Consider the following 121,242-nt stretch of genomic DNA (forward strand, 5'->3'; position numbering starts at 1 on the left):
TTCAGTGGCACCATTTCCCAACCTGCATCTCTGAATGTTATATATATATATTCATTCATTCATATATATATATATATATATATATTCTTCGGCTATTAACCAGCATTAGCATAGTTGCCGTGTGAGGTTATGAATAGTGGATCACTTTTTGGCGTATAGGAGTGCTTTTCAGCATCATGTGTAAATGCAGCTGGAGTTGTCATTTTATGTTTTTTTTTCTTCCTCTGGATGTTTGACATAGACTGTGATGGTGGAAACGTTGCCTCATTAAGTGCTTGCGAGCAGGCAAAATGCAGTGTGTGACACTCGTCTTTGTCTACCGTGTGCCGCTTTTGTCTGGCACGTTGTTACCGTCCTGAAAACACTTGTAAACACACGGTTAGTAATGAGTAGACGACAGCTAATTGATGGGCATTTCCTTTGAAGACGGAATTCGCTGCACGTGCAGAACGTTTCTCACTCCCCCTGACTAAATAGCAACAGCCTTTACTCAACGTGGAATAGTGGGTGGTCCACTTAAAATAGACCGGTTACCTCGAAAAAAAACAAACAGTGAAGGAAGTGGAAATCACAGAACGTGGTGGTTCAGTGTCAGTCTCGGCTCCGTACTTTTTGACATAAATCTGTTTAATGAAGTGCTGCATAAAAGCAAACATTAAAAAGACAAATATGAGCAATAATATTAAACACGATCTCCACAACAGCCAGTCTTGAAACGGATTACTTCACAGGTTTCAAAGGGCATCTGGAATTGGCAGTCAAATATTGTAGATGACGAGGGACTGGGCTTTTTTTTGTTGACTCTTGGCTCAGGAAGTCTGGTCAGGAGGTGATGGTGGTGGGGGGGGGGGGGGGGGGGGGGCACTGCCATGTCACACAAACACAATGCTCAAAGAGTTCAAAGTTTACAAAACATCAAAATTCCTCCTGCAGTATTGTCATGCAATATACATGTTGACACAAGTTTCTCCAGAGTTTTTCATGTCCGGTCTGGCAGTGAAAGGGTTAGGCCCAGGTCGGGGGTGCAGGACTTCACGCCTCTTCCTGGCTGATGATGAATTCCAGGGAAGGGGACACAGATTTTCAAACCCTTCTTTCTTGCATCAGGGGAGCCGAAGGATTTACGCCTTCAGCTACAATCCACGATTAGAAGACGTCGTAACAGTTCGCTTTCAGCCGTCTTTGATCAAAACGTCCTACCTCCGTGTTCACATCACATTTCACGAAATAAACGCGACTCAAGCAAAAAAAAGCATTAAGTGAATTCATTTCTGTGACTCGTCTGCTCAACTATTGTACACGTAAAGCCACAGTAACTTTCATTATAGGTATAGATATACAGTGTTTTGACACTGACCAAACTCCACAATCTGGTATGAAATGCTACAGACTGCAATGCGCAGAACAAATCTAGCATTTCTACATCTATCACATTGCCAACACACAGGCTATTGACATAATCGGCTTGGTGCAGTTGCCTGGCAACACAAGCAGCAGAGTTCTTAGAGAATTTCAAAGCAAAAAAGAAAAAAAAAATTCAAAGCTATGCAAAGTAGTAAAAAAAACAATAAATAGAAAAATCTTTCAAATAAACACAAAAGTTAAACATTTGCCCCCGAACGTCATTTTGTTTTCATATAGTGTGCAGATTACATGAAGTGTTTTTCCTACACGTCTACACACAGAAATATCCAGTGTGGCTCGTAACAAATCAAAAGTCCTTTTCAAAATCAATTTGCATCTTCTGCTATCTTTAAGGACTGGACGGAGCGGTCCGACTGGGCGACTTAAATGTGCACGGACCTTCATTTTACTCAATAACCCCGGCTGTGAAATCTAAGCAGGACAATTCAACTGATTCAACACGAGTGTAAAAATGTCCCTTTTTGCCCTCAAGGACCATAAACCCACAGCAGGAGGTACGCAGACATATTTACAATCTGCTTCAAAAAAAAAAACAATCAGCTTTCTGACTCGCTTTAAAACTTCAAACATCATCTGCAAAGAGCACAGCATGGAAATAAGGAGGACTTGGCACTGGAAAAAAGAAAAGGAAAACCTCTTATTTAAAAGAACGTTTTAAATAACGTTGTTCATTTACAACCCCACCATTTCTGACGTCCCTCCCTCTCCTTCTCTTGTTGTCTCTTTTCGGAGGAGGAGGAGGAGGGTGAAGAAGAGCGGAGCAGTCTCTCAGGAAGGTCAGAGTGTCTGGCAGTGTTAAAGTGGCGCGAGAGGACCGGTTTCTGTCTGCCAAGGCAAATTCATTGTGGAGGCAGGTGGGCCAACACACATCCTCACTTAGGACACAGACTTGTGTGTCCTTGTCTTTGTCTCTATGCAGGCTGGCCACCAAGTCATCAGCGCCACGGACTGAGTCAGTGGGTGCAGAGAATCACTATGGCAACCAACATAGTGGGCCAGGCTGTGAGACTTTTTTGGCTTCCACTCAGTGCCGGAGTCGATTATAGAGTTCCTCCTCTTAAATGTTCTTCCCGGTTTGGCCAATGATCTCAAGTGCACAGTTTTCTTTTTTTTTCCTCTCTTGAAAAAATAGACAAAATATTTAGAGTCGTAAAAACAAAAACGCAGCTATGAGTGTAACAGAAAACAAAAAAAAACAAGAGAGGCTCCTTCAAATCGCACTCGCACAATTAATCGTGCTAACATGGCACACGCATTCCACGCACACACAGAGGTACGCACGCGCACACACACACACACACACACACACACACACACACACACACACACACACACACACACACACACGTTGTTAAACTGACTAATCCAACACATCAGTGAACGACAGTAAGGTCTGAAGGTGGAGTACAGATCTGCTCCCTGACATTGTGTCGGCTGGATCCTCGATGTGCGTGAGGCACGGGGGGACTGGGGGGTGGGGGGGACTGGGGGGGGGGACCCTCGCTTAGTCGACAGAGCCGGGGTGCAGGCTGAGCGCAGGTGGGTCCAGACAGGTCGGGGAGTAACTGAGGTGAGGTTCCTTAATCCACAGGAGGGGGGCGCCGTTCTTGCCTTCTTGGCTTTTGCTGTTGTTGCGGCTCTTATAGCGCACAAGCAGCACGGCGATGAGGAGGACGCCGAAGATGGGGAAGGGGTAAAAGAAGACAAAGTAGAAGAGGGAGTTGTTGGAGCACACCACCGACTGGAGGGTGGACACTGTTGACGGAGAACAGACAACGGTTAGTTCGGTCCTTGATAAAGTCCTGAAGAAAATTAAATCACTGAAAAATGTGTTCATATAGCATGTGGGATGCACTTCTTACAGTTCACAGACACTGGTGAATGAATCTGTTTGACATCTTTAGATCAGAGCACCACTTTTGACACTGGCATTAATCACTTAGCTTTAACGCTTAACAGCGGGCGGCCATCTCTGGCTGCTGCTTTTAACTGAGCTTCATCCTATCTTTAAAACAAATGCTGCAAGTGGGGAAGCCATATCATCAGACGATGACATATAGAGTACCTGAGAGCTCCTTAATTGGCCCATAATATTCTCTAGTTGTGTATACTGTAACACAGAGGACCTATTAGGATTGGGCAATATGACAATAGTGAGACGAAACATCCAAAGACGCAGCAGTTAATTACATCTTGTGCTATCTGTGAAGAAGCTCCCCGGTCTTAAATTGCCTGTATAATATAAGTAGACAGCCATGGATACAAGTATACTTTTGTCACAGTGTTCATTTACACCTGAAGCTTTGAGGATTTAGATAATTAAGGACTTACCTTGTTGCATTACATTGACGATAGTGAACCCAGAGTTGTTGGTGGCCAGGCGGTACCACGCATTGCGGGGGTTGAGTATCCACTCCTCTACATGGCAGTAGTATCGGCCCGCGTCGGTCGGCCGCGCTCCTTGAATGGTCAGGCTGTACTGGTCGGAGGTCATCCTCTCAAACTGCAGACGGGAATTTGGCCCCGGCTCCTCTCTGGGGCTGCAGTTTCCATTTCCAAACACGGCGTCGTGGCCGATGGAGAACACGCACTCTCTCTCCTCCTCGTCGTCCTGCTCGTCGTCGTCGTCATCATCCTCGTCTTCGGAGCGCTCCACGTACCAGGACACGGAGAAGCGGGAGTCTCGAGACGACTGGGAGGGAATGCTGCAGCCCAGCCGGATGGAGTCATACTCTTCCACTGTCACGTTGGACTCCAATTCCTCCACCTGCAGTCGAATCTCTGCGGAGGTCCAAGCGTGTTAGACAGAGATGGGGGCGGACAAAGTGGAAATGTACTAACATGTACAGTGTTTCTTGGGGCATTGCAATAAGAGCACCGAATCACAATGTTCAGTCAAATTTACATTAACTGCGACCTTTCTGGAATAATAAGTTTAAATTGAATTGGCATCTATTTTGATAAGCGATTAATCATTTGAGTCATTTTTCAACATTAAACGATAAGAACTTCTCAAATGTGAGGTTTTCCAGTTTTTTTTTTTTTTTAACTGTTGATCAGACAAAACAAGTGGTTTAAAGATGTCCTCCTGGATTCTGGGAAATTGCAGCAGGCATTTCCACTTCAAACTTCAAATTTACACCACACACAAGCAGCAAACGGTTCAGCAAACAGGGACACCAAACTTTCAAAATGTGTAAACGGAGGACAAAAATAAATAAATCCCACAGTGATGCCCAAAGCTATCACCAGTCTTTCAGCTTTCCAGCAAGGTTAGATCCTACCCGGAGGCCAGCGTGTCTGTCTGTCTGTCTGTGTGGGTATGCTACAACCCTTTAGGGGTGGAACGATGCCCCAGTTTCACTGCAGTAAAAAAATAAATAAAAAATAGATGCCAGTGAAGACCTGGCTTGCTTGGGCTGCTCCCACACACACACACACACACACACACACACACAGTTTGGAAGGGTCCTCTTGTTAAAGCAAAATGAGAAGCAGGAGCAGAAAAAAAGAAGCGAGTTCTGGCACACATCTCCGCTCATCTCTCCGACCGACAGGTTGATTTCTGGATGGCTTCCTGGGCGAATGCATTTTTTAACACCTTTATGAATATCCATGATATTTACACAGCATATTCCATTAATTGTATGTAGACATTCATGCATCATTAAAAGTAAAAACATGGATGGTCACGTACACTATACTTGCCATCCAGTAAGCGTTAAATATTAACCCAGAACCCCTGGTGAGCTTCCACAAACAACCATGTGTTAGCTTTTGACTAACTAAAGCATGAAAGCAATCAGTGTCTCACACAAAAGAAATATAAGGGTGCACATGTTTTCAAAGCTATGCATTGGTATGGGTGCTGTAGCTCAATTCATTGTTTGAGCAGTGTCAGCTTCACCGTCTACACAACTAGCCTTTTCCTTGCCCTACTGGCTTGTGACCAGATGTTTTGATGCTCACATTCTCGTTGGACAGATGCCATAACAGGGATTTCACTCTGCATTTGAAACAGGACACCTGAACAGATGAACAGCGCTCTCAGAGACGTCTGTGATAAGTCCCCCTGAGTGTATGTGTGGAATCGACTCATACAAGGGATGGGTTGTTGTCATCTATTTGCATTTGGGGGAGTTCGATTGTAAAGGAGGTGTTTGTAATTGTGAATATGTGAATATGGGCTATGGGGAAACTCAGGACAGAAAAGAGTGTGCTTAAGACTACAGCCATGAGGTAAGACATCAGGGTTGGGGTGGCAGTAGGTACATCACGGCTTTGAGCGCTCTGAAAGTTTTTGAGTACTGGACAAGAGGATTAGGTTCTCCGTCTGAGCCAGGCTCTGCCCTCTGGCATGGCACAGACGGTTCACATAAGAACTGGCATGACTTCAACCCACTTTTTGCCACCTGAGCTCTGCCCAGGACCAGGCGTAAAGTCATCAGCGCGAGACGGCCTCGAGGCCTTGAGCAGAGCATGTGGGAGTGGTGAGGGCAAAGCAAATTAGAGGGGGTGGGGGTTGGGTGGGTTGACAATGTCTAAATGGTGTGAAACAAGGCAGCATGTGGGGCTAAAGTGGCAGCTGCTGCTTACCTGCAGTGGGAATAAATAAGCATTTGTTTAAGAAAACAGCAGTTCGGACCGCTCGCTTACCTGGCTGTCTGACCAGAACCTGCGTGAACCCCGAGGACTCCCGGGACAGTTGATACCAGGCTCCATCTGGGTCACTCAGCCACTCTTCCACCAGGCAGTAGTATGTCCCAGAATCGCTGCTCTCTGCCCTGTTTAACGTCAGCACGTAGAGACGGGTCGACAGCCTCTCGGCCTGGACTCGACGCCGCAGTCTCTCCTCTTCTGCGTAGGCGCCGTACTCGAAGGCCCCCGAGCGTTCAATCCTCAGCAGGAGCTCGTCAGCTTCTGACCCGGTCGCGCGCCTCACGTACCACAGCACGGCGTGCTGGGAGTCCTGGCTGGTCTGGGAGCTGATGGAGCAATTGATCCTGATGCGACTGTCCTCCAGGAACACCTGGGAGCGGTTGGTCTTTTGCACTCGCAGCTTGCTCTCTGCAGAGAATCAGGAGATGGAGGGAGGGGTTCAGGAGGGAAGGTAAAAGTGCAGACAGTCATTCCTTTGGGTGCAGGAGAATGTGAGCACCGGCGGCAGATGCACAATGCAGTTTCTGCTTTTGTGACAGACAACCTGTAGCTGGGTATATTTCTGGTGGCAGCAGGGCAGGAAAAGATAGTGGCGCGTGGGTGGGTGAGGCAGGTGACAAAGGGAAAGAAAGAAATACGAGGGAAAGGAGGAGGAAATGTCAGGCAAATCAAAGCTGAGGGGATGGTATAGGTCTGTGGGTATCAAAGTAAAACATGTAAGCTAAGATGCAGAACAGCAGAAGAAACAAGGGTGAAGGAGAGGGGGGTGGGCTGTAAAGTTCGGCTGTGGATATTATTAGGTAAGATACAAGGGAAAAAAGCAGTGCAGGAGGTCTGATAGTCTGCCAAAAAACAGGAGGAAACGGAAGGAAGAAGGAACCCATTGATATAAAGTCGGGTAAGGATGGGAAGAGAGCAGATAGGAGAGGCAGGAGATAACAGAGAGGCGTGACAGAGATGTCAGGAGGAAGCTGAGGCTGCCCTGAGTGCTGTGACAGGATTGGTTACAGTGATAGGATTAGCTGCAGGTACACCAGGTGTGACCACGACCAGGGCCTCGCTGTCAAACGCTTGGGGGGGCACAGGGAATGTAGGAAACACACACAAACACACGGCCCTAAAACACAGCAAAACTATTCACATCACGCAATCCTCAAACATGAGATTCATAGATTGTCTTTCTAGAATAAATAAGATTTGTTCCAAACAATTATAATCTCTGGTGCATTTACCTGCTGTCAAACAGATATCGCACAGCGTGAATAAATGTGGAACAATCACACGTGTGCATCTCTGTCAACAAATGGAACCATCTTTGACCTCAGCGATAGAGACTTGATTGGGAGCACTTTCTAGAGTTGGGTACGCTGGCAGCGAGCCAAGAGTTGTTTGTTGGCCGAGGTCAAATTGGGGAAACAAATTCACTTAATTGATCGTAGCAGCGGACATTTAACTGCAGAATGTCTTCCAGCCCTGTCCCACAAAAAGGAGAGACGAATGCCTATTTTAGGGAGAGAGCCCCGATGTCTGCCAGAATTGTCCAAATAAAACACACATCGCACAAACACAACAACCTATAAAGATCCCTTTTATATGTACGTTTGCACAAGAAGCACATCAAATGCAGCCGTTGATACTATTCCTTGTATGTAAATCGGTTTAACAAATTATTTAGGATATTTCAAGTGCCAAAAGCTCTCACCACATACTCTCATTCACGTATTCTTTAATCACACTCTTTCGGATTTGGAGATGTGAATGCATTTCACTTTGATAAAATTCTTGTGCTGCTTGTGTTTAGGCAATGTTGGCTTCTTTTTTTGTAAAAAAATTGGTTAATATTGCGTAATGTGAGGTATTAAAACATATATATTGTTGGGGATTGGTACCCCAACTCTGGTGTTGTATTAGTGCGAAACGTTCCAAAGGACATCCAGCGTTGTTCAGGAACATGCACATGTAAACTGGCACAAATCTGACACGATACAAAACTCAACATTTTATTTTCCTCTCTGCGCCTTTCCTGCATTCTAAAACAACCCCTTCATCTCCCAATTTCATGTCCGCTCCTAGCTCACGCTAGGCTGTAATATGACTGCCTCGGGCCACAGCCATCTGGCCTGGGAACCTCACCCTCACAGATGCTCCAATGACATCGGTTTGTGATTCTGCATATTTGCATTACACATACAGTATGTACACACTTAGTCGCATTCAAAAGATGCACGGCTGCAAGGCATCGCCAGACCACCCTGTTCGAGCAAGCGTCTGAAATGAGTCGTTAGCATTGCCGCGGTACCCACTAGAGACTTGGTCGGAAGCCTGACAATCTCCGCATCCGGAATTACTGCCGAGCCTGCGGAATCCTGGCAATCTTTTCTTTTTTTGTTTTCATACAGGAGAATTACCTCCGAACCTCCTGAAGTGGAACCATGTCGGATTGGATTGGCACGGGACAAAACAATTCTCCGCCGTTCCCATTTGAAGTTTGAATCCGCAGCCAGGAGCTGAGAGCCTGTTGCCGTACATCAGTGTTTACAGAAATGCTTTTTCAAAGCGAAAACAGGCCAATTATTCAAGCCCTACTCGGTAGCTTCATGAGCGATGACAAGTTATCATAACTAAGCACTCACTCAAGCAGAGTAAGCGGGACACATACAATGGAAGAACAAATACAGTGTCTTTATGTCCCACAACAACCTTAAGTCTCCGCTCCCTCCCAACTCCCTACGCTGTGAAATGCCTCAGTAAGAGAACAGCGACTTCACAGACCAGCCTGCCACATCCTCTGACACGCGTCCGTTCCCTCTGAGAGTGAGGCTTCTTCCCTCAGCTACGGCGCAGCCATCGGCCACAGTCACACCGATGCATCTTCTGACGCAAACGGCAGAAAAAACGGCTAAAAAAAGTCTTTATGGTGAATAGAATTTCGTATACGGGGGTACTGATGAGGGCAGATTGTTGGAAGAGACGCAGCGTAGGAAGCCAGTTCAATCGTCGCTCACAAGGCCGTTCATCATGTATGTGAATTCCCTCAACCGTGTGTCAGGCTGTCACAGTACCTGTTTAAAGTGTCATCACATGTTCTTTGCTATTGTGTGTTTTTTAAATGAGCCTCAAGGGTGCTTCCACAAAGTAAGACTAATCCCTAATTGGCAACAGTATTCTCACTGCTTTGCATTGGTTCATGTGACACGAACAACTGGCCGTGGTGAAAAGAACAGTGGATGCCAATTTCATAAGCACCTTTAACTCCCCCACCCCCCCTTTTTTGGTCAGTTCATTTTGAGATGAACACTCTTAACAATGTTGACGTTATTCTTGAGCATGACTGCAGACAGCCTCTCACACCTGACATCACCTGACATCCTCTGTGGTTTCCAGGGCAACCTTGTCTCCGTGAACGTGGCGCGGCGAAGATGCGTCGTCTAAAGGCTCAACGAAACAAAACCAGAGCCTTTTGTTTACATCGCCAGGCATGATTCAATCAAATGTAATGAAGTCACATCATTGGTCTGCATAATAATAAAAAGCAATAACAATGTCATTATTAATAACACTAATAAAACAATAATAAGCAATGATTTGAGGTGTATCTAGACAGAGTGCCTCTTTCCCCTTTAAGTATCTCAGCTCCACTGGAGGTACTTGTGTTTCAGCAGTTTGCTGGGCATGTAGTGTCAGCAAAGTACACACACACACACACACACACACACACACACACACACACACACACACACACACACACACACACACACACACACACACACACACACACACACACACACACACACACACACACACAGGCTCATTGAACCCTTGTCTCACCCCTTTCCCAAACGTGCCCAATTTGTCTCGTTTAATAGCTACAGGAACTGCAGAGTTGAGACAAAACTGTCTTTATTCCTTTTATCAATCAGTGGAGGAAGTACACAAAGGCTACAAACTGCAGCCCAGTTTTGATAAGGAAGACAGGATAACAAAGCACACCCCAAACCCCCAAAAGCTGTATAGCAGCACCGCACAACTGTTGTTCATGAAGCGGAGCAGATGAAGACAAGTTTGGGTCCGGGGAGAGGAGGAGTGTACAGTTAAGGATGCACACTCACCACAGCTCATGCATGCACGCACACTCACACACACATGCTTGCAACAACATTTTAAGACTTCAAAGGAGCTCGTCAACTGCTTGGTTCTCTTTCAGAGGAGGAGAATTCAGCCCGAGATTGTAAATCAAAGAAGGTTATCCTTTATTCTGTGTATAGAGGGGATTCAATTCATTTCCCATCTCTATTTTATGCTGCTGCTCCAGGTGAAGTCTTTTAATACAAGCTCTAAACGTTAAGGGTTGAGATGTCATCGCGGTCTTTGTTTTGACCAATCACCAACTCTTTCCTCCTTTCTGTGTTACCATTATCTATGTCTCTCCTGATCACATTCGCTCTAACCACCTGACACTGACATGAATATTCAGCAGACTCACCTGTGGGTTCATGAATATGCATGAGGCCTAAATGAAGTGCGAACACGAGAGGTGCTGGTGGGGTCTCTGCGTAATATTTTGGCTTTAAAAAAAACAAAACATGATCTAATATGTACTTAATGACCACTGAGCTGACATCCTATCCACTGGGCCACAGATGAAACCCTTCCACTTATTTAAAGGAGGCCAGAGTGGGCAACAGAAAGAGACGTACAGAGATGAAAGGGACGAATAAAAGGAGAAAGGCAGACACAGAGAGAGGGATGAGATTCCTGGAAGAACACATGATGGGAGAAAAGCAGGAGAGTTTAAGGGATGTATCCCCACACTGAATGGATATTCACGAGCACCTACCAACAGAGAGCTGAGGAGTGAGAGTGAGTGTGCAGAGGGAGAGAAAGAGCCTGGAAAAGATGAGAGAGATGTAAAAGACAGAAAGTAAGAACATGCGGCTGGGGGTATTTTGGAAAGCAGCAGGCAGTCGCTCCAGCTCCACTCCAGAGGACTTATCGTCTTAATGGCTGCCTGCTCCGCCTTTAGCGTTAGCATTAGCACAGCCATGGGCTAATCCACGGCCAGGACCCCGGCATGTCAGGACGGAGGGCTTTAGACACGCCCTGATCTCCTGCGGAACAGCTTACTTTGGCTTGCTGCTCCTTGCCAACCTCTTCAAGCACAAACACTAAGACACACACACACTCACAAAAGTGCTGTGCACCCCGGCCAATCTGGACCACTGTCATAGACGGGATAGATCAGAGCGGGCGGCTAGTCAGAGGCGTTGAGTGATGGGGTTCCCCTGACTGAAAGGTGGCTCCTCTGCCGAACTGGAAGCCTAATTTCTAGGCTAATGACTGCGATGTATCTATGATCCCATTGTGTCAGAGGGATATTACCACTCCTCATTCCTCCCCTTTCCAACTCCCACTACAATATCATTAAGAGCGCTCTAATTATGGGGATCTGTGCACGTAACGGCAGCCTTTAACCCACCAAGACAGAGCTACACACACACACACACACACACACACACACACACACACACACACACACACACACACACACACACACACACTGTGCATCAGTGCAAACACACTGACTGCACTTTCCCTCTTCCTGCCTGCCTGCCTGCCTGTCTGTCTGCCTGTCTGGGAGAGTGATTGCAGAACACAGGTTGGCCCAACGGGAAAAACGGATGCACAAGAGAGGGTGAGACAGAGGGTCAGGACGGGGGAACTCTGGGAGATTAATGGCCCGAAAGAAGCTGGCACCGCGGGGAGATAATAAAGACATATCACATCGAGCCGTGCGACTGCGTGCATGCCTGTGTGTGTGTGTGTGTGTCGTTAAAATGAGGTCTGCCAATAAGCATAAAGATATGCTGTTTAAACCACAGAGAACAGTGGTCATTCAGTTAGTGCAGGCTAGAGTCTGGTGTGTGTGTGTGTGTGTGTGTGTGTGTATTCAGGAGGCGGCCCTGCTGAGCCTCTCCGGCTCCTACTATTAGCTACTGATTTACATGGGGAGCAGCAGCACTGTAGCTAGCTCTGAGTTACGACTTCAATTACAGCAGCAGCAGCAGGGCGCGCACGCACACACTCACAGGTGCTGAAGAGAGATGGAGAGACAGCACAGAGAATCTCATTGTGTCTTCAGCTCGGGCTGAACAAGGAAATGAGGCCGAGATTGGATTTGACAGAAATATGTGCCTGCGTTCTTGCGTCAGAGAGAGATTGTTTGGGCTTTGCCCTTGAGACGAAGAAGACACAGGAAAAAGGAGCCTGACCTTGAATGTCTGAAAGAGGCGCGATTAATCAAAAATCTTTAATGAATTGATTTTATGTTTCAGTGCACCGCTTAAAGGCTCTTCGTTTATAACCCACTACGACCCTGTGTGGTCGTGTGCGACAGACAAAAACACACGGAGTGCCGCCTTCGGGTGAGCTTGTGGGCAAACTCAAATGATATCAGCTGCAGCCAAAAACAGGGCACAGAGAAGATTTACAACCCTGACACGAACAATAACACTGAACAAGCCGCTCTTGTGTGCAAACAAGCACAGCTGCCATATCCTTATTATTCATGAAATGCTGACAATGGTGAAGAAGCTATTTGAAGAAAAACGTAAAAATAATGGAGGGAATTACGAGGAGAAGGAGGGAGGCAGGGAAATAAGAGTGAGAAAGACGCTGGGGGCGTGCGCAGAGGGAAACATGCAGCTAAGTGAGAGTGAAGGGGAAAGAGGACATTAAAAGAGACTCGTGGGGAGAGGGAGAACGAAATGTAGAAAGACAGAGATGGAGCGGGAAAAGGGGGACATGAGGATGATAGGATGGGCCTTAATGAAGACAGGCAGCTCCCATCCATGCCCTGATGAGCAGGAATCTCCAATCACCGAAGTGACGCCAACACTAACAATAACGGCTGGGTGGCAAGTACTTCACTGGCATGAAAGGAGAGCCCATGCAGCATCTGCTTGTGCCAGCCCGTATTAAATGGAAAGATACCCTCAAGAACTAAGAGAGAGAGAGAGAAAGAGAGAGAGAAAGGGAGAAAGATAGAGAGAGAGAAGGAGCATATGAGGCAGGACAAGATAAAGTAGGAGGCATATGTCCTCTCATTCAAAGAGAGATGGAGAGAGAACAAGGGCTAAACAAGAGAGGGGCTAAGAATAAACCAGGCTTGCGTGAGGCTTGATCGTGTGAGTGAAAGGTAGCCAGGTGTGTGAGGAGAGATGAGGAGAAATTCTAAGTGGGACACCCCTCTCCCCTTCCCCCCCCCCCCCTTCCCCTCCATCATCACCATTCTAGCTCAGCCAATAACCAGATGGTCTTAATATCCCACTCCTCATGCCAGATACACGCGCACAAACGTACACGTGCACACACGTGAATGATGAGAAAAATGTCTTGAACTCCCAAAACCATCATTAATCTAAACTCCGGTTCCATTAGGGGAAGATTCAGCATACTGTAATTAGTTTTGCATGTTTTCTGTGCGTGTGCGTGCGTGTGCAGTTTGAGTTATGAGTAGATATTACAGTGTGTCGTAGAGACTGAGGCGTCCCTGGTGATGCTGAACATGTGTTTGCCATTATTGTATTTCAGACAGAGACAAAGAGAAAACTCAATCAGGTGGAATCTAATATTACTGCTACTGTATGTGGAACTGTGTGCCGCCTGTTTATGGTTTTTGTTGTGCGTGTGAGCTTGAGGAGATCCTCTCCTGTGAGGGCTAGTATTGAATTGTGTTCTACCAAAAGATAATTACACCTTTGTAAGGGTCTCTGCGGGGGGGGGGGGGGGGGGGGAGTGTTGGTGTGTGCAGTGGTTATCTGCATGAAGCCTGTGGTGGACAATTCAAGCACTGGGTTGCCCTCACAACGAACATAAAACTATTGTGTGCGTGTGTGTGTGTGTGTGTGCAGATGATGGTGGTGAACTCATCTAATATGACCCACGGGACTCGGATACAGGCCGTGTGCTGCGAAGGCAATCTGGAACAGGAAGTAGACCTGGGCTGGGCTGCTGACTGCTTCTGTGTGCGTTGGCTCCTGCTTGTATCTACATCCAACAACTTCCATACTGCTAATCTAAGAGGCATGGACGTTTGGGATCAAGGGTGCCATTTTCTGATGCTACTCACTCTTCGCTTTTGAAGAAAGACTTTAATGGAGGAGCGTCACTCCGCATTTGCAGACCTTATTGCAGGATGTTAAGGCACATGCGCGTGTCTTCCTTCTGGAAACAAGATGGCGGTGTAATGGAGCATCAGAAAGCTGAGAGAAACAGTTCTACTGTTGCTGGGTATCAGGGGTGAGGTAAGCGTCTGTATATATGCAGAGTAAGCATATGGAAGCTCTCAGAAGGAACATCACAAGAAACACGGTTGCAGTGGCATTCATGGAAGAACTTGGACATGGACACATGTCTATGTGCACACATAATGCTGGTGAGGCAGCTCATGCATATTGAGCAGGTACCTCTGGAAGCATGACTTAAAGCCTCTCAATTATGAATGTGGTCCGATGCTGTGCTTGCTCACGCCTCATTACACACACTCCCCCTTCTTTGAGAAGAGGAGCTGAAAATGGCAGTCGCTCATTTAGCCAGGAGTGGTTAACAGTTAGCAAAACTGAGAGGAAAAGGCAGATTGGGAGGAGAGGCGTCCTACATGCTGACAAATGAATAATCAGGCTAAATGGAGGGCTGACTGCACAACTAAAAAAAAACTAAAAAAAACACACAGGAGGTGGAGGAGACAAACACAGCAAGAGCCAGGTCTCTGTGAGATAAAGAAATGTCTCACTCCCCCCCCCCCCTGTGAGATAGTGCCCTTACAAACAGAGTGATCACACCGTTATGGTTAGTGATTGGCTTTCAGTTGGCAACTGATCACATTGTCACGGCTGCTGATGGCATTACCAAGGTAACTGATCACTTTGTCGTGGAGGCCCTGCTGAAGGAGGACCCAGTGTTTATTCCCCTGCAAAAATGTGTGTGTGTCCTTTCCCGGGTTAAGGATAGACAATGTAAACTGCACATAGGGGGAGGGGGGGGGGGTAAATGAGCATTCAGGATGATAAGCTGATCTCCAAATAACTCCTGAAGAGCCCGGGGACACCGTGTCTTCTGAGTGAATGGTTACGGTCAGGGCACAGTCAGTCAAGCAGGTAAAAGCAGCGTCTCTGAACTGAGGTGCTTCTGTACGTGTGCGTGTTTACATCAGTTTGCATTCATCTGAATCGATAGCAGCAGGGAATAAGAGGCCATACTGTACTTGTGACTACTTTCCACCGCCTCACTTTTCAAGTGTTATCGATCACCACAGTCTGCCTCTGAAGTCAATACGGCATCTTACGTATCCTCACCTGCACATGGAAGGGACATGCAGGCCCGCACGGACACAAGCTTGCACATAGCTATTCCTGCATCGCTTATGGTTAAAAATATAACGTTACAGAAAATGTTTCAGAAGTCAAAAACCCTCGGATTCCACCCACACACCGTGCTCATATTCCTCCCTCCACATCCATCAAATCTGGACCCTATCGGCATTTCAGGCACCATAATGCTTTGCTGGACTGCTTTGAAAGCCAGACGATCTTTTATTATTAGCAGGATGAGCATTTGCCTCACCTGAATAAACAAAGTATCATACTGTCGAGGCACACCAGACTGGGCTAAATTGGGGCCAGTGTGTGTCTGTGTGTGCGTGTGTTTGTTGTTTGTGTTCAGCCACTAATTGGGCTGCGTCTGAATGGGTTTTTCTCTGTGTATGTGTGGAGCACAGAGGGCCAATGAGGGTGGTGTAGACAGTTTAATGCCTCCACTGAGGAAAAAGGTTCAAGGACGGATCACTCACTCCTTATCCCACTTCCTCACTTTCTCCGTCTCCGTCCTTTGCTTCCCTTTCTTTTCCCTTTTCACTCGCTTTTCTCTTTCTTCCTGTAGGATATTTAGCAATACAGTCACTGCGACACAGAGACTTCACCCTGCCTTGCCCGCACACACACACACACACACACACACACACACACACACACACACACACACACACACACACACACACACACACACACACACACACACACACACACACACTCCAATTAGAGTCTAAACCAGAGACTAAGAGCAATTAGAGCAGGCAGACATCCTCTAAGCTCTGCTGAATTCATTCGATGTGTACGTGTGCGAGTGTGTGTCTGAATCTGTGTTCATCCCTGTTTGTGTGCTGGTCTGTGTCCGTTCCAATTAGGAGCGTGTCTCCCTGGCAAACAGCCATGCAGCTTTACCTGGCTGTAGGACACTGATGCCGAGCAGGTTGGAAGTGCGGTTGGCTACTTTGCTCCAGCTGTTGTCGTAGTTCCTCCTCCACAGGTCGGCGGTGCACTGGTATTTGCCCGCCTCGCGGCGGCCTGCCCGGGTCACCGACAACCGGAAGTTGGTGTTGGAGTGGGAGCGGTCCACTGTGGTGCGGGTGCCCAGCCCCAGCAGCTGCTCCCCCCACTGCAGCGTGCCCTCGCGGGTGAAAGTCACCAGGTCTTTGAACTCTCCCCGATCGTCGTCGCCAGTGTCTGTGCCGGCCGGCATGAAGCGCCAGGTGACGGAGGTGGGGACACGGGCGTTGTGACGAGGCTTCACCAGGCACAGGAGGTCGAAGGAGTCTCCGAAGGTAACGGACGGCGTACGGGATGAGGCCGACACCATGAAGGAGGACTCTAGATGGTAGAAGAAGTGGAGAAAGAATGTTAGGAAGTGTGGATAAATTGCATTTTTATTTGACTAATGATGAACACTTCAAAGTACCACTGATTGCATTTTATAGCAAAACACAGTGTGGGTGTGTGAAGGAGTCTCTTCTTTAAAAGCTTAAAGCTCAGCTTAAAGCTCAGCGAATGATTCATAATCTTATTGAGGAAGGAACGTTTCTTTTGAGCATGGCCACTAAGAGGAACAAATACCTGAAGACAGATATTTAGCTCATGCACATGCTTGCGTATGCATGTCCTACCTTGTGCTTGTGTCTCAGTGCTTGACAGCATGAACGCCTCCAAATGAATGGGTGATGCAACAAAGAAAACCCAGCGGCGATGTTCGATTTACGTCCGCATCCTTGCCAAGTCTAAACTATCCTCATTAAACTAAAGACGTTCACCAAACTCCATATGTCTTTGCCAAGAAACAACTACACAGGGGAGGGAGAGAGAGAGAGCGAGAGAGCGAGAGAGAGCGAGAGAGAGAGAGCGAGAGAGAGCGAGAGAGAGCGAGAGAGAGAGAGAGCGAGAGAGCGAGAGAGAGAGAGAGCGAGAGAGAGCGAGAGAGAGCGAGAGAGCGAGAGAGCGAGAGAGAGAGACTCAATGGCCCTTTGACAACCTGACCCTGCTGTGCCTATTATTTGTTTGCCAGATCAGATAATTGATTTCCTTGAGACTTTGCAGATTTCTCCATTATATTCTTGTCAACAGCCACGTCGCTTTGTCTCTGTCCCTCACCCTCTCTCTCTCTGTCCTCTCTCTCCGTCCTCTGACGGCCATCACCCCCGGTGTCCTTCAGGGTGGTATAATCAATGGCTTTCTGTCCAGACTGGGCTACTGCTGGGACAGCTGCCTGGGGACATAATTCTCTAATAGACAATAACTCTCCCCTCGCACTCTATCTCTCATCTCCCTGTGCCCCTCTTCCATCCATCCATCCATCCATCCATCCATCCATCCATCCCTTTCCCTCACTGTCTGCCTGCCTCCGTGACAGAAAAGAGAATTTCATCCCGATCCATTTCTTCCCCACACAACTCTTCCTTTCCATTTGTGTGAATAACTATGAATGTGTTTGGAGACTACCATACATCAACTTTTGTATGTGTGTATATAGGATGCTCACTTGTACACACGTCCCACCCCACACACCCTGAGGGCCCCTTAAGCCAATCAGCTGGAAACAAGAGTCTCTACCAACAACTAAAACACGAGGCTCCCAAAGGACATCCCTCTCCCAAACCCTACAGGTCTTGTGAGCGAGCACAATAAATCCATAGAGGAGGAGGCTATGATTTAAATGAAGGTACAGTGACCATATAGATTTCATATAAAATCTGTAGAACAGCACAATCAAGAGGACAAGTCACCGTGAAGCTCAATCTAAGCTCATTAGGTGCAAGGAGAGCAAAAGTAGTGGAAGATAAGAGAGCTGAAACACAGGGGGAAATTAAATTAAAGTTATCTGCAAAAAAAATGAAGTTGGAAGCTTAAGTGAGGAAAAACGAGGACCAAAATCGGAGACAAAGTAAAACACACATTGACCGTCACACAACAGCGCGCATTTAGAAAATCCTTTGATCAACAAGGAGAAGGAGGGGAGATGTCGACGAGTGTAACTGAAGAGAGACGAGCTGCTTCGGACTTCTTTTCCTTGATTTGCATAATGCGTCCCTTGTTCCTCAAACTAATGTTGTTGCCCGAACTTAACAAATGGCCACTTAAAAACCGACATCTCTTCTCTGCAGCACCACTGTGTGCTGCTGCAGGGCGCTAATCCGCTGGTTGTGTGTCTGTGTGTGTGTGTGTGTGTGTGTGCGTACTGAGCCCAGTGCTCCTGGTCTGCCAGCTTCTCATTGCTCCGCTCCAGTGACTTCCTCAGCCTGTACCGAGGATGTTCAGCTTAACTCAGCGCTGACAGAGGAGACCCACAGACTGTGAAACACGTTGCCGCTGCATTTCCATTCTAATAATTCTGGCTCATCCATATGGGTGGGTGCGAATGTGTGTGCGCATCTATGATGGGTGTCACTGCTCTTGACGTGTGGCAGGTAGTGTGAACGCGCGCGCGTGTGTGTGTGTGTGTGTGTTTATGCCATATTAGCTCTGCTGTGCATGAATAAACCTTACTGCAGTCCACTCTGTCCACTACATGTTCTGCCTACGCCGTTCATCCGTCTTTAGCAAACCACAAACCACACACGTCTTTTTGATTTGGTGTGCATGTGTGCAGAGGGTTTACATGCCTTATCAATGTGTGCAGGAACATATTTTCAATAGTGGGGCTGCCCTGGACATGTGCATGCGCTCAACATTTTCCTTGCGCGTGCATATTAATGTGTAGAAAATAATTTGCTGAGAGTACATTTTCAAACAAAAAAATGCCTCCGCAAACGGTTGAACAGAAATATTGAAAATGAAATGATTTAAAAAGGTGAATCTGCTGGTCTGCCCCACAATGTGCCTTACTGACTTGGCAGGATGGGAATATCGACCATATTGAGGTCGGATAAGGTTGGGCTAACTTACCAACGGTCTTGACGGTGACTGTCTTGGTGGCCGACTTCTCTCCTATCTTCTCCCAGTTCAGCTCTGGTTCAGTGCCAGTCTGAAGCCACTCAGTTGCTGTGCAGCGGTACTGGCCCTCATCCCCAGGTAAGGCGTTATACACGGACAGAGAGAACGTGTCGGCCCGCACCTTCTCCACGCGTATCTCCCCGTAGCTGGAGCGCTCGCCGTAGGAGGGACTGTGCCATACGGTGCCGTCCCGATCGAAGGACGCCACCTCCACCACCTCCTCCACCACCTCCTCCAGGGACGGTCCAGTCGCCTGCTTGTCTGTCCACTGCCAGGCGACAGACAGGGGGCCTGTAGTGGCTTGGACGGAGCAGGTCAACTGGATCACATCGCCCTCCAGGGCCTCCGAAGAGTTGCTTGACAATGACACTGTGATGTTGCTCTCTGTGAGGGAAGACAGAAGGGAGAGAGGGAGACATATGGAGGTCAGCATGAGTGGAGATGGGACACATGAAAGGAGATATAAAAAGTTCCTCAAAATCTCAGCTCCCTCTCACGACAAGAATCATACTTTCTGTGTTATGACATCAACTGGGGCAATGAAACGAATTGCTGAGCCTTGTCCTGGGAGTAGAGTATCATACAGTCCTGTGCGAGTGCTGCGCATGAGAGAGTGTGTGTGTGTGTGTTTGTGTGTGTGTACGCGGGTCCGTGTGAGAGAGGACCATCGTGCGGTTTTGTAACTGGCCTCGGGCACATCAAAGTGACAGCCAGAGAGGAGGCCCTTGTGAGTTTGTGTGGGTTGAGACTCTCTTTTTAAACCCTGTGTGGCTTGTTCACCAAGTCCACATGGGCACGGAAAAGATCACAGGGCTGAGCGGCTCTTGAGAAGAGGATAAAAGTCATTACTGGCTCTTCTCTGTTCTTCTGCTCTATCTGGACTCTCGTCACTTCAACGTCCGTACTCCATATGCATCACGGATCTCCGGGTTGACCCAAAAGCTCTCTCCGCCCTGCGGGGCCAGTGCTGCTGTCCCTCTCTGCTGCTTCCCTCTCAGCTTGCCTCCTAATAAGCATTAGCTCTCTGTGAATATATGGAATAAACTGGCTTCTTACTTCTATCATGCTCAAATGAACGGAGGGAAAATGCCTTCATCCCTTTTCTCTTCCTTTCTTGCATTGAAACAGTTTGATGGTTTTTTTTCCACAGCTCATTGTATTTTATCACTTTTTTTTTTTAACTTGCGACTTAAAGGGAAGATTGCGAGACAAGTTATACAAGTAGATATATACACCCTCCTTCCTGTGCAATTGTCTGGTTTCCGGACAGCTTTTATTTTCTTTAACTTTCCCCTGTCCTTTCTCTTTGAACTTTATTCTGTTCATTTCCACATTTCCCCTCAGCAGCTCCTTCTTCTTAGTTTTTTTGAACTGAAGAATGCATTTCCTTTCTATAACAGTATATCCTCTCTCTACTTTCCCTACCCTTGCACTTGTCCTTTCCATCCGTGTGACAGAGATTCAGTGTGGCATGTGAACTCTCTCTCCCGTTCTCATTGCAAAGGTAAATTCATCCATCAACACTGATTTGTCAGAAGTGTTTACCTCCAGCTTTCCTTTGCCGTCACCTTTGCCTGCCTCATCAACTTTAACCCCTGTCGCACCTTATTACCAAATCTCACCCAATTCACCCAATTAAAGTGATGAAGCACATCTTGAAATTGTGTGTGTGTGTGTGTGTGTGAGAAAGCTCACATGAGAGCACGGTTTGTGCACCAAATGCATGCCTGCCTGACCACGTCTGCTGTATATCACGGAAGTTCCCTTCCAATAACCACAGCCATTATCCTGTGTAAACCCTATAAACATCCTTTATGGGGCATTAAGGTCTTTTGTTGGAAAAACAAAACCTCCCATACAGAGCGCTTCCCTGGAGACTGCTGCAGGCTCGGGGCCATTGTTTTTGGGCTGATTTAGCAGGGGGTGCAGAGCGGTCATGATAAGGTGACGCTGGCTGCTTGAGAGGAGATACTTCTCTGTGCTTGTTGTGTTTTATTAGGCTGGCGGCAGCGGGCTCCACACACTGTTCCAGTCCTTTGAGATGTAGGTACAGAGAGAAGAGGGAATGAAACAAATGACCCAACGTGTTGGAGGGGGCGTTCTCCTGCTGCCACTGGGATGAAGAGAAATCTCAGTGACATATAAATAGATAGTGAGACGGGGTTTTGAGCGTTTGACTACATTCCCATCGATCAGCTGCCGAGCCTGAATCAAACCCCACCGGCCAGCCCTGCTTAACCCAGCTGAAGAGGTCTGGCCCAGCAGAACGCATTCATTTAGCTCGGGGGAACCACTTAGATGGCCCCGGAGAGAGAGGCGCCTTTTCTCTGCTTCTTTTCTTTCTCCACGCATTAATTTCATGGCTGTTAGCTCAGCCTTCTTGAGTCCGGACTCTTCTGCTCTCCATTATCCCACTATAGTGCCCCCCCCCCCCCCCCCCCCCACACACACACACACACACAGCTAAGCCAAGGAAATGCTGCATTACCATTCCTTAGCAATCCACTCACACAGAAAACACATCAGAAATAAGAGTAGCGTCATCCTTTTCCCTTCTTGCTCTCAGTTAATAATAGAGGCCGTGCCGCTATCTGTTAGAGGCCACCTTGGAGAAAGAGCGAGGGCGTGACAGCGAGAGAAAGATAGCGAGCAGGGCTGGAGAGGAGCACAGCATGACATTCCATATGGCCTACATGAAGATAAAACGGTTATTATGAGAAGCTCATCGTTCTCAGTGTAATTGACAACTAAGAACAGGACGACTAAGCCAGTGGCCTCGTGAACAAATGATTACTCACTGAGCGGCTGGACTGTGATCTGGACATTGCGGGACCTCTTGCTGCGGTCGATGAAGTCTCCCGTGGGCGTCTTTTCCCTCTCTGTCACGCGGCAGATGTATTTCCCAGCGTCTTCGGGGCGGAGGTGCTGCAGCTTGAGCAGGTGCACGTTGGCGCTCTCTTTGCGCACGGTCATGTGTCCGGCTGCCTCGCGGGAGACATAATCGGGGCCCAGGACAGGCACGGCGCTGGGGCCCACCACGGCCACCGGTGAGCTGCTGAAGACCCACGACACCGAGAAGAAGCGCTCTGGGACATTCTGGGCCTCAATGGTGCAGTGAAGCTCCAGCGGCTCACCGGCCGTGAAGGACCGTCGCTCTGTGCTCACCTGGATGCTGAAGTCCCGATCTGAGTGAAAAGATGGGGGGGGGGACATCACGGTTAAAATAATGTTCAGTACTTAAAGAAAACAGCAGAATGGAAAGAGTGTAGTCATGAAAATCTCTTCAAACAGGTGATTTTTGTGATGTTCCCAAACTTTTCTCTGATGTTTAAAACAACACTGATGTCTAAATGCGGCCTGCAGTTGAAATGCACAACATTGCTGCCTTTTCCTGAAATATTTGATGCTCAGAGAGAGACAGACAGAGAGACAGAGAGACAGACAGAGACAGACAGAGAGACAGACAGAGAGACAGACAGAGAGACAGACAGAGACAGACAGAGAGACAGACAGAGAGACAGACAGAGAGAGAGAGACAGAGAGAGAGAGAGACAGAAACTAGAGAATTTTGAGGACACACATTGCATCACTCCGGTAAAATGCTGATCTTTCAGAGAACTCTGTGTACCCCCCCCCCCCTGGTTTCACCTCTGCAATAAAAAACACATCTAATTAAAATTCTCTTCAGCAGTCTGAAACAGCAACGGGCGCTCTCCTCCTCCTGCACAGTCAGAACGGACAGAGCTAACACGGCTAGTTCTCCCACATTACGCATGTTGTCTGCGCATGTGCGCCTGTACACACACGCGTGTGTGTACGGCTGTGAGTTCAGCTTTATTTGCTGTATTCATTTCCAAAAGGCACAGTATGTATCAGATGCTGCTGCTTTGCCTCGCAGTGATTCGGTTGCCCGGAGCTGTAATTACAAAGCCTTTAAACAGACCTCCTGAGAAACACACTCAAGTGAAAAAGTTCAAAGCCTACCGGTGATATATGGAGCAGAGGAATATAATGGTGGGAGGGAGCGGGATATTGTTCACACAAACTTATGAAAGCGCACACATACGAAATATTGACATACACACACATATAGTAACATGCAGACAGTCGAACACTGAGCGCAATTTATTGAAAGACAAACAGCATATACTGTCAATCATAGCAGTTTGGTATTATCACTGTTAATAGTATATATGGATTTAGAACAGTTTAACTGATAATCGCTACAATAATTGATTGAATACTTTGAGCAGTAGTGCACATATTCATGCACATGATGGCACAGGGGTGAAGAGAAAGGCCCACAGATTGCATGCTTCACCTACAACAAGGGCAGCAAGACATCGTATTATTGTATTAATTGTGACGGAAGGGCCGCAACGCTAAAAGGGCTGTGACCCGATTTGACAAGGATTGGTTCCCACACAGCACGGAGCTCTATTTAGGCCATTTTTACGGGAAGACTTCTGCTTCGAGGATGCAGAGAGGAATAAAATCAGCCCCGCAGGTCATGCATGTGTTAGTGTTTAGAGCTAATTGGAAAAGAAAAGAGTACTAAGTGCGAGTCGCGGAAGGACTAAGGAGGAAGTGGGTGATGGAGAAAGTCTGAGAGAGGAGAAAAACACACAGTGATGGGACATGGCTGCAGAAAATGAGAGGTGATGTGAGAGAGGGAGGGAGGAAGAAGGGAGAGAGGGGAACAAGGAAGGAAGTGAGAGGAAGATGGTAAAAAAGCGAGAGCGAAGTGTACATTAGGATTCTGCCCGTTGCGCCGCTCTCTGATGCTGCATGGCTGTGGGTTATTAGCTAGTGATGGGGCTGTCTCGAGATCCACTCCATCTTTTATAATAGGAGCCTAATGGAGGAGCTGCTCCTTGCCCTTCATTTATTTCTCTCTCCGTCTGTCAAATATGCACACGGACAGGTGCAACAGCAGACACACAAGTTCAGCCTAAAGGGATTGCATGTCGTGCCCGCATTATGCATTAAGTGAGTACACGAGAAAGAAATCAAAATGATCCGCACACACACACACACACACAAGCTCACACCAGAGCCGCACGCCGCAGCGCAACACTGCTGTATACCCTTTGTCACGTAACAACACCTCCATTTATTACAGATCACAGAGACGACGGAGAGTGACGAAGGGTGCCGAGAGGGGAGCTCTCTGCCCCTTTTGTCTCCTCCCTGAAGTAGCAGGAACTCATCTGACAAACCCGCTTTACATCAGACTTTCCGCTCTCCTTCTCATCCACCCCGGCATTATCTGGGGCACCATCAAGTTGTATTGGTCCAGAGCGGATCCGATGCTTAATGGAGAAAGGCCAAACGATTCCACTTTGAAGTGATTTACTGGCATGAGACACTCGCCACTGCGTGCTGCCTTGGTAATTGAGCTAATGTCGAAGCGGTTTATCACCCATGCATCTCCGTGGCCCTTTCTTGGAAGCACACAAAGAGATGCTATGTATGCAGAATACAGAGCAGCGAGTGTGATGGGGTCACGTCGGGCTGGAGGTTGTAAGTACATGCGAGGAGCCGTAAAGTCGTCTTTGTTTCGGTTTCCGTCAAGTCTCGAGGTTGACAGCTTATGAGATCATTATCACATGAGGCCTACTCCTCAATCATTCACCCCAACAAAGCTTTTCTTTCTCTGCACCCCTCGTTTCCAAACCCGATGTCCCCTCTGTTGGTAAGTCCCCATCTCCCTTCCATTAGACAATCTCCTCCTTCAGAGTTGGCAACCGCACGATTTCTCCCACTAATGCACTCAAGCCGCAGACTAGAATGGTGTAATTGTTCGGCGAAGAGTGATTGACAAAAACACATTTTTGGCTTCTCCCGGGGCCACTTGTTGCCTGGGAAATTGTATATGAGGAACCACCCCCCCCCCCCCCCGCCGCCAAACACCCACGCTGTTTGGAGCTGGTTAACTTATTCCTGGATGTGCTTTGTAATCAAACAGACGCAAATACAAAAGTGGGGGAGTCTGTGGAGGTTTATTTAAGCCTTTTTAGTAAGCTAATGAGCTTAGTGAGAGATACTGATCAGCAATCAGAGGAAGCCGGCCCACATGCATGTGTGTGCGTCTGTTAAAGTGTAGCAGCATCTTTACCCTCTCTCCCCCTTTCATTTTACCACAGAATCTCTTCCCTTTACTCACCGGTGGGCTGAATGCGGAGCTGAGTCTTGTCGCTCTGCTTGCGGGTCATGGCAAACCAGCTGCCGTCTGTGTCCTGAATCCACTCCACGGCCTGGCAGTAGAGCAGGCCCTGGTCCACCGGCTGCAGCTTGTGAATGGTGAGCCGGTAGGACGTAGCGCTGGTCTTATCCAGCCTGAGGTCCCCCGCCGCCATCCTCTGCCGGTACGGTCCCCCGGAGCGCAGAACAAAGTCCCTTGACAAGGTGACCAGCTCCTGAGGGGGCGCGGCCGCGTCCTCGGGGTACTGCAGGTACCAACCCACGGATAAGTGAGTGTGCTGCAGTGTGGTCCGAGACACCTCGCAGGTAAGCTGCAGTGTGTCGCCTTCCACCTTGGACAGAGTCTGGGCCGGTGCCGTTACCGTCAACGAGTCAGCGATGACTGCAACAATAAAGCAGAGGAGAGAATATTAGCACTCAGTCAGGGCAGGAAAATAAACAGGCGCTCTGTTGTAAGTGGGGAAAAAGGTGTTAATGCAACCAAGCTTTTTTTTCCCTGAGGTGTCTGCCCTCTATTCTCTCATCCATACATGACTTTCACATGTCATTGTGTGTTGATGGTGTTTTCTCTGTCTCACACAGACAGATACCTCCAGAGACCCCTCCTTCTTTCAGGCTGATGAGATCTCATGTGGTTGTGCTCCAGCAAATGTTAAACTTAAAGCTGTACGCTGGCATCTTACAGCTGCACTCCCTCTTATTAAACTTGTCAAACATGTTTTTTTTGATCACACATACTAAATATACAAGCAGCGAGCTAAAATTGCTGCAATAAATGCATCCGAGCTCTTCTATAACACAAGCGAGAACAGAGGACGGACTTCAAGCCAGATGGTTGAGAACAGTGGAGATGAGAGGGGGGGGGGGCAGTCACAGGGAGGGAGGCAACAGACACATCGAGATGTGATCATTTCAGAAAGCAGGCTGGAAACACTCCACACATCGACGGAAAACAAACAGTTAAGGGGCTATTTCTGGATATGTACCAGGGCGCCGCTGTGTATGAGTGTGTGCGGAGGAGAGAGATCGATAAAAAAAACATGACCTGAGATTCCAAAACTTAAAGGATGACAACCAAAAGGAAGTAAGGTTGTGATTAAAACTAATTCCAGTATGTCGAGTGTCTCTCAGCGGTGTTTGGATGCGTGCGGCTGGCTGCACATGAGTGCTATCCTATTAGCCTCCTCTCTGGTTGAGGCTGCATTGCTTGCCTTTGGATGATGTAAACATATTACATTACATTCCAGTCATTTAGCAGACGCTTTTATCCAAAGCGACTTAGGCTACAATAAGTGTATTCAACATCGGTATTCAAGGGAACTACAAGTCACCAGAAGTCATAAGTGCATCTCCTTTTTTTAAGCAAGCATCTAAGAGCATAAACCAGAGCATAAGTACAGCGCAGGAACAAACTAATACGAATGCAATAAGTGCTAAGTGGAAGGCTGAGGGTAGTACATACGAGTATGCTATGCACACATACCTTAGAAACAGAGAAGATGCAATACGTCAGTGTTTACAATGGACATCAGTCAACCATTCAAGCCAGGCTGGGATAAAATGAATTGGGCGAATATTGCCAAGAGAAGCTTTCTTGCTTTGCCATGTGGTGATGACTGAGCCCTTCTTAGAAGCCAACAAAGAAATAGAAGCGCTTTGTGTGGGTTTATGCTCGTGGAGTGCTTTGTCAAGATGTTTGGCTGTTCAGGCTCTTAAGGGATTGCCATTGTGAAGACTACTTATCAGCAGGTTTGAGGTAATGCATGTGATTCTCTGCAAGTCACCTGCTATGACTAGATGCAGGCTTTTTTCCTCTCAGAAATCATTCTATGAATGAAAAACAAAAAAAAAAGTACATGCTACATGCATCTGTGTGTGTCTGTGTGTGTGTGTGCTCTTGCTTTGAGAACATGAGTTAAAGTGAGCGATGGGGGATTTGCAAGAACAGAGAAACAGACACCACTAATGAAACAAACGGGGGGAACAAAGGCAGAGAGATCAGAGAAAAGATAGAAGAGGCAGAGAGAAGAGGCTTGACATCTGGTTATTGGAGTTTAACAAGACACTCAAAGAGAGAAACAACGCTAGAACAGATGTGGCAGGAAAAGAAAGTGTGAAATCAGGTGGGTCAGACACAGCAGCACTCTAATGAGATGCTGCATTGTGGGGGATACGTACAGTGAGTCAAGACAAGAATAAACTGTTTCATTCAATAATTTGAAGCAATCTTGAATATACCGACACGGTCCAACTCAATACGCCCTCTAATCCACTTCTTCATTATGAGTGTTTGATAAACAGTCCAGCAGCAAGGGAGGCAAATGGTAGTCAAGGGCAGCACTAAAACTATTCTGCTGATATATTTGTTTGTTGGTTGTATGAAGGAATGACTAGCATGGGAGTCTTAGCAGGCCTGTACTGGTGTTTGTAACCCTATAGGTTTAAGCTGCGCAATCAAACCCTGCTAATGTTGGCAACTGCTGGGTGATAATCCCTCAATATTATATATTATTAATATATATATATATTATATAATAATATTATCATTAACTCACATTCAGTGGCATCACATTGTGATGATACGATCTCAAGTTATTGTTCCATGTTATTGTGCGTGTGTTTTCCAAATAAATGTTTCCGCGTAATGAAAAATAAAGGAATTGAGTGAAGTGGAGTTTTACAGATGTGAAGAGTTTTTTCTATCATCTCCGCCATGAGAATCACGCAGTCAATGGGATATGTGCGTGAGTGAGCGCCTCTGTGTCTGTCCCAGGCGTATCTCACATTCTGCTGCAGCAAACTGCAGGATAAATAAATACATATTACATACTTAATATGTCACAAATGAATTGGGTGGCCAGTAATGGCGGCATGCTGAAGGACCTTTCATGGTTTCGGTGACTCGCACTTTCTCAAAAACACATTTTATTGCCATCGACTGCCTGCTGACTCTTCACTCAATACTCTTAACCGGCCCTCATCAGGAAGGGGCCGCTCGTGATAACACAGCTGAGTGCTTCTCCGACCCCCCCGTCCACTGTGGGCGAGTTGTGGATGGGTGATGGGTGTGGAGAGGGTTGGACAGTTTCGGTGTGTTTGGCTAACAGAACTACCAGCATACACACTGCTGCATACCTCTTGGTTGCGGCTTACTTTCATGGTTTTAGACGCTGTGTTTGGCTAACCGCTAACAGCTAACAGTTAACAGAACTACCAGATCTGCTGGACCTCTCTGCAACCCAGACGCTGCTAAGCAGCAGACAGCTTGGTGAGTTTAATTTAGTTTTTTGGCAAGATGCAAGACGTGTCTTACGCGACGACTTTGAGCGGATTGGCTTCATACATCGCCCCTCAATTTTGAGTTTGAATGAAGTGGGCTTTACGACGCCTTACAGCCAATTAGAGTCTAGACGGGGGGGGGGGGGTGGTTAGCCAATTGTGGGATGTATTGCAGGCACACCTGGCAGAGGTCTGCAGTCTACTGAGGACAACCTTCTAGTCCATCAAGGTTATTGAGAAGTTTTGCAGAATGCAATGTTTTTACATGTATCCATATCAGAAAATATCCTTATTCATTATTGTGATGCCAATTTTAACCATATCACCGAGCCCTTTATCCCATTATGTGTTGTGTCCATAGAAGCGAGCTAAAAGAAAAGATCATTTTCATTCCACGAGCATAACAAAGTGTGATTCTGCTCTTCAAGGACCTGGCGTTGCCAAGTCCTCTCGCTCTGACTCTCCAGTCAACACAGAGGGAACGGCGGCCTCGCGTAGACGTACTGTTACCACAACAACACACCTACGCTACAACCTGCCATTGCCATGGCAACCCTCCCACACGATGCTGAGGGTTACTACAGACCGAGGCTGTAAACACACCGAGATCCTCCAATAGCCCCACTGACCTCAATCTGAGAAGGATTAGGATGCGATGGCATTCTCTGGCACACACACGCAAACACACAGACTCACTTTCGTCCCTTGTGAGGACGTTGTGTTGACTTGTTCTTTCTTAGCCATAACTGCCGAAAGCCCGATTACAACCATTACAATAGTCTTAAAAGACTGGGGATATTCTATATTTTCTTTGGTAAACAAATCCTACAAAAAGACAAAAAAACAACAATGAACTGATCCTTCTATTCCAGTTGTCGTGCAAAAACTATTAAAAACACAGCGACGAGCCACGCCGCTGCACTGGGTAACATATTTCTTCATCAAGATGCGGATGAGCACTGTTGTTTATGTTAAGTTAAACTGTTGTTTATGGTAAATATTCGGCCTGGACGGTCGGTCACCGCAGTGTTCCCGATTGTTTTCCCCCCCAGTGTGATTAATGCACACACACACACACACGCAAACACACACACGCAAACAACTTGGGTTTATTCTGTGTTAAGCCAATCTGCAACCACTTTGCAAAGCCAAAAGCTGTGCAGCAGCAACATCTTCCTAGCTCGTCCAAGTGTTACCATCGTGTTACCTGAGAGTAAACACTTCGGTAACTTGGAAATTTAAATTAGTTTGAGAGCAAATGCTAGGCATCATTCAAATATTTGAACATTTGTAACAAATGTACTTCATTTCCCTCACAAACCCAAGCAGGACAGACCGTCTGTTGAGGTTGATGAGAATTCCTCTTCAGTGCATTTTCCACCATTTCAAAAAACATAGTTTTACCATTGCAAAAAAAAACTGTAAATGTGTGCACCACAACTCAATGAGCCCGTTTTAATAACCATAAAATAAATACATACATTTCTTTGAGGAACAGAGTCATTTTCCTCACTTCTATCACATCCTGGAGAGACTGGAATCCCAGAAGCACGAGCGATTAAAACGTCTCTCTCTGATAAATCGGGGATTTATTTTTGCATTCTGAAATGGAGGATCTCGTGTGTGGATGTGAAGAAAAACATGTCGGTGTTATTCCGCTTTTCTGAGTGACACCGAAGCTGTCAATCCTTTATAAATCTTTTAAAACTACTCTCTTCCTGCTCTACCTCATCTGCAATGTATGCTTTCATCTCCCTTCCTTTCCAATCTTCCCCTACTCGCTCAGCCCTCTGAAGTGAACTGCGGTTGTCATCCTTCTAGCTGGACTTTTAAGTCCAGTCACACAGCGATAGATGTGTGCGGGACGCGAGGACACAAAAACGGAGGAAAAGAGATTTTGCAAAGACGACATGGAGGGGGGGGGGGGGGGAAACATGATCATTTATGAAGCCTGATCTGAACATTTTGCATGCACCCAAACCTTTAACATCTCTATGAAGTGTGTCAAAAAAATACGGGAAAATCAAACAGCCGTGTTTGTTTGTGCATCCACCGTTCTCACATGTACGGCAGAAAAACAGCAGATAGTGAAGATCCAACCGGCCGACACTTTGTGCTCTCGGTTGTGGACTTGTCGTGGGAGAAGATGAGGACAGGAGGAACTGGAGCGATTTACACTGCCCTCTGGATGTTACCGCCGCTGTAAATGTTCTGGCTCGAAACAGTAGACGCTCTCTCTCTCTTTAACAACAAAAGCAACACATGTATGCACCCACACAGACGGCATCGCATTGTGTTTCAGCATGTATATGTGCCGATTTGAAAGCCGAAGTGTTAAATGCAAATGTAAAGGCAGTAAGTTTCTGGCTCTGTTGTTCGTTGTCCTGAGAGTCGGGTGGTAGCTTAGCCTCAGTTGGAAATGTCAAATATTTGCCACTGGCTGCTGGCCAATCACAATGAAGGAGTCAATATCAAAGGTGGGTAACAATATCCATGATGGAGCTTTCCTCTGACATCTATTTGAATTTTTTTTTTCTATGCCTGCTGGCAAATACTGCAACAAACCGTAGGGTGAGGCAGTTAATAGAAACTCCTTGGAGAGCCGGTGGGCTGACCCCACTAGCTCCACAACATGTGGCCAAGTATGGACTTCCTTTGCTGTACATCTTACATCACAGCATTAATCTGCTGCCATAACATCCTCTGCTCTGCTGGGAAGGCGTTCCAAAAGATTTTGGAAACTGGCGGGAAGAACAAAAGCAATAGAGAGGTCGGGCACCGGTGTCGGGGGAAGAGGCCTGACTTGCAGTCGGTGTTACATCCCAAAGATCTTTCATGGGGTTGAGGTGAGGGCTCTGGGCAGGCCAGTAAAGCGCCTCAACACCAATCTCGGTAACTCGGTAACTTCAACAACACAGCCCCATCAAGGCAGAGTTGTTTTTTGTTGGGTACAGGATGGCATTGTTTAACCATGAATGTTCTGAACCGTTGATAAAAACTTGAGAGCACGTTGCCGTCTGAAATACCATTGTACAATCGGACCGCAGAGGAAAAACCGAAAGCAAGAAAATAAGACCCGATCCAAATCAACACAGAGGTGTATGGACGGGGTGACCACACACTTTTTGCCACAGCTGACATGGTTAACGCTTTTTGGTGTGTGACGGCCATAAGCAGCTGTGTTTGTGTGGCTCTTAAGCAAATGGCCATTTGGCAAAGCCAGCAGGGTAATTATTGTTAATTACTCTGTGAAACAGAGAACTGCTGAGAGGAAAACAGAGCGAGTGGGTGATCTTCAGCTCCACTTCATGAGAGTCCAGCCTCACCGCTAAGCAGACGTCACTTACTGACCCAGGATGCCTGGAACACATGCGGCCTTATTGGGTCAGGAAGCCATCGGGCGAGAGACAAATACAGAAACTGTGCCCACACCTGGCTTCCCCTCATACTTATTATCCATTATCCTGCCCAGACACATCCTCCACTCCTTTGTTCTTCTCTACCACAGCTGTTGATGAGTCAGAACGAGGCACAAAGAGGTTCAACTGGGAAATTGGGAGAAAGGAGGGTGAAATGGGAGGAAGAAGAACAAGGTGAGGATGAAAACAACAAGGAAAGGGGCTAAAAGAGCAAAGAAGAACAAAAAAAGACGGCGTCACTCTTACTGTCTCTCACACACACACACACACACACGAGACTGGAAAATCAAGCAGGTCTTCAAACAAAATACCACGAGCAACCAGTAAAGCAAACTCTGATGAACCACGGTCTACAAACCATCCCCGAGAGGCTGAACTGATAAACAGGATGGGATATGAAGAGTTGAAACTAGGAAGAGTAAGGATCACGCCTTGGAGACAGAAAGGAGACATGAGGGAGCCCTCTTTAACAGAGAAGAAAGGGGTGAGTGGAAAAAGAGAAGACGACTGGAGTTGAAGTCTGCGGTGTGGGATCTGGGTCCACAGCAGGGGGTACATCCATAATCGAACACACATGATCAGAGCCTGGCACCTTATTGAGTGTCAGATAGAGAACCCCACTCCTTTCATCCGTCTCTCTTTCTCTGCATATTTATGTAATACCGGCATGAAGGCTGTTGTGCATTGTATGGACCCAGGGAAACAATGATGTGTTTGTTACCGTAAGTTGTGGTGACAAATTGTTGTTTGTTAATACGACGTTCTCTTGTGAATTTGAGAGTTGCAACGGTGTTGTATTTCAGTTGGGTCTGTTTTTTGTTTGGTTTTGTACTTGTTCATTTTATCAGCACCGTCCCAAAAAGTTTCCATTTCCTCAAACGCTGTTGTGTTCCTTTCTGAAGGACGCTCTGGCCGCTGTAGTTCACTATAAACTTGGTCCTGAGGCGATCCAGCTTAGACCTAGACTGAAGGGTGCTTCTCGTTTCTAGCCAGCAACCTGCTCTAAAGTTTTGGGGATTTGGAAAGGCTACAAAAAAAAAGACGACAGCTTTTCAAACTCTTTAAATGCTGTGCATCACTCCTACTCGAGCCCCGTGCGCACCGCTGGGCCGTGTGGAGAAAATCCAAAGCTCGACAGGCCTGCTGTGCCTGGCGATGGTTGCTAAGCTATAATTGGACAAGAAGGGGTTAAGCCAACTGCCAATTACGTGTTAATGATCTTTAATATGATTTTCATCCATTCATAATATTCTGAATGACTATCAATAATCTCAGTGACTTGTTTTGGAAAGAAAAAAAACCGTGAAGTATCAATTTATTGCATGAAAAAAAATGTTTATGTAACGACGACACTTTTTAATTTGTGTACGGAAGGTGGTGATGATGCCTCGGGACACCTCACATTTAATGAGGAAGCACAAAGAGAAACAAAACAGCACATTCATTCGTCTGCATGCGGATAGCAGCGTGGACTCACTCGCAATTATTGGGAACTAGCTGACAGCTTTCCGTTTGCAAAGCTGTCAGAGATTTGACTTTGACACAGCTAATGTCGACTTAGTCAGAGGCATTAATCATTTTCACACTGCTGTTTGGCATAACGAGTAAATGTTTCATGAACAAATCACATTCATCTACGTCACAAAAGCAAACAGAGGAGCCGAGACTTTTTCGCAAACTGCATAATTACCGTATCGGCAGAACGTCGGACATTGATTAAGTCAATTCTTAGGTCATCAACAGTCATAGAATAAGTCTTTATTGTCGTTAATCTTCATCAAATATTGGTCAAGTTTTTCTTTTACGTTATGTCCTCTCTGCAGATGAATGCAGCCATGCAGAGGTCAGAATCTTGTGCTTATTATAGGGCCGAAGCAGTTTGGGTTTTGGCCTCCTGCCCCTCATATATTCGAAAGTAATTTCTCTATGATTTGCTTTTTAAATGAGGCACTGCGAGTTGAATGTCTCACACTTTCCCATTTGATCAAAAAAAGGCTTCCACACAGTCCCATCATAACACAGCACATCCAATCTTCTAAAAATATGAGGGGGGGGGGGGGGGGGGGGGGGTAAAAACAGAAATAAGGGAGGGATATAGGGCAGGGGGGGGGGAGAGGATATGAGAGATGTCACAGATGCTGTGATGAGATTTTCAGCTTGGAGCTGTGAGGTCCCCTGCTAATGGAACATCAGTCTGAGTGGGTGAGTGGGTGTAAGTGTGTGCCCTGTGCTATAACACACAGGTCACCATGACTGAAAGGAAAAATGCCTCTTCATTTAATAAAGGGGTCTCAGAAGCATTCTTCCCTGTCTCCTTACATTCTTCAGGCTCTGTCCCATTTTTCTCCTTACATTTCTCCTCAATCAACTCCCCTCCCCCCTCTCTCCAGGCCCCCCTCTCTCTGCCACATTATGTGGCAAGTTTTCTTTTTCTTAAGACAAGTTGCTTGTCAGCACCCAATTATCACTTATTCTGTTTTTCTCGGCATCCTTCCTCCTCCAGCTCGTCATCCTCATGGCAGTCTTAGAACACAGGCTGGCACATTTTATCAAGTGCTGATCACTCTCCAACCAGCTTGTGCTCTACATGTCAGTCAGACAATGACCCCATTGCAAATTGTTTTGTTTTTTTTATCCTAGGGGGCCATAAAGCGAGTAAAGGGAGCAACATCTGCTCTGTGTATGAGAGGGAGAGAGAAACTGAGCTCGGCTATTACAGATCATCATACCTAAAGTTAGAATGAGAGGCACATCAAAATTGGGCACTCACTCTCTCTCACTCTCACCCAAACACAGATAGTCATGCTTGAGGGGACAGCTGCTCACACACACACACACACACACACACACACACACACACGAGGTACTCCCCTCTGCTCACCCAAACATTTCCTCCAGACTCAGCTGTACTGGGTCACTGAATCATGCACAGTCCTGAGGGGTGTGCTGCTTATTAACATAATGTTTGGAGAAGAACACACAGCGGGTTAATAAAAGAACTTACTGGCACAGAATGTGTTTTTACACTGTGCTGAGCTGCAAAATGCATGATTTAGAAAACTAATCCTTCTAATAATAAACTAAATGAAGCATTAGCAGTATAATATATAATAATAAATGACTATCATAATATGCAATAATAAATATATAGGAATACAGCTAAAGCACTTGTAAAATGCCTCTTAACGTTTCACCAGTTTGTTCTGTTGGACCAGCAGAGAGGGAAAGGTACGACAACAAAAGGAGAAAGTGGGAGAAGAAAAGGAAAGAAAGATGGGCAGCGAGTGAAGGAGTGGGCTTTGTTTTTGTAGCAGGAGTATGGTGACGTGCAGTTGAAAAGGCTGAATGTTGCGATAAGAAACGTATCCGTGGCGAGAAGAAGCTTTCAAATATGAGACGATGTTTACACACAGGCGGAAGGAGGAGGATTTAACACTAACTAAGACACGCGCGAACCCACAACGGGCGCTTGAACGCATACACACAATGTGACACAACCTCTCACTGAGGCCCAGCCAGGAAATGAGCCTGAGTGAGTGTGTTGGGAAGATGGAGAGTAAGCGGGAGATTATAAGGCAGAGCGTGAGAGGCGGGGCAGTCTGAAGAGAGGGGAGTATGAAAGACACATCTTCCTAAGAGCATTTGAGAAGAGCGGTGTGCAAAGCTGTCGTTGACTGAAATCCTTTACAGCATCAAAGATTTACTCATCATGCCTAAACACATGCAATGTTCCTTCCATCCCCACCCCTTCCTCTCGCTTTCTTTTCCTCCATTTCCCTTCTCATCTTCAGACCCACTTTCTCTGTCGTTTCATCTGTCACACCCTTTCTTTAGCATTTCCCATCTTCCGTCTGCTCGTCTCTCCAAATAACACAAGTTACAGCAAACACTCTGTGCTCAAGGAGAGAGAAACACACACAGATGCCACCCCTGTGTGTGTCTGTTTGTCTTCTCCATCGCTGCTGTCCTGGAGGTTGTTAGCACATGTGCAGGGTTTTGCTCCGTCTGCCAACATCAGCACAAACACAGACCCTACAGTCATTGCCACTTTCACACACACACACACACACACAGACATGCAATAACCCGTCTACCTACTGTTCAGCCACACAGGCACACCAACGTACCATGTGCAATGATTCGCATTCACACACACACAACACACCTTAAACGGCATTCATCAAGTATATTATGCTTCTAATAATACTGGAGGTGCAAGTATTAAAACTAATAAGCTCCATCCCTGTGCTGCACTTACGGTCTCCCCCCCCCCCCCCCCCCCCCGCTTTTTTTCTCTCTCTACTCCCTTTACAGGAGCTCCCACCAGCTCCTTTCATCCCTCCATCCGTCGCCCCAGCCCCAGATGGTAAAGCATGGTGACCAATTAAAGACTTCCCTGAGGATAGAACCAGTTATAGCCCCAGCCATCTGACCATGTGTGTGTGTGTGTGTGTGTGTGTGTGTGTGTGTGTGTGTGTGTGTGTGGGTGTGTGTGTGTGTGTGTCCAAGTAAACCTTACGAAACATTTCCCTGTATTTTAACCAGCACACAAAGACTTGTCTTCTGGCCAGTTCCACATGGCTTCTCCTCTAAAAAAAAAACAGGTACAATGGCAAATGAGTCCGATATAAAAGCCCTTTTGTATTCTGCATAAACACACAATGACAAGCTCTGGAGTACCACTTCGTCAGGGCACATAGCAAGGCTAGGGTCGAGTGGAGCAGAGTGTGGAAGCTGGCCAGAGGTGCAGCGTATTAGCAGGTGTGCGTGTGTTGTGTCGCTGTATGAGAAACATTGTCTTTGTGGGGAGAGAAAAAACAAAAAAAACAAACAGAGTGTAGCTAAGGGAGGCGGGCAGCACTCAATCGCCAGGCACTCATCCAGCAGGGCAGCAGATGAGGGAGCAACAGTCTGTCTGAGCTGCCAGCACAGAGGGGAATTAGGCATATGCCAACCCCACCCCCCTCATACACACACACACACACACACACACACACACACTCACCCCTCATCATTCTAACCACATCTCATGGTGGCCCCCCTGGCACTGGGGCACAGGTGGAAACATATGTCTGCTGTCTCCCCCTCACTGAGAGGAAGGGACCGGTCATGCTTCTGTCTGCCTGTCTGTGAAAAAGTCAAAGGTCCTTGCTAAAGCTTTGAGATATCCATGAGTGTGTGTGTGTGTGCAGTGTTGAATTCTGTACTACAGATTTTAGACAGCAGTGTGTGCCTGAGATAGAGCTTGAGGGGTCATCGGCTCGCTTGCCTTGTCGCCGCTTCACCAAAATGAGTTTAGCCTCCCAGGCTTCTCCGCTTTTACTTTTCACTTCAACGCACGACACTTGAAAACATCCACTCAAACCCATTCCATCAGATGTTTTAACTGAATCTCTGTTTTCCATTGCAAATAACGAGGATGTGATTAATGAGGTGGGTGCGATGCTAATCTTTAAACTGGCATCAGCTGTCCCAACTGACAGGCCCACGCCAAGAAAAAGGACGAGGAGGTGGTGACTAACTCCACACTGGATCATGTATGGAAAAGCATTGTTGCACTAAACAACTGATCTCTGTGGGATGAAAAAGGTCTAGCTTGCTGAAACTGTGACCACACCCATGATCATAGCTGGTGTGGGCAGGTGTGGTCTATGGATGCCTTCTAAAACCCCACTGGCACAGTGTTGCTTTCAGATGAACGGCTGCGGTTTCTGTTACATTTCTATTTGGCACATAAAACTGGTGTAGCAGGTAAACAAAAAAACAAAAAGCATCGTAAACACATATTTCCCTATGACTTGTTGTGGCTAATGTCCATAAAAAGAGATCATTTTTAAATTGACTGCGGCATTTTCATGATGTGCTGCTCTTTGATTATCAGCCGATAGATATCCAACATTTTACCTGCTGCCCGTTCTTAGTTTGATGGGGTTTACCAGCCATTGCCACGATGCAACAATCAGCATGCTGGCACAGCCAAATGGAGTGCAGCTTATGACCGTAGCCAGCTGTGTTGCACAAACAGCTTCACCAATGTCAACCACTAGTTGGCATTGCAAAAAAAATAAAAAATAGCCTGGGTGCAGTTTCTCTTTAACAATGCCAATTACCTCCACGGACAAGATAGTGTGTATGGTAGCATTTGTAACGGGTCTATATGTGCTTCAATAACCCTCTAGTGAGGGAATGAGTACCAATATCCGTGCAACTTCTTCTGCATATGAATGTGAGGAAATGGACTCTGATGCCTGGTGTGTGTGTGTGTGTGTGTGTGTAGCTGTGTCTGTGTTAAAAGGAGTTATTCGATGTATAGCTTAAAAGCTTCAGTCCCCATTGTGCTCAGATAAGGCTTCATAGCAGCCGCAAACATCAAACAATGCAGCAGCGTCCTGGACCACACTCACAACCATACGAGTCCTGCAGGCCATTATACTGCAAGCGCCACTCTTTACGAGCACACATTTTAACGACATGAACACAAACACTCGTTAGCAGCACATTCATTCACATCCATATTCATGCTGAATTCATATTCAAACTGAGGCTGTGTTCTGTTAATCTCACAAAGAAGAGGCAGCAGGCCCCCCGAGGGTTAGCGCTTAGCTAAGCTAATCAAATTAACTAGAGGAACAGTGGCTTTTTACTCCATTATATAAACATTAATAAACTTATATATTGAACACACACACACACACGTGTATTTGTCAGCACATTAAATCATTTCTCATTAGCCTAGCTCAGTAATGTGGGCGATGAGCTAAATGCAGACCATCTCTGACATCATTTAGCGTTTTCAAACGGGTAACCACTACAATTTGCAAGGCAGTGCTTGAAAGTGTGTCTGTAGGCTCCAAGAGCATGTGTGTACAGCGTAGTTGATTACCGTAGTTGCCACTGTAAAATCTTGTATGTTCCATATTGAGTCTTGGAAGACTTCAGAATAACACTGGATCACTAGATAGAGGGAACCCCCCTTATTGTCACCAGGTATTTCACACACTGAACAGGAGGCGGCCCCCTCCAGAGGTCTGCATGTAGATGGTCTTCTGTGTAGATCATTTATTGACCCTTGGGTCACATTGTGTTTTTTTATGCTTTTAAATGTCTGCTCTGTTAAGCACTTTGTGATACTACTGTCTGTGAAAAGCACTATATAAATAAAATTCATTCATTCATTCATTCATTCATACAATCTCTTTCCATTTGGAGTCCTGCTTGGTCTGTAGCTTAGGGCCAGTATGTGCTTTCACACACACACACACACACACAAGAAGGGAATGTAATAGAAAATGAAACGGAGAGGTGATGGCAAGGCCAGAGAGAGGGGGAGCAGAGAGAGCTGGAGTGCCACTGCAAGGAGAGACAAGGGAGATAAAATGCTCCAGCCATACATAGGCCTCTGCTCCCAATCAATACCAACAGACACAGAGATACAACTTCCCTTGTCTATTCATCTACTAATTATCTCGTTCATTTTCCTTCTGTAAATCTGACTATATCTTTCTTTGTCAACACAAGGCTCCACCCATCTGTTCGCCTTCTTTAAAAAAAAACAAAGAGAGACCCTCCTCTTTTTCCTTCCCGTCCTCCTTCCTCTGTCTTCATTCAATCGGCGGCTCCCCTCCACAATCTGATGCCGTGTGCTTCAATCACCCTTTCCCCCGTGATGAAGCTCAAAGAGCAGCTGTATTGACAAACCCATACACCCGCATGACCGACGGCAGCTGGGGGCCGAGGCGTGGGACCAGGCTGAATCGACCCCGGAGCTTTGGATTGATGGAGCGAGCGGGATTCAGATGATGACAGAGAGCGAAGAAGAGGGTCCCGGTGTCAAGATGGAAGGTGGAGATGACATCTCCACATCCGGGTCTATCTCATTAAGTGAAGTAGAGGAGTGCAACTTGGCAGCACTGGCTGCCTCAAGAAAAGAAAGGCAGGGGACGGACGCAAATCAGACACACACACACACACACACACAACGCTGAGCTCAGCAGAAGCATGATTCAGCCTCTCTTACTCTGTATGTATGTTTAGCAGTGCACAGGCTCAGCTATGCTAAGAAAAAAAATAAACAACACTCCTGTTCTTTGCCGCCATTCGTAAACACTCGCTCAGAACTGCATTTTGACCTTGGGTATAGGCAGGATTCCCTTTCTCCACTAAAAACGGGAGCAAATAAAAATGTATGCCATGAATGTAATGAGAACGAAAAGTGTGACTGGAGGAACGCGCTATTTTGCCGCGGTTTTGTTCTGAAAATGATCCACCAAAACGGTTTCCTTCTTCCCTAATTGAAATTCCTCGGTCTCATCTCTAGCCTGCTCCTTCTGTCTCTGTCTTTTCTCAGTGTCTTCAATTTGTGCTGGCTAATTGCATTTATAACTTGCATGGCCGTTCGTAACTGCATTAACCTTAGGGGTCGCATCAGGCAGACACTATTTAAGACGCCGCCCTATTGAGCCAGTTGTATTGTGGGTAATGCCTGGGGGAGCTGTAACCAATCACATTGGAGTCGAGAGGAAGAGCTCATCATTTATTGGTCACACACACTCCATTCAGCATCGCCCCAGTACCCATTTCCAATACTGCCGCTTCTACGCCCATTCCTCTCTTTTTCAATTTCCTCATCTCTGCCTTTTCGCGCCATCCATCTCCTTTTCTTTTCTTCAAAAGCACTCGCTGCCAAACCTAATTTTTATTTTTACAGTGTCACACATCTGAAGATTACTTTTTCTTGTCCGGGTGACGGTGAATAACAGCAAGAAACGAAAACGCTTCAGTTTGACAATTCACCAAGGCTTTAGCTCTCCAGCTCCATTACTGTATTACTACAGGACTGAGGATGGATGACTGCTGCCAAATGCGGAGGCTGGATATCTGCCAACATGGTGACTTCTACGGTGCTTTCTAGGACAGTAAGGGTATATGTGAGCTTCATGAGTAAGAGCAGCGTGATACTTGTCTCAGCGAGGGCTTGTTGTTCTGCTAGCGGCTGGACTCGCTCGCACACAGGCTGGTGCGTAGGATAAGGACAACCATGATGGCCACATCAGGCTGTTGTCCTTTTCTTCTGCAATCTGAAGTGTAGGAGGAAGTCAAACACTCGCACACACACACACACACACGAGCAAACAAGCACACGGAAGAGCACACTCAAATGCAACAGACTGTGCTTCGTCAATCTCAGAGATCAGGGTATGGAGCGGTGCAGAGAGAAACTACAAGGGACCTTTGGCCTCAAACCGCTTCCCAACAGCCAGGTTAAATGCATGCCTTGTGCAACACTTAACTGCCTACAACTTCTCCAGTAAACAGAAACACAATGTAAGAGTATGAGAAATAATGCCTTCAGGGAAAAAAGAAAGAAAGAAAGAAATAAAGCAGTTTCATTTGAACTCGACTCATTTAGAGCAGGCGTGTCAAACTCATTTCCACTCTGGGCCACATCAGCATCACGGTCGCCCTTAAAGGGCCGGTTGTAACTGTAAGACTGTATAACTGTAACTTCTCCCTAACATGTTGTTAAATAACTCTCTCTGCATTTGATTATTGTTTATTCAAGTGTAAAAATATTGTACATGCAGTTATATAAATGAAAAATGATATTTAAACACATTTCTGTTATTGTAACATAAATCATTTTAATTGAGGGTTAAGAAACCCACATGACTCTATCAAAGATCAAACTATTAAAGAAAATAACAAAGACAAATATCATCAAACACAAGTTATTACATTAACTTTGTTCAAAGCTGTTTGTGTCACCTCTCTGCATCACTAATGTTCCTCCCTGTCGTCGTCCTGTGCATGGCAGCTACATCCAAGAGCTGCTCACTGAGAGTCAGGTCTGATGAACATGGATAGATGATGTATCCGTGTTGTCTGTGCTTTCATCAACAGATAATGAAGAAGACGAGTACCTGCTCGTCTAGCTGTGTTGTTAGATTGCTGCTAGTTCATGAACTCGGTCTGCGATGGTGTTTCTTCACAAACTGACATTTGTAAAAGTCTGTATCTGGTCGGAGCTCTGCTCACATACCTTCAGCATGCACTGGGCTGTAGCTGTGTGAATATATTCTGCTGTGATTCCAGTCTGCCGTTTAATTCTTGGACAATTTGATGTTTTTCTTGGAGGCTAAATTTAGCTCCGTGTTTGGTGTCAAAATGCAGACGTGAATTATATCCTTCACCACCGACATGCCTCATAACACAGAAGACAGACCCGTTTTTCTCCCTGAAGCACAAACATGTGTTCGCTTTCCCATCTTTCATTACATTTTCTTCCCTCTGTATCCATTTTTCTCTTCGTGGACATTTTGGGATTATTTGTCGATCTTTTTCAATCGTTGGAAAACCTCTTTTTGGGCTGTTGCCTCTCCTGTCCACCTGTTGTGATAGTTTTAATGTCAGTACACAGACAACATGCTATCTCATAATTTCAACTTTCTATCTCATCATTTCGACCATGGGGATACTTTTATTTTCAAGTCTAACTTTTAATTATTTTTCCAAAAAAAAAAAATTATTATTATTATATTATGTTTTTATTTTTTTTGCTGGCGGATTCGCGGGCCACATAAAATGACATGTGATTCAGAGGGACTCTCTTCTCTCTGCGTGGGTCACACAGTCAGCCAGAAGTGTGGGGCCACTGCTGCTGGTGAAAGGGGAAAGGATAATGCTGCCACTGTGTTCTCTCTTTTGATCGCCATTATCAAAAGTCAGAAACAAAACAGGTGCTTGGAATTTATCCAAACCGTTTCCCGGGAGCCACGGTATACTGTAGCGCATGGCTTGCTGTTTTAGAACTGCCATTCAAAAACACATTTAAATACACAAAATAATTGCCACACTGAGGCATTTGTATGGCAGTTGAGAGACACTCCGTCATTAAAATGAACACTGTGTGTGGTTTACTCTTCTCAGTGAGTATAGTGATGTTTGCCTGACCTGAAGCTACTCTCGAGGTCCACTTTGCATGACAAAGTGGGGCTGCAATGCACACACGAGATGTTTTTAGGGGCAGTTTGTGCTAACGTAAAGTTCACAGAGGGACTCAAGAGCACAGTAAAGAAAAGAGGGGAGAGACCCTGCCGCACACCCCTGACCTCTGAAACTGGGTGAAGAGGTTCGAGACGCAGAACGGCTCAGATAACAGTCTCAACACCGCCGCTCACATGCATTTCTATAAATACTGTGTGACATCAGCAGGGCTGTTTTGCAGCGCCCTGCGCCTGAGCCCTGCCCCACATTCAGATCATACTGCGCATACTTGAAAAGGCAGCGGCTGAGGTCCTTATAGTGATGATAATAACACGTAGTCAATGAAAAGCAGAGCCCATTAATCTGTCGAGCGCACAGGCACTTTTCAACTGCAGACCCACGCAGACTCAAGAAGAAGAAAGCCTTACAATATTGGTATTTCTCAGCTTGCAGGGACTGAGGGACTTTGATCAATACGAAACAAATAACTCGAATGTTCAGGCAACGGGCATTTTGATTTGGACTTTGCCCCTGAGAGAAAGGTCAGCCATGTCAGGAATGAAGGCCTGAAGTTATGAAGGGAATGTAATCTCTATCTATGACAGCTGTGTCTTCAGTTCTACGGGCCTTTTGGGTGGATCTGTATATACGTCTCTGGGAGAAAGAGAAAGAGAGAGAGTGAGTGAGTGAGTGAGTGAGTGAGTGAGTGAGTGAGTGAGTGAGTGAGTGAGTGAGTGAGTGAGTGAGTGAGTGAGTGAGAGAGAGAGATCGGGCAGGAGAAGAAGGCAGAAACTAACACTGTTTGAAACAGTCATACATCACGCCAACACACCGGATGCGCTACTGAAACAGCTCTGAGCAAGGGAAGAATTCTGTAGGTGTGCGAAGGAGGTATGCGATTTTGTGTGAGTATGTGCGGGGGGGGGGGGTGTGTGTGTGTGTGTGTGTGTGTGAGAGAGAGAGAGAGTGAGTGAGATATGAGGGCGATAGGAGAGAGCGGGCAGAACAGAACAGGTGGGACTTTGTGTTAAACTGGAGTGCAACGCTTCCTCTCATCACACTCCTTCACAAAGAGGGCGCAGCTAGGTTTGAGATGGGTCCTGGTTATTGAGTCATATTTCTGACCGTCACTGATCGGATTGTGATCCAACTAATAACTCGGTTTTACACAACTCTGAACGAGACACCACGTTCAAGCTCACATCACACAAGCCCCAGACTTTCACGGGCCCCAAAGGCCCCGAGCTGGAAATATTATTGTCAATTTGTTTGGAATATGCGACATTAAGGCTCAACATACCGAAATGACTGAAGGCAGGCCTTGCATTGTTACTTAAAGGTGCTAAGTAAGCGATTGGGAGCATTTGTATTGTGTCCTAACGGCTCTCAACATGGCGACAGTTGAGCTGGCGTCTCGCAGCGAACAGTACCAACAACGCCAACAGTGCTGGAAGGGCTAACAGACATCACTCCACTGTATCTTTACATAGAGAATCTGTGTTTGCTACCATATTTAGGCTCTGGATCCCGTATATTGCACCTTTTTCTGTCGGGGGGCCGTGTGTCAAAATGTACTTTTGAAACCTTTATTTCCTCCTAAATGTATGTTTAGCAAATTGCCACAAACTAACTGAATAGTATTCCAAAATAAAACAGCTGTTTGCTGTATTTTGGGGTTCTTGGTAAAATATAATGAAGCTGCCGTGTGTATTCTACCACCTTGATCAGATACAAGATGACACCAGATGAGCGAGCATAATGTGATAACAGGTGATTTATCTGTATATTGTGTGTGTGTGTGTGTGTGTGTTCGTGCGTGTGCTTAGAGACTCACCAGTGAGGTTGGTGCGTGCGCTGTAGGACCCCAGGTAACGACCGTCCGTGTTGGGTGTGTAACACTCAAACAGACCCTGGTCCTTGGCCTGCACTTTGGTGATGTGGAGCATGGCCGAGTCGCCGGCCAGCCTCTCCACATAGATCTCTTTGCTATTGGCCCTCTGTGCATACACGGCGTAGGCATAGTTTGGCTGAGCTGTGCTCACGATGCGGATCTCCCTGTCCGGCACTGATGGCAGGTACATGGACCACTCAAAGTCCTGCTCCACCCCTTCTTTGTAGCCCGTCACGTTGCACAGGATGGTCACGTGAGAGCCCTCAGTCCGTACCAGCGGTCCACTTTGCACAGTTACGACTCTCTGAGCCACGGCAACACCGGCTACAGACGGAGGTGGGGTGAGAGTGATGGAGAGAGAGAGAGAGAGATAGAAAAAAATAAAGAGAGATAAGGGGTGAGGGCCGGGAAAGAGAGAACATGGGTTACAAAACTGCAGTTTAAATATTCAGCGTTGGCAGAGTTTATGCATCTCACATCTCCCAGGAAATACAGAAATAGCGTGACAATCTGGAGTGCTTACCGAGGTTGAGGTGTGCACAAGCGCACACACACAGTGCGAGCTGCTAAAACACAAGCTGCAGAGAGTACAGGTCATTTTGAAGTGTCTGATGCGGCCATAACTATTACAGATTCCAATATATCAGTGTCTGCCTTTATGGTGGCTAAAATCGAACAAGAAATTTCAGTACAGAAATGCCAACAATGCTGTATGTTTGAAATCCAGCACCGAGCACCGAGCATCAACTATCATTTTGTAAAAAATGTTTGTTTGTAAAAAAAATGACAATTATCGTTACATGTAATATGTGTAAAGGGATATATGTTGTTTTCATTGCCAAAACATGTAAATGATAGCAGGTGCAGTTCAATTACACACACATTTATGCTGTACCACAACCTGAACAAGTTAACACACAAACACAGGATGGATGAATGAATACGAAGTCTGCTGTTGTAATGAGCTGTTCTCATTTAAACAAAACGTTGCATCAGTGCAGTGAATCATGAGTCGTACACTGAGCCAAGTAGCTGTCTGACAACTGACTTAGCCGTTAAACCCCCTCGTGAAGACTGATTACTGCTTTCCTGTATGTTGCGTTGTAGCCTATATTTAGGTAGACAGCATATGCGAGTCTTGCCTCAACCCCATGCATTGACACACACACACACACACACATGCAGAGACACACACGCACACACACACAGCATTCACCATTCAGGGAACAACTACAAACATCCCTCTCATTGGGGCCGGAGACAACAGAGCACTTACACATACACCCCCAGATCCAGACAAGAGCAACAAGTACGCCGTTTCCTGTGTGCACTAGCAACTGGGGATTGCAGCTGTGTGTGTGTGTGTGTGTGTGTGTGTGTGTGTGTGTGTGTGTGTGCGTGTGTGTGTGTGTGTGAGACTGTAAGATGCTGTGTCTGTGGGCACAAAACTTGGCATTAATAATTCACCAGAACATCTTTTTTACTTTTTCTTACACTTCCACTACATCCCCACCTTTCATTCGTGGTTATTAATGAGAGTCCATGTGTGTGTGTGTGTGTCTTTTCACGCGCTTGCATGACTCCGTGTGCCTGTGGATCGTACGTCTTATTCCCCCCCCCCCTTCCTGCGCTTGGAGCTTCAGGTCTTTTGTTTATTGATTGCTTTGGTTTTTTAAAAACACATTCCACTCATAAGCCGTTAGAATCTTGACAAATATGTGGTGTGTGGCCACAATTGGATAGGATTTGAATTTGGTCCCAGTGGCCTCCCAAAGTGAAAACTCATTAAAGTGATCGTTCCTTACGGCTTGATTTCTCCTAAAAGCCCCCCCCCCCCCCACAGACAACCAGGCTATAAATCATGGAACTCTACTCATAAGTGCCCCAACTTTAAAAAACATGTTAACCTTATTCTTAACAAATGTGAGGTATGTTAATCTCACTGTCAGACCTCAGATAAGCCTCCGGGGGGGCAAGGGGCAGTGTTTCTGAGGTTTCCGGTTGCAGCCAGCGGATAAACAGGCCAAGACTTCCCTCTTTGTGCGCTGCTCGTTGTTTACAGTCCGATTAGCAACTTGAGATGCGAGACTGGAGTTTGAGTAAACAAGACCACATGTACGACCCCATTGTTTCACAAATTGCCAGCTTAAGCTAATTTCTAACAAACTGAAACCAGAACAATCCCAAAACCTTGTCCCGTTACCTATAAAATCTGCTCACTGAAATGAAGCTTAATGTAACGTCAGGGAACCCGAACAGATATGTCCCTATAGGAATATATTAGAGACACTATATGGGGCTTGAAATGATAAACCCAATCAACCAGCACTCTTAATGTATTCTTAAATAATTCTGTACTTATTAATACAGTTCCCCACTCGCACACGGCTTACATTTTTCATGCAGTCCTGCTGAATAATATAAGACATCTCCCGAACAAACACAATAACATAATCATTTTGGTTGCTGGCGCAACAACACACACTGCTGTACCACACCGTCGTAAACATAGAACCTAGAAAACATTTGCACGCCGGCCTTAAAGAAAGTCAGCTAACATAGGAACTCCTTCCACAGTTAGCAAAGGCCGGATATTAAAACTGAGATTGACAGAAGGTCTATGGTGACGTGCGCTGACGTGATCTGGCTGAGCACACTATGGGACGCATGAGGTAAGAGGCAGCCATCTCTTCTGACTCAGACTTTGGTTCCCTGTTCTTCTTTACTGGGATGTCAGTGTGCTGATCTGGCGGCGCCCGGTCTACCCACATCCACCAGCTCAGGTCAGGTCAGGGCTGTGTACTGCTGCAGCACTGCTTCTCATGTTGCAGCTACTCATCCAGAACTGCTGGAAACGTATTACTCACCCCACCCCCCCCCACCCCAAAAAAAAAAGCATACTACTCATGCTGTGTTGGTGCACTAAGAGCTTTCCTCCACTCGCCTGTCTCCTGTCATCCTCCTTAAACAAGCTTCCCTTACTTACTTCTGATTACTCTCACTCCCTTCCTGCATGTTTCACCCATCATCAATCCTTCCCTTCTTCCTGCCTCCTCTTCACTCTCTCTAGATATTCCTGTCTGCTCTTTGTGACTCGCTGTTCTCTGCATCTTTTCAGAGACAGGATTTAAGCAGCTCTGTGAAACTTCAAAGTGCCCATCGCTCTGCGGGCTATTTAGAAAGGCTTGACAATGACATACCAAACCCTGCAGATCCCTGATCGCTATGTTCCACCACCCTTCCGCAATAACCTCCCGCCCGCAAACCTCCCCCGTTTTTGAAACCTCCTCCTCCTCCTCCTCCTCCCGTCTGGCTTCGCTCTTCTGTGTTCTCGTCGCTCATCTTTGCTGCCAGTCGCTTCCCACACAGCTCGTTGACTGGACACGGTGAAACATGATGATGGAGAAAATGACCACGGACAAGTTCTCCAACTGACCTTGCTGTTTTCGTTGGCCGGAGCATTCCGAGCAGATGACTCCAAGCACAAGCACAAACACACACACACACAGACACACACACACAGAAAGCTGCAAAGAGGATTATGCTAAGTGGAAGGGGGGTTAAATACTAATCCAATCATTTGTGGCCAGTGTCTTATATTCTCAGTGGAAACGGCAGGGAGGCCACGAGCATTCATGCCTCCTTACACCATCGCTCTTCAACGACACGTGCTAATTATACACCAAGAAAGGTGTATAATAAAAACACTGCAGGGTGCAAGTAGTATAGAGCAGTGATTCTCAACTGGTGGGTCGCGACCCAAAAGTGGGTTTTCAGCCTTTGCCTGACCAAAAAATAAATAAATAAATATTGGAGATATATATATATATATTAGGGCTGGGCGATAAATCGATTTAATCGATTAATTCGAATGTGTGCTTTAAGGCGATGTGTTTTATTGAAAATCGAGAAAATCGCCCCCACCCCTCCCCCCCGTTGGGTTCCCGTAGTAGAGTGCGCGCGCATTGTTTACAAACTAAAACAATGTCACCGCCGCCGCCGCCGCCACCTCACAACAACAACCCAGCATTTTGGAGACATTCACCAACTGTACTCCGCATGAGAAGAAGAGTGCCCGGTGGAAAGCCATCACGGATGCAGTCGCGATGTATATCGCAAAAGATATGGTGCCCATATACACCGTGGAAAAGCCGGGGTTTATTCACCGTCTCAAAGCTTTGGACCCCAGGTACGTGCTACCAAGCCGTAAACATTTTTCTGACGTTGCCTTGCCTCGGCTGTACAATAGTACACGCCAAAGGATCTCTGCGGAGCTGGAGGGGATGTCATTCTACTCCGCAACAACTGACCTGTGGTCCAGCAGGTTGACCCAGACACCGATCCACTTGACTGGTGGAAGCGTCACCAACTTAACTTTCCAAGGCTAAGTACTTTAGCAAAGAAATACCTCTCTGTGCCAGCTACAAGTGCCCCCTCTGAGAGGCTTTTCAGTGTGTGGGGGGGGGGGCATTGTTACATGCCACCGTGCATGCCTGAAGCCAGAGGTAGTAGACAGGCTTGTCTTCCTGGCAAAAAATATTTAGAAAAAACATGCACTACTGTTTAATACTGTTGGTTATGTTGTGAATGCACTTGATTTTGTTTACATGCACTTATTTACTGTGCAAAATATGTTATGTTGATGTTAGATCAGATGTTGCACTTTTGAAAATGTGAATGTTAAAGGGTCATATACATTTTATTTCATGCTGTGTTTGTATCAGTGTATTCAGTTAGAAAAGCTTGCTGTAAAAAGTTACATTTGCACAGTTGTTTACAATGGAAGGCTACTATTTAATGCCATTTAATGTTATGTTTAATTTAATTTTATATTTAAATGATTCAGGCAAACAAAAGAGTGACCAAATACTTTTTGTATACTACAGGCACCTTTCTACAATGTTCAGGTTTTGTTTGCACTTTATTTTTATCAACCTACTTGGGAAAATCATCACAAAATAAAAGAAAAAAATGTTTTCAACAGCTTCTGTCATCTGCAAAAAATTTTGGGGGAAAGAAATCGATTTAAATCGTGAATCGGATTTTTTGTAAAAAAATCGGAGATTTTTTTTTTAGGCCATATCGCCCAGCCCTAATATATATATATAAATAAATAAATATTGGAGATATATATATATTGGAGATATATATATATCTATTATATATATATATACCAGTGGTTCTCAACTGGTCTGGCTGCGGGACCCACCATCACCCCTTAATGACAAGCCGGGACCCACGACCCAAATTATATATATAATTATATATATATATATATATAATTATATATATATATATATATAATTATATATATATATATATATATATAATTATATATATATATATATAATTATATATATATATATATATAATTTGGGTCGTGGGTCCCGGCTTGTCATTAAGGGGTGATGGTGGGTCCCGCAGCCAGACCAGTTGAGAACCACTGGTATAGAGGACATTCAGAGTGGTGTGGAGATGTGCTAACGAGGGGGGTTTGAGCTGTCCATCACATCTTCTCATTTCGCTTTGAGTCCTTCCTTAAAGACACACGTACATGTATGTTCAGACCAAAACAGAAGCATTCACATTATTAATCACAACGCACTGCTGTGTCATTTTAAACTCTAAATTAATACTAACTAATACTTTTTGCTGATTCAGTAATTTTTTCTTTTTTATGTTGAGGACAAAGTAACAATAGAGCATGGTTTACGATATCAGCACTGTTGATTTTGGCCCTGAAAAAAAATTGATTTTAGATCAAAACCAAACTGTGTGGCTTGAGCCACCCCTGGTGTGGGTATGAACAGCAAGTCCTCCTCCAACTTTTCTACAAAAACCTTCGAGGAAAGTTGAAAAGTGGGGGAACTGAAGCAACTCCAGTCAGTGAAATATGAATTAATTATGAACTTGCTTGGTAGATGTGAAAAAAAAAAAATGGAAAAAGGGGGGGACCTAGTCAATGTCCTATCTCCCCAACGGAGGTTCAGACTCATCCCACAGATCTGAAATCTTGTGAAAAGTCTCAGACAGGGAGGTATGAGCAAAGCAAAGGATCGCATGGTGAGAGGAAAGGAAAAAGAGGAACGGGGAGGAAGCTAAAGAGAAAACGACAGCTGCCTCCAGGGCGCTGAACACCACACAAATGCACAGAACTAAGTGAATAAACAAGCGCACCGCTGACTTACATGCTGCAGACACACACGTGTGTGTGTGTGTGTGTGTGACAGAGAGAACTAAACGCTGGAGAAAGATAAATAACATAAGAGTAGGTCCCTCTCCGCACTTCTCAGCCCTGGTTAACCATTCCCCAAAATCACGCAGCAATTTTCTCCCTCTAGGCCCCCGAAAGCATTTGACCCTGTTAACATCATTACCAGAGAGCACCAGTGTGAGGGAGACACAGAGATTCGAAGATGAGGGGAAACTGGAGGGAGGAAGATGAAAGCGGTAGAAAAGAGGGAAAATGTTGCTGGAAGGGAAACCTTACCATTTATAGAGGACCAATCGTGCAACAAAATAAACCTGTACGTGATCATTATACTGCACCCTGCAAGATGATAATTGCAGTTTCTTTCATTTCCCTCTCCTCTTCTTCATCTAAATTTGACATAAAAAGAATTTGAGCCTCTGCTGATGCAACGTAAAAACATTGTCCTTACGCAAGTTTGCTGCTCACTCACTGTACACGGCAGCGTGTAAGCATGTCATCCCAATGATGAGAATTCCCCCACGCTTTCTTCCTCTACAGATTTCTCAGATTCTTGGCTCTTTGATTGATGTGCCCGAGGCAGAATCAAGTATTACAATTCGGGCCTCGTTCTCGCGAGCTTTTTCCCCTCTCCTTGTCCTTCCTGCGCTGATAATCCTCATCCGCTTCACGGTGGAGCACTCAGTGAAGTGAAGCAGGGGCCGTCATTAACAACCGCTGGTCCCTTTTTTGCCAGCTTCAAAACAAATGTGAAACGAATCCCCCACATCCACCGCTGAGTTATTAACTGTTTTTTTTTTTTTTTTTAAAGACAGACGATGGAGACTGCATGTGCCGTCTGTGCTGCAGAGAAAAGCGAAATGATTTTCAGTGTTCAAGGGAGAAACAGTCAAGCTGTTGGAAGCCTGTCCGCTGGGAAACAGCAACGACACTCCACGCGAGAGTGTCTGGCACGGACACATACATACAGACAGAAAGGGAGACAGAGTGTTCTAACTCCCATTAGAGGGCCAGTTACGACGGGCCTGCAGGCCGCTCTTAACGGCTGACAAACAGTTACAACAACTGCCCATTACATGAATGCAGCTCTAATCAGAGCGAGGGCAAGCGAGGGACGGAGCATTCGGAGAGTGGGGATATACTAAGTGTCACAATTTGAACGTTGTATGGCTCAAGTATAGAGCGCCAGATGATGTCAGTGGTGTATATATATATATATATATATATATATATATATATATATATATATATATATATATATATGACGGGGATTACAAGAGGGAAGGATTCACGGAGGGAGATTGAGCCGTAAGACAGCAGTGTTAAGGAGGACTCCACATCACACGTTTCAGAACCTTGTAAAGCAAGGAACATACAGCCAGAGGGCAGAAAACAGACACACAGTGCATGTCTAGTACATGAATGTACCAAACATTCATGCTCCCTCTCACTGTCTCTACCAGGGCTGCTGCAAGAAGCTTTAATGCAAATGCTGTATCTTAAATAGTTCTTCTCTCTCCCACTGTTTCTAAACTGGGACAGAAGTGTTTTGACATAGTTTGACATTTTGGGAAATAGACATATTCTTGCCGATAGTTAGATGAGAAGACTGACGTCACTCCGTGTGTGTGCTAAAAATGAAGCTACAGCCAACAGCTTAGAATAAAAGAGGGGGAATCGGCTAGCTTAGCTCTGTCAGAAAAGGTAACAAATTACGCTTTTTAAGCGCACTCAACATACATCTCACGGAGGGCTACGTGCTGGAGTATTTCTTGGCTGCGAGCAGTAGTCTCCGCCGTTTGCATGGCAACCTCGCAGTGACAACAAGACATCGGGGAAGTGAGTCCTCGTGGCCAAAAAAACAGTTGTGCTGCCTTTGGAGAGAGCCAGTCCAAGCAGCTTTCCTCCGTTCAGAGTCATACAAGCGAGGCTAAGCTAACCGGCGGCCAGCTGTAGCCTTAGATTCACCATGCAGACAATTGTTTTACGGTGACTGCGTTTGCTTTCACGTCTCAGCAGTATAGGAAGCCAAGTCCATGTAACTCGCAGCAGTCAAGTCCATGTCAACTTGTCTTAAATCTCCATTTCTGCGACTCAAACGTCTGCAGCTCCTAAGTGGGACCCCTGCTGTGTGTCACACCTGGGTCATGCTGTGCTCTCCTCTCTCACTATGCTAACTAGTCCTAATTTATGGGCCCCCTGGGCTACAACAGTCATGACCCAACCTGCACTGTTGCTCAGAACAGCTGGTGAGACCGGGATAAAAGCGATGGGTGGGGGGGGGTTTAAGGCTAATTCACACGTCTGTGCACTACAGGTGCCTGTGGGGCCTCACTATACATGTAAGTAAGCGCAGGGAAATGGGATTTTTTATTTTTCCATGTGGGCTGATTCACATTTTCTCCCATTCGTTTCCGTTGCTGGTGGTATTTGTCGAAGGCGTCAACAACAAGGAGCCAGATAATAAGGCATCCTTTCTCTGTTGAACAGCTGCCTCTTCATCCTCCCTCCTACACCCTCAGCTGCTTCGCCTTCCCGTTTGGCCACGATGGAAAACAGCGTTGGAGTTTTATTGTTTTTCATGCAGAGTGATCGTTTGAAACAGATAATCAGCAATTCCTCTGAACCTTTTAAATACACATTCTCGAAGCAATTTACAACTAATTTCTCGTGACGCCGGACTGAACATGTTCCTTCGCATCTGGTGAAGCGACTGATTATCGAATTCTAATGCAGCTTCATCGCTCTGTCCCGCAACACATGAAGGGGTAAACATGATTACTTTGGAACTTTATTAGAGAATGATTACATGACTCTGCTAGTTATCTTTGCAGCAACAGTCCACGGGGTGAGCTGTAACTCAGTTACTACACCATAGTCACACATGGCGCAGCTACAGCGACATCTTGACATATATAATTAAAGCCTCAAAATTGTGCACGTACTTGAAGGCAGTTCCTTACCAACCTAATTATGAATGAATAATTCAGAGGCAGTGAGGAAGACAATGAGAAACTGCAGCCGGGGAGCAATATCTCTCTTGCCACTTATTTGCCTCGGACCAAAAAGGCCACAGCAAAAAGTATTGTGTTTGAGATCGACTCATTGGACAGTTTGACACCTACAGTCATGAGGCTGAACAATGGCAGCCTCAGTCACACACACACACCCTATCACTTATTCATAACTGCACATGAATACAATACTTTCAGTCAACAGCTGAAGAAAACACAGAACTTTTAGAAAGCATGCTTCCAGAATTTTCCTCATAAATGCCCCTTGCTTATTCTACCACATAGACGTCTGAATACAAGCAGAGTTAAAGACACTTGACAAAAGGTGCAATTCTCAAAATTACAGTCCATGCTTCTCACTAACATTTGGAGAATATCGAGTCATAACTTGGAAGATATTAAAAACTAACGAGATAACGGATTGAGTGATATGGTTTGCATGTTGTCTCGTCAAGTCTACAGTTCTGTGGGTCATTGAGAACATTTGCAGCGTGCCAGATGTTTATAGTCAGTCTTTATGTGATGAAGAGAAGAAGTGTCGGGACTGTCGGGATGTGTTGAAGTGAGCAGTTAAAAGTGCCAATCATTCTCTCGTAGAGAATTAGACCATTATAAACCATCTACTGTTTATAACAGTGTGGAAGACAAAGGGCTCCCAACAGGGGACAGAGGCAAGTAGTCAAAATGGTTTATTCATATCAGCCCATAACACACACACGCACACACACACAGTACATTAAGTGCCTCAATCTACTCCCTTCGCCAAATCCATTAACTCTATAAGGACACCTGCTACCCCACTAACCTCATTTCCCCAACCCCCAGTCCTAACACACTGGGTGTGACACACACACACACACACACACACACACACCCCACTCGGTCTGCATGACAAAGCACTGAGGTCTCAAATCTACCCCAAACAAAACTTTCATTCAGACAGATTATACAAAAAAAAAAAAGAGAAAAAGATCAACTCATAATATCCTGTCAAGTGTTACAGCAGAGCCGACTGAATGTTTGCGTTAATTGTTGTAAAAGAACGTGAGGCTATAAAAACACTCAGCTATCGACGGTCATTATCCATCTTGTGCACAATTAAGCCCGACAGCTGTATCTACTTTATGTACAGTGGTCGGTTCTTTGTGTGACTGGCAGCTTGCTATCAGTTCCCACGTTTGCGCATTAAGCTGCAGATTGGAAAGGAAACTAATTAACTATTAATTAGTCTACTACAAACAGACTTCTTTTCTGCCATTGTCAGTCATTTTGCCTTTCAGGGAGGAAAAGACATGGGCTTGTAAATTCATGCATTTATGCACAGGCAATTAGGACACAAACACACACACACACACACACACACACACACACACGTATCTCTTTGGTATTAGGTGTTAAGCAGGAAAAGAAGTACATTACCAGAACGTAATGGCAGTGAGTGAGGTGCTCTTCATTATTGCGTAAGAGGATTTTTAAAAAGGGGTTGAGGGTTGACCATGCTTTTTATTTGATTTGTTTTTTTCCATTTGGACGTGCACGCCGAGCCAAGTGTGTGCCACTGAATATGGATCGCCGGTGTGCAGGTGGGGAGCGGTCGCCATAATTAAGGCGCCTGGTGTGTATCCCACCGGCGTGGGCTCTGCTCTGGTGGAGGATCAAGCATGGAGCAGGGGAGTGTGGCTGCACCGCAGGACAGCAGCTCAGAGCGCTGTGGGTGCTTGTGTGTGTGTGGAGGAGTAAAGTGGAATTCTCTAGCCGGGCAGTCATCATCAACACAGAACAGCAGAGAGGGGGAGGGGGGGAGCAGACCAAATCCCAAAGGGGAGGGGGGCTGGGTTTCTTTTAACTGGGTGAGGAAGGTGTTAGTAAACCAGTCCATGGTAGACAAGGCTGTAAAACACAGATTGTTTTGTGTTGACGCTGTATACGGACAAGGGAAAGATCTGGTTTGGATCACCCTCGGGGGACATTTCTAATTAGTTATCTTTGAAGAAGAAGAAGAATAAGAAGAAGAGGTGGGCCGGGCATAGTATTGTGTAGGAAAAAAAAAGAGTGGGGGAGGGAGGTCAGGGGCTATTCACTGGAGGAGGAGGAAGAGGAGGCAGCTGGAGTCGGCTACTATTCGAGTGGGGCGAGGCAGAGATACATGTAAATGGTCCTAAAAGAACAGTTGCAGGTTTATAAACTGGATGGCCTGAGGTTGTTGGTGGGTTGTGTGACGAATCCTTCCTTCCACCTTTGGGTCTGTGTCCCGTTTGAGAGCTCTAACTTGTCTTTCAGGTTGCTTAATTTATTACTTTTAACTCGTCTGGTCTCTGAGCCTGGGTTGTCACAGTTGTTATCACAAAACATGAGGTACACGGCACAGCCATGCGATCCTGGCAGGGAGTTGTGAGGCGGGACAGAAGAGAGGTGCTGCTGAAGAGTCGACATCAGACACAACGCAGGCCTCGGCTGCGGCTGCGGCTACTTTCCTGAGTCACTGTGGCAGGCAGGAAGTCTCCCTCGAGAACTTAACTTCACTTCACACAGTCACTCATCTCCCCATGTGGATTGAAGAGACACTACAGCTCAGATCTGGGTCACGGGGGAGGATCGGCATTAAAAAAAAAAACAAGACACTGCATGAAAAAGACGAGCTGCGATTAATCACAACTAACTTTCGTTTTGTTTTTGTTTTATTTGCTCTGCCAGCAATGAAGTCATTTCAATCTTTTTTTTTCCTTGAGCTCCTCTGAAACGTTGCTTTCTTCCTTCACACCGACTTGTGACACAGACAGAGAGGTGGTAACCCGATAACGGAGGACAGCGGCGCTGTAGTAAAACTGCAGCGGTCGTCGGGTGTGAGTTTCAGTAGCAGACTGTGAAGCCTGTATGACAAGGCAATTACTTGCCCCGTTGGTAGTAGACACTACAGCAAAGCAGTATCTGGGTGCACCTGATGCAACAAAGTCCACGAGCACAACCACACACGGCTCATCCAGTTCTATTGATCCGTGACTAATAGGACATCTCCGTCCTGACACTGACCTACCAATGTCCTGCGTCTCCTTTTGCCCGTTCCCGTTAATGAATATTTACTGAAACCCCCACCGCACAGCGGGTGGATGATAGCCAAGCCGACGGCCGTGTTTCCCCTGTTCTATCGTTTGTTGTCTGTCAGATCAGTCAACAATGTTATGATATCAAAAAAAGACAATAGCACAAAAGGGCCTCTTTGTCATGGGTGTACACAAAGACATGGTCTCCAGTGTTGGCGATGCAAACAAGCGTGCGTGCAACGAGAGCGCGTAGCAGCCAGGCCCAGAAAAACAACAAGGGGAGCAAACGGTGACACAATCAGACAGCTGCACACGCCCGTTGTTTCCCCCCCCCCCCCCCAACAGAGAGACATAGGTGCTCTGTTTCTAGTGGTAACAAGAGGCAGAAATAATGAGCGACAAAACTTGGGACAATCACGTGCGCACGCGGCAAACTTTTCCCGTATCGCATAAAGATAGCGCTACGTTGAATATGCAAACATCTAGACGGTGAGTTATTGCGTTTTTGCTTCACTGTCTAGACTCTGTTGTGTCAACTGAGGCTAACGGACACATGGACAGCATTCCCCAACAGCTGATTCAAGACGCAAGACACATGGCTTGACCACACACACACACACACACAGGCTAAGATGTTTTTGGGGTTGGGAGCCCCCAGCTGTCATTCTTATTTGGGACCGGGGGAGAGGCTGGGGTGGGCATCAGCAAACTTTGAATCCTGACCAAATTTGAAATGACCTCAACATTCCCCCCCCCCCCCGACCATACAAAGCTAACAAAACGTAATTATGACACGTCGAAGTTTAGTTTAAAAGCCGTACCTTCATCTTCAAGGAAACAATGATCATAATGTTGAAAAGCTACTTCATACAGTTTTCAATTACATGTCCCTGATTTCTTTCACTGCTGATTATAGACTTAAAGAATTGCACACATTTGAATGAGTGTCTGAAATAGAAATGAGATTTTTCTCTTACCACTTTCAAGCATTTGTGACAATTGTCACAGCACCACATGGACAATCAAATCTATACTTAAGTGTCTGGAAGTGCTGCCCTTCTTCCACTGCACAAACGGTTCTGAAGACTGAACAGTTACGCATAAAATGGAAATGAGCCCTTAAGTACCTTCATGTTGTTTGATTGGGCCAATTATGGAGAGCCAGCTTTATACTCAAAAGTCTGACGGCGTTACTTCCACTTATAACTTTTCAATCAATAGCGCTGTAACGAGCCGGGATAACAGGCTACTGTTTCAGCGCCTCTTCTGACTTGAAACCACCGATCAAAAATAGCATCACAAATCTCACTAAAAGATACGGACGACTGAAAGAGAACATCTCCCTCACACAGGGAGACTGAAAGGAGGAGGAGGGAGAAACTAGACCACTCTTTCAACTTCATGAATGTATTTCTATTACTGTCCAGGGGGTAGTCACTGGCTTCTAAAATCGGTTTCTTGAGTTGTGCAATCTGTCACAGCGAATTCTTTTTAATCCAGTTTCACTGAAATTGCGTAATAAGAAATTTAATAAAAATTCAAATAAGACGCCACACCCACTGCCACATGTCATTTTGAGCCAATCTCCATGCATTATTTATCACATTTTTCCTATCCCGACGACCAACCATCTGACAAAGGTTTGTGCAAATGAATATTCATAACAAGTTGAGATATTGTGTGAACAGGGTGAAGACAGCACCTGTTTGACAGAGAGAACGACGGCACATTAAAAACACCACATCATGACAAATGCTTGAATAACTGCATGTGGCAGAATGTGCATCTTGTCAGACATAAGCTTTATGGGGTTTTCTCTCCGTGCGATGCGAAGCTGCTCCGAGACCAGCTTATAAAAACCAGGACCAGTGGCAGCTCATCTGAACCCGGGCAACTGGAAGCAGCTCTCCTGTCAGCCCAGTAAAAGGAAAGCACTCAGGCGTCTCACAGTTAAACCAGCCAGCCTCGCAACTTATTACATTTCAATTGAGTTATATAAACCGGGACGTCTTGGGTACTTTAGGTTGGTTTCCTGTTTCAAAAGGCACTCAGAAGAACACCCCAAAAAAAAAGCACAGTGTGTCACACCGCACAAAGCGCGTGACATCTTTCTCACTGTCTGCGGTGGGGGGGGGGGGGGGGGGGGGGGGGGGGGGAGACATCCTGTTTGTAAAGCTAATAAACATTCGTTGCTTCAGGCAACTCTTTTTTTTAATATGCTTTATATCATGTACCCCGGTGCCACAAAGAAGCACCCGAGCGCACACACACACACACATTCACACCTGGTTGCAAACTCAGCAGCAGATATAACCCTGATATAAGATTTTCCTTCCAAAGAATTGTGCAAGTGGCAGCTCTGGGTTTAACAATGACGGATTCAGCCTTCATCTAACACAGCTGCCAGCCACCTTTTATTTCATTCTCCCTTCCAAACCAGTGCAAGCGCAAACACATGTGACACATCAGGCAAAAGCAAGTCTCATTAAACCACAGATGCTTGTATGCACACTATAGGAGAGCGATATACATCTATACAGTAGCACCAACGTTGCATTCGCTGCATCCTTCCGTGAGACACTGGAACTGCTTTTGCCAGGGTGATTTGGTGGAGTTGGAGTGTTATAGTGGCCTATTGGTATGTGTTGCTTTATGTGTTACACCCATCACAAGGTCCCTGAGCCCAATGTGATGTCTTCAAATGCCCTAAAGATATAGAGCCCTATCATGGACCATTTGACTTGAGAAGCTAGACACAGAACATATTGCCCTTTTGCTTCGAAAACAACTTGATGATCAAAATATATTTTCTGTAAATCAACGAACCATTTCAGCTCTGTGGGGCAAATTACCAGCCTAATGCTATCACCAATAACGCTGGCAACAGCAGCATTAGAAAATATCCCCTCGTGATCCACAGACACTCCACACAATAAACTCTTTCCCAACACCTGAAATGTTCGTCACTACCTCAAAACTGCGTCCCGTTTAACCCAACGATATGATTCATCGTTATGCAATATGAAATCCCTCCGTTATCCAGCCTACACCGTAGATTAGATCCTGTCTGTGTGCAGCCTTCTCCACTGAGCACGAACCAATTCATCTCACGTTTTCATCGGGGAAAAGTCAATTTGCAGGTCCCCCCCCTCCCCCCCAAATCCCAGTGAAAGTGATTTCTGATGCACAGAAAGGGGACGCAAGGCAAGACGCCGACTGGTAATCCCCTTGGCCAAGTGGGGGCCTCCAGCGGGCTGACTTGCACTCCCACTCCCCCCCCCCCCCCCAACCTCCCTCCTTTGTGCCCCGGCAGCGCTGACAGGCCTCCCCATACAGGAACAGAAAAGCCATCTGGTGTTTGTTTGGGACAGTTTCGCAGGCGGGATGCACACGATGAGTGTGTCAGCAAATCATGCCTTGTATTAGTGTTTGCGTGTGTCACTCGGTGTCATCGGCCGTACATGCTCGAGCTCGCATTTGTCTGTGAAATCCAATAAATTGCAGGTATAAGTTATAAATGTGTGAGAACAGAACACACGGTGGCTTTACCCCCCCGAAGGGGTGTTGACCTACTGTACAACACACTGAGTGTCTTCACACCCACAGGATGACCTCCTAGCCTGGGGATGCGAGGATGTGTGATCCAGGTGTGCCCATGTGTGTGTGTGTGTGTGTCTATACATGTCTGGGCTCACTACAGACAATAGCAGGTTGTCTATTTGATCAGCTCATCTGAGGTCAGACTGTATCGGGTTAATCGGGCCTGCATGTGTCATACAAGTGTGCGTCTTTAACCTGTACAGAGATTCACGGCACAGATGAAGGCTTCTCAAGATGACTTACCAAGCAGCGCGCAAGCGAGAAGGAGCGCACCGGTTGCCATTGTGCGTGTGCGTGTGTGAGTGCGAGTGCGTTGCCCCGCAGATTCCACTTGTTATATTCCCCTCGGATGAGGCGGGGGGTGTCTGGTCGGGTTCGACAATGTGGTTAACCGCTGGTCCTGAATCAAACAGAAAGATCTTCGAATCCCGGGCGACACAAAAACCATCCGGGGTTTTGTGTCAAATCCACAGCCGGTGAGTCCGGCGGTTTTCCAGTGTCCGCCTCACCTCTCCGGTGTCCTCCTGATTTAAAACAAAAAAAAGCCTCGGGTGTCGCTTCCTCCCCCTCTCGCTTCCACCCTCACCTATCTCGCTTTTATCGCTGGCGACGTGTGCGTGCCCAGGCGCCTAGGCGACCCAACCCACTCCCCGTTTACTACGCATCCGAGACTGCGGAGGCGATTCTCACTCGCAGCCTCCTCGATGGAAGACAAAAAAAAGTCCGGCGTGACTTGCGCGTTTTTGGAGAACCCCCCCCCCCCTGATTACAAGACAGAAGGCTGAATGGGTGTAGGGGCATCTGAGGGGTGTCGGGCTGAAGTAAGTCCGTGCTTTAATTTGTTTTCCTCTCCCCTTCTCCGTCGGGGGAGCAAATCGCAGTCCAAGTAGGCTCAGGCTGGCAAATCCCGGAGACTATAATCAATCTGCCAGAAAGAAAGCCCAATGGGCGGGCGCTCTAGATGAAGCCGACAAGGCTTTGTGCTCCGACACAATAAATCGGATTAATCAATGATTAACTTCAAACACTGACTTCTCAATTGTGCTATACACCTGAGCCGGTGTGTCCTAATTCATAACACCAAAAATGCGCAAAAAATGTCTCCGACAAAAAAAAGAAAAGCGGCTTTACTCATGAATTAAAACACTACAGCTGAATTATAATCTATTTCACAAACGCTGTGATCTGGTCCCGGACTGCGTTTCTTCTTCCAAGGTTGTTTCCCTGCTTCCTGTTTGGCAAATCACTTTTGTTCGCCAGGCAGTTTGAAAACTTAACAGCGTGCTGTCTGCCCCCACCCTCCCCTATCAAAAACCACGCCCAGGCCGTGTGGACTCGGGGCTCTGTGGGAGAGGAGGGCACATTTGCCATTTCCGACATTTTAATTCTAGGCCAGGGCGCTGAGGGTTTGAATAGGTTAAGTGAAGCGGAGGGGAATTAAGCCTCTAAAGCTCCCAATTTACTCAGCTTTTTATTTTGCAGGGTAAACTTTCAACCACCATTTGAGGCTGACATGAATCATGCACACAATACTGCATTTGGAAATGCATAATGATAGGGTCTGTCAAAGGGGGAAGAAAGAACTCCATTTTATAAGACTATTCATTTGTGGTTCTCGTCTTGTGCTGATCTCAAAAGTCACTTTCTCATTTTTCCTACCCCACACCGCCAAACACACGACTGGCAATCAGCATAATGAGGTGCCACTCTGCTTCGGAACTGTAGGAAATATCAGAACAAACACTTTCTCCCCCCCCCCTACTACTTAGATGTCGTGCATTGATGTGTGAGTTTTGTTGTGCTAGATATTTCCCCCTGCTTCTGGTCTTTATGCTAAGCTAACTACCTGCTGGCAGTAGCACAGTAGAAGAAAGAAACCATTTTTATTGTCATATACATTTACACATACACGAAATTTACAGCCACGAAACTTATGTGGCTGACAACGACTGGTGGTATTAATCATTTCACCTTATCCTCAGTTAAAAAGCAATTAATGATGCTTCCCAAATTGTCAAACTATTCCATAGAGAACAAGGTAGGGAATAGACTCTGAAATATTACCAATATTGCAAAGCCGTGAACTTGTTTGGTTGTGTCTCTGTTAGAGTGCTGAGAAAACTATGTGACATCATCCCTGCCAGTGAAATGTGAGACGGGACAACTGAGAGTGCCACCATCTCCAGGACACAAGTATTAAATCCAGTAGAAGGTCACATCGAGGTATTGATGGCTATGACACACAATAAGTTCCACATTTGGTGTACAGCAAGTGACTCAGATAAGGGCCTGTTAATGTTGGAGCATATTGGCAATGTTTTACTCGTAATAAGTGTTGAATGTAGCAATGTAATGAATAGTTTACCAACCTACTTACTCACCTACATACCTACCTACCTACATACATACCTTCCTACCTGCCTACCTGCCTATAGATACTCTACCTACCATGCTTGTTTTACCTGAGCGCCACCAGGTAAGATATTCCATTGTTTTGATTTAGATCAAGGCGATCTGTGCACTGATACTTGAGATGAGAGTTACCAGATACAGATTTCCGATCCGCTTGTGTGTGTGTGTGTGTGTGTGTGTGTGTGTGTGTGTGTGTGTGTGTGTGTGTGTGTGTGTGTGTGTGTGTGTGTGTGTGTGTGTGTGTGTGTGTGTGTGTGTGTGTGTGTGTGTTGTTTAGCAGAGGTAAAGCCCAGGGCTTCTTAAATGATTGGGTCAGTCCGACCTTATCTCTGCCTGCCGAACAGAAGAAACACGAGCTGCTGCCTTCCTACCTCGGGCTGAGTCATGCACTTCACTTTCTTAAACAAACACACTTGCACATTATTTCACGCAGACAAACACACACAGACACGTGTGCACACTCAGTAGGACACACATAGCCTGCACTTGCTATCAAAACCATACTCTGATGCAAATGCAATCTCATGCAAGCAGTGCCATGCAAAACACTTTCCCTAACATGGCTTTGAGCCCGCTCCATTTCCATATCACCAACGTTCACGTGGGTTTTTAATGTCCTTCAGCATTGATAAACAGAGGTACACAGTGCTCTATATTTGCTCCTGTTGACGGACTGTCTTGCTGGAGAAACATTGTTCTGCAGAGAGCGAGAAGTTGCAAAATATCAACTTGTGTGAACCTGCAGATGGTCGTGCATGCACACTCCGATCTTGCCCAAACTTTTTAGAAATTCAAAGCCCTTCTTACTTTGAGCACTCGATACAGTATGAATCATTACATGCAACATTTTTCGTGACATTTTCATCTTAAATCAAGAAGTCTGAAATCATTTTTGTGGTCTGTATTGATTTTTGCCTTCAAATTTAGCACTGCAGGCTGTTTGTAATGTGTCTTTGGTGTAATAAGACTTTCATCAGCACAAAAGATGTAATTATAAATCAATAGGATATTTGGTGGGAACAAGTCATGTGAAGACATGTCTTATCGGTTCAAGCATAACCTATTAGGCTACTGTACATGTTCCAGAAGATATTTGTTCAAGGACTAGTTCAAGGACTTGTCAATGCTGCAGGATATTTCGGGGTGTTTTTTGTCAGAGGAAAATACGTACCCCTTTGGCAACAATGAACTTACTGTCCATGCAATCGACTCTCAACATTGCAATGCAAATACATTCATGAATAAGTTAAATGCATTTGTCTGGAAAAACAAGCAAACAATGTATTGGCCCTATTTGGCCCATGTCGCACGCATACATGTTGAAGGCCTTCGGCAATCAAGCTGTGAGCGGCACACGCATGGAGGGAAGATATGGTTGCAGCTCTCATTTCCCCAGGCTCCATATCTACGCTGCTCTACTTGGACCACATTCTTCAAATGATTGTGTGTAGGTTTGAGAGTGAAAGGGGGGGGGGGGCTCCTCTTTCTGAGGCAGGCAGGCCTGTTAGCAAAAGAGTTTTAATTGATTTTGAAGTCGTAGCTGTTGGGAATGCCTCGCACCATAAAACATGCGTGACACACAGAAATCAAAACAGCTTATTACCACATCAAAGGGGCAACCACCCTCTTGCCACTGAGCAGCCAATTTTGATGACACAGCGCAAACATTTAATTCATCCCCTTTAGCTGTGTTAATGTCATCTTATTGACTGTGCTTGGGAACTGCAACAGCCATTATCCCTCGGGAGAAGGATCTTTGTGCTGATCATATACAGAGAGGTTGAAGGGGAGCACATCATAGCAGGATGTGGAGCAAAAACCAAACCAAATCTCTCCCAACAAAATGTACGATTGAAGTTCGTCGGTGACGTATTGGAGTTCGTTCGTCCTCTGAAGTGTTTATGTGAGCGATATGTCGCTCACTGCACAGGTTCAGGCATGTGTTCTCTGCAGCTCCGATATCCGACAGTCTCCAGCACAGCGTGAGGCTCAGCGGTGGGATAAAGAAACTGCTCACCAACAGAAATACCAATTACTGCACACTGCATCATGAAACCTAATGGGCCTGCTGTGGCAAAGAGACATTCAGGGTGAAAGACTTGTAAGTTCTGTAACGGTAAAACCTGTATCTCAGCCCTCAGCAGCTTGTTTTAAAACCACTACCAGCGCAGCGTTTAGGATCTAACGCTGACACGAGGTTATGATCTACTTGCTCAGCTCACATACAGTGCTAAATACACTGTGTATGGTCCATTAACAGGGCTGCATCTGCTGTTAAGTGACCGTAAACCAGGATCAAAACTCACATAAGCTACAACTTTTTCACACAGAGAAGCGAGGCGAAGCGTGACAAACATGCTGGCGGGCTACACGCTTGTCTCCTGCTTGAGGGTCACCAGAGGTTTGCCTTTCATGTTAGCTGTGACGGCAGCAGATTTGCCTATCTCTGCTGTAAACAGCTTATTACATGCGAATGAAATATTTGTGTTATTAGAGCGTAAAAGAAAAAAAACAACCTGTCAGCATCTCCGGTAAGTTGTAAACTGGTAGTACCTCCATGGTCAGTATATTCTCCACGTTCCACTCTCATCAGTCAGAATGAAAGAGAATTTAGATGACAGCATTTATTTCACTGTAGGCAATTGTTAAGGACACGTTTCCTGGATGATCTGATACTCTAAAAACAAATTGGCCACACCCCAATCAGGGATGGTTTCAATCAGCTGCAAAAAAGAAAATCACATGCTTTTACATCTCTGATTGCAGAGTCTCTATAGAGGTGCAAAGTGATTTAAACTCAGCAATTGTCTGCCCTCTGTTTTTTTGTTTTTCTTTGACTAGAAAGCAAGATAATGAGAAAAGACTGGTTTACAATAGTATTCACATTAAAGCATGACAGTCACCCCCATCAATACTACATCAGCAGCATGCAAATGAAATGCTGCAAAAAACAGGCATATTGTGCTTCTGCCTGCCGGTTAATGCCCCTATTCAAGGTTGTAAAGCATAAATGAAATAAAAAGAGCAGCTTCTGTGGTGGTGGCATCTGTACTCTATGTAATTAGGCCGAGACTGGCAGATGATGAATAAAAGAAAACGCAGCATAAAAGTATCATGGGACCTCTCATTACCTCTATCGTGACTTTGAATCTCCTTTACTTTTTACTACTGAATTTAATTTCTTACACTGTTTCTTTAATTGTTTTTAAATCTCCTTTTCTTTTGCCTTATGTTTTGATGCTTTTAATGGTTTTATGTGAAGCACTTTGAATTACCTTGTTGTTGAAATGTGCTATACAAATAAACTTGCCTTGCCTTGCCTTGGATCTGCCGGTGCTTTGGACAAGAACTAAAATGCTAGCGGTACACGTAGACGTGGACCAGACCATTGCTGTGCCCTGAAGGCCCACCGTGTCACACTGTAAGAACCTGATGATGTGTGACAGGCCTTCCTGCCTCACTGTCACATCAACCAGCTGCTTAGGAAGAGAGAAGCTGCGTGAGAGAAACACACACACAGATATAGATATAAAGTCCTTTCGCGTCATATTTCTCCAAAAAATACGGACCATTACGGAAGCGATACTAAGTGTCAGGAAATGCACAAATATGGATCAAAAACGATATATAGCAGAGATTAATGTCAGTTATAACTGGTTAATTCAAGATTCATCTTTTCACTTACTGTTAATACTCAAGGTGTTGGTTACCATGGTAGCCACAGGGATCTGAAAGGGGGATGGTAATCAGATCCTCTATTTCAGTTAGGATGATAATGAGTACACATGAAGCGTCAATATATTTATATCTGTATCTACATCTATATCTCTATATCTATATCTCTATATCTCTATATCTATATCTCTATATCTCTATATATCTATATCCATCCATCTATCCATCCATCTATATATCTACCAATATATATATCTATATATATATAGATATATAGATATATATATACACATAAATATATATATATATATATATATAGAGATTTACAGAATTGTAGATTATGTAATGTATGTGCTCTGTAAGTAAAACATGACACTTTGAGTTTGTACCTTGTTTGGCCAAATGATAAGTGTGCATATGTATCATAAGGAGGTGCATATTTGTGTGTGCTGTAAATGAGCCAGGCCCTCGGTTGAACTGTACAGCGTTTGTCAGCTAATTAGCAACATGAGTTACTGCGACAGCAGTTGGGGGAGCGTCTCACATGCAGAGAAAAGCTGATGGGAGCTGATGGGCGCAGCAGCATGTCGTTGCTGGTGACTGAGGAAGAGGAGTGTGTGTGTGGGGGGGGGGGGGTTGACAGCATCTAAACCAGTGCTAACGAAGACATCAGCTCACTAGCCTTCAAAACTGGCATTATGGCGTGAAGATAATGCTCAAACAGTGCAGACGACTCGTCAGATGTACACATGCCGGTGTGGAGAATAGAAGCACTTGTGCCAGTGAACACTATTATCTCACTCCAGCAGGGATGTCCTTGTGGCATTGCATATATAGCTCGTCAAATGTGCAGAACTTACCTAAAGAAAACAGCAAATACAATCAGATTGGCTCTGTTTGTTTGATGGATCGGTCTGATTTTGAGCTGTACTTCATCTCAGTCTGTCTCACTGTATTTGCCTGCTTTATTTGGGCATGCATGCAGGCAAATACAGTAATCCAGAAAGGCTGGGATATAGTGGCTTAAAGTGGCAAAGGATGCTGAAAGTTTTTACTTCATTTCTTTCAAGGTTGCTCTCATTTTGGTTATGGTGTTACCATGACAATTTAAAGGCTATAGCGTTGGGCTATAGCGTAACATTTCTCAGTGGCGTGGGTGCATGTAATGGAATCTAACATACATACATGGCTAAAGAAAATAAGTTCTGTATGCTAAATAAAAGCAACATAAAATAAATAACAGAATACAATTACATGGAAACAATGTCAAGAAGAAAGCCTGCAAATTAAGTGTGGAGGACGATGCAGCGACAGACACTATAGACAGATTTTCCCAGAAGCTAACTGTGGGAGCAATCTCTTCCTGGTCTCATTCCTCTCACAAACTGTGTAACAACAAGGTGGTTAAAGTCAAACCGACCATGACATTCATTCCACTTCTGCCTTCCAGGAAAAAAACCCCACATTTTTTGGATGTGAGACCCCGTTGGCCACTGGGGCTGAGGGAAGCCTTCAGTGCCACGGGCTGATATATTGGCTGATTAGCAGCTTGCGTGGCCTGTGCTGATGAGTTCCCTGATAGCTGCACAGCTATTGCTGAAAACGAATGTTTTGGAAGCAGCTGACATTTCCCCCCACTCTCATCCGCTCAGCTAAGATGCCTCTTCACTGCAGCAGCTCTGTCTGTATCAAAATCAGATAACGTCAAACTGTACACACACACACACACACACACACACACACACACACACACACACACACACACACACACACACACACACACACACACACACACACACACACACACACACACACACACACACACAGTGTGAACCAGCTTAACTGTTGTTTTCCCCTTTTTTTCCACCCAGGAAAGTTCACATCAACAGCTTCAGTCAGAAATCACAGTTGTGCTAAATTGAAAAGTCTGACATCTTGCTACTTCTGTCTCCTTGGTGATGCTAGATTTAGATTGGCCTTGCCAGCACGTCATCTGCAACCCAATAGATGCATGGCAACTCCCACATGTGTTAGTTGTATATATGTCATCAGTTATTCACATTGGCACCTGTTGCTGTCACTGTCTCTTTGATATAAATGCCCAATGATTTATTAATGATGACAGTCATGGTAACAACTAGGAGTATAGCTGCAAGGCTGGCACCACAGGAAAGCAGCAGGCTCGCAGTAAAAGCCCCTGCAGTCCTATAAAGAAGTATCAATGTTGCCTTTGTTTTAGCATTTTATCAGCGCTGGAAAGTATGTTGAATATAATCCCGAAACGCTAAATCTATCTCCTGTTTGTCAGTGAGACGGCAACTTTATTGCTGTCTTGTTCAATGGAGTGGTCTGTGGAGGATAGGAGAGAGGAGTTGACAGATATGCTCAATCAAGAGTCAGTTAAGATTCATCGTTTTATTCTTATGCCCACACTGCCGCAATGTAAACAAACACAAAAGACAAACCAACAAAAAAGCAATATTGATTTCCTTTTAAAACATGACCTTGCCATCATCCTCCCTGTTTGTTTTGTCTATCTTCTGTCAGACGAGACACACGGCGCATTGCAAATATGATTCAAGGTAGCAGCGACAGCATGCATATGTAACACACAGACATGAAAGACACATATCGGGAAGGTATCATAACAGGAAGCACACAGATAGAGCAGCTTTGGGGGTGTTCATCTGTGCAGTTCCAGTATGTGAGAACACGGCAGTGAAATAAAAAATAAAAATGGGAGCGCTGAGTTTGCTGAGAGCTCCCTTGACAGGGAGCAGAACAGGCTATTACTTCATATTGCACCATTTAAGCTGTTTTTTTATTTTGGACTCTCCAGCTCCTTCTACCAGCCGACGCTGTCTCTGGGGATAACAAGCAGGCCTCAAAAAGAAAAAGCAGACAGCTCTCAACAGTTTAAAGAGTTGTATACAGCGTGTGTGTCTATATACTTGTGTTGGGGTGGGCTCGGATAAATGAGGTAATTCCCTCTCTGCGTTTGCGTCAAGAGACCATGGCTGTCACTCATGCTCAATTTGCTTCGACTTTTCTCAAACGCTGCTAATCTGGGTGACAGTGCGTAGTCTGAGGTGTTTTTGTCCTCTAGTCTCTCACACAGACTCGCTCAACCAGCTCTGCGAGGGCTCATATAAACAAGTTGGCTCATAAAAACAAGTGATGACAAAGAAAGAGGTTTTAAAGTGTCAGATTCTCAGATTGGGTGCTGCAATTTGACTCTCACCGTTTTTCTATGTTGGCCTGTTGGAGACGACATGTTTCTGTCCGTTTGATTAACAATTGCTCCCTCTAGTGCTGGAGGATTATAAGACTGATGTGGAGAGACGAGAGAGAAAGAGTAAAACCATGTAGCTTTTTGGTTCAGGGGAGGAGCAGAAGGCGTTTCTGTCAGGCCCGTGTCCTTCTCCTTGTAAGAAAAGGGAATATCAAAGGCAAGATGGGGTCATGAGAGACTAGAGAGCAGTTGAGAGTGGAAGCAAGGAGATTCAGTGAGCTAAGGTGAGGGCAGGCAAAAGTGCGCCAGAGAAGACTTTCAGATTTCAAGAGAGACATTACATCATTTGTGCAGATGGTAGCTTGAGTGTCTCTAGCCCCTACCTCTGCCAGGACACATTATCCTCTTGTTCAGGAGGGTTAAGGACTACTTTTGATCACACACTGTGCATGTGTGTGTTTGTGTGTGTGTGGAACATAGCTTTGACACTATTCAATGTGCACAAGCACCACATACAGAGCCAGATGCAGTCTTTGCTTCAGACAACAGTAAGAAAAGCAGGAAGCACAATAGACTTTTCTCATTTTAACATTTTGACTTCTCATGACAAACGGTCTGAAGTCAGGTGCTAACATGCTTTCGGTGGCAATGCTAACAAGCTGTGCAGATATAATATTCACCATCTAAGTCTGGTGTTTTAGCAGCGTGCTAATATTCGCTGTTCAGCACTGATGGAAATGTCGTTTCTTGCAGGTATTTGGTTACAAACTAAAATATCGGACTGATTGAAATTGTGACCAGATGATGGCACGAGACACACAGCCAAGGGATTCTGAGAGGATCATGAATGTCTGTACTGAGAAGCACAGCAAATCATGCAAAAGTTGAAACCTTTCACTCTGCAGATTGTCAACATCATGGTGGCACTAAAGCTGCACTAAGTTGGTGGATTCAACCTGCAAATTGACTTGTGCCAATACATCAAGTAAATGCTGACATATTTCACTCAATAAGGGATACAGTTGATCTCAGGTGATCTTGAAAGTCATTAGCATTCATCCATTCAGTGAATGTCTGGAACAGATGTTATGGCAATTCATCCAATAGTATCGGATACCTAAACGGAATGCAAGTGGAATGCAAATTGATGTTGCGTTTGTTGCTATACAGATGGAATTTGTCATTCAGGACATGTTGCTTTGTAGGTGTAAAGCCACAAAGGTAATCTGCTGCCCAGCTCAGCTGTCCATTACAGTAAGAAGCTGCTGTTTATGCTGGTGATACATTTTAGTTGTAAAATGAAAAGCGCCTGTTTCATTTGAAAGGATAAATGAATTTCATTAATTCATAAAGGCAAAATTATTCCCAGCTGCATGGGGAATAAAACATTCAAAACTATATTTTTGAGAACATTGGCAACATATTCATTGAAATGAGAATTTTTGAACTTTGAATCAAAAATAATTATCCATTAAAAGTAATTAGCATTGATCCATTGAGCACCATGAATGTCTGGAACAAATGTTGTGGCAATTCATCCAATAGTTGTCCAGACATTTTACTAAAACCAAAAATGTCTTTACACTTCATGGTGGCACTGGAGGAATAGTAGGATGATTACAAATGCACAGGTACAACTAACAACATGAATGATGGCACTGGGGAATTTATGTGTGTGAATGCAGCATGCTCAAGTTCCTGGAAGGATACCTCAACGGAATGCAAGTGAACAGGTATGCAAACAGCTTTTGCTTTCAGATTAGTAACCTTATTTCAGTTTCATTATGATGATACGACTGTGATATTGCCTTCCGCATGACATACCTTTCATAGAGGTGGTGTCATCTGTGTGTGTGCACTTATAGCGTTCATGCTCCTGTAGTTCAAGGAGCTGCCTTTGTTATGGAACAATGGCTACATGGTTTTTCATAAATGTAGTCCATTCATGGCACATGAAGGACAGAGCGTAAAGCTGATGCCAAATCAGATCTGGAGTGAGATCATAGCAATAGAGATAACCGGCTCAAAGCATCCAGCTACATGCTGGCAAAGTGGGAACCGGAAGGTCTTCTCATGAGTTTGGGATATTTGGAAAGAGAAGGATTATGAATTCTGCTTTGTGCCTCATGCACTGCATCCAGTGTCAGAACAAGAACTAATGAAATGACTGTTTAATATGCTAATGTTCAGACTTTATTCAGGCAAAAAGCAGGACGATGGAGTTCTAGCACGGCTGCCATTGTGCGCTGTAGTTCGTCCCCGTACAGCTGGTCTTTGCTGTAAAGACACAAGCATTGATTTGCCTCCCAAATTCAGTGTTTATTTCTTTGCTCTGACAGGCATTGCCATGGAAACACAAGCCAGTGGTATGACAGTAAAGTTAAGAGGAAGGCTGTAAGGAACCAGTCCACCAGACTGTGAAGGGCTGGCATAATTCAAGACCAAAGACAGCGCTACATGTGCATCATCTCTCTGGGGAGGAGACGACTACAGCCTGTACCCGTACTTTTAGTCCCTCACATCTTTCAGAAAACCGCTGTTAGTTTTACCTGAAGGTGTACATAGCTGCTTTACACTCATCAGACAAGAGCATTTCTCTGTATAGGTGTAATCTGCTGTCTGTGCCTGTTTCCTCAAAAGTGAAGGCAAGGAATGGATTCTATTCTTGTCTCTTATACAGATGTTGGTGTTAAACATTGATAGGGCTGATGCAGGGAGAAAGAGAGAGAGAGAGAGAGAGAGAGAGAGAGAGGGGGGGGAGACAGAGAGAGAGAGAGACATGGCTTTCTTCTCCTTTATGCTTGATTTGATTACTCTCCAGCATCCAATTTTGTTGAGTAGGAACATCTGTTAAAATGCAGCAACTGCATTATGGCAGCGATTCAGAATGTATTCAAGTGTGCAACAGCCTGTGTTAGACAGTGAGAGGTTTTTTTTTCAGTTAAAGTGCTGACTTTAATCTTCACTTCAGATTCTTACACGTACATTTTGAAGTTATTGCCCCCCCCCCCCCCAATTGTAGGGGATTAAATGGAATTTAACAATCTAAAATATGTAAAATTGAAATGAAAGAGGATTTTAGGTTATTCACGTGGCCAATCAAGAACACAAAATGCTCTGGCTGTGTATTTAGGATCTTTGATCCGCTGCATGGTCATACATTGTGCGACCATGTATATTCCCACATTGTTATGGATGTGAAGATCCTGAAACAACCTTGAAAGTCAGACATTTAATCTCATAGTGAATGTTTCATTTCAATGTGATTGAGTACAGCCAAAACTATTAAAAAACGTTTCACAGTTCGTACAGCTATTTTTTAAGCGCAGACTCCTTGAAGCACATTCATACACATACTACCTCCACTTCCACCATCTGGTGAAACATCGAGAATCACACGCCAATGAAGTGTTTGCATTAGCAGATTGTATAACTGTGACTCAGTCTGCCTAAATGCTGGCCACACTCACATGTCAGCACATTTGCAGACCACACAGTCGTCCCTGTGTTGTTGCAGAACCGCAGAGCACTTCCTGGTTGATTCATTTATGTGTTACTGAGAAAGAAAAGTTTCAAATCTTACCACACAGTGTGTTTAGCTGCTCCCTTGTGCTATGCTTTGACTTCTCCCCTGTAAAGACAAAGTATCAAGCTGCCTGGTATGTTGCTACATAAAGAAGGAATTTGTCAGCTTGAAGTTGCTTTGTAGGTGTAAAGTCAATAAGTTGGTTCGCTCAACCGTCCATTGCAGGCAGTAAGAAGCTGCTATTTATGCTGGTGATACATTTTAGCTGTGAAATGAAAAGTTCCTGTTTAATTTGAAAGGTTTAATGAATTTCATTAATTCATAAAGGCAAACTTATTTCCAGCCGCATGGCCAGTAAAACATTTATACTATTTTCTTTTTATTGTCAACATATTAATTTAACTGATAACTGTTGAACTTTGAATAACAATTAATACAAATACATTTACAACTTTTTGAATTATAAAACATTGCATATATTACATGCCACATAGAAGTGCATTTCTTCCCCCTCTCATCTCCTCTCCTCTTCTGGTCTGTGAGGTTCAGTCCTCTTCACTGGGTTTGGTTTTCAGTGGGTGTTGCTCTACCCACAGATTTTGACCCGACTTGTTTCCTCCTGAGACTTTGCTTCTGCAAATCTTCAGCAGCATGAGGGACATGACCAACAGCGAGCAGACGACGAAAGCTATAAGAATCCCAATCCAGATATCCGCCTTGCATTCTGGCTCAGAGATGACTTTGACATCTCCTGCAAAGAAGAAGACAAAGAAATGCTTTACCGGTGCCCGCATATATACATCATTCAATATGACTTTCAAGCACTGTTATTTGCTGGGAGATGCTGCATCACATTAAGATGTGCTTACCTTCCGCATAGACATTAACAGTCAAATATCCTGAGTTTTCCACTGCAAGTTTCCTCCACCCATGAGACAGAGATGGGAGCCATTCCTCTACCTCACAGAAATACAGGCCACTATCTTCAGGGCTTGGCTTCAAGAATGTAAGGCTGAATAGTTTGGGCAAAGGGTGACCAAATCTGAGCTGATCACCCTTGCCGAACCTGTCCTGTAGGGTGGAGTTGCGGTAAGCTGTGAATATGGGGCGTTGTTCAGTTTCTCTCTCTTTCTGCCAAAACCATGTGACCTGGAACTCAGATTGACTGCTGGATTGATTGGCGATATGACAGGGGATGGGGAAATCCTGGGATCTGCTTATGTTCAACGACCTTTCTGCCTTCACAATGGACAGGTTGTTTTCTGTGGAAAAACACACAGATGAAAAGACGAATTACATTCAACTTTATCTTCACAAAGCAAAGCAATCAATGGGACTTCAAATTGAATTTCACAAGTATACAAACAGACAGGGAAGAAGTCAGCAGGGTGGTAGATTAGGAAGCTTTGCAAAGGGCAGAAACAGAAAACACAACAAAACAAAAAGAGAAGACCAAGTAGATCATATGTACAATGTTAAGACAACATCATGCATAAAAGCATCAGCACCACTAGAGCAAGACATATGACAGACAGCACCATTAGAGAAGCGGTTAGTTTGCTGAGAAGTAAAGCAGTACATGTGCGGGTGTGGAGCACAAGCCACACAAACACCCATGCAAACACACAGCAACATTTTAGAAAGCTGCCAACAGAGTGCTCTAAAAGACATGATCATACCTGCAACCTTTACAGTCAGCGTGATGGGGCCTGTGGTGTCTGAGGCCTTTTGCTGCCAGTGACCTTCATGGTCCAGCTGGTATTGCTCCACCTGGCACCGGTAGGTCCCACTATCACCCTCGTGGGCCCTCTGAATTCCCAGAGGGAAGCTGCTCTGAGTGGGCCTGGAGAGACGAAGCCGCCCCTGCAGGTCTCTGAGCTCCTGGTTCTCTGGGTAACGCAGCAGGCCCGTGTGATCAAGCTCCACCAGGACATTCGTGTTGGAAGAATCATGTCCAGTATAGAGCCAAGCGACTTTGTAGAATAAAGGACTGGATGCACCTGACATGATGGTACACTTGAGCTCCACCTCGTCTCCCTCTCTGGCTGGCGACCGCTGCTCATTCTTCTCCAAACTAAGGTCGTTGGCTGGAGAATGAGAGTGGGCAGAGAAATTAACACTTAGTCAATGAAGAACTTAGTATTTTGTCAAATTATTTTTGGTTAAAGCCCCTGAAAAAAAAGTACTTCTATGTATGATGAAGTAAGCTAAAATCAAAGCAAAAGTTCAAGGGCCATATTCAGCAAACCATACGTTTTTGATCCAAGAATAATTCTAAAAGGCTTTAGGCATCAAACACATTTGATTGAAAGTGCTGAAAACACACTGAAGGCGCATTTTGATTTAAAATGTTTCTCAATTGGTGCATAGAAATAAATTACGTTTTTTCCAACTGAGCCCCAGCCATTTAAAATCACTGAGAAAGAAAAGGAGAAATAGATGATGATGGAAATCTCTCATTTGAAATAAGCAAAGCTGTCTGAACATTGGCAGAGCATTGTGTGTTCATGTAGGGAGCTTGTTTACAAAGAAGGTTTTTAGGGGCCTATAAAATGGTGTTGTTGATGACTTGTGTTACTGACTGAGACTTTCTCAGTGAGTTATTTAACACGAACTTACCCGGCTCGATAACTGTTAGCTCCGTAGTTTTGGACACCGGTGAGAGCTGATACCAGTCACCACGAGGCTCTTGCAGCCACTCCACCACCTCGCATATGTACGAGCCGCCGTCTGAGATCCGAGCTTGCCGAATACTAAACTCAAAACTAGGGCCCTTGGTGCGCTTCATGCTGATTCGCTGCCTGTGGCTCGGCGGTACCTGGGGTCCGAATGTCACCAGGGCATCCTGGTCTGAGCTCACAATGGTCTTATTTTCTGCCTGTTGCTGGAGCAGCCAGGTGACAGCATAGCGGGAGGACGCAGAGGGTTCTGAGGTAACTGAGCATTTCATTTCTATGTCAGTGTTGATATTTATTGTCAAGGCAGAGGTGGTGGTCAGCACGAGCTTGCTCACTATAGGAGAGGGAGAAAAATATGAGAAATAGATAGCACAATGCAGCTTTCATCCAAAGATGACATGTAGCCTTACAAATCTCAACGGTACCTGGCTTCTTCACCGAAACAGCCAGCTGGTTGGATGGAGGCAGCTTCTTGTTAAAGTTCTCCAGGAAGACAGACACCCTACACTGGTAGTGTCCCGCCTCCCTACGGCTCGCACCATTGATAAGCAGACAGTAAACGACTTCATTCTCTTTGTTCTCTACTTTCAGCTGGTAGCGGTGCTGGTCTCCAGACCAGCTGATGGAACCATCGGAGTACAATGTCAAGATGTTGTCGAGGGTTGAGGCATCACGCTGCAGGCTCCAGGCGAGTGTTATTGGTACGCGTGGCCCTCTGACCCGGCACATCAACTCCACATTTTCTCCTACAGTCACTATGCTGTTGCGACTTATCAGAGACACTGTAACAAACGAATCTGTGAGAAAAATTTTAAAAGAGTCAGCGGTGGTGAGTGAGAAAGCAGAAGTTGGTGATCATGCAATCATCATGCGATCATGAGTGTTCAAAGTAAAAAAGAGATGTGAGGAAACTACATTTACAAAGTACTGTCTGTCTCTTCTCTTTGATTTCAGCTCACTTGCACATCATCTCTCAATATCGTTTCCTTCTAAAATAAGACACGGTTAATATGCCCATAATCATCAAAAAACAAAAACATTTCGATGCCAGTATTTCTGTGTCAGTAACATCTATTACACAGGACGCAACAAAAGTCTTTTTTTCTTCTTTTAGACTTAATTGGGCTAAAAGTAGAACGTTTGTGCTGATTACATCATTTTCCTCATGATTGTGCAAATGTCTTCTCATTACGTTTTGATATTTCTTGCACGCAAATGGAAATTGCAAAGCAAGAAAGACCAAAATAGAGAGAAACCATTTCTCTCAATATGCAGGTTTCATCATTCGTTTGTCTTGAATCATTTGTGCTCCACAGACAGACGGAGACATATCTTACCTGCAGGAGCCACAGTCACAGTGGCAGTCTGTGACTGGCTGTTGGTCTTGCTGTTGACAGCACACTGGTAGACGCCTGAATCAGCAGGCGTGACTTCATCAAGCTCTAGGGTGAAGGTGTCAGTCGCCGGACGCGTTGCCTTTACTTTGCGACTCATGAACTCCCCCGCTTTCTTCGTGACACCCTCCTGAGTTAGACCGATGACACTGGTGAACATGGCCGCCGCTGTTGATTTGCGTTGCCAGGTGACGAAGAGCTGATCTTTGACCCCGTGCACTTTACAGGTGAGCTCCAGCCGGTTGCCTTCGTTAACACCCACGGTGTTTTGCATTTCAACTGAGAGCCCACTCTCTGTGATGAGACATGGCAACAGACAGATGGAAAACAAAGTCACTTTATGATAAATAAGATGATCTTATCAATAATAGCCTCCATTTCAAAGCATACAACTAAGAAAACCAAGGCTGAATCATGCAGGTAAGAAAAGTAAAGCCTGAGTAAATGTCTGTGTTTGTGTGTGTCTCATATGAGCACATTTGCAGACTGACCTGTGGCTGAGATGCTGACCAGCTGGGAGCTGGAGTCCTGGACTGCTCGCTGTGTAAAGGCTCCATCCTGGCCTCTGTCCTGAAGCCATGCCCTACAGATATACTCTCCTTGGTCCCCGGTTCTGACAGGCTGCAAAATGAGACGGTAGTCTCTCTCCCCAATCCGGGCAGCCCTGAGCTCTCCTTCTTTCACTCGCCCACTGTACTCGGACCCCACAGACAGAATACCTGTAGGGCCGATGCGGGCCAACTCAACATTAGCCCTGAGCCAGGCTAGAGAGAAGAACCTTTCCTCCAGGTTCTGCGAGTCTACGTTGCAGGACAGCGACAGCTCCTGCCCCTCCTGCAGAGTTTCCGACTGTGCCGAGATTCTCACCACCAGAGACGACGTGTCCGGCACCACCTCTACTCACGGCAACAAAAAATAAGCGAGACAGTGAGACAAACATAGACACACACACACACACACACACACACACACATCCTGTCAAAGAAGCCACTGCGCAGAAGAAGAACAAAGCAGAATGTGTTGACTCATAGCAAGACGTGCTATTTGACAGACAAAATCAGTTAGATGACAGCTGTTTCTCACCTCTGGCTTTAACATTCAGAGTAGTTTCCGTTGCATCCTTTTGTGCGACAGTGTACCAAGAGAGGTCAGGATCTTGGATCCACTCCTGAGCCTGGCAGTAGATCCTGCCTTGGTCTGAAAGCTCCAGCTGAGCCATGTTTAGCTTGTACGTGGCCTCTCCCATTTTATCTAACCTGATCAGTCCAGCTTGGTGACGTGCTTCAAACCCGGGGCCTGGGCTAAGTGTAAAATCTCTATTCAGAGACATGATAGGGCGAGCGTTGTCCTCGCCGTCCTTATGGAGATACCAGACAAGAGACAGATGGGTGTGCTGGACGGTGTTGGTGGAGGCCTGGCATGTTAAAGTGAGAGCATCAGCCTCATTATAGCTCAGTGAGGTGGAGGCAGGTGACGAAACACTGAGGGAGTTGTCGATCACTACGGCACCACATCCAAAAACAGAGACAAAGGCATGAAAGTTGTACATTTGTTGCCATCTTTGAAGATACAGCAATGCAGTTACACTTAAAAGTACGTCTTAAAACTCAAAAGTCGAACGGTGACTGCTTGCCTTTTACTGTTGTCGTGGCGCTGTAGGTTCCAAGATAAGTATATTCTGAGTTGATTACAGAACAGTCATATTCCCCTTCATCACCTTTCTCCAGGCTTTGTATCTCAAACAAGACTGAGTTTGGAGTCACATGTGTCAGAGTGATCTCTCTGCTCATCACGCGCCTTGTATACCCGGCATAGCCGAAGCTTGGGTCACCTGTGCTGATGATGTTGATCTCAAATTTTGGTTTTTCAGGCTTCTTGATACGGAATTCAATATCTTTTCTGGTAATGTCACTGGCAAAGCCACTCACATTGCAGGAGATGGAGAGCGGAGAGCCCACCACGCGATACAGAGGCCCAGCCTGTACTTCGGTGTGCACTATGGCTTCTCCTGTGTGAAGCACATTCAAAACAGATGGTGAAGTCAGTTGAATACTGAACCCTAAAGATTCAGCCATTTTTTCTGTCTCTGTCACACAGTAAGGTGTGCAGAGATTACTTTCAAAATATTATGTACATGTGAAGCAAAGCTCTGTAGTCTTCATGATGCTTGGCACATTGTAAGAAAGGTGAAGTTTTTACAGTTGTGTGAAGTATTTATTCATTACGTATCCAACGAGTACCTGCAAACAGTGGAAAAATATTTATTTATCTCCTAGATATTTATTTGAGGAATCATTGCTGCTTTTCCATCCTGGATTTTCCCATAATTTGTTTGCCTTCATCAGTTAAATTGTTTTATAAAATGACAGCGAGAATTACAGAAGCTAATCATCAATTATGAATAATTGACTTCATTCACTGAAATCTTTGCAAATTTTGCAATTTTATGAAATTATAAAACAATGTTGACCAAAAACATAGTGATTATTTTAGATTTATCAGAACACTTTAGGTTAGAATATGCATGAATTAGTGGTTATCATTATTTCTTGTTATTTATTCATCGTATATTTAAGATTGACATAATGACAGGCGCACAAATAACTATGTTCCACTTTCAAAATGCTCAACAAGTTTCTTTACTCCAATATACCTCCTCACTGTAAAATGATACTTTCTTTTATGTTTTTTTTAATGTTTTTTTTGAGGTTTTAACAAAAATAAATACAACAATCCAACTGCAGTAATTATAAGCCACTTACCACAGTGCAGTAGTCCCAGCCAAAAGATCAAATTGACCCTCAAACAAGATAGCAGGGAACACTTCATCCTGAACCTGTCTCAGAAGTAACACAGAGACCAGGCCGTTAGTACGCGTGCGAAAATCATTCTGTGACACAGACATTTAGGTGGTTAACGCTTCCTGTAGACACCAAGAGGAAGTCTGAGATAGTTCCTGCATGCTCCGCGCACTGTTGGAGCGTTGTGGTCGGTGTCACTTACAGTACGTGCCTTAACATGATTTTGGCTTAGACATATATCAGGGGTCGGAAAAATGTACAGTGTCCCTGTTAGAAAAAGACGGTTATAGCTTATTTTACAGCAGCCATACCTGACATAATGGGGAGTGAAGTTAAACGAATGCGACGCTCTCTGCTGCGGGCAGGCGATGCCTTCTGTCGGCATCCTCAGAGATCGACGCGCCTCCTCGTCTCACAAGTTGTTGTTTGGCAAAACTTTCATGTCAGAGTAAAGCACATGTAACTTCGATTCTTCATTTAGTCATTTAGGCTATATCAAAAGTCAAATGATATTATATCATAATATGATAATCAGATCACACATCCACGGGTGGAGGAGATTAAAGGCTCGCGATTGAATTTCGTTGGAGCTTGGGTCCAAGTTTGACCTATTTCGGCCACGATTTCGGGAAACATTTGAAGAGGAAATAAGATTGGACTCATTTCGATTGTGTTTGAACGGTGTTGTAGACCAACGAGGCAGTAGTGCCCCTTAGTGGGGAGGATGAAAGCGTGCATTTTCTGCTGCAGCTGTGTCTATGTTTCACATTTCTTAGTTACTGCTTTGATTGAGTAAAATATTTTCATAAAAGGTAAAGATGAGATAAGAAAATACTGTATTGATCCCAGAGGCGTGAGCAGCACAGAGAGACTTCAAGGATAGAGGACTATTTGAATGAAATACAAAAAAAAGGATAAATAAATGAAAAACATGAAATAAAATATTTAGGCCTAAACAAAACATGCAATATGTGCTGACCTACAATGCCTTCAACTTGAAAGAGAATTGTGCAAATATTTATGCAGCAGGAATCCAGAACTACAGCACATGCATATCATGTAACTCTGGCCTTTGTTCGGAATTTTAACTGCAATCAGTGACTGTGATCAAGATTTAGAGACTTTGTTTACTCTGGTGTGCAGTCTGTACGTAATGACTGGTTGTAATCATTTAGACCGTTTATTTTGAAGTCAAACCCAGGGCCTCCATGCAAGGACTGCTGGGTGCTCGCTGGACAGGTGGCCCATTGTTATGATATAATAATGTCTAATAATCCTGGAAATAGAAAATAATACTATGATATAGCATATCATAGAGAGAAAATACAACAACAACATAATAATACTTCATGGTGATATCAATAATAAAAAGCAATATAGTGGTAAATGTGTTGCTACTACTTAAACTAATACTTTCAATCGTAAAAATAGTTCATTATATGTTGTTGTATATAGCAATAAGAAAAAAACATCTACAAATGTATTTATTCCCAACTGTTCTCTAATCTTTGCTTGATAGTTTTACGTCTTTAGGCTTTAAAAAGGTACGATCTGTGAACCTATTGCTCAAAACCTATAGACATATGCAACTGTGCAAGCCAAAAAGGATTGGTAACCAATGTATCAGGGATGAAGGGCCTTGCTCAGGGGCACTTCAGTTGCACCTCAGGCACCAAGACAATCAAACAAAAAGATAGCTGTTGACAGCAAATATACGGACACACAACAACAGATATGTATTCAAGATGTTACACTTAAATCCACTTTAAACACTGCAGATAAGATACTGAGTGTTGTCTACAGAATCATATTTGGTGTCATCTGTTGGAGGAGACCTGGTGTTTGAGTTTCTGCGAAATATGGGGAAAATTGGGTAATTTAGAGGAAATGAGCTCAGCACCAGAAGAGGAAGTGTATAGAAACAAGCATTGCTACACATTTCGCACAGAACAGGAATAGGAAGTATGAAGAGTGCAGGCAAAAAAACAGATCCGCATCTGAAAGCGACACAACTGTTATAGGCGTAAACCACAGGCGTCTTTTTTGCTGGTGCAGGTGCACCTAGAGTAGCTGCGTGCAGTTCTTTGCCAGTTTTTGATGTAAAAGATGAGTGACTCACTGGAGAGGACGACAGACTGCCCCTTGCTGCCCCTCGCAGACGACTCCAGCAAAGACGAGGAGAGAAACAGCCTGACGGGCTCAAGTGAGCTACGCTGGGAAGATGGAGGTCTACCCGTGGAGCTGCAGAGAGGAATGGAAACCCTACGAGTGAACAGAGAACTGACCGATGTGGTCCTGTGTGTTCACGGACACGACTTCCCTTGTCACAGAGCCATACTCGCTGCTGCCAGTCAGTACTTCAGGTAAAATAAATCCAAAAGTTGTCTAACGCCGCTGTAATGGCACTGCTGGTTTTCCTGAATAATCTTTCATTTTTTTTTTTGCGTAGGGCCATGTTTTGCAGTGGTCTGAAGGAGAGTCATGAGAAGCATGTGGAAATAAAGGGGTTGGACAGTGGGACGATGCACGCTCTCCTGGAGTATACCTACACCAGCCATGCCCTCCTTACAAACTCAAATGTCCAGAGAATACTGGAGGCTGCCAGTCAATTTCAGGTAAAACCACTAATTACGCACAATAAAAGTGAAAGAAGATACTGGATTAGTTTACACTTTACACATCTAAATCTTTAACTCTTTTCTTATCTCCTATCAGCAACATATTTTAGCGTGACAAAGTGAATGTCAGTAAAAGCAAGGAGTTCTACAAAAAGTGGACTGTTATTATTGTCAAAGAAGCTGATTTCTGACTTCATGTTTTATAAGATCATCAACATTCTCAAAACGTAAATCAATCAGCAAAGAAAGAACACGTTCCTTTTTAGCGTGTCACATTTTTTTTACTTGACCCAATTGGGTGTGAACGGTTTTCAAATAAGATGAGGAACTTCGTCCCATTCTACGCAAGTGTGACAACGTGCATGATCATGTGATTCTTTCAGCGGCAGTAAAAATATAAACTTAACAAAAAATATGAACGAAATTAGAGTCATGAAGTTCTACCCGACTGCAACAGTTTACCATTTATCAAATACAATGTCATTTTAATTCAGTGCCATTGAATCAGTCAGTTTGGGCACATGCTTTATTAAAGGCTTGGCAGGAGACACTGCGGTACAGAATTAGCAGCAAAAAAAGCATATTTATATGCTGTGGTGGAAAATGTCTAGGTTAATCGGGAGGAGAGAGTTTTCGTTCTCAAATCAATAAATGAAGTCATCAGAAGATTCAAAGTTGCCTTTTTCCGTTTATTCTCTTGCAAGAGGGAAGAAAGCACAGCGACTATACGTATTCAGCAGACTGAAACCTTCTTCGACGAAATGCAACATTCAACATCATTTATGCATACAAAGGTTCACGCCTTTACAGCTTCAGATAATGCGTCAAAAGGGGAGTAAAAGTATTTCAGACAGGATGTCTGTTTCTGCAAAATACTGTAATATATTTTCCCATCACAGCACATTCAGACAGACTGGTTCTATTACAGTGATATGTGATACGCTGCGGCCCTGCTGTAGTTCAGAACGACATTCGATATCCACACTGATTGAAGATACTGATTATGTATGTTCGAATTGTTCTTATCTTCTCACGCTCGACGTGTTTTTCCCCTATTCAGTGGCACAAACATCGAACTGAGTGAGATACGAGTAAAAGAGGGAAGTGAAAGTTGCCCAGTTGTTGTTCACACTTAGGATCAGTTTTCCATACAGGCCTAAATTAACTACACAGCTGTGCCACACTTGGGGAGGCAAGGTTGTTTTCTTTTTATTAAAAAGAAGTTCAAGCATTCTTGTTACTCACTTGCTTCACAGGATGGTTTCGGGCTAGGACTGAGGATAGAATTACAGATTTATATTTCGGGTACAATTTGAGGATGTGCATGAAATAATAACTTTATTTACAGCACTTTTCTAATTGGAGTTACAAAGTGCTTAAACAAACACTGTATACAGTAAAGACGCTAAAAAGATTAGAATACAAAATAAAACAATAAAATAAAGAGGAGCATACAAAACATGTAATGTTGGTTATTGTTAAGGGTAAGGGCAAGAAAACCTCTGGGTTTCTAAGACAAATCATGTTACCTTATTTGCTTATCAAGGACAATGTTGAGAAACCTCAATGTGCCGCCTCAGTGTTCATCTTGATACCACTGCTGGCCTTGTCTCTTGTAGTTCCTGCGTGTGGTGGATGCATGTGCTGGCTTCCTGAGCAAGTCTCTGCACCTCGAGAGCTGCATCGGGATCCTGAATCTTGCAGAAAGCCATGCCTTGCCGGCGTTGAAGACCGGGGCTCAAGACTACATCACCACTCAGTTCTCCCTGGTGGTCCAGCAGCAGGACTTCCTGGAGCTGCCGGCGGAGTCGCTGGAGGCTGTCCTTCAGAGGGACGACCTGGATGTCAAGTGCGAGGAGTGTGTTTTTGAAGCACTCATGCGCTGGGTCAGAGCCCGGCAGGACGAACGCTATCCTTCACTGGCCAGGTTGCTTTCACATGTGCGACTGCCGTTGTTGGAGCCTGCTTACTTCGTGGAAAAAGTGGAGTCAGATGAATTGATTCGACGCTGCAGCGAGGCTTTTCCCTTGCTGCAAGAGGCCCGCATCTATCACCTCTCCGGCAGGGAGGTCAGTATGCAGGGGAGACCAAAAATGATTAATATTGAACAAAATCCTGGATATTTTGGAAACATCACTTTGTCCTCAGGTGGCAAGAGCTATACCCTTTAATATGTCACATATCGTTAGTGTTGTTTGGTGAATAAAAACGGTCATTTTGTGATCAAAATCACTGCTGTATTTCACTGTGTTATTGTTTAATGTGCTGTGTGCTTGTATAACTCGTTTATAGGTGGTCTCTGAACGAACAAAACCCCGTGTGCGGCACTTTCTGTCAGAGGTGTTCCTGATCATTGGAGGCTGCACTAAAGACGAACGCTTCATCGCCACTGTCACCTGTTTGGACCCCCTCAGACGCAGCAGGCTGGAGGTTGCCAAGCTGCCAGTTACAGAGATGGAGGATGAATCCCAAAACAAGAAATGGGTGGAGTTTGCGGTCATCACTTTCCGCAATGAAGTGTATATATCTGGTGAGAGAGTCCCCATTCAGGTTTCATATATAACGAGGCTGAGTTACTGTAATATGTAAAGGAGATCCCCTACTGTGCAGATGAAAGTGAAATTGTTCCCCCGTCTACTGATTATGTATCAGACAAGTTGTGGTTTCTTTATGTCATCTCTTGATGTATTTATTTTTCTTGCATCTTCAGCATGTAAACAAGTTGTTATAAATGTTCATAAGCTTCTCTTAGTTAAACACAGTGTTGCAACCAGTGAATCCATAGCTGAGCAACTGAACAAAACAACAGGAAGAAGTGACTGCAGTTACAGTTGTAGTCGGTTTAGGTGTTTCCCAACTCAGGAACTGACACCCCAGCTGTGGTTACTTTAACTGTTCAGCAACACGTTCGCTGTGAAAGTTCAGCCTAGTTCATGGGAGTTTACATCAGAATAAAAAGTACGCGGCCCAATGTGGCGCACACACGGCCACGAAAGATTCAGTGAAACAAAGTTTGTCCAGCAGGTGACTATGTTGTGTAATGCTTCTGTTGTTGTTGCAGGAGGTAAAGAGACACAGCATGATGTCTGGAAATATAATGGGGCCCTGGACAAGTGGATCCAAATTGAGTCTTTGACAACTGGGCGCTGGAGACACAAGATGGCCGTTCACGGGGGAAAGGTGTACTCAATCGGTGGATTTGATGGAGTTCAGAGACTCGATAGCGTAGAGGCCTATGATCCCTTTCACAATCGCTGGGCACAGGTAAACATATAACAGCTCTGTATACAATAGTGCTTTTGTGGATTTTACACCAAATGTTCATTCATGCAGCTGGAATTAAAATGTGTACAACAACAATGATTATTATCACCTGACTCAGCAGTTCAGACCTAACGGAGCATTCGGCAGCTAAAGAGCCAGTTGCCCCCCCCCCCCCTTAGAAGATGGTGAATGCCCAAACAGAGCTAAAAGGAGAACGAATATTGGACTTAACATTCATCAGGCGGCCAGAAACAGTTAATAAGTAACTGTTTGCTAACATGCTCACAATATCAACTTCCCAAGTTGACAGCAGTTGTTGAGCTTGCAGAGACAGGGGAAATGTGATTGGATGAAAAGTCCGAAAAGGGACATAATAAAATAAAGAGTGGTGTGTTATTGGACAAATAACATTACGAAATGAAAGCTAACTTTTGAAAAAGGGCATTTCGGATTTTTTAAAAATTATGAAATAAAAATAGAGGCCTATAAAACGAAGCTGAGTTTTACTAATTCATTTGCATTTTTATATTTCCCACAATTTATTCATGTGATTATTTATTTTATAGATATTCATTTATTTTGTGGAACACTTTGGAGCTCGATAACAACCATTAATTAAGATACTATCATTGTGAACGTCAGGTGTTAAATATCTGACAGTCCATAGAGCGCACTGCTTTAAAACAATATAACTCACATATTCACTTCTATGCCTGTTACATTGTCCATGTCACATGAGATGCCCTTGTTTTGCTGTGCTTGCAGATGACTCCTCTTGCAGTAGGTGTGAGCTCTTTTGCTGCTGCGAGTTTTGACAGATGGATCTATGTGATTGGTGGCGGGCCGAATGGAAAGTTGGCAACTGATCAGGTTCAGTGCTGGGAACCTGGGACAGACAGCTGGGAGCTGCGGGCGCCCATTCCCATCGAAACCAAATGCACTAATGCAGTCACCTTCAAGGACTGCATCTATATAGTTGGTAAGTTGGCAGGGGTGGATTGTAAACCGAGTACATTTACTCCAGTACTGAGGTATTTGTACTTTACATACAAGTGTTTTCATTGCATGCTTCTTTATGTCTTTTTACTCCACTGTATTATTTTGACAACTTTAGTTACTTTACAGATTAGGATTGTACAGTTTGTACAAAACACATAAAATATGATGCATTGTTATCGATGAAATTGCCCAGCAGTATATAATATAACAAAGAAAAAAACAATCAAATGAAAAGCATAAATAACATTACATCAGCCAACTAAAGAAGGGAAATTCTACTTACACATGATTCCATCTTCAATAATAATCTAATAACATAATGTGTAATAGTATGATATTCACAGGGGACATTTTTCTGTCTTATGAGTTTGAGATATTTTTTTACTTATTTATTTGTAATGGAGTATTTTTTATGTTGAAGCATCAAAATACTTCCTCCATCACTGTAAGTTGGTGGCTTTGATTTGGAGTATGTACGTGTGGGTGTAAGGCAAGGCAAGGCAAGTTTATTTGTATAGCACATTTCAACAACAAGGTAATTCAAAGTGCTTCACATAAAACCATTAAAAGCATCAAAACATAAGGCAAAAGAAAAGGAGATTTAAAAACAATTAAAGAAACAGTGTAAGAAATAAAATTCAGTCGTAAAAAGTAAAGGAGATTTAAAACATACATTGAAAACAATAATCGATGTCTCCCTGAGACATTACGCTGCACGCAATCAACCATACACTGCCGCAATTCTGCAATTACTCGCACACAAACCACGTCTGGAAAAGATATCTGCCGATCTGCGTTTTATAGTGTACGCATTGCAAGAACTCGGTCCCGGAGGAAATGGCGACATATTGTGCAGTCCTTTTAAAACCATTAAAAGCATCAAAACATAAGGCAAAAGAAAAGGAGATTTAACAGCAATTAAGAACAGTGTAATAAATAAAATACAGTAGTAAAATGCAGAAATGCAGGAAATTGATTAATATATTAATTGAATGTGGTTCAATTAAAGGCAGCAGCAAACAGAAAGGTCTTCAATCTTGATTTAAATGAGCTGAGGGTCTCAGCAGACCTGCAGCTTTCTGGGACTTTGTTCCAGATATGTGGAGCAGAAAAACTGAACGCTGCTTCTCCATGTTTAGTTCTGACTCTGGGAACAGAAAGTAGACCGGTCCCAGACGACCTGAGGGGTCGGGATGGTTCATAAGGTAGCAGCAGATCAGAGATGTATTTTGGCCCTAAACCATTCAGTGCTTTGTAGACCAACAGCAGGATTTTAAAGTCAATTCTTTGTTGGACAGGAAGCCAGTGCAAAGACATCAGAACTGGAGTGATGTGATCCACCCTCCTGGTCTTAGTGAGGACTCGAGCTGCAGCGTTCTGACGGACTTTTTACAGAGACCTGTAAATACACTGTTACAGTAGTCCAGTCTGCTGAAGATAAATGCGTGGACAAGTTTTTCCAAATCCTGTTGAGACATAAATCCTCTAATCCTTGATATATTCTTCAGGTGATAGTAGGCTGATTTTGCAATTGTCTTGATATGGCTGTTCAGGTTGAGGTCTGAATCCATAACTACACCTAGATTTCTGGCTTGGTTTGTGGGTTTTAACATCAGTGATTGAAGCTGAGCGGTGATTTTCAATTGTTCGTCCTTGGTACCGAAAACAATTACTTCTGTTTTATCTTTGTTTAATTGAAGAAAATTCTGGCACTTCCAGTTGTTGATTTGTTCAATGCAGTTACCCAGCCCTTGTATGGGATTATAGTCCCCTGGTGACATAGTTATGTAGATTTGTGTGTCGTCTGCATAATTATGATAACACGTAACCAAATACCTGCAAGAAAAGACATTTCCATCAGTGCCGAACAGCAAATATTAGCACGCTGCTAAAACACCAGACTTAGATGGTGAATATTATATCTGCACAGCTTGTTAGCATTGCCACCGAAAGCATGTTAGCAGCTGACTTCAGACCGTTTGTCATGAGAAGTCAAAATGTTAAAATGAGAAAGGTCTATTGTGCTTCCTGCTTTTCTTCCTTTCTTCCTGCGTAGCATTTCTCCAAGGAGATCTTTGCTTACCCGAGACAACCTTCACTTTAGTGGGAGCAAAGGCATCAATAATATTTTTAACTTTAAAATTGAAGCCATCTACAAGCTCATTGACTGAGAGGCAAGAGAGGGCTGGTGTGGAGGAGAACTTCTGAATAAATAGTTCACTGGTGTTTTCAGAGATGTAACGCTTTGTCACAACCTTGGTTTGGACATTTGTGTGCAAGGAGATTGCACTCTCAAAGAAAACACAGAAATGATCAGAGAGTGCAACATCAGTCACAGCAACCTTGGAAATGTTTACACCTTTGGTGATGATTAGGTCCAGAGTGTGCCCCCTGTTGTGGGTGGGTCCTGTCACATGCTGAGTCAGATCATAGTTATCAAGGACACCACATAGTTCTATAGACTCTCTGTCCTGGGGATTATCAACATGGATATTAAAATCACCAACAATAACAACACAGTCAAAATCAATACAGATTACAGACAGCAGTTCAGTAAACTCATCAAAGAAGGTTGCACAGTATTTAGGCGGTCTGTAAATGTTTAGGAATAAAGCTTGAGTGGAATTCAGAGCCACATATTCAAAAGAACTAAAATGACCAAAGGACATCTGCTTGCATTGAAGAGAATCATTAAATAAAACAGCAACTCCACCTCCTTTCTTATGCGCTCTTGTTTCGCTCATGAAACTGAAGTTGGGAGGTGTTGATTCAATAAGAACAGCTGCACTGTTATCTTGATTTAACCAAGTTTCAGTTAAAAACAAAATGTCCAGTTTGTGCCCAACAATAAAATCATTGATTAAAAATGTTTTTCCTGACAGAGACCTGACTAGCTAAGTTTAATGTGGTTAAAGCTTTCTTTGCCCAATTTATTTGGACAGGCTGACGAGGAATGTATGCTAAGTTTGATAAGTTTGCATGTTTACTATTGTTTCTTCGCAGCCTCACCTTTCTTTTTCTATAAACTTGCAGGACAGGAATTGAAGCGGCTAGCTGCATACAGGGCCCCGACTTTTCCTGGAGAGAGTCATTGGTGTCATTAGCCTTGTAGCCTGGACCCAGAAGATATCAATTATTTCCGTTATCATGTAGGGGAGACAGAGGATGGTTGTGGAACCGTCGAGGAGTGTGGCGAGGAGTGTGTTTGGTCCCAGCAATGACCAGCTCTTTCATGCGGTCAGTGAACTCCAGGTGGGGGGAGGATGGGGAGAGTGTGAGAGAGGAAAGGGACCTGGATGGAATTCTGATGGGTGGAAGTAGGTGCTGGGGAGGGAGGTAACGACTCCTCGTCTAGGAAGGGTGGGGAAAGTGGGAGACCGGAGGCAAAGGCGGTCCCTGATGATGAGGTTGGAGACTCCTCCTTTTGACTGTCGTTAGGCGGGGGCATCCTTCCCGTAAGGTCTCCATGGCGATGCTGTGTGGTTATCTCTTGTTTAGACTCCTCTTGTATCTTGTCCTTGGCAGTAGGGACAGACGGGTGACGCAGGGAGAAAAACAGGTTCGAGGTAAACAGTTTTACCCCTGACGTGTTCAGGCAAATTCCATGCGCTGCAAAAAGATGTCTGCGCTCCCAGAAAAGGTAGAAATTGTTGATAAAATGTACTGAATGGTCAGCACATGCAGTTGACAGCCATCTGTTCAGTGCAAACAGCCTGCTGAATCCTTCATCTCCTCCTCTGACTGGTGGAAGAGGGCCACTGATGAACACCTCAGCCTTGAGGTGTATATGAAGAGTTTTAATAAAAAATGAATTGTAGACACAGACTCTTAAAGAACTATTGCGAGCATTAAGATCAAGAAAACCTGCTCAAATAATTGTTGTTTTTCAAGAATGTGATCATCTGGGTCTGGTTTATTGCGTGAGAAACAGATATGCATATTTGTATATATGTGTGTCTATATTTATTAACTTAAATGTTTTTTTTTTGCTCCCAGGTGGTGCCATGCATGCCATGTACTGCTACTCACCTCTGTCAGACTCCTGGACCCTTGTGACCCGTCTAGGCGAGAGGGCGAGCTGCGCCATCGCTGCCTGTAACAACAAACTCTTCATCACTGGGGGACGGGATAACAAGAACCAAGTTATCTCCACAGTGATGTGCTGGGACTCTACCCGAGGGGCGTTGACAGAGGAGTGTGTTCTACCTATGGGGGTGTCGCACCACGGCAGTGTGACACTCATGAAGTCCTACACACACATACACAGAATAACATCTGCTTCAGAGGGCCAATGACAGACTCCTGTGAACAGCGCAAGGAGAGTGAGGAATAATGAGATGATTTTTGCATGTGTTGTTCTGTAATTTTTTTTGTCAATTAATGCCACTTTAGAATACTACCAGTCATTCACTATGTTGTATGACAAAAAAAAAGTAATGTAAATAATTGATATACCACTAAATCCATTGTTTAATGGCTTTCAGTTAACATAAAGATTGCAAACACATGCTGAGGAATATTTTGATGAAATTATTATATGCAGATAATAATAACTTAAGAAAATTCATATCAGCACGAGTTGTGCGAACCAAAACCAAAACCCTTGCACCTGGTGTTTTTGTATTTTAATTTTTTACACACACACACACACACGCACACATATGGGAGTTTTTTCATGACTTCTGGGGACATTACATTGACTTGCATTCATTTCTTGAAGACTTATTCTAACCATAACCGCTACCAGTTTAACACATAACCCTCCTTTACCTAATCCTAACCTTACCATACACCTTAAAACCAATATTCACCCATAATTGTAATAATTTACACTATGGGGGACAGGCAATTGTCCCCATTTGTTGTATGAGTAATCAGATTTTTTGTCTCCACAAGATGGGTAAAACAGGTCTTTGCTTTACTGTTTGTGGATTACTTCATGTGAACACCGTCATCCAGTGATCAATACAACTAGTTTTGCTTTATTCAAACAAATACTAATTATCAAATACATGAAGAGATATCTTAATTCAAGGCAATTAGTATTCGTCCTATCTGCACGTTTACAAACATTACAAACCTTTGTGTCAAACAAATCACTGAAAATAGTTTTATAGACTTTATAAAACTTTGCAGCCTGCTTATTTCCAGGTAGGTCTGTTCCTTAAACTCCTGATTTAGTTCTACTCGAACGCCAGTAGAAAAAGAAAAAACTATCACAAGCTTCCGGGATATTTTCAAAATAAAACGCACTGACATGAAGTCGGCATGTCCAGTAACAAAAGTCGTTAAAATCATGAAATCAAAACAAAGCTTGTATGAAAATGTGTTGAGCTAAAACGGATCGCCCTTTATTGATCACCAAACCGAAGTGCCTTTCAGTGCAGACTGGCATAGAAAGGATTGTGTGGAAAGTTCACAAACTTCCAAGGTGATTACCATGTACTGTTGAGGTGTGGCCTTTTCAAGGGTCAGATTTCAAACTTATTGTGAAGGGAACTCAGGTGTGAATCTCTCTGGTGTTTCTTCTACTCTGACACCAACCCGTAGCCCACAAACACGCCCCTCGGAATACTCCCGAAGTTATCCCGTCTCAAGCCTGTCCCGACTTGTTCCAGGAAAACCAACCATCTGTGAGCTTTGCGACTTATCGGACCGAGAAGGAAGAGAGTTCACCTGTTTGGCCCGTTTCACCCGTTTCACCTGTACCACTGCAGCACCTGTGTGGCGAAGTGAAAGTAAATGTAAAACCGCGGCTTGAAGAAGGGATCTTTTTTGTCCTTTTCTGAAATGGCTGCTCGCCTTTTCCTACTCTGTATCCTCTACATTGTCTCGTGCCTGGGTGAGTTTGCGTGTGGGTTGTAAATAAGATTTAAACTTTGGTGTCGACATGAAAAGTACAGCGCATAGGTGCAGTCATATCTCAGTGTCCAGTCTCCTCGCAGGCTTAAAGTTGAGTAGGCCTTCAATAGTTCACTATCTCACTGCAGGCAATACACATGCGTCTGTGGTATGCCATGGATTGACCTAATGCCTTAAAACAATCCACTGTTTCATTTATAGTCTAATTGTTGGAACAAAGCAATACTTCTAAATACAAAGGGAGTACCATGAAATACACCTACTCCCTTTAAAAAAACGTGTTTTAACTTTGTATCTTTATGTTTGACTTTATACCTGTAGTTACACCTGTCTATTCTAATAACACCTGCAATTACCCCACTATGTTGTGAAATGATCCTTTCTGTTGAGACTACGTTGGTTGGTGTCATGTGGTACTTTTTGAGGCTGTAGTTTGTGTACTCTTATGGAGGACTGAATTATCTTAATAAAGGTCTGACAAAATAATCTTGATTTATGGTCTGATTTAACTTTTTTCCCGGAGATTTCAACTGCATTTCATGGTCTTCATTAGAGGATGCAGTTTGCTCAGCTGACATGGAGATAGCTCAGATTCCATCACGTTATTTAAGTTGTGCTGTGAGGCGGTGTTACATGGGTGTAGATTGTAATCCGTCACTCTCTGGCCTTGATCTTCCTCCAGCCGCCCACTTACACTCCTCGTCTATGATTCTGACTCACTCGTTGATGCTGTGGCTGGTTTCTGGTCTGGTTTTCACTGACCGCTGATGGTTTCTGTGCCGATTTAAAGTCTATAACATGTCAGAAAAACAGGAAAAATGTGTGATGACAATTACACTCTAAAACCTGAACATATTCAGTTTACTATCCCAAAGAAAAGCAAGAAATTCTCACAATTGAGAAGCGGGAACAAGGCAATATTTGGGTATGTTGCTTAAAAACAACCACAATCAATTGATTGACAAAAGAGGAGCGAGAATTTGCATAAGTGGGTCACGTGACGACAGCTGTCTCCATGACACCCTAAGTTGAAACCTGTGAAATGCAGTTGAAATCTCGACAAAAAGATAGTAATTAGACCTTGAGTTGCCCGCCTCCATTAACATAGATTCATGTTACTAAATAATGGAAAGATCTCTGCACAATGCTGCATTGGATTATATTCGATTGTACAGAGGTACACATACTAAATTGGCAACTCGGTGTGCTGAGGTGTTGCGTTGTCATCGTAACCTTCAATGTTACAAATGTACTTTTGCACATTGTGCTGCATGCTGCTATAAGTCTCTGTTCTCTGTGTCTAGTTGCTGGACAGTCCCCAAATTACGCGCTCAAGGGGGGGAAGGTCTCCTTGAAGCCAGGCATCGCTGGACATCCTGATGCAATTCTCTGGAAATATAATGGCAACAAAGTGATCGAGTTTGATGGCCGAGAGGGGAAGGTGTACAGCCCATATGAAAACAGGGTCACGCTGGGCTGGCAAACTGCAGATCTCAATATCAGCGACCTCAGAATTGAAGACAGCGGAGACTATGAATTGGATGTAGACATCAACAAAAGGTTGCATCGGTCACACTATACATTGGAGGTCATAGGTACGTTTAACAAAAATATATGTAATCTTTTTTTAAACAAAGTTTGTTATATGCAGTTAATCGATCAACAAAGGTACCTGCATTATATAACAGAAGTTGACGTGTTGCTATATTAAATACAACCTGCAAAAAAAGAAAATCCTGTTGCTTAATAGACCACACTGCTTGTGAGAAATATTGGATCTTTTCACGTTCTGATCAACAGAAAGCTCTTTATGGTGCCATGCCTGCAATGGGAGGCGCTATCGCTCGCTTACTTTTCCAATTGCACCGTTCTAGTCGAACGGCAAAGAGGAAGCAGAAACCCGAGCTTTCTAAACATCAAATTAAATGCCAATCGCCACAGCAGCAGCGACAAAGAGTGGCGGCTTCGGAAGGATTGTGAAGGCGGAGGGAAAATAAATGCAGCAAAGTACAGAGAAATATGAAAGGAAAACCCACTGCAGCTGACAAGAGAACCACAACTTTATTTTCCAGCAGTCCAGTACAACAAAAGCCTCCGATTTTATTTATAAATTATCCTCTTTTGTGATGCCAATTCTTTATTTTTTATTGTCTTTATTATTATTATTCAATTCGGTATGTATTCATTTCTTTGTTTATTGATGTAAAGAGAAAGTCGCCAAGCCCACCATCACCTGTGAGATGAACGACGAGGGCCGCGCCAACACATCTGGAAAGCTGCTGTGCTCTGCAGAGCTCAGCCAACCTCAACCCTTAATGAAGTTCGAGTGGCGAACACAGGGAAAGGTGCAGCCGGGCCCACGGTTACAGATATCTCTGGGGGATAAGCATGATGATGAAGCGTACAGTTGTACTGTGAGCAACCGTCTCAGTACTGAAACGGCTACGTTCACTGCAAAGGATTGCTACCCAGGTAAGATATCGCGTCGGCATCAGTTCTACTTTCAAATATGCGTTTAGAAACAAATTAACATTTGGATATTGTTACCAGTAGCCCACCATTCGTGATGGCTTTCATTAAGAAACAACACTGATTCTGATTCTGATACCTGCTAAGCTGCATTGACAATGACATTGAAACGGAGACTTTGATCTTTCAAACTGCAGAAGAAGAAAGCTCATCTGCATTACTGATTGCCCTCTTAGTAACCGGTGCATTGTTACTCCTCGTGGGTCTGGCCATACTGTACTGCAAACTACGCCATAAAGGTAAACACTGTAAACCAGAGGAATGATCCCAAAATCATTTTTATTGTATTGTCCAGCAACCTAGGAGTACTAGTTGATAATACAGTATATACAGACTGATGTCCATGTATTCAGAGCTATGTGTAACAGTTGATTAAATGTAATAAAAAGGGATATTAATAGGTTTTATATGGGGGCAAGGTTTCTTTGTAATCTAGAGGTCAAAAGTTCCAACCGTATCTATAGAAGGCTGTTTAGCTGCAGTGGTATTTAACACAAGCAGCTGTTTTATTGACTCTAATCTCCACATCGTATGCACTAAACCGTACCGTTTCTGTCCTCATGCACTCGGCTCCAGCGTGTTTTGCAAAAGATGTGGAAAAACGCTCGCCACCTGGTAGAACAGAAGGTATGACATTGTATGTGTTCTTAAACCAGCAATTGTTTGGCATTTACGCCTCATGAATAAACGACGAAGACAATTAATAGATTGTCAAAACGTTGTTTATCTTCAATGTCTGACTATAGACAAATCGTATAAATCTCGGCTAATCATTTTGGCCGGCCAGATGTTTGTAGCTCAAAAGTTTTAAGAAATTGAATACTTACAAACAGTATAATTTAGGAGTTCATGCTGTTTTTCTGTGTGGTAAAAGCGTTGGTCAGCTTAAAGGCCATATCGTCTAAGAGCTCTTTGATCTGAGTTACATTCTATTTTGTATTTCAATCTGTTTCAGGGTCGGATACGGCGAAAGCTCAGGATGATGAAAGAAGGGCTCTCGTACACAGAGAATCCACTCTTCCCTCTACTCAGCGACTTGGCCATTTGGTCCAAGGTAAGGGGAATACGAGGCCTGATGAACCTGCTAGCAACCAAAGAGAAGACGCAGATTCCGAACATGGAACTGTAAAAGGTAAAGGCTGCTAAGAAATGTGTTTATATGCTATAACAGTAGCAAAACCTCGGTTTGAAGCAAATTGATGGGAAAACAGATAACGGTGAAATAACATTGTGTCATATTCTCTATCATCTACAAAACAAAATGTTTATCTTATGCTTCAGCCAAATAACTGAAAGACAGAGGCCTTGACAGGAAGTGGAAAAAAACAACATTTGTATTGAAATAATGAAGTAATGAAGTAATAATAATATTAAATCTTAATATTTAGCATGTTTTTCTTTAACCTAGCTTTTTGTTGATCAGCTAATTCATTAATCAATGTGTTGTTTGAGTGCTACTCATTATTAACATCACACATTGCTCTTCACTGGTTTGCTTTGCCTGCTTCTGTGTGGTTGAATCTCTTTTACTTCAATTTCCCTTTTTCTCTTTTTTTGTTTACAAAATGACACAGACGAGAGAAAGAAAACGGCGCTTTTGCCGCTTCGTGGGTTTTCTTCCCCTCTGCATCTGAATAATCTCGCTGGTGACGCGGATGCAGAGCAGCACAGAGAGCCTTCGGAGGAAAAAGAGCCACGGAGCGACCCCTCGGACTCCGAGAAGGACAATGAACCAGAGCCTGCTGTTGTGTCGGACGCCTTCAGCGAGGACACGCAGTCGAGTCCAAAATCCCCCGTCTCTCCTGAACACCCAGGTTTGGAAACTACAATATCAATATAGTCACAGCGAAAAACACTCAAATGAAGAAAAAAAAGAAATAAAAGCTAAATATTTTACAGTTAACGGCATTAATTATATATGCCCAGAGACTTTACCAAACCATTGCTCTACAGTACAGCACAGTAGTGCGAGTATGTACGCAAGTCTGGATGAAACACCCAAGTTAGGGTCAACATACTTTGTCATAGCTGACACAAGAGGATGCAGCAGCAGTTTAATTCATTGATTGATTGTTGTTAACAGAAGACTCTGAACAAATGAATCCTTTTTCAAATTCTTAGCAGTCAGGTGCACTTTTTGTACTTTTTTAAACTTGTTCTACTGTCTGTTTCAGAGGCGGAGAAGGAGGCAGATGAGGATGAGGAAGCTCGCTCTGCTCCTGCCGGCGCTGAAACTTCCCCTGCTGCTCGGCCACATTCCCCTTTGACCGAAAGCTCCCCAAATATGGCACATGAAGACACGGCTGGTGAACACGGGGAAGTCGACAACTCAGTTCAGAAAACTGGAGAATCTACCGAGAAAAATGTCAGAGAATCTGACTCGTCGGATGAAGAGGAAAGAAATGAATCGGGCGACTCTAGCGAGAACAAACTGTTGTCCACCGTTCCTGAACAGAGAGGTTCGAAGACGTTATTACATGAGCAAGATTTAGACACAGTCAAACTGGTTTCTGAAGATGAAGAGGAATGTAAAACAGCCAGTGCAGGTGACCATGAAGAAACAGATCGGGAACAGGATCTGTATTCAGCCACCTCCCAGCAACCTCGGAGCCCCACACCAACAAAACCAGACAACAGGAGCACCGGCACCCGTCAAGAGTCCCCAGCAACTGCACACGCTCACCCAGAGGAAGAAGATGAGCACAAGAGCGGCACCGACTCAGACGAGACGGAGGGGCAGTCGGATATAGGCGAGGGCCAAACTGTTGCAGATGAAAATGAGGTCCCGTGTGGCCTTAAAGGAGAAGGGCAAGGCAATGAGAGCTGTGGGGATGATGCAGGACAGAAGAAAGATGACGTTGTTGCGTAGGCCTTCGTGCAGATAGTGAAGGGGATGCTGTAAATACCACACGGCAGGCAAAGAGATTAAGATAATAAGAGACGTAAATGCAGAGTTAAGAGAGTGTGGAGGGATTTCAACACAGTCCAAAGGCAGACTGCATACTGTGGGATATGGAGTGGTGGACATACAGTAAGAGCCACTGAGGGAAGAAGCAGACGATCGTGAGAAAGGACAGTTTGGAGATTGAAAGCAGATGGTTGGTTCATCTATCTCTGTTGCCCGTTTCTTTTTTTTTATGCAACACAAACGGTGTCATTGAAACCAGTAATACGAGAATTCAAACTAGATTACTGAAAACAACAGAGATAAGATCAGTCTGGCGGGCACCTGAAATGACTCTACGGAAATGACACTGACGTTTGTAGGAAGTGAAGAGAACCACAAGATAAACTCGGACAGAAAAAGGAAAGTTTCTGCCTTTCTCTTGAGTTTTCCCCGGTTCTCTTACTTTTAACTTCTTAGCTTTTTTATTATTATTAATGTTATGTGTTTTAATAACAGCTTTGTTTGTCTTTTGAAATTATCGACTAATGATGCTGCATATTTTTTTTTTTTTTAATGAATTAAGCTGTTACAAATATGATTGTATATGTTTAACTCTAATCCGTTTAAGAGCACTAACTGTTGGTATTGTGACTTTATCATAAGGAAGACTTTTTGTATGAATATTTCCGTTCAATTTATTTGTACAGCCCAAAATTACAAATCACAATCTGTACAGCATACGACATCTTCTGTCCAGGGAAAACTCCCCAAAATAGAATTAGTGTAGCCCAGTGACTGTGACGTGGTTTTAACCGCAGATCTTTTCCTTTTTTTAAGAAACAAAATGCGTTTCTGAAGGTGTTGTGGGAGAATAAAGTCATCTGGTGAATATATGTGATGCTGTACGCAGATGACAATGTACAAAGAGCCAAGAGATTTAAATGATGGATCATCCTGAAATATTTGTTCTGTGTATTTCTATTTTTTATTGAGACCAGCTTGTTTATGCTAGTTCATTGTTGGGATAACATTTGAAAAATGTCTGAGCTCAGGGTATATTTGTGATTGTCGATTATTCATTAATGATGTGTGATTTCCGTGCATGACACAAGATTGTTTTTGTATTTTCTTTAACTTTTTCTGGCTGCATTGTTTGCTGATTGATGGGTGTTTTTGGAAAATGTCTCATTGCACTAATTCATCAAGGCAATGCTAGCAGGTCATTTCCAGTTTCTTGTCTTTTTGTTCGACGATGAAAGCTCAGATTTCGCTGTTTTAAAAGAAAGATTGTGCAATAATGAAATAAAAAAAAATATATATATAGCAAACTGATGTGTTTGACGGCTTAGCACGGCAAATCTATAACCAATACACAAAAATACTGACAGTGCATCAGCAGCATATTTGTAAGTAAATGTAAGGATGTGTTTGTATCAGTAGGGGGCAGTGTTTATTTGTTCTTACTCCTAGTCATGAACCGATTAGACATTAGTCTTACATTTTTTATATAACCCTCTTAACACAGAGCTGAAGGGCAATCTCAGCGATAGAGGCCAGCTTAACAAACACACAGTTGAAAAATGTGATGCTTAAATGTGGTGTGACAGAATTTGATTGCAGACGATTTCTCTAAAGTCTAAAGCGAGTTCAGGGAGCTGAATAAACGCGTTGTGTGGGACTTTGTTGTATTTCTGCATAATTAGAGGTGAATTTAGTGAAAAGCTGCCACAGTAACCCATCAGTCAAACCGGCTTGTGATGTAAAATGCTTGAAAAGCAGGTTCACCCACAAGCTGGATGACAGGCTGGTGTAGATTTCTTAAGGCACTGGTTGGGCCATGTGAGAAAGTCATGCATGATTAGTTTAACCTCTGAGTCACATGGACGTCTGTGATCTGCTACCACCTGACCTGTGGGCTCAGGGCACAACGCAGGGAATGAACGCTATCACGTTTCTGTGGTCACAACGAATACCGAGGGGATGTTAAGAGTATTGAATTATTGGTGGGGAATCGAGGCCCTGCCTCCTCCGACGCGGGTCACAATGTGGTTCCACTGAGACGTCTGTGATATGTTGACGGCAGCAGGGAGGCTCCCATCCCGGCTCAGAGTCTTCCAGTGGAGCAACTATTTCACCATCGCCAACTTATTTTTACATCAGCATATTTCTTTCTGGGATGGTTGTGACACCAAACTGGCTTTTTTTGTTGTTGTTTTTGTTTCCCTGGATTTTGGAGAAAACATCACAATGGTATGCCAGCCTAACTGGCCAGGGAATCTCAAAGTAAGAGTATTTGTTTCACTTCAGAATGGGCCACCGTCCAGGACTGCCTTTTTTTTTTTTATTATAGCAGGTTGATTAGCAAGCTGGGTTGTTTAAATTGCCTCCTGGAGGGCTGACGTGAAATCGAACAATATCCTCTGGCTTTAGAGACTTGCCCCATAGCTTCTCATTTATTTTTATGCAGAGTTAGGAGAGACCTTGGCACTGCTCCGCTGAGGAAGCTGAGCCCAGGGAGGCCAGGTCTGGGCAGGTCAGGACAAATCAATTAATATCAGCTCTATAAAAGGCCTTGGCTCTTTCTCGGGCCATACTTTACTGCGACGCTGCAACCTGGACACCCAGCATAATTATGTGGATAAATTGTTTAAATGTGGTTGAGACATCATAATGAAATAATATTCCTTTCCTATCTCTGTAAAATACCTCTATTAAGGCCCGATTTGTCTTTGGACCCTGCTTTTATGAGAAGTGATAGTAGAGCATTGTTTGTCATTGTTGTTATTTTACGACTTTAAACAAAGTTTCCCTCATGGGCGATGATGTTTATGACTGTATATTCGGTTCAAACTCAACCTCTAAGCTCAAGTGTGCCCAAGGCAGCACGATTATTACACCCATGGCAGCAACTAACACAGTGGAAACACTTATTAATACTCATATACCCATAAATGCTGCAAATGGGACGGATAAAATAGGTGTAGGGTAAAAGAATCAACGTTGTTTGACTGGCCTCTCAGAACCAAAAGTGATGTCAGTAGTCAGAAATAATTCACTGGTTATTCGACCTCCAGGCTGAGTGAAGGTGTGCACGACGGCAGCCGTGTTTGCGTGAGTCTCATGGTGGATTCCTTCTCATCAGGACAGCTTAAAGCTAATTACAGAGCCTCGGGTATAAGCCTGCAAACTTTCTCTGTCACACAACATCTTGGTAATAATGTCCCTCTGAAATGTCAATTGTTGAGCCAATAAGCACATATTTTCTTCTGTATGGCCAGGAAAGATCTTGGAGTATTTCCTTGTTTTCACTTCGGTTTCTCTTGGGCTTTTGCTTTCGAGACGGCGCTCATATTTGTGGTGTAGGGACACAGAAGCTGGCCTGATTTGAGAATTTATCGAAACAGTATGGCCACACAGCTACGCATGAAAGAAAGACAAATACTCTTTTTTTTCTAAGCATTAGAAAACTTGATTTTGCAGAACTGTCACAATTGTTTTCCATTTTGCTCCCATTTTAAAACTACTCTGTAACCATTTGATATTAACGTTGCAGTGGAAAAAGTATGCATCACCCCTTTCAACAATTGGGAATATATCCTTTCAGCACCATGGACAGGCAGACTCCAAGAACCAGCAGAGGAAATCACTTTGTTTTTGTTTCCTGTTGTCATGTGCATGTGTTTCTGTAACTACTCTTCTCACTGTTCGAGTGGCTCAGTTTAGAGCTTTGTCACTTCTTTATTTGAACAAGCTGCCTGTCAACGTGCCACGCTGACATATCTGCGCTCGTGCACTTGCAGAACCTGACACAATTCTCTTGTGGCAAAAAGGAAAGGACTTGCCGCCTGCAATTGTCTGATGTGAAGATTAAAGCCAATCCAAACAAAATTCACTCTCTTCAACTCTGAGCTGGTCGATGGTGAGACCACCAGAGGGGAACAGCTCGCTCAGCTATGTCATCAGATATACTATCATTGATCTCGGCCTCCCGCTCTCCTCCTCTGTCTGTCTTTTGGCTTCCTGAGTCTTCCAGAGAAATGTCTCAAGGCTCGCTGTCGCTTCTCTTCTCTTGACTTCACCAGAATAACACACTGCATACGAGTGCGCATGAGATTCCCTGGCTTTGAATCTGAACACCTTTACTTGACTCTGAATAACAATCAGGCTACCAACCCTGTCAATAATTGGAGGAAATATTGGGATGGGACCACAGCTCTAGGTAGCTGTAGGCCATTTTAATGGGGTTTTTCTGGCTGTTTTGTCTTCACACCAAAAAAGATGGCTGTCTGCCACATTCTTAGAGCCTCCATCAGTGTATTCGCTGACAGCAAGGAGCATTGCTCATAAATTCAAACTCATAAATGCAGCTTTCAGTGAAACTAAAGGTTTGACATGCAGGTCACCCACATTTAAACTGGGCCTTGGTTAATTGATTTATCGAACTAACTGATGAATCCCTATTGAACAATTGACATTCATGTCGGTCTTGAAAAATATTGAAAATAGCGAATGAATAATTGAGTTTCTTTTTGTAAAATATATCCAGAATTCTGGGTACAATTGTGGCTGTTTAACAATTGTATGAAAAGGAGCCGTTACCAAAACAAGATGTAGACCACTCTGCCTGGCTCTGTTGTGGCCGATGCGGAGTCTGGATGTGTCCAAATGCTCTCCATATGTCTGGCAACTCCACTGACCCCTCTTACTCAAACGTTGCCATGGTGGATGTGTTTGACGCTCGACCAATGTGCGGTGATGTTGTTGTTTTACTTTACATGAGTCTCACAGCAGTAAAAAATCCAATAGATCGACTACTGTGGCATGGGTCATTTTGGAGTAGATAAAGCTTGCCACTGATTCAAATGTTATAGCCAGCAGAGGACTTCTTATGCACTCCATAATGATGCATATATAGGGGGGGGGGGGGAGGAACTCCTGGTGTTAAACCTCACTCTCTGAGACAGAGTTTGTGTACGTTAAAGCGAGCGTTACAGCCAAATGTTCGACTTCTTTATTTGTGTCTGTTCAGCTCGATGGCAGCGTGTCACTTCTGTTTCCCGGATCTGTCTGTGAGGGAATGATTCATGTGGACGGCACCGCAGATTGTGCTGGTGATTACCCAAAATAGCCCTGTGCATACGGCATTGCACGAGTTCATGCGTGCGTACATGCGTGGAGAAGTGCACGTATGTCATTGTACGTGCATAAACGTTTGCTCGTGTGTCTATGTGCACATGAAACATGTCTGCTTGTGTGTGTGTGTGTGTGTGTGTGTGTGCGCATTCCTGCCGTCATGTGCATGTAGTCGGGGATCTGGCGAGTTCCTCTCCACCCATGGTGGGCCTCTCTCAGCCAGATGGATGGTCTCAGCCAGTGTCGGAGAGGTGACAGCTGGCTGGCCTGGCCTCTCCCAGCCAAGGGTCTGGATCCTGTCCTCTGACAGCTCCTGACAGCTCCTGATGGGTGACACGTCGACCGCTCCCCCCCCCCCCCCCACCCATGAGCTTGCATCATGGAAACTCCTGGTTTACCCAGAAATCAATGATGTCTCACAGCGGGCTCGAATGAAATGTAAACGATATGAGCCACACCCCGGTGAGATGACGCCTGAACTCATAAGCGTTGTAGAGGAAGTAGCCACCCTAGTGATGATTGAATGATTAGGTCTTTTCAATGGCTGAAAAACGTGTTTTACAGAGGAAGAGTAATAGCTGCTCCACTCAAAACTGAAATAAGACAACAGGTCATGCTTTGTACTGAAAATATAAACTTGTGTTCCATGTCAGAAACCTCATTAGATTCACAAAAACTCTCATGAAAGTCCATAAATTAGACTAAGCTAGTGCTACTTCTTCTTATTTCAAAACATAACTGCTCGCCCTCATGGCTCTTATGTTCTCTCGCTCTCAGTCTGCAGTGGCCTTAGCATTACAGTCAACTCGTTAGAGAGGCTGGAGGCCTATATATACGCTGCAGCGACCTGGGGAGTGGTGCTAGAGCTGGGGACCGTGTGTACAGGGACTCTGTAATGTGCGAGTCATTATTTTCAGCTTCCATGCAGCAGGACAGAGGTCGGGCTATGCTAAAACCAAGCCCGCTGGGTTCTGTGTTAATGAGACAGCTCTGCAGGGATGAGGAGAACACACACAGAGCAACTGGGAGACGTCTGCTGGCCTCCCAAAGGTAATTCCCTTAAATGAAAAGCAGACTGCATGCTAGTCATTGTTGCATCAAGGGGGTGAGGATGAATAGTGACGGGGTTGTATTTCAACACACCTCCCCATGCTCTTATTACGGGGCTGAGATGAGTGGAGGCAGGGGTACCTTGTTCAGACACTCCCTGCCGATGCTCTTTCTTACCCAATTATCCTTGACTAGAATGACTAGTGCAACACTGGCTATGTCACGCAGCTTTGGAATGGACGCTTTATCCTATCAAGGCCTTTTCATTTTTCAGATTAAGAGTTTCTTTTGCTTCCAACCAAGGACGCCAACAGGACTGAAGTGCTCTACATCTGGGAGACATTAGGGACACATGGAAGAGGCTCATTTAAGGCTCTTGTTAGCTCACCTGGCGCTTTAAGTAGGACCATTAATATTGATCTACTTAAAATATGAGCAACCTCGGTTCACACACGTCTGTTCGATGAGAATGGCACGGTGTCCCTCGGTGTGCACCAGCATGTCAATTCCAGGCTTGCATCGGCCATCGCTATCAAACTGGCCCAAGCTGTGAATTGGAGCTAATAGGCTTTCCAGATGTTCTCCCCTGTATTTCATTGAATCCAACACCTCTGCAGGCCACTGTCCGGCCATAAATCACAGGCTGCGGGCTGCATGAGGAGAACAAGGGGATGTGGCTTGATGCATAAGTCACATGCTTGATTCATGAGGTCAGTGCGAATATCTTCAGGACACAAGCGAAACAATTAACTGTTACCTTAACCCCGAGGCCACAAAGTCTCTTAAAGGGTTCTTGCATCCCCTTTATAAGCTCTGAAGCCCCAGCTCAAAGCCGTGGGGACAGCATAGCTTTATAAGAGTGATTTGGTTTTATGTGGTATTCTTGGATGACGGTCCACCACGAGTCACTGTGCAGTGTTAGCAACAGTTCACGGCTTCATTTGGTTCTGCAAGTGCTCTTCGCTTCCAAATGTCTGAGATTAGCTGGGTTGAACAGATGTCTGATAAAATGTTCCTCTCTCATCCGTCTAACGTAAATGTACCGTGTGACCAAGGTTGTTATTAATCTCTGTGAAGCACCAGGGAATGTTTTCCTCACGATATCTGAGCCAGAACAAGTCCTGGTAAGAATGACTAGGATGCCAATATCCAAATGTGGGCTGAACAATTGAATCCCCCAGTGTGGAATGTGTTGCTCCTCCTCAGCTTTGCTCTCTAATGAGCATCTTAACCTTGAGCTGCATGGAGTTTTTTTTATTGCATTGACTCTTCGTTCACCTGAAATGTGATGAATCCATACACAGAAGTCTTCACACAAACTCAAGATGGTTCGATTTCACTCCCAAGTTTTCTCTCCAACGGCCTTTTGAAAATCACGCCATTCTAAATCGTTCTCCTTCCTGAAATGATGTCACCTTTATCCCACATTTTCTAGCTTTTATAAATGGCCATTTGCCTATCTGAGGACTTTTAATGTGCAATCCATCTGCTCTTTGGCTCATATAGAGGAAATGAGCAGATCCATAATCTATATCTGCACTGGGAAAGACGATCTGACGGAGTGACGGGAATGATTGATCTGGTGCTGAGATGTATCTTTCCAGGAGATATCTCAGTGGAATCACTGGGTGGAAAAACAACATGCATAAAGCTGTTTGCGTCCACTATCTCAGCTCTCCAATGCCGTGAATCATCAAACATAAAAAAAAGAGAAAAAAAAAATGCTGCTAACAGACGCAGAAGTTTATGACCCGTTACTGGCATGCTCCACATTTCCCAAATAGTTCCACACCCTTCACATGTGATGGTATGTGAATTTGAAGTTGTGTTTAACTGTGAGAGTATTTTCACACCCAGATTTCACCATTTATAATAAAGGACCTTTGGATCATATTTTTCCTGAAGTGTAAGTCTACAAACATATATCTATAAGGATTTATCTCTCTCTCTCTCTCTCTCTCTCTCTCTCTCTCTCCTGCTAACGCCAGCTGTAGTCACTTGGTTCAGTCATAGGTAACAGCCACTCTTGGCAGTTAGTGGGACTACATATGTATTAACGGTAAAGTAAAAAGAAGTGTATATGGTGCAACCTGTTTAAATTTGTTGGTGCTTTATCCCCTCTTAGTAAAGGTATAACTCGGCTACAAAGAGCTCCAGGTTGCAGTGACCACCAGAAGCCTGGCACAGAGAGCTGCCTCCTGTAAGCCAACAGCAAAGCCCGGAGCAGCTGCACTGACCGTCATAGGACCATCCTGTTCTTTATTCCATACAAATGACTTGCATATGTTCTGCACTGGCTTGACCTCAAGGTTGAAACTCTCATCCGAGTAGGGATGTAGAGAGGACAGTTGGCAGACTCACAGATCTACTCTCTCAGCTGTAGCCACCACAACGATGTCTCTCGTTTCCCGTCCACACCTCGCAGCAAAAGGTCCAAACGCTGAGAGGAATGAGTTCCAGGGATATACACGTGAAATGCTACGCTGATGCTCGGCCTGCTTGTGATCACACCTTTAGACTCGGATTAAAGTCAAATCAGAAGTAACTCAACGGAGCACCTTCACATGGCATGTCGTTATAGTCAACGTCATTTGTCTGGTGTCGAGCTGCCTTGGTGCGATGGGAAGTGGAGCAGGCGATGAATTGTGTTGCTTCCATATCAAAGGGGGAGCTCTTCGTTTTTAGGCTCACTGTACATCATCGGCATGTGGCGAAGGGTCTGACTGATGAATGGAGAAACTAATTCGAGGAAGTAGTCCTGTGGCGCTACAAGGCGGCTGGAGCTCGATGTCCGGACGTCATGTCACCAGGTTTGCAAACATGGACCTGTCAGGATGCTCTGTGGTCGGTGCAGACGCTAAACAGGCTGACATTATGCTCTACCCAGCACCCGTCACGTGAGAGGGTGAAGCCTGCAACAGCTATTCACATTCATCACATCAGCCTTTTAAATGTCAGCACATAAACGGCTGTGGACATGACATGCAAGCGAAGGTGAATCGAAAGAAAAATAGGTCATAACCTGGATTCCACTACAGGACGTGCTGTGGCCTCCTGCCTCGGTTACTCTTCGGTACTTGAGCCGCGCTGTTTGCTCCACATGTGTAACTTTGGCTGAAGAGGAAGATCTATTTGTAAAAGCCTTTTAATATGATATTCTAAACTCATCTGTAGGAAGTAAATCATAAACTTAATCTTCAAAGGTAGCAGAGTCAATAACTCCACGAACAAAAGCACAGACTCGGAACCAGGAATAACAAACACTTTTATTTCACTTCCCAGTTGCGTTCCAGGAACATTTTATGACATTTCCGGTCAATGGAAGTTAGTGAACTTTTCACATTTCATAAAATATATCGATAGCAAAAATGATTTCAGGCAGAAACGAGAGGAGCAGATTTCTCTCTTAAAGTCTGGGCTGTTTCAAAGGGAATGGCATATCCACGTGTTCCTTTCCTTGACGTTCTCCTTTGTGCTTTAACAAGCAGGCAGAGACACATAAAGCTCCATTCGTCTATCCGGAGAACACCGTTGATGCAACTCTTCTGAGAGGATTCTCAGAGGAATTGTCCTCCGACTGCAAATCAGACTGGAAGAAAAATAAATCAGAAGTTAACCATCATAGCATGTAAGGTGGCTTATTTTATTTTTTTAAATATTTCTCCAAACTGTGTGGGTTCAGATAAACTGGGCATACTTGTTGTTACATGAACCAACTATCCACTAAATGGATGCTAATTCATATCCAACTGTATCAAGTATCACTTAATCCTAAAGTTTCTTTTGTTCTTTCCTGTTGTGAAGCTCATTTCCTCGCTGTAACATAATTCATCAGTGTTGTACCGAGTAGGATGTAATGATTAAGATAAACACTTTGATGGTTTGCTTTTGTTTTGAAATATGGATCTATTATAAATGGGCTCCTGGCAAAAAAAACACATGCCTGGCTTCCCCCAGATGTTCTCGGAGGCTCGCAAAGCTCAGACAGAAACAATGCCACTGCAATCATGAAAGGGAAGAGCAAATCCTCCGCATGTGCTCTCACCATATCCATCAGCTTGAGAGGGCTGCTTTAAATAGGCTGGACGAAATATACATATGCCTGGATTTGACATGGAATTATTTGAACCTCCACTGGGCCATGAATACATCCAATCCTAATCCTGTGGTAACTTGTAAACAGTCTACTGCTCACATGACTCGTACCCACTGAAGTGTTTTTCAGTGGCTTGCTTTTAAAATGTTGCCATTGTGGCCCCTTATCAGATTCAGAGGGTGATCGTTATAGTATCATGAAAGGATTACTAAATGGACCTACCAGGTACAGGCCCAGGGCCTCTGGACCAGAACCTCTGGATGAAGTAGCATTTGTTGTTAAATTGATCAAACAACTGCAAAGATTCAAAAGAAGAAAAAAAAAGAAGTAAATCAACTAAAGAGAGACGCAAAACGACTACAAAGAGACGCAAAACGATTATGTAACTGTCAATAATGTACAGTTTATTACTGCCAAGAACCCAGGCCTTAGATTTGAATCTTAACTCGTTTCACAAATGTGCCCCCTTCTTAAAAACTGTGCACCGGGTTCGTCCCGTCCCTTCAAGAGTTTCTAAACCCGGCCCTGGTCTCTCACAAAAACATGTGTTCACTGGTGCTTTGAGAGGTGATTGCATGCTGCGTGATGTCCAGACTCCTTGGCCCCGACCGTGGCTCCATTCATTTGAATCAGAAAGAGCCTTTCACTGGATGTGTGTTGTAGTCACAGAGGAGCTGGACTCAACTCTCCTTTCCCTGAACTTAACAATAACTCAGTGCCAAGGGACAAATATGCTTTTTTTTAAACGTCAAACATTATATAAGCTTGTGCTAAAAGATGAATGATTTTCTTGCAAAAGTTTAACATACGCCTGACTTTTATGATTTGATCGGAAGCACATGTGGAGAACACCTACGATTACAAAGCCGTAGCTGTAAAGCGAAACGATGCATGATGGGGATTTTTTTTGTGTGGTCACAGATAGATGCGTCATCTTCCTCAACGAATCCATGTCGCATTCGGCTCTGTTGAACCTCAAACGACTCGATCTCCATGAGAGACATGTCTTGCCGTTTAGAAAAGCACAATGTCGCTTCAGGCATGCCCCTTCGCGAGAGTCCAAGGCTCAGATCAGCTGCACTGTATGCCTCTTCCTCAGTATATTGTACCTGCGTCATAGCACAGGCCCCTCTGCCCTCATAAACACCTCCAGAAGGGAGTGATTATTTCTCAAGATGTGGAGATCGAGGACTTGCCAGTTCATGCCTCTTTATGAGTGTTTTGGCATGACGGTCTGTTCCGCTTTTGTTCCTCTTGTTAGAAGAGATGCTTAACCCTGTGGGTCACGTGTCTCTGTCACCTTGAGCTCAGCGACAGCAACTGGGCTGAGAGACACAGCACTGTGGGTTTCTGTGTTTGTGTCTCCCTCTAATGAATTGCACCGTATCAAGTGTCTCCAAATTAGTAACAGTATCGCAGGTCATAAAGTATGGCATCTCCTTTAATCCAGGGTGACACGACCATGCCCGCATTCTCTCATGTTGCAACATCGGGAATGCATTTCCATCGAATATGGGGCTTTCTTAGCCTTGTTCATGCATATTTGAGGAGAGCAATTTGTCCTGAAATTTGAAGATGTAATAAATCAGGATATTTCGCAGGGATATGAGCGGTTGGAATGTCGGCTTTGGAAAAGGATGAAAAAAAATGTGCTCCGTCATAAGAAAGATTTATTTTTCGTTTCTTGGATGGGACCCTCTGAATAAATGGCAAGAAGAAAGTTTGTCATTTAAAAGTCACCGATGAGCTTTGATGAGTCAGAGATCAAATATGTCCCATTTAATCTTCTTCCCTTTAGATTTGTGTATTTCGTGATCAAATGTAATTATCCTAATGCTTCCTACACAATGATTTCTTTAGATAATTCCACCATACACACACACACACCTGTGAATAAAAGCAAAAGAAGGGAAATTTCAACAGCTGCTACTGCTTGACAACTGGGCAAACTCCTTCTGCTGATGATATGATTGAACGCTCCAAAATAGCTATAAAATAGATCTTGTGCATTCTTTTTCAGATTTTCTAATTAAATTCGGGGGAATATAACAATTTAATATTTGAATATGAGAATGAAATTTTCCATTCATAATATTGAAATTGACTGAACAGGTTGAAAAAATGGATACGCAATCTATCATATTATGATTATTTATTTATTCAAAGTAGCCCAGTGTTTACTTGAGCCTGTGCGTCTACATCACTCACTATACTGCAGCAGAGTAGAGAAGACTGAATAATGAAATCCTCAACTCCTCAAAGAACACCTGAATACCTGTCATTTTAATTATATTGTAGAAATACTACTGGCTCATTCCCAGACTTATATGCACAGAGTCAGTCACACAAGATTGGGCTTGGCAAATGTTTATTTTTTCCCCAAATACTAAATGGGACCCTGGGGATATCTACTTCATTCCACTTTGTCTCTCACTTCAAAGACACTGCTGGGAATCAACTGACAGGTTGAGCTTACTTGTCTTATGAACAACTACAAGCCACAGATAAGAATGTATTACAAAACGTATTTATGAGGGTATCACTGATTTATATTTAATCGTTAAAGTCACTGCAAGGAGCTTTCGTTTTGTGCCGATTTTGGCGGCCCCTGTGGACGAAAGCGCTGGTGATTCCGGGCTCCAGAGTCCCTTAAGAAAACCTCTCATTTCACTGCAGCAGGTGTTGGACAGTCTGCTCCAGTCAGTCCTGCTTCTGGTTCTCCCATACCTCCCTTCCGTCCAGCGGACCTAACTTTCATGACAAGCATTAAGAATAACTATACAGATAGCCAATCTTCTCTGTGATGGTCTCGTTATCTTATGGAGGTCATATAGAGTCATCAGCATTCATTTTAGACTGTTTCATAATCAGTTAAATGTTCCTCACAGTAACTTTGAACAAATCCATACAACCCAGCAAGAAATACAAAGACAATATCTGATTCTACTTAAGGATCTTTATTTCCTCTGTGGCCAAGTATTATCCTTTGGCAGCAACATCAGGGAGGAATGGCTTCATACCTACAAACCTCATGAATTAAGCCGTGTAGAAAAACTACACACAATGGTAAAAGAAAAAAAATAGAAATGTGAGCTGTGTGTGTAGCAGCATGCCGTTTGACTCTCTGGCTCTATAACAGAGCTTTTATTATTATGCTTCTTCCCGGTACTCCTCAAGCAAAACCTCACACTCGCTTAATTAAATCCTTGATTGAGAATGTGTTTATGGAAAGTAAGGAGATATTCCGTACATAAAACACTTTTTCAGGCAAATCATGGACCTTTGTTTTCTCAAAGATGGCTGCACTTACTTCAACCCAGATTGTGTCTGTGTTTGTTGGCCTCTAACATGTGTGTGCATTTATTTCCAACAGGCTCTTTTTCTAATCAGTGTCTTGCGAGGCTGTGGTGGATTTTTACACTGCTGTAATTTGACAGTCAAACAGAGACCCAGCAATTACAATACTCAAGGCATCCAGGATTTCATACCTGGCATCGTGGTGAGATTCTGTAACACTAATGAGGCATCCTTCTTTCTCAGGTCACGAGGTGTTTCCTTGGAAAGAGTTGCATTCTTGGTTTGTTGGCAGCTTACCAACCTTTAATGATCCATCTCTTCCAAAGGTTGTTTTTGAGAGCTAGGATGAAGTTTGTAATTTAAAAGGAGCTATCTAAAACATTCAGAACATGAATAACAACTATCTTTGAAACTGTGGGCCGTCCCCGGTTCTTTCCGTCCCTCCATTGGTGTTCATGTACTACTGGCTAGCTAATCGCCACCGCTCTGTACTGCGCACTACCCGGGCGTTTGGAACGCAACGATCATACGGCCCTTACCGCTGATAACATTATCGCAAAAGAATGAGTGTGAGCTTACCAACAGCTCACACTCTGTCAGCACTGTACCTCTGTTAGCTCTGTCAGCACTGTTGTTGTTGATAGCACTGTTAGCCGCCACCATTTTAGCTAAGCCACTTGCTTGTGATTTCAGAAATGGCATGTACATGTATCTCTTCTTTCCAGCAGGTCACTTCGTCTGTCTTAGTTTGCGTGTAGCTGTCAAGCGACTGTTAATACTTTGGATGTCATCACATGCTTATGATGCAGGCTAAAATAATTGTTTCAAGCCACTTGATATGAATTTTAAAGGCATTCCTCCTCTATTAGCATACTAGGGGCCTTTGTCCAAGAGTGAAAAGCCGCAGACTAAAATGTGCATCATGCTGCTTTCTTTCACATGTTTCGTGGGTTTGGGATCTTTTTGCCGCAGCAGACTGGGGAGTCCATGACAGTCTGTGATGTCGCAGGAATGTTGTGATTGACACATTTTAAGTGGGATTTGGTGGGAGTGAAAGACTATTGTGCATTAGTAGTGGAGACATGGCGCCAAAGGCTACACCTGTAACATGAGTTGCATGTTTCAAACAAAGTAGCATTACAGTCACTTTCAATCTGCAGGGAAATGAAGCATAGCGGCCAGTTAAATCCTGAAAAATACAAACCCACTCGTGCTTTCCCATGCCTTGACACTGATTGATTTTTATTTACCAAAACAGTGAGATAATGAGAAATTTGTCTTTTCATTCCATGCATTTAGGACTGTCTTCAGAGGCCAAATACCCTCTGTTAGGCGGAGGCCCGTGGAGCTGGGAGCAGGAATGCAGCAGAGATTGTAGCTCTGAGAATGTATTTACTGTAATGAGAAGCAGACAGGAGGAACTCTGAGCTGCTATTGTTGTGCACAGGTTTACTTTGGATTCCTGTCTCACCCCTGCAGGCTACAAAGCCATGAATATTTAAATAGGAAAGGGACTTCCTCTGAACATCAATCAAAATCCTATCTATTCCACTTCTGGCCTCAGATCTGAGATTCAGAGAGTCAACAGCAGCTTCTGATGAGAGGAAGTTCTGCCCATGGCCGTGCCCGTTAATGCACCAACCATGTGGACAATGAGTCAATTAAAAACAGCCCCACAATAGCTGGTAGACCTTCAAGAGAGGAACGTCACTGGCTATATATTCAGTGACACTGCACTTGGAAGAAATTCATAAGAAGTTTAAGTCAATGGAAAGAGGATCAGAGTACGGCAGAAAAATCACAGAAAGAAATATAATCCCTTTTTACTTTAAAAAAGAAATGTACCCAGGATGAAACTTTAACTCAATTCAATATCTTCTCATAAAGTATGTTGAATAGGCTCAAATTCAAAGGCTCTCTCTCTCTCGAACTCATTTCATCCTTGATAAATGCCAGAGGCCTACATTATTTCTTTTGTATGAAAAGAGCAAAAGTGTGTGTGCGTGTGTGTGTGTTTGTGTGTAGGTGTGTAGATGTGTATGTGTGTGTGTGTGTGTGTGAGAGAGAGAGAGAGAGAGAGAGAGAGAGAGAGAGAGAGAGAAGGAGGGAGGGGTGGACTGAGATGGGATCAAATACACAAACAGTAATCTAAAAGAATCTCAGAGATGAGTGATGAGATAGGAAAACAACAGCTTTGGACACCTGTTCAAAGACTGTTCTGTCGGGCCTTTGCCTTCCAAAAAAAGATGACTCACAATGAAAGACAGATCTGCGCAGCAAGGCCAAAGGACAACGAGAGGGATTTTGCAGCAACTACTACAGTGGTTGGTTAATATAATGCTTCCTTTTTCTGTTATCTTTACATATTGTGGCTTCCTGTTCCTTCATTCGGTCATACTAATTGAGTTAATTAAGCAAAAAAGTGTTGTGCCCTGAAGCAAATGGCTGATTATGTTTTATGAACATCATAAAACCATAGAGGAATTGAAATAAACACAGCAAAGGGACAAATGACCGGTGAGAGGTTCTGAAACACTGGATTCAAGGAATAGTTTGACATTTGGGGAAATACGCCTATTAGTTTTCTTGCCAAGAGTTAGAAGAGAGGATCGTTACCACACATATCTCTGTGCGATAGACATGAGGCTACTGCCAGAAGATGGTTCACATAGCTTAGCACAAAGATGAAAACAGCTCATGTTAGGGGCGGCTGCACAAAGAAGTCTTCTCACTTGATTCATTTTCTTTGTTGAGGTTTTTAGTCTCTGATGATGCGGTCTGTGGATTCATTTGCACAAAATACTTACAGTTCACTGGTTAATGGGGTGTCTCCACAAATACGGAAAATGCATCCAACTTATGAGCTTGTAAAATGCATCCATGCAGTTCATCACCTGGACAATGATATTGAATATTTGTTGTATTACAGACACTATTATCTAAAATTCGACAGTTTCTTGATCAATTCATGACATTATTCTTCGACATATACAGGGTATGAGCCATTCATTGTCAAATATTAGTTTGAAACAAAGTTCAACATCAATTTAAATGCACTCCCGAAAGCCACGAAAGAGATGACGGTAAAATATTGTCAGAACTGAAGATAATCTGCAACGCATTAGGAGCCATGCATGGAGGAGCAGATGAAAGGAGCTGCCCTTATATTTAAAAAAAAAACTGCTGGGGAGGTGAAGGACTCTCAGGAGAAATCAGAAACACACTGGAGCACTGACTGTAACTCACCGTGCTGTCAATCCATATTCATCAAATTACTGTGATGTTTCAAACTGTTTATTTTAAAGCTGGAATGACAAAAATCGGAGAGATTGCTATAGTTTCCCATTATGAAGTCTGTTTCCAATCAGATCCGCACAATATTTCATTGTCTTTGGAGCTTTGCTTAAAAGACTGTGAGCACAGAGATGAACTGAGTTCAGGATCTCACAGATGTGAGAATATAGAGAAGGCTGGTAGAAGCGCCACGAATCATATTCAGCAGTAAATTGTTTCTGAATTGAAAAAAGGAACATTTTGTTTGTTTAGCTTGAGCACACATGAATATGACTGTGTTGTTTTCCAGTAGTCATCTCTCCTGAGGTGCTCCGCTTCAGCCAAATGACAGCTATAATGTTTCGTAAGACAGAGCCTCTTGAGTAAATTAATGAAAGCAATTAAAAAAAAGAATAACAACATGTTCCTGCAGTCATCAGATTCCAGTGTGAGTGAACTGAGTGTGGAAAATATGCTCTGGGTTTCTGTCACGAGAGATGAAAAGCAGATTGTCCTCAGATAAGTAGCTGATAATGTCATTTATCCCAAAGGTGGGCCGTGGTTAACAGCCACTTACCATTCAAGTGTGGAAAAAGAGAGATCCTCCTCCGTCAAGCCGTGCTGTGCAAGCCTTCCTAACATGTATACCATGTGTTTCTTTTCTCCTCTTGAGAATCATAAATGTGTTACAGGCTGCGCGGGCACAGTGGCCTGTCCTGACACTGAATCACAGGATTCCCTCAGCTCACATAAATCTGGGATCCACTCAACACCTCAACGCAAACGGAACTGTTTATGTTGCAGACGGACTTGAAAAAAAAGCACACTTGGTGAATTTATACAAGGGATTTATGGACAAGATGTCACTGTTTTGTTTCATGTTGCTGATCCACCTTTAACACAGTTTCAAGATGAACACCTGACATCTAGTAATACCAACTGTACATAATATGCCTTTTATCCCTTCAACAATGTGTAATTCTGGTGAAATAGAGAAATAGAGATTTATACCATCCTGCTCTGCTCACCGTCGTCCTCACCCTCTGAGACAAACAAGACCAGGCTGTGCCTCCAAGCATGCAGAGGCACAGGAAATGGTCAGCCATCACTGAGGTTGTATTCGAGCTTAGTCCCATGTCAGTTTACAGTAATGCACAAGCAACCTGTGTTTTATAGGCTTTGTTCAAGATCAGTCATAGCATATTCACAAGAACAAGATTTGGCCCGAGTTGAAGGCTTATTAGAACGTTTGAAGCTGTTAACCTTTAATAATGTGGTAGTAACATACTTGGCTTATTGGTCATTGAGTAAAAGGGTTATTCCACTACAAAAGTCCTGTTTTTGGCCCTTAAATGCCATTTTCATATAGACAGCAGTATGACAGGGAATGAGGGGAGAGTGAGATGGGAGGATTGACATGCAACATACGGCCCCATGCCTGAAGAGAACCGGATGACACAGTTCCTGGTTGGCGCAGACCGGTAACCTCTGGGTGACCAGGGCACCCTCATGGTCTTCTTAATGCATTAAAGAATTAGATAAAGACAAAATAAGTTATGATGTAGGAGGATATACACCAGCCAATGGTTGTTTTTGCATAACCTGTCGATAAAGCATTAATTAACATGTATTTATATAAATAAATCTGTTAGGTACAACTTTTATAAACCCCATACAACCCAGTTTTTCTAACATGCAGATATCAGAACTCCAAATTGCATGAATGACAAGTGTATCTGTGTAGCGCGGAGAATGCTCTGAAGCTTTCACACATAGATCCATCATTCAGGGTTGTTTTTTTTTTTGCTCGATTCTTTGTAGGACATTGCTGACCAAAGCCAAAGTATCAAGTCCAGCAGGTCGAACAGCTCGGCTGGCATACAGAGAGAGACGCCGACGACCAGAGAGTAAGAGCAGTTGACTTTCGCCAGCCAGGCCCTCTGTTTGACATCATGTTTTTTTAATGAGACCCAGCTGCCCGCAACATCAGCATTCAACTTCATACCAGCATAAAAAAAAAAACATGAAAGTTAGTGCCTTAAACATGTCCAGATTCCTTTGTACGCCACGGGCAGAACTAGCCTGCTCGTCAGCATTACAATCAATGGTGCCTGTGATCATCAAGGGTGGAAATGAGTTCTTAGCCTTGGAGGACACACACACACACACACACACACACACACACACACACACACACACACACAGATAGACAGACAAGACAAAATACTGCATATTCATTATATAAACATATGCGGTTTGCCGAGCCATGTGCAGGCTTTGTTTTAATGTATTTAGATCAACGTCTTCATTCAAAATAAAAACAAAAAAAATCTGATTATCCTGCTGCTTATTTATTTGTGGAGTCAATTGCTGCTTCATGTTCTCGGTGGCCTGTAAAAGCTTTTGTGATTGCACATATAAGCCGTTCTTTTACAGAGTAATCAATTTCATGCTCCCTTTTCGGCCCATGCCTTATTTTGATTTTCCTCGCACAACCAATTGATTTTAACATGAATTTTGAAAAATATAGCTCAGTGCCATTATTGTGAGCAATAATTACCTCTGATGCCATCTTTCTCCAAGTAAACAAACATGCCACATTTACTATTTTGGGTATGAACCAGATGTTGTTTCTTAGCAGTCCTCCCACATGAAGAGAGAGCGATTGACTGTTTCAAAGATAGCCTTTGCTAATCTGGAACAATCAAGACGGAGGCAGAGCAGATTTTCCACAGAGAAATCTCGGCATCAAATATGTGCAACTGTGATTGAGCTGAAGTATGTACCAGATTTGTTTGTTTACTGTTAAAAATAAATTTAAAAAAGAGTGCATGGACTAAATTAACCAGCCCCCCAGAACACGTTTTTCACAGCTCTTGTTCCTGTCGCGCAAGTTTATTTGGACAAAGTGACCCAAGCGGAGGCGCTCAAGCACAGTGTTTACACATCAAATTACGCCTGTCATAATTTCCTCCGCTACTGTAACAGCCACTTTGGATTGCAGATGCATCGTCTCATCATCGCCTTTGAATTAGTGTTCAGAGCATGGAGATGTGTTTACAGTCTCGGATGCTGTTCCTGCCTTGTGGAGTGTTTTTGCGGCAGGCACATGCAGGAAAAGCGAAGGAAGCTCTGTTCTCCCCTGACAATATCGATTTCAACATCCTCTGTGTGGATTCCATCTGAACTCAACCCCTGACCTTTCCCCTTGTCCCCGAGCCTGGGCCCTGCCCTCACGCTGCCGTCCATCCTCCTGGGTACACGCCGACCTGTGAACTTTGCCTCGCCTCTGAGGCCCAGCTGCCGACCCCGCGCGCTGACTTCACAGGAGAAAAGAACACAAGACGGAAAGTTGCTCCTTCATCGCATACAGTCCCGGGGGGCGAATTGTATTGTGAAAAAAAGCAGCGATCCCAACTAAAAAGTGTCAGCTGTTGGTGTAGTTATTACCTATAAGTTGTATCATTAGGAGCTCTATTACATGCTCATGTAACACTGGATTGACCACAATGCATATACTATATAGCATACCAAACTTCATTAATTAGGAGCGGGTCACTTGGGTCAACATGTGTTTATTCTCAGGAAGGAGCATTAAGGGGATTAACACTAATCAGAGGGGATTATAAACTGCTATTACCCAGCTGGTGCTTTCCTGCCTGATCTCTCCACTTTATTCGCCTGTGGAGAAGGATGTTTGGTTTGGGCAGAGGGATCTGGATAACGACTCCTCTGGTGACGTTTTCTCAGTAAACACAAACATACTGGACCTCTTGCTTACCTTTGACCCGAACTCCAAAGGATGGCAAGTCCTTTGAACAAAGTGTGGTTCAGCTCAGGATAGTCGAAGTGCATTTCTCCTTGTGGAGCTCTCGATGTTTCGATTGGTTGACTCTGTTTCAGAGAGGTGTTGAATTGGGTGATTGTTTAGGCTGAAGTGAGCCTGAGTGTGGTTGTGCCATACTGCAATACACTGTACTCAATGGTGGAAAGGAACTTCGTACATGTAATGACTTACTCCAGTACAGTTTTGAGGTATTTTACCTGCATACTTCTATTGCATGCCACTTTATATCTCATAACATTTCCTGGGGCAATATTTTAGTTTTTACATGAACAATTTCTAGTACTTTACACATTAAATGTTACATGCGAAACAGATGATTGGTTTACAATATACAGTACGAAGCATCGGTATAGATTAAAAACCCAGCAGAACAAGCAGTTAGAATTAGATGCAGTGCAACTAGAGACTTACATGTTGATGGAATAATAATAATCATAATAATAACAATAACAATAATAATAATAATAATTGTAAGGGGTGATTTAATCTGTTGCTTCCCACAACACTTCTATATGGTGTCGCGATATATCGCACTACAACAGCCGCTGAAGAGCTGAATCCACAGCTTTCTGACCGTGTTAACAAAAATGAACTTCATGAGATTGGAGTTATTGGAGAGCGATGGTTCCGCACTGCATTTTGATTGCACAGGTGTATCTTATAAACTGGTAACTTTGTTTGTACGAAAGAATGTTGTTACGGTTGTATTATAGCGGCTCAGCAGCTGACGTGTACAACCCAAGAAAGCTTTTCCAGACACAGAGACGAGGAAATAACGTTCCCTGTGGAGACACAGGGGCGAAGGAAATTGTTGCTAAAATGAAAGGCGGTGAAAACAAACACATTATCTGTCTGCCTTTGGACGGGCCGACGTTTTTTACTTCAATGTTCTGGCAGTGCTGCTTTTCAATCACAGCGCTTATCGAGCTTCTCACTTTGTCAACCTCGATAGAAGAAGAGACGAATACTGAGCTTATCAACAGGGTTGTAGTCCTGGTGCTTGTGTAATGTGTGGCATGTTCTCAGGTCTGCCCATGTGTTCTGGTCTTCATTAGACTTAGACTGAACATCTTTTTTGCGGCCTGACAGGGAGATCCTTTCATGTGTCCCCTGCCTGGTCCCACTCACCAGAGCCTAACCAGAAACATGCCACTGCCCAGGGCAAGGTCAGATTTCTCACCATAGCATTAAAGCAACATTGCCTTTCCTAATGGAGGGGGGGGGGGGGGGACACTCTGGTTATTTTTCATCAATCTCACAGACAATGTATTTCATCTCATCATATTGAAGGCGTACCAGCGCAAATGGATGTAGTCCATGTGGTAGTAATCTGGAACGAATGCCCGGCTCTGCTCGATGATCTCACTGACCTGAAACTCACACGAGACGAACACTTGCTTTCAAATCCTTCAGGTTACGATAGGTGTCATCTGAAAAGGGAACGTAAACTCCATCCATTTTATTTTTCTTGCGTCGTACTTCAAAGTCAAACTTAGATCCCACCCATCCTTTCAGGAGTAATGTATACAGTTGCTCTGTCAGCTATTGTAGGATGACCCATAAAAGTGGCTTCGATTTGATAAATAGCAATGCATGGCTCATTGCAATGTTAATCTGCAGAACGGGT

The 121,242-nt window shown here is 44.3% G+C and overlaps 4 protein-coding genes across 4 annotated transcripts; 2 read left to right on the plus strand and 2 right to left on the minus strand.

Annotated features, from left to right (window-relative positions):
* Positions 1 to 609: 609 nt before the first annotated feature.
* Positions 610 to 61,681, minus strand: igsf3 (immunoglobulin superfamily, member 3). Its single transcript, XM_079276393.1, has 9 exons — positions 61,286 to 61,681; positions 45,120 to 45,500; positions 25,567 to 25,986; positions 22,199 to 22,585; positions 19,353 to 19,784; positions 16,362 to 16,787; positions 6,082 to 6,492; positions 3,757 to 4,206; positions 610 to 3,180 (listed from the first exon to the last, which is right to left on the minus strand). The coding sequence occupies exons 1-9, from the start codon at positions 61,323 to 61,325 to the stop codon at positions 2,930 to 2,932; spliced, it is 3,198 nt and encodes a 1,065-aa protein (XP_079132519.1). The 5' UTR covers positions 61,326 to 61,681; the 3' UTR covers positions 610 to 2,929.
* A 12,553-nt stretch (positions 61,682 to 74,234) lies between these two features.
* LOC306783769 (immunoglobulin superfamily member 3-like) lies at positions 74,235 to 81,103 on the minus strand. The gene is made up of 11 exons (XM_079277572.1): positions 81,072 to 81,103; positions 80,722 to 80,795; positions 79,593 to 79,967; positions 79,043 to 79,459; positions 78,451 to 78,855; positions 77,903 to 78,253; positions 76,991 to 77,362; positions 76,507 to 76,899; positions 75,567 to 75,974; positions 74,757 to 75,149; positions 74,235 to 74,638 (listed from the first exon to the last, which is right to left on the minus strand). Exons 2-11 carry the CDS (start codon positions 80,786 to 80,788, stop codon positions 74,433 to 74,435), a joined length of 3,387 nt encoding a protein of 1,128 aa, XP_079133698.1. The 5' UTR covers positions 80,789 to 80,795; positions 81,072 to 81,103; the 3' UTR covers positions 74,235 to 74,432.
* A 1,624-nt stretch (positions 81,104 to 82,727) lies between these two features.
* klhl6 (kelch-like family member 6) lies at positions 82,728 to 93,974 on the plus strand. The gene is made up of 7 exons (XM_079277720.1): positions 82,728 to 83,123; positions 83,210 to 83,375; positions 84,998 to 85,447; positions 85,671 to 85,908; positions 86,440 to 86,642; positions 87,408 to 87,621; positions 91,638 to 93,974. The coding sequence occupies exons 1-7, from the start codon at positions 82,867 to 82,869 to the stop codon at positions 91,934 to 91,936; spliced, it is 1,827 nt and encodes a 608-aa protein (XP_079133846.1). The 5' UTR covers positions 82,728 to 82,866; the 3' UTR covers positions 91,937 to 93,974.
* Positions 93,376 to 100,516, plus strand: LOC306783881 (uncharacterized protein). The gene is made up of 8 exons (XM_079277719.1): positions 93,376 to 93,483; positions 94,808 to 95,098; positions 95,712 to 95,975; positions 96,170 to 96,271; positions 96,609 to 96,659; positions 96,988 to 97,164; positions 97,607 to 97,846; positions 98,207 to 100,516. The coding sequence occupies exons 1-8, from the start codon at positions 93,432 to 93,434 to the stop codon at positions 98,899 to 98,901; spliced, it is 1,872 nt and encodes a 623-aa protein (XP_079133845.1). The 5' UTR covers positions 93,376 to 93,431; the 3' UTR covers positions 98,902 to 100,516.
* The last annotated feature ends 20,726 nt before the right edge of the window (positions 100,517 to 121,242 follow it).

Source organism: Melanostigma gelatinosum (assembly GCF_949748355.1).
Source record: "Melanostigma gelatinosum genome assembly, chromosome: 10".
Lineage (NCBI taxonomy): Eukaryota > Metazoa > Chordata > Actinopteri > Perciformes > Zoarcidae > Melanostigma > Melanostigma gelatinosum.

Excerpts from the sequence above, each read along its gene's own strand:
- igsf3 (XM_079276393.1), bottom strand. The coding sequence starts at position 61,325 with ATGGCAACCGGTGCGCTCCTTCTCGCTTGCGCGCTGCTTG. Across the intron at positions 45,501-61,285 it reads TCTCGCTTGCGCGCTGCTTG|CCGGTGTTGCCGTGGCTCAG; the intron begins GTAAGTCATCTT and ends CTCCGTCTGTAG. Across the intron at positions 16,788-19,352 it reads AGTCACCGTCAAGACCGTTG|AGTCCTCCTTCATGGTGTCG; the intron begins GTAAGTTAGCCC and ends TCTACCATCTAG.
- LOC306783769 (XM_079277572.1), bottom strand. The coding sequence starts at position 80,788 with ATGAAGTGTTCCCTGCTATCTTGTTTGAGGGTCAATTTGATCTTTTGG. Across the intron at positions 79,968-80,721 it reads GCTGGGACTACTGCACTGTG|GAGAAGCCATAGTGCACACC; the intron begins GTAAGTGGCTTA and ends TGCTTCACACAG. Across the intron at positions 75,975-76,506 it reads GCTAACAGTTATCGAGCCGG|CCAACGACCTTAGTTTGGAG; the intron begins GTAAGTTCGTGT and ends CTCATTCTCCAG.
- klhl6 (XM_079277720.1), top strand. The coding sequence starts at position 82,867 with ATGAGTGACTCACTGGAGAGGACGACAGACTGCCCCTTGCTGCCCCTC. Across the intron at positions 83,124-83,209 it reads GCTGCCAGTCAGTACTTCAG|GGCCATGTTTTGCAGTGGTC; the intron begins GTAAAATAAATC and ends TTTTTTGCGTAG. Across the intron at positions 83,376-84,997 it reads AGGCTGCCAGTCAATTTCAG|TTCCTGCGTGTGGTGGATGC; the intron begins GTAAAACCACTA and ends TGTCTCTTGTAG.
- LOC306783881 (XM_079277719.1), top strand. The coding sequence starts at position 93,432 with ATGGCTGCTCGCCTTTTCCTACTCTGTATCCTCTACATTGTCTCGTGC. Across the intron at positions 95,976-96,169 it reads TGCAAAGGATTGCTACCCAG|AAGAAGAAAGCTCATCTGCA; the intron begins GTAAGATATCGC and ends TTCAAACTGCAG. Across the intron at positions 97,165-97,606 it reads CGAACATGGAACTGTAAAAG|ACGAGAGAAAGAAAACGGCG; the intron begins GTAAAGGCTGCT and ends AAAATGACACAG.